General features: G+C 42.4%; 1 protein-coding gene across 1 annotated transcript; it reads right to left on the bottom strand.

Moving 5' to 3' along the window:
* Positions 1-44,301: 44,301 nt before the first annotated feature.
* On the bottom strand, positions 44,302-109,338 carry LOC126282016 (myrosinase 1-like). Its single transcript, XM_049981409.1, has 11 exons — positions 109,192-109,338; positions 99,627-99,760; positions 93,905-94,039; positions 86,038-86,160; positions 85,777-85,957; positions 74,586-74,680; positions 72,545-72,692; positions 66,007-66,122; positions 57,425-57,559; positions 57,216-57,322; positions 44,302-44,677 (listed from the first exon to the last, which is right to left on the bottom strand). The coding sequence occupies exons 1-11, from the start codon at positions 109,325-109,327 to the stop codon at positions 44,557-44,559; spliced, it is 1,431 nt and encodes a 476-aa protein (XP_049837366.1). The 5' UTR covers positions 109,328-109,338; the 3' UTR covers positions 44,302-44,556.
* Between the last annotated feature and the right edge of the window lie 34,841 nt (positions 109,339-144,179).

Genomic DNA, 144,179 nt, shown 5'->3' with positions numbered 1-144,179 from the left:
CATACTGAGGTCTATGGTCTCTTAGCCGTTTGGGATTAGCCGAGCGGTCCGGGGCGCTGCACTCTTAGACTGTGCGGCTGGTCCCGGCGGAGTTCGAGTCCTCTCTCGGGCATGGGTGTGTGTGTTTGTCCTTAGTGTTATTTAGGTTAAAAAGTATGTAAGCTTAGGGACTGATGACCTTAGCAGTTAAGTCCATAAGGTTTCACGCACATTTCTTATGGTCTCTTACCGTTTTGAAACGTTGAAGTTTCTAAGTCAGTGCAATCAAAAGATGCGACACCTTATGTCACATATTTTATTACTTGTACATTCACTCACCAATATCGAAAGGGTGCTTCCGATCTGCCTAGACTCATGATAGTTGGCAAAAGGACAAGCTTCACAGACCTGAAAATTCCTTAAACAGTAAACTTGTAATTATTTCATAAAAAAGAATGTTTTTAGTCATTTCTTATCTCACTCTCTCCATGTTCGTTTGTCTGTTAAGACCACTTTTTCTCAAGAACGGCTACATGCCTCAACTTGAAATTTATGTCACACATTATGGTCTATACGCCCTTAGCGATGCAATAAATATAAGCTTCTAAATCGATACAATCAAAAGATATCGTCATTTACGTGACTAATTTTGAAACTCACAATCATCAAAACCCGTAGCGTACTTATCGTTGGCCTATAGTCATGCAATTATGGGATGAAGAAAGGTTCAACAGTGCAACCAAAGGAAAAAAAAACCGAAATCTGTAAACCTGTAAGTACATCACACCAAAAAAAATGTTTTGTCCTTTGTTATAACACTGTCTATACAGCTGTCTGTTAAGACCCGCTTTTATCTCAGGAACGGTTACACGTATCAAGCTGAAATTTGTTTCACGTACTACAGTCTATGGTCCTCTGGCATAATAACAAACGCAGACATATGAGTCAATGCAGTCAATATTCGCAAACTCACTCATCTGTTCAGATAGAATGTTTCCCGTTGACCTAGAACCATGAAACATCTCTAGAATCAAGGTTTCACAGTATTACTAAAAGAAAAAATCCAAAAATTTAATATTCGTAATCATATCACAAGAAAAACTGTATCAAACTTTAAATTAAAGCAATCAGTAGTTCTCTATACAGCTGACTGAGTCGCTACGGTAAAAGTTAGACATCCGGGAACGATAAATTTATTGACTATTTTCTGAATTTATCTATAATCAGCTCACCAGCAGCGATTGCTGCACGTAGATATGGCGTTTGAAGCTGTATGAGAAACAAACACTCACATAAAACTTGAAACACCAGATCTATGTGCAGTAATCTCTCCCGGATATCTGATAATGGATCAATTCCGAAACTCCTCGTATGAGAAATAATCTTTCCTTGCGTGATGTTTGACTTTTACCATTGGGATCAAACATGTGTGAATAGAGAACTGCTGACTTTTATAGTTATAGTCACTATCTTCCAGCATTACTCTACGTCCCTTTTATGTTATTGTAATTAAAACATTCTCAAAAACCCTTGGAATCTCTGGGACCGATACCTAGCCAGTATCAGTGTCGATAAGAGGCAAAAGTCGCCGACATCTTCGATTGCCGGAATAGTTGAACTGTCTGTATACACAGTCAAGTTTGTGCGGAATCCTCAGTCCAAGAGTCCTACTCGCATCTCGCCAATTTTTTCCGGTAAATTTCTCACATTATTCGTAGAGTTCTTCGTTGCTTCTCAATTTGCTACTTTCGTCTACACTGAGAGTGCACCTCCCTTTTGTCTCCAACTTTTTCTATCTCTACTGTTTTAAGTGTGTTCCATTTTGTAGCTCAACGGTCAGAGTGTTCGCCTGCTATATGGAGGAACTTGAGTAGATTCCTTGTACTGATGGAATAACGGCTCCAACATGCAGAACACCGCAAGGGCCGGAAGACAGGTTTGCGCATCCCATAACCCTTCATACCGTTTCTAGTGAGACCACTGGCAGAGAGATTGATGCTGCGGTCAGCCGGCACCAATTCTCTGAACATGGCGAGAACGCTTTTACAAGTGTGGAAATGCGCTCTGCTACATACTGCTCCTGTAGTATTATTACTGTTTCACTGTGTCTAATTTTCGCGTTAACAGAGTTTGAGCTGGCCTTTGTGGCCGAACAGTTCTAGGCGCTTCAGTCTGGAACCGTGCGACCGCTACGGTCGCTGGTTCGAGTCCTGCCTCCGGCATCGATGTGTATGTTGTCCTTAGGTTACTTAGCTTTACGTAATTCTATGTTCTAGGGGACTGATGACCTCAGATGTTAAGTCCCATAGTGCTCAGAGCCATTTCAACCATTTGAACGGAGACTGACATCTCATTAGTGGTGTGCTTAGAGAGCTGATAGGCAATATCCATCTTCTGGGGACTGACATTTCTTGCTTCTCTGGTCAGTCCATTGGTCCAAATTAATCATCATAGGCATTCAAATTTTTAAATTTGTTTCGTTCGACAATCTATTTTCAGTGAGTTAAGGTCCACTGACATATTTTCTTTTGGATCTCCAGATATTCATTGGTGCGAATTTCGATGGCCTCTCTAACAACGCTGTCCCAGTATCTCTACGTCTGTACCAGAATCCTCGTGCGGTCATACTCCATAGCTTGAGACGTACAGACGTCGAGATACTGGGACAGCGTTGTTAGAGAGGCCATCGAAATTCGCACCAATGAAGACCTCATAAACCGTGACTGTAGTTATAATCTTAGCAAGGCTTGGGAACCAGCGATTGGGTTAATGAAGAGTAAATCGAGCAAACCTATTGTTGTGACGACCACGGCGGACAGAGCCATCACACCGACGTCATCTCAGACGCCGTCGCAATCTGTTCCACCGCGCGACCGTGGCGCGGGGCGCGGACAGCGGAGGAAGAGTGCCGCGGGCGGAGGGTATTTAAATCGGCCGCCGCCGCGATCGAACCCAGTTCCCTCTGAGCAGCCATAGCGTACGGAACTTCGTGCCGGCATGTTCACAGGAGCTCAGTCCGTCAGTTCACCTGATGATGGCGACATGTTTGATCGCCGAAATATTGTGCCCGTTGGACACTATAGACCGGCAGTACAACCGTGGATATTTTGATTATCAAATAGGCCGGGAGAAACTCAGTTATCACATCATTCTGTTTCTGGTCTTTCATGGTATCTACCTCACAGGTAAGGTAAGATTCTTCGACATTTCGTAAGTCGAAAATGATACGTCGGAATTTGTTTAATAAGACTACCGCCACATAAAAGGGCCACTATAGCGATACAACCGTTGTTGGCAATGAGAATAATTTTAAGTGGTTCCAATGACATTCTTCAAACTTCAGAGGGTGTCAAACACAGCATTCGTTTCTTGGGGACTATACATGATTTGAAACAGAAAAAAGTGATCAAGTTTAAATCAGCAAATCAGGTTACTTAGATTAGATGGATGAGTAACACAGTGATACGCTATAGCGTAAACTCGAAGGTGTGGATTTTAAGTGTATAAATATACACTCACCAACTATTGAATAAAATAATGGAGTAAGTAGAAAAGTCCAGGGAAGCTTTTCACTGACGGCAGCCTAGAATCATTATAATTTCTATTCATGATTGATTATTAGTTATAGAAGAAAATCTTATGAAAGGTTGGGCTGCATAGTTTTAGAAAGCATCGACGATTAAACGTGGACCAGCGTTCCACTGGATTTCTCAGTACGAGTGTCTACATTGAATGCTCACAACATTATTGCAAATCATTTACACGTGTAAGTGGACCACGAGCTTTAAAGCGTGTTGCCGGTGTAAGAAAATTCGTATCTTTAAAACGATGAGAATGGATGCAGAAATGAAAAAGAGCTCCTGTCCAGGCCATGAGGGCTCAATGGGTTGCTTACAAGCCGGCGTGTCATTCTCAGCCTTACGGCGTAATGTGGATACGCTACAGGGGGACATATGGCCAGCACACTGCTCTGCCAGCCGTTTGCCAGACTTTCTATACCCTACAGCTGCTACTATGCAATTGGAATCTGGAAGCTGTTTGAAAGGCTTTGGCATCACCCTGAATCGAACCCGGACCTTCCAAACGGTTGCCATCTACGCTGACAAGTCAGACGCGACGCACAGAGCAAAAAAGCAAAATATAAATAACACAAACGATGAAATAAAGCTTTCAGACTTTGGCAAAAAGACGGGGAAAATGTAGAAGAATGAGCATTTTGCACTGAGAAGAAAAAATTCAGAGATGTTTCTAACATATTTCGTAAGTGGACATAAACTTCATAAAACACTACAAAACTATCCTCAATCACTATGTTGCACACACACGAAACGAGAAAAAAATGTAATGCTTAGAACACAAATTATCTAATCCTATAAGTGGCCATAAATTCAAAATGCTCTTTCCAGAAGCACAATGAAGAATTAAATGTTCGTTTTGTAAAGTTTGTTGACTCTAATGCAATGTAAGGCTGGTATAGGGGGAGTATTTTTGACAAGTAACAAAAACGTCCTCGGTCCCGTGTTTGAACCCCACCACTGTTTAAATATCAACAATAAAAGTCATCGGTAATACCGAATGATGACTTTCAGCAAAAATCATACTCATCCCGCCAACGGCATAACGAAGCAGAAGCCAATGGAAAACAGGGTATTAAAGACACATAACACGTATCCAAAGAACATGTCTCCTCCAAGGGACATGTGTCCTGTAATTGAAAAAGTTTCATGACAATCTTTCCATTGGTAAAAGAAGCTGGACTAGGCCCCATTCGTATCTCTGGGAGATGACAGCCAATGGCGAGGTAACATCAAGAAGGATTCAATAGCCAACGAAAGGATTACATTCTACAAATGAGGGCATGCAATGTCAGAAGTTTGAATGTGGTAGGCGTTAAGGCATAAGGTCAAGAGCCGCCACGCCAATCGGGAACGATAGAGCAGAGAGAGCTGTTAGATGAAGTCAGCTAATTGCACGCTGACCACCTCTTCTGCATGACGACAACGTGACAGCAGTGGCCCTAAGCAAAGAGGACAAAAGTACCGCACCTGAATGGTCACAGCTCAGTCGAATAGTAGGTTCAAGACTAGTCAATTATATTGAAGCGTCGACTCGAATTACTTGCTTGTACTGTCTATGTAATACGGGCTTGGGAATTGTTATACTGAAGAGATTTTTTATTTTGACTTTCGCCCTTTGCTTGAGACACATCTGTGTAAGACAAAGTCAAGTATTGTAATTTTTCATTTTGTGATAAGACTCATTAATAAGTTTTGTTTGAATGTTGTTTAGTGACCCGAGAAAGCAGGTTTCATAGACACCCCATATTTGAGGACAAGATTGGATTTAATACTGGACGATGAGAAGTTTGAACGATCACCAACACAACAACCTGACAGCCACCACAGATTACCTGTTTTCTTTTGTCGTGGGCTTTTCTGTTTTGCCAGCGCTTTAATTTTACTTAGTCTTTTCGCTGCAGAGATGTGTTCTCATGTTTTCACCGTCTCTCTTCAAGAGATTTTGGTAATCGGTGTTTCTAGGTAGGCATTGCAGAACCTACCTCTACTTCTGCCCTTATTTTTATTGCTTGCCTTCTCTGTTTACTGCATTTGTCTCGTCCACGATAAGCAACCCACCTCTCCCACGCCCTGCTCAGGTGCCACAGCTGCATCCAATAGATGCAACGCAGCTGGCACATATGTTGCAGTTTCAGACCCCGCAGGTCGCCACGTTGCTAAATACTGTACAGCAGCCCCTCGTTAATCAAACCACCAATAAAGAGCAACAGGCGACAACTGTAGCTCTGAGTGCCATACCGCCTTTTGGTCAGTTTAGGGTAAGGGCTTGGAGTGACTCAAGTGTTTGCAACAGTATGAAGCCCACATCATTGTTCACAAAGTATCAGGTATTGTAAAACTACATTACTTTTCCTAAATGGTAGGAAGTGGAGTCTCTCACCTCATTCATAAATTGTTCCCTGACCCCACTCCGAGTGAACTTTGCTATGATTAGGTTGTAGGCTCTTTAAGTGATTGTGGTAGCTGCTGGGTATCGATTCTTTAATTGCAAGACAAGGACAGAACCAACTTATCGCGAGTGGGTAACAGATTTGCAGGGTATGACGAGGAAATACAAATTCAGATGTGCTTGTGGTGCTTTATAATCAGATGTTATATTCTGTGATCCGATTGTGTACAATGGAACTGATGTGAAACTTAGAGAACAGATTACTAAACAGTCAAAATCTCAATTGGCTCTGAGCACTATGGGACTTAATATTTGAGGTCATCAACGCCCTATAACTTGGAACTACTTAAACCTAACTAACCTAAGGACATCACACACATCCATGCCCGAGGCTGGATTCGAACCTGCGACCATAGAAGTTCCGCGTTTCCAGACTGAAGCACCTAGAACCGCTCCGACACACCGGCCGGATCTAAACAGTCAGATCCATCATTTCAGCACATACTGCAAGTTCTCGACCAGTGCAAGTCAAGTGTCATAGCGGCCAATAAATTTTAGTAGCCACCAATTTGTATGGTTGAGCCGTCCTTTGCTTACGACCGGGCGATCGGGCAGTAATAGCCCACACGCGGCGTATCCCCTAAACAGGTCTATAAGCAGGTAAACCGAATTAAGTAATTCCCGGGTTCGATTCCCGGCGGGGTCAGGGATTTTCTCTGCCTCGTGATGACTGGGTGTTGTGTTATGTCCTTAAGTTAGTTAGGTTTAAGTAGTTCTAAGTTCTACGGCGTTAATGGCCTCAAATAATAAGTCCCATAGTGCCAAGAGCCATTTGAACCATTTTGATGAATAAAGTAATGCCCTCGTTGTTATTCATAGCAAAACCGGCCCGACTAACATAGTGTTACGCATGTCTCAAGAAAGGTCACGTACCATTCCTATTTTTTCATCGGAACAAACATAAGAATTGTGCCCACTCACATAATTCTCGTCACAAACGCCGTGTAATCAGCGCAGTGTGATCAAAGCCTGTTGCAGGCAAAACTAGCAAGCGAACAGTTTCTTCAGTGCTACGCCAGTCGAACAAACTTTTTGTTCATGAGCATGTTAGTGGAAAACGTGTGAAAAGTCAGTTTTGATACTGGTGCATCTGTTACACTGCTGAATCCAAATACATACGAACTACTCTTCTCCCCGCGCCTATGTAAAACTAGTAGGCACCTGACGCGTAATGAACAAGACATTGCCGTTCTGGGAAAATGTAATTTGCCTGCCATGTCTCGCTCGCATAAGCGAACTGTGACTTTCACTTTGCTTCAGTCATGCGGTTGTGAGAACTTCATTGGCCTTTATTAGTTTGGCTTTCAAATTCTGGACAATGGGTTGTCAGTGACTACATTCATTGCCGAAGACATTGTAGCTAGCTTGCTGAAACAAGCCCTGAACTATTTTCTGAAGGTTTTGGCAAGGCTAACAATTTTGTTGCACATATTACTATGAATGACAATGCTAAGACGAAATATTCCCGGGCCAGAACTGTTCCCGTAGCATTACGTAACAAAGTCGCTGATGGACATAAAAAATTGCAAGATAGCGGAGCTATTGCGTTCATGAAAGTTAGTCAGGGGGCAAGTCCTCTGGTTTTGCTCCTCAAAACCTTCAGGTGGCATTCGCCTCTGTCTACCGTCAACCCACAAACTGTGATGGATACTTATCCATTGACACGCCCAAATGACCTCATGGACAGATTAGGCACTGGTCGCTACTTCTCCTAAGTGGATTTGCATGACACATATCTTTCAATAGCACTAGATGAAAAATCTCAAACCGTCTGTGTTGCGAACACTCATTTGGGCTTGTTTAAATATTGGCGTTTGCCTTTTGGCAGGTCTTCCGCACCCGCCATTACCCACGGTATTTGAAACGGCTGATTGCTCAAGTGCCGAACTGTTCAAACTATTTGGACGATATTGTCGTAGCAGGTCGTACACCTGAAGAACACATTGCAAATTTGCGTGCTTTGTTTCGTTTGTTATGCGATGCAGGAAGTGTACACTGGACAAGTGCGAGGTTTTTAAACTTGAGTTGCAGTATCGTGATCATGTCAACAGTCAACAGGTACATCTTCACTCACATCACGTGACCTGCCAGTGTCTCGCAATGTCACAGAATTGCAGTCGGTCTTAGGGAAAATGAACTATCATATTCGGTTGATTCCGATTGCTGCACAAATCGCAACTCCATTGCATCGCATGATCGTCCCCTTTGTTTGGACAGATGTTAGCGAAGAAGCTTTTAAAAACTTAAAGATGTATTGCTCAGTGATCCATGCCTGGTTTACTTTGATCCTGACAATCCTGTTGCGTTGCAGCTTGACGCTTCCTCTTGCGGAATCGGTGGAGTGCCTTCGCACAGAATTGGTGAGGAGGACAGGCCTATCGCTTTCGCGTCAAAAGTATTGTCCAAAGCCCAGTTTAACTATTCACAAATAGAGATAGAGACATTGGCTATTGTGTATGGTGTCACCAAATTCCACCACTACCTGTATGGCAGAAAATTCTACTTAATAACTGATCATTAGTAACGGATCACAAGCCATTGCAGTCCTTGCTTCATCCTACGAAGACGGTTCCTGTACGAAATGCACAAAAATTGCAGAGATGGGTTCTGTCCAGATCTCAATACCAGTACGAGATTGTGTATCGTCCGACAACTCAACATCGTAATGCAGACACATTTTCACCTCTTCTGATTGTCCCTGATGCAGACTTTGAGGTGTCTTGTCACATCGATGCTAAGGATTCTGAATTGCTTCAGTCCTTTCCTCTGAACAATAGGAAAATTGCATAGGTCACGGATGGTGATTCGGATTTGAACATTTTGCTAAAATACATTCGCACATCTACGCATGGACTATGGGATAACTGGAACAGAAGTGAACACAAGCATTTGAGATGTGGTGTTACAGAAATGTGATGAAAATTCGGTGCACAGGTGAGGTAAGTAATGAGGAAGTTCTCCAGAATCAGTGAAATAAAGAATTAACGCAAAAAACTGACAAGTAGAGGGATACGACTATATGATATCTGGTAAGATACATGGGAATATCTTCCATCGTACTACAGTACTACAAGGAGCTGTAGACAGTAAAAACGTTAGAGTAAGACAGGCTGGAGTTCGTCCAGAAAATACGGAGAACCAATAGCTACCTTGAGATGGAACTGTTGGCACAGAAGAGGGACAGGATAGAGAAATAGCGGCGGGCCGCATAAAACCAGTCAGAAGACTGACGACTAAATAATGTTTTAGCAGAGATGTTTCACTACTACTTATGGATGATTTTATAGTGTCTGTGTTAAATCGCATGCGCTATAACGAACAGTGAAAAAGTCAGGTTCGTTCTGGAAGTCGATTTTAAGTAGTAAACCATAAATCTCCCACTAATATCCAACCACAGCCCGTTGCATAATATGAGAAATACGTTTTATGCTTTGTTATGGAAATAATTTTCTCAGCTTGAGACAACTATAACGAGACATCACACTAATATTAATTGTGATCACATTATAGACATTTTCTTCTTGTATTTTTAAAGTGACAGGATAACAGAGTAAAAATGTGTGTTTAATGTGCTATATAAGATTATGTTAAGGACATATGTTTTTCGTCTTGACACCTAAAACCGTGAACAAATCTGAAAATGGATAAAGGCTTTTGTGTTCCGGTATGATTATTACAAACATAATGAATAAAGTACGATAGTGCTTTCAAAGATGCAGCTAAGCTCTGCCACTAAATATTGCAACATGTGAATCAGCTCTCACACTTAACTACTATATTTACGACCAAAGCTTACTGACACTCGGTTTTCTAAACTATTCATATCCCAGTATGGCGCCTGTTACGTTGTCGTCGCTTTTGTAGCTCACTTGGTAATTATGACATATCAATTCCAAATTTAACTGAATATTATTTGAGGCGGACGGGTTCAGTTGGACATGAAAGAAAATTGGTGCACCCACCGCAGAAATAGAAAAGAGATACGTATTAATTAACTTTATCCCAAACCAAATGCCTTTGCTATTGTCTGAAAATACATGATATTTAATAACTATCATATCAGCTATTAATTAACGATGTCATTATCAGTTCTATTTATGAATTTTCGGTTGACTTTAGCTGGGTACGTATTTACAAACTCAGTAGCGGTCCCAAACCTGCAGACAAGTTTTTCAGTTCAGCCACGATTCCGCAAACCTTGACATACAGTGTATTAGTCACGCGTTCCCCATGTAAACTGCGCTAGTTAAGATAATGCTTTCATGGCTTATCTTAGAGAATCATAGCGCAGAATTTCCCCCTACGTGTTCTCTGTGATGTTCTCGTCGATATTGTCCTTCAAAGCAGCTCTTACAGCGCAGTGGATAATTAAGAACCTGCAAGCAGCCGACCTATGATTTTCATTGGTAGTGCTGCTAGTTAATTTACATGAAATGTGTACCAGAAAGCCATTACGAAGCATTTATTTGTAACCACAGTTTAGGATTATGAAACGATTACTCAGAAAATGATAGTAAACTCAAGAAGCATGGTAAAGCCGACTATCACTTGCAACAAATTCCTTGTACGTTCTCTCACCGATTATCATATACACGGATGGATAAAAAATCGCAACAGCTGAAGTTAATTAATGTGGAGTCAACAAGTTTCTGGAACACGTGTGTCTATGAGAGGAGAGGGCGAGATAAGCCAGTGCCAATGTGAAATGCTGGTACATTAATAACTGAAGCACTGCCATAATTTTGAATGCAAGCATGCACGTGTGCTTGCATTGCGTTTTACCGTTACTGGATGTCAGTATGTGGGATAGAGTTCCATGCCTGTTGCAAGTGATTGGTCAGCACACATGCTCCTGTTTGTGGATTGAGCTAGAGTTATCGTCTGACGACGTCCCATATTTTCTAGACTGGAGACAGATCTGGTGATCAAGCAGGCCTGAGCTGGAGTTATCGTCTGACGACGTCCCATATTTTCTCGACTGGAGACAGATCTGGTGATCAAGCAGGCCAAGGCAACATATCGACACTGTGGAGTACGATTGGTTAAAACAGAAGTATGTAAGGGAGGTGGTCCTGTTGGAAAACACCCCGTGGAATGCTATTCATGAAAGGCAGCACAAAACAGCTCGAAAGAATTACGTTCTACAAATCAGGGAGTGCAATGTCAGAAGTCTGAATGTGGTAGGTGTTAAGGCTTAAAGTCAAGCGCCGGCGCCCCAGTCGGAAACGATAGAGCAGAAATGGCTGTGAGAAGACGTCAGCCAATTGCACGCTGATTAACCCTCTCCGGGAAGTCTACGTGACAGCAGCGGCCCGTATGCAAAGAGGACAAAAGTACCACGTCCGATTGGTCACAGCCCAGTTTTGCAGTCAGGGTGCGAGGGCTAACCACGACAGTGCTCTTCCTGTCATGCGAAATCTCACCCCAAAGCGTAACTCCAGGTGTAGGTCAGCGTGACTAACACGCAGACAGCATTTTTGCACGCCCTCAACTGGCCTCGTTCTAATAAACACACGGCCGTCACTGGCACTGAGGCAGAACCAGCTTTCATCAAAAAAAGCCAGAGACCTGCATCCTGCCCTCCAATGACATATTGATCGACGCCACTTGTAACCTCCCCCTCACTTATCGACCTTAATGACAGTGAAAACTTAAACCACGTGCACCTAATGGAAATTTGGGAAAGACAATCGTCACCGAAGAAAATTTAGCATTAGGTTAATTAACCAAAAACCATTTTTTTTACCATAATAATTGAGTGGAGACGCTCCTAACCTTATTCCACTCTGTCATCTTACACAAAAGAAAACAGGTAGACAGTATATTAAAATTCATAGAAAACATAGAAAATGGTTTAGCTGTTTTAAAATCTGCAAAATTCCTAACATTATCAAGAAATGGAATACTATTTACAAAATTAATCAGAGTACATGGTCATAAAGACAGTTATATCAAAATACGAAAATCAATAATCAATTACACGGGAATACTCATTTTTATATACCATTTTCAAAATTAATATTCTCGTCATGAGAGTCCACTTACCGCTAAACAAGAAAATAATATACACCAGATCGAAAAAATATAAATATTGGCAGGAGAATTCTTTCACATCAGCTGTTCGGGAAGGAAAACAACTTCGCCTTCCTTACCCGCAAGTACAGAGAATGCCGACCGGCACAACAGCGGCTCCGCCTCGCCAGTATTGTTGCGCCCACCTGTGTGGCACACTTGATCTTACTCGCCTATGGAACGGCATTTCCAGAACGTCCGTTTCACTGAAATCTTTCGGAAAAACTCACTCCCGAGTAATCTCAAGGAGTCCATTAATACTATCACAGTGGATCACTCAACGCTGTCCATCACCACACGCATGTACTAGCCTGAAACTTAAAACAACGTCTAAGTACATCGACAATGATTAGTAACACACATATTCATGAAATCTTACAGCTAGTTACAAAGTCATATTTACATTTCTTAATCTATTGTGACTCAGCTGAAACTTGAACTATCAGCTTGGATTTTTCAATTGATTAATAATCAGTTACTCTTTAATCATTAAGTCAAAATTAATCACTTATTAATTACGACTTCTTTAATGTCCTCTTGGTCAGGCAAAAGCATGAAAATCTAGCAAATCGTTAAATCTTACACTCTATATTTACATACTGTACAAATTACCGATTCTGTGGTATTAATCAATCCCAGGTTGGTACAATTTCAAGTCTACAATGTTCAGTATACCTAATAGTTTTCCAGAGCTTGGATACTCTAAGCAATAAGCATTTTTGTGAGGTATACCAATGACTTTATTTGGTCCATTACAAACAAACTTAAATTAAAAGATGTCATTGTCTATCTCGCTCGATTTCTCATGAGCTTTTACAAGTACTAAGTCTCCGATTGCAAACTTAGCAAAACGCGCTTTAGCGTCGTGACGACGTATGCGAGCATCGGCTTTTAGCTTTATTATTTCTTGCAAACGATCTTTCTTTCACACTTCCACCCCATTACTTGCCATGCCTTCATTCCACAACTTAGAAGTAAATTGTGCCCCATTGTCTGATAGAATCGCCTTGGGCTTACCAATATGAACAAAACAATCGTTCACAAGCTTGCTATAGACCGCTTTGGCTGTAGCTTTTCTAATCGGTTTCTGATGAACTTGGAAAAAACTTCTAGCACTACGAAAATGTAGGCAAAGTTTCCTGATGACTTGGGAAAAGGTCCGTACAAGTCCACGCACAGTAATTCAAAGGCGTCGTTAGGCCTTATACTTTGCATAGGACCATGACTCGTACAGTTGGTAACCTTCACCTATTGACATAAATTGCAAGTTTTCCCTCTGTTAGTAACGCGTTTTCACATGTTGTTAAAATTCATTACTTCACTCAGCTTTTCCGTACATTTCTTTGGTCCACAGTGACCATACGCCAAATGGTAGAAGTCTACTATTTCCGTGGCATATTTGGCGGGCCAGCATACCCGCCAAATATTACTATATTCACACTTACGTATGTACAAGGCATGATCGTATATCTTGTAATACGTCCTTAATTTCTCTCCTTCTGGACTCCTTTCGTCATATCGGGTTTTTACCATATTTAAACAACCATCCTCTTTCCGATGACGACGTAGATTCTTACAGATGTTCACTATTAATTTACTTCCCTGAGCTTCTTTAAAATAGTGTAATTTGACCACTCCGTCTGACTCATCTTTCAATAAATCTTGATTAGACTCGGGCAACCGTGACAGCGCATCCGCTACGCAATTGTCGGTCCCTTTTACGAAACAGATGTCATAGTTAAATTGCTGTAAATACAGCGACCACCTAGTCAGTCTTTCGTGAAGTAGTTTACAATCCTTCAGATAAGTGAGCGCCTTATGGTCGGTATGAATAATCACCTTACGGTCCCGTATGTAACTCTTGAACTTCTTGAATCCCCACACAACAGCGAGACACTCCTTCTCCGAAATCGTGTAGTTTCGCTCACTTTTTGATAAAGTCCGACTCGAGAACGCTATCGTCCGGTGTTCCTTATCCTCTCCTTCACCAACTTCTAGGAAGAGTTCTACCCCCACCCCGTAATTCGACGAATCCGTCCCCAGATGGAAGGGGAGCGATAAATCAGGATGAAATAGTATGTCAGATCTTAACAACTCGTCTTTTAATATCTCGAAAGCGGCCTGACACCCGTCAGCCCACACAAACGGAACATTTTTGCGTAAGAGATTATTCAAATTTTCATCATTAAACACTTGTCCTTTTACGAATTTACGGTAAAATCCTGTAAGCCATTGAAAACTTTTTAACTCTTTCCTAGACTTGGGTGGAGGAGAATTCCTTATTGCCTCTAGTTTCTCTGGGTCTTTCGTAATACCAGCAGTGGTAATTACATGCCCTAACAATTTCTGTTCCTGCTTCACAAACTCACATTTCTTTAGCTTTAGAGTCATTCCGCCACGGCGTAATGCTCTAAAAATTTCATGTAACAGGTCACAACGGTCATTCCAAGTGGCCTTGGCCAACAATAGCTCGTCGACATATACAGTTAATCTTAAACTCAAAACCGGGCCTAGCACTTTATCTAGGGCCCTGATGAATACGGACACAGATAAAAGTCCAACGGCAGTACTCTATACTGATAACACCTGCCCTCAAACAAGAAGGCGGTGTATGGTCTAGATTCTTCTTCGAGTTCTATTTGCCACTATCCGTCAGATCGAGGCTAGTCATGAACTTAACGTCATAAAACCGTTGCAAAATCTCCTCCATACTCTCTGGTCTGTCTGTTTCGCGTTGAACGACCCTATTCAACGTGCGTGCGTCAATCACAATACCCACACTACCATTCCGTTTTGCTACAATGACCAAACCGTTATTGTATGGACTCGTACTTCTTTCAATCACTCCCCATTCGATTATCTGATCTGTCTCCCGTTGCACTGCTTTCTTTGTATGGACTCGTACTTCTTTCAATCACTCCCCATTCGATTATCTGATCTGTCTCCCGTTGCACTGCTTTCTTTTTGGACAGCGGTATAGCATACGGTCTCACGAAGAATGGTTCGTGCGGAATTACATGAAACTTGCATTTATATCCTTCCACAACTCCTGGTTTGCCTGAAAACACACTCTTATTCCTTATTATTACTTCATACAGGCCTCGTCTTTGTTCGTGTGTTACATTTGACACACCGTCTACAACACTTTCCATTTCACTTTCTACACTATTGTCAATGGCGATATTCCTCACTTTACAATAATTCAAATTCATACCTACGTCAATGGCATCCGGCCAGCTAGCAATGTGTGTAGGCTGGTATTGCCTCCTGCCTTGTCAAAACTAACTACTATTGTTTTATCTTGTGACGTACATGTCAAAGTTTTACTTTCGCAATTAATCACTGCACGGTACTTTAATAGCCAATCTAGCCCGAAAATTACTTCCGCAGTTAAGTCTGGCATGACGACAAACTCTTGTTCAAATCGTGCCCCACATATCTCGAAGTTGACAAAAATCTGTTTTGGGACCATTTTACTGGCCTTCCCAGTAGCACCAATAATTTTCACTCCTGTTACTGGCATAACTACGATATCAGGTCTTTCTTTCAGTAACTGAAATATTCTCCCAGATACAGCACTCAATTCTGCACCGGTGTCAATCAACACGTTTCGTTGTAGGCCTTCCATATTAAGACACTACTGTCTGTCTACACTTATCCTCGACTGTTTCTTTATTTACCCAGAATAAATCCTCGTCTATATCCAGGTAATTCCAGAAAAAATCATCCGGCTTTTATCCTAAATCCGGCTTATCTCGCGGCTTTTTCAGCCTCTGTTCACATACAGTTTTAATTTCAACACGTTTGTCCTGAGGCTTAGTCTGTAGCTTCGCCTCCAATACCGAAACCTTTTCCTGTAACTCGTCAACTAGTGAGTGTTGCTTTGTTATCAATTCACTAATTGACACCTTCGTTGATTCCTCTTTGGTCAGATTGATCTCATCTGCCAATCTACCTGGAAGAATGTGCCCAGTAGTACCTGCAATTGCTTCCTCTGGATCTGCGCAACCCACACTGCTGCCGTCCTACCGTATCAGCTCTAACCTCATGCACGCTGTAATCTACATGCTTTTCTACCAATCGTGTCCGGCTATCACTAAAATTCTCGTAATCTTTCTCCTTAATACCCTCGCAATGTTTAAACTGGAGTTTTGCGTCGGATGGGTCGCCTACTTCTACCACTATAACTTTCGGTAAGGTCTGCCGGTTAGGGCCAGAACTTCCCGTTACTACTTCAACATCCAACTCCTGCGGGACGAAACACGATGAAAGTTGCTCGTGCTCCCCATTAACATAAACTATTTCTGGTAAAGTCTGCCGGTTAGGGCCAGAACTCTCTATCACTTCACAAACACTATCTTCCTGCGGGACAAGACGCGGCAAATCCTGCCCGCGCTCCCCATAAACATTTCTCCCGTACAGGCCCCTATAATCTCTTCGTTCGTCGTATAAGCGACCGAACTGCCTTAACCAGACCTCATCCATCTCTGTATCCTCTCGCTCGATGACGGACGTGTTATCCGACATCTTGTCTCAACAATTGCGAATCATTCTTAAACTCAATCTCCAGTTCCGTTGTGGGTACACAGCTGCCACTTTATTATCCATTTCCGGAACACTACTTAAATTGTTCTCACTGACAGTGAATGTATTTTCTACTGCCGTGTCTACAGCTGATCTACTACTTGTGGGCGCACTCCTTTCTCTTAACACTGGCACACTCTGCCGCCGTTCCATACGGAATTTTCATAACGACGACAGCTGGGTTTTCTCCTGTTATTGAACCGCCAAAATTTCTCCACGCCTTCGCCGGCGCGGCTAATGGTTTCCCTGTCTCGTCCCAGCAGATATGCTCCCCGGATGCTGCTCAGACGGCTTATCACACCCTCTGGCGTTATTACTATTCTGTGAAGCCCGTATCACGTTAGTATGACACTGGTTTCCGTCATTCCTGTTATTATTTCCATTGTACTGATTGTCATTACGGCCCGAACCACTATTGTTATTGCTGCCAAGATTGCAGTATGCATTATTCCCATAATCACTGTTGTGGTTGCAGTGGTACCCGTTGTTGTTAACACAGCCTCTACCACTGTCGCGATTATTGCGCCATTGTCCTCTTCCTCAACTCTTTCCAGGAAATCATTGATTGTCTTGTAATTGCTTCCTACGTAGCGTTTTGTATCATCTGGAAGCTTCTTGTAGAGTTCCCAGACTATTTTGGATTCCGTGCGGCGATCACGCAAATATTCCAACTTGCGGATCCTGCCCTCGCAAAACTCATCGAGCCACGCGAATTCGTATCGAAAGGCCTCGATACGACAAATTCGCGCCAGACATTTTGTTGTCCTTGTTCTGGCCAGTATTCAGCCAGAAACAAATTTTTAAACTCATCAAAAGTCAGGTTCGTAACGTTGAGGTTTAAGCCCCAACGCTTGCCATCACCAGCCAACACGTCAATAACCGCATTAATTTTTCTCTCATTAGTCCATGATCTGGGTAAAACTCTTTCACAATTTTTAATGAAATCCGTAGCGTGTATACCGCCTGTTTTCAAGGGGTCGAACCGCTCCTCTTTCGTCAACAATTGCAAACTATGTGCACAGATTGGCACATAACTCTGTTTTCCGTCAAGTTTCTTTTCTAATTCCGACACTCTCGAAATTACTTATCAAGTGGTTGTCGCAAGCAATTCCATTTCCCTCTTTTTCTCTTCGCAGGTATTAATCTGCTTCCTCACTTTAGTATCTACTTTGGATACTACAGCCTTTAAAGCCACCTTCTGTTGATCCTCTTTTTTCACTAATTGAATTTGTTCCGTCACCTTATTCTCGATGATCGGAGCAACTGCTTCTCCTACACTTTTCTCGATTCTGCTAATTTCGGAATCAAAACGAGTATTTATGCTCGCAATTTCCGCCTGAACGCCTGTCATTTCCTGTTTAAGATTACCGATTTAGGTATTAATTACAACAATATCTTCTTTGATTTTATAAACTTTTGTGTTAACGGTTACAACATTGTTGTGAACAACATTAATAGCTTTTTCTGATTGTCTAGCTTCCTGTCAATTTTTTCAGACTGAACTTCTTGTTTGGCAGACTGAGCTTTAATCTCTGCCGATTGAGTTTCTATCTTGCTAGACTGAGCCAGGATTTCGTTAATCAAAACATTCAATAAATTCCCGGAAACCAGCGGTTTTACTTCCGTTGCTGGTGCCTCTTTAATTGTCACCCCGTATTCGTCATCAAGGGGTTCAGATTTGATTTTCACTTCCGATTCCTAAACATTTGCCCCTGAACAATGAGTTCCGCAGTGTGTTGTTCCATATCCAAGTCTACCAAATTTTGGTAATTGTTGCCTTCAATTATTTTAATCATTTTCAATATAAAAGCCAAATCTCAAATCTAATTAGGATTCCTTCCACTACTTATTCTCTTTGACGTAACGACCTGTCCGTAACCAGTACCTTGTTACGAGATTTGCACAATGCAAAATTCGTGTCCAGAACAACGTCATATCCGAAGATTGTCCTGTCACCAGATCGCCACGTGTAACCTCCCCCTCACTTATCGACCTTAATGACAGTCAAAAATTAAACCGCGTGCCCTAATGGAAATACGAGGAAAGCAATCGTCACCGAAGTTAATTGGTTGGTAAAGAGGGAGCAAAGGGTTACATCTAAATAAAAGGAAAAATGCAAATGAAATTGGTGAAAATTCATTTTGAGAAAAGGGTAAAATTAATAAAGAAAGTAAATGTGGGGTCGTTACATTAACAATTAATTGGCATTAATGAGATACTTTAGATTTGGGGAATATTACTGTCGCCAGTCCTATGGACAACTACTACAATAAACGAAAATGAAAGATTAATGCACATATAACTATCATTAAAACCGTGGCAACTGAAGGTTGACACGTCTGTGTGTAAACTGAATGTTCGTCAGAAGTAATAAATTTCGGTACACTCTGACTTAATTTTGCAAAAGAATCAATAAAACCGGAAAATTGAAAGTTAATGTAGTGACTAAAATTAATAGTGAACTTTGTTTCTGAAGAACTACGAAATTCAATGAAATAAGGTTAGTCTTGGGCTACCTCAACAATCATTTCAAAAGCTACTTAAATCTACACAATTTAGAAATAAGAGATTTAACTTTGAACTTGAATTAAATGATTCTGAACAATTAACAAAAGTAAAATTTAGTACGTACCAAGCTGAGTTGCAGTCGCAGGTGAGCTAAAATATGGTAGCAAAACTCGCACTCTTAATTTCTGTTTGTGTAATCTAAATATTATAGCCAGCTATGAATACTTTAACTGAACTTCGAAATTAAAGCAGTGAAATGGAATAATATTACTTTAACGCTGGCGTATGAATTTCAGCGACACTCGGGTTCATTCCAGAAAAGGAAGCTGTATTTTTGTGATGCAACAGTTTGAAAAGCTGAGGTCTGCCATACAGTTATAAAACTTTACGTGCTTTTAGTCTTCCTTGTTGGTTGATTGAAGGTTTGCTGTCGTCGATCAGGGAGGTGGCAACAGTCACTCATTGTCGGCCGTCGCTGTTGCAGAAGCTGGATGATGGCGCGACGTCCTCTCGACACGGTCACCAGGCGAATCAGGGTCTTGATGTGAGCCAGCTAATGCTTCCCGTCCGCGACACCGTGTCAGAAACTATCATAGCAAGTCGAGCGCAATTACATACTGCCAAACCCCGAAAGCGCGGCAACTAGCGGCAGCGTCACACAACACACCTGCTCCATCGCCCTACTCCAGCCTGATTCTCTCTGTCCGCGCTCCATGTGGCAGAGTTAACACTACCAAAGATCCTAAACACTTTGGTTCTCCACACGACCTATCGATGTAATCGTTCGATAGCATAGTTGTACCTAGGCCGGACTCAGCGTAAAATACAAATAATATTTACGAAACAAACCAATTATACATCGACATAAATGCTACAATAGATAAAGACACAGAAATGTCACATATTCAGGTAACAAAATAAGGAAAAAAATGTATAGTACAACAGATGGAAATAGGAGGATATGCATTTCCGGTGTTACACACTGAAGTCGCTGAAATACACATTACAGGACGTCTGGTTCGGAATTGTCGTGGAAGCAACCAATATGTAACGGTTCGTTGTGTCATTGTGGTGCCAACTTCAGCTCAAATTGCTGCCGCAGAAACAATATGCTACACCAGAGCCACATGCCGAAGATGATCTTCCCTCTCGGCAGTGCCACGTGGTCATCAGGAGTCCTGGAATCTCTACCGATCCTGTTCTATATACATGCCCTGGGTGGCAATCTGAGCAGTTCTCTTAGGCTTTTCGCAGATGATGCTGTAATTTACCGTCTAGTAAAGTCATCCGAAGACCAGTATCAGTCGCAAAGCGATTTAGAAAAGATTACTGTATGGTGTGGCAGGTGGCAGTTGACGCTAAATAACGGAAAGTGTGAGGTGATCCAAATGAGTTCCAAAAGAAATCCGTTGAAATTCGATTACTCGATAAATAGTACAGTTCTCAAGGCTGTCAATTCAACTAAGTACCTGGGTGTTAAAATTACGAACAACTTCAGTTGGAAAGACCACATAGATAATATTGTGGGGAAGTCGACCCAAAGGTTGCGTTTCATTGGCAGGACACTTAGAAGATGCAACAAGTCCACTAAAGAGACAGCTTCCAATACACTCATTCTTCCTCTGTTAGAATATTGCTGCGCGGTGTGGGATCCTTACCAGGTGGGATTGACGGAGGATATCGAAAGGGTGCAAAAAAGGGCAGCTCGTTTTGTATTATCACGTAATAGGAGAGTGTCGCAGATATGATACGCGACTTGGGATGGAAGTCATTAAAGCAAAGACATTTTTCGTCGCGGCGAGATCTACACTAATGGAAATTGAAATAAGAACACCGTGATTCATTGTCCCAAGAAGGAGAAACTTTATTGACACATTCCTGGGGTCAGATACATCACATGATCACACTGACAGAACCACAGGCACATAGACACAGACAACAGAGCATGCACAATGTCGGCACTAGTACAGTGTATATCCACCTTTCGCAACAATGCAGGCTGCTATTCTCCCATGGAGACGATGCTGGATATAGTCCTGTGGAACGGCTTGCCATGCCATTTCCACCTGGCGCCTCAGTTGGACCAGCGTTCGTGCTGGACGTGCAGACCGCGTGAGACGACGCTTCATCCAGTCCCAAACATGCTCAATGGGGGACAGGTCCAGAGATCTTGCTGGCCAGGGTAGTTGACTTACACCTTCTAGAGCACGTTAGGTGGCACGGGATATATGCGGACGTGCATTGTCCTTGCCGGTCTAGGAATGGTAGAACGATGGGTTCGATGACGGTTTGGATGTACCGTACACTATTCAGTGCCCCCTCAACGATCACCAGAGGTGTACGGCCAGTGTAGGAGATCGCTCCCCACACCATGATGCCGGGTGTTGGCCCTGTGTGCCTCGGTCGTATGCAGTCCTTATTGTGGCGCTCACCTGCACGGCGCTAAACACGCATACGACCATCATTGGCACCAAGACTGAAGCGACTCTCATCGCTGAAGACGACACGTCTCCATTCGTCCCTCCATTCACGCCTGTCGCGACACCCCTGGAGGCGGGCTGCACGATGTTGGGGCGTGAGCGGAAGACGGCCTAACGGTGTGCGGAACCGTAGCCCAGCTTCATGGAGACGGTTGCGAATGGTCCTCGCCGATACCCCAGGAGCAACAGTGTCCCTAATTTGCTGGGAAGTGGCGGTGCGGTCCCCTACGGCACTGTGTAGGATCCTACGGTCTTGGCGTGCTTCTGTGCGTCGCTGCGGTCCGGTCCCAGGTCAACGGGCACGTGCACCTTCCGCCGACCACTGGCGACAACATCGATGTACTGTGGAGACCTCACGCCCCACGTGTTGAGCAATTCGGCGGTACGTCCACCTGGCCTCCCGCATGCCCACTATACGCCCTCGCTCAAAGTCCGTCAACTGCACATACGGTTCACGTCCACGCTGTCGCGGCATGCTACCAGTGTTAAAGACTGCGATGGAGCTCCGTATACCACGGCAAACTGGCTGACACTGACGGCGGCGGTGCACAAATGCTGCGCACCTAGCACCATTCGACGGCCAACAACGCGGTTCCTGGTGTGTCCGCTGCGCCGTGCGTGTGATCATTGCTTGTACAGCCCTCTCGCAGTATCCGGAGTAAGTATGGTGGGTCTGACACACCGGTGTCAACGTGTTCTTTTTTCCATTTCCAGGAGTGTATTTACGAAATTTCAGTCACCAACTTTCTCTTCCGAATGCGAAAATATTTTGTTGAGTCCAACCTACACAAGTAGGAATGATCATCAAATAAAATAAGAGAAATCAGAGCTCGAGCAGAAAGGTTTAGGTGTTCGTTTCTCCCGCACACTGTTCGGGAGTGGAATGGTAGAGAGATAGTATCATTAAATGTGAATTGCAGAGTAATCATGTAGATGTAGACCGTACGTTCTCGTGATCGCCACCGACAGCAATCACGTTCAGCGTCTGCATTCCTTCCAAATCTTCCTGCAACGTCGCAGAAGCAACATCCAGCTCTCCTCATAACCTTGTTACACGACCTCGTTCAAACCCTGTGAGGCGCTGATTATGTTGCCTAAAAAGACGTCCTTCAAGAAGCAAGCCTGGTTACATCCTCAGAGTGGTGTTACCAGCGACTGTTCCGAAATTTAAATGACATGCCTACGAACTCTCCTTAAGGTCGCACAACTCCTTCTTGGTGTTGTAAGATTTTCCGTCAGTGTATGAATAGGCTTTAAGTACATCCCATCGCCGACTGGTGAGACTGGCGGGCAGCGGAAATCTCTCGCTTATCTCGCCAAACTTCATAGCCCTTTGGAAAATTTTGTTGAGTTAACAATATTCAATTGTTTATTGAATTTAATGGTTTACTGCACAGTGTTATGATTGTATTGAAGCCGGCCGGTGTGGTCTCGCGGTTCTAGGCGCTTTAGTTAGGAACCGCGCGACCACTACGGTCGCAGGTTCGAACCCTGCCTGGGTCATGGATGTGTGTGATGTCCTTAGGTTAGTTAGGTTTAAATAGTTCTAAGTTCTAGGGCACTGATGACCTCAGATGTTAAATCCCAAAGCGCTCAAAGCCATTTGAACCATTTGATTGTACTGAAGCTCTAATGACGTGAAGCTTTTCCTGGTACATTTTATGCCGAAGAAAGACTCTAATCCTAAATGCTTAACAAAGTAAATTCGCCGTGTCGCGCCAGAGATCTAGTGCTCTTTGCTATGCATGTCCGGCGAGTAAGATCTGTTCATAGCCCGCCCGATTAGTCGTACTTTCTAACGCACTGCTTTCCGGGCGGAAAGGGGTGACGGTCCCCGGCACGAATCTGCCCGGCGGATTAGTGTCGAGGCCCGATGTACCGGCCAGCCTGTGGAATGTTTTTAAGCCGGTTTTCCATCTGCCTCGGCGAATTCGGGCTGATTCCCCTTATTCCGCCTCAATTGAACTATGTCGGCGATTGCTGTGCTAACACTGTCTCCATGTGCGCGTACACCATCGTTACTCCACCACACAAGACTGCTGTTGTCTGTTGTAGGGTGGTGTACCACTTCGGGCTACGGCGAGGACTAACCCTCTCCGTCGTTTCTAGGTCCTCAATTCGATAGAATACAATAAAAGATTTGTTCTCAAGTCTCGCTTTCCGTTCCCCATTCTCGTCATTCAGCATGGCGTAATATACGAGTTCAGTCGCTAGCTCTGCCTCCGAGGGAATCAGCTTCCTGCTTGCTGCCTTCTCAATGCAGCAAATTGACATTTTCTGTAGTAAACGTAAAATTTTGAGAAATAAGTATCATTCGACACAGGGAAACCTCATACGATCTTAATAAATCTGAGATGAAATCAAAACACTAGTTGACATGTTTCTACTCCGATTTGCTGTGTATTTTAAAGTGCGTAGTAAATGAACATTTTGTTATTTATCAGAAACCGTAATCTTCATACATTTTGACGATAAGAATTCGCTACGTAAAAGCACCAGCTCGATAGAAGCTAATGTAAGCCGGAATTCTAGTTGTTGTTTATAGAAAGAGCTGTGTCTCCAAAAAGGGAGACAGCATTGTGGCGTTTGTACCCTTTTTAGTGTTTCAACGTGCCTGGAAGAAACATTTAAAGTGTACGCAGTGAGCATATTTCGCTTTACTTCAAGAGGTTCAGTTGGTATGGGAAGCTGCGAGTCAATTTGATGTGCACTAAATCGCTGTCATCAGATCAAAAATTCTGCAATTATATTTGAGTGATAGTCCACCGACAACAGCAGCACCACCGTGACCAAAATCTACACATTATGGCTCGTTGGATTCCCATGAGGAAAGCAACAGAATTGCTTTCTCCGTTTCTGGAGACAACCGAGCGTTGCCGACCATACCAGAATGCAACCTTATCACATGGTGAATCTGTGCGAATTGCTTCGAGTTGTCCTCTCCGTGGCCTAGGGGTAGCGCCTTCTATTAAAAATCGAAACGTCATCAGTCACGGCTTAGAACTGTGGCAATGCTTATATTTTGAATAAAAATCATCAACATTGTCGGCAGAAGATCTGTTCTCCTAATGGTTGTAAAACAGGGCGGAGGAGCAGACAGAGGTTCAGGGCACACTCTTGCCGTTTGGGTGGTAAATTGCCCCTAAGGCTGGAAGAATAAGCAGTGATTAAAGGCATAAGGATGTATAAGGTAATGGAAACAACTACATTGAATACACAATGTGTATCTACATGACTTGTGGCACGCAATTGAAAAAGTGTCGTTGTGATCTCTCCATTAACGAAAGATTACTGACTAATAACCCATTCCAATCTCCAGTGGGGAACTGCCTTGGAGTAGGTGATCATTTGAAAAGGAATCAATACCCTACGTGGCGTGGAATGTCAGAAGCTGGGACGTGGTAGCGAAGCTAGAAAATCTGGAAAGGGTAATGCTAATGTCCAATCTAGAGTGTGAGCCGTGTACGGCTCTCGTTTATCCCATTTATTGTGTGTCATCTTCTATTACCGTACTGCCGCCTCGTTTTCTTATTCAATTTAATGGCGTCACTAACTTCCTGCCTTACTTGCCCGTGGCCGGCGCTACAGTCTGGAACCGCGCGAACGCTACGGTCGCAGATTCGAATCCTGCCTGGGGCATAGATGTGTGTGATGTACTTAGGTTAGTTAGGTTTAAGTAGTTCTAAGTTCTAGGGGACTGATGGCCCCAGAAGTTAAGTTCCATAGTTCTCAGAGCCATATTTTATTTGCCCGTGAGTGGCAGCAGCAGAGTGTATCGATAAGTGTACTGTCGTACTATCTCTGGAGCGACCAGTAGTATTTCCGGGTCGTCGCATGTCTGGCAGTCAGTCCGGGACGGACCAGCAGTGAAGTCGGGGGCGGAGCGCAGGTGAGGCGCCGACAGCCAGTGCTCGCTGACAACTGGCGACACACATGAAGTGTCCGACGGAGAGAAGTTGGAGAAGTACGACCGTCCGTTGGTCGTTCTGTTGGTCGTCTCATAAGCCAACGTATATTTGGTCCTTTCACCATTTCCGGCCCTGGGCAGTTGGTCGGTTGGCGTCAAGCAGCGAGGAAATATCAGCTTCGCGAGATTTGGCCTGTCCCGCTGGCGGCCTCTATGCGGTGTCGGAGAGTTTGGTGCTGTTCCCCTTGCTACGAGGTTTGTCGCTCACCGATAGTGGTCATAAAAGTTGAGTTTTAACTTAACCTACCAGCAAGTCACGGCTGTTCACATTGTGTCGTTTGGAGTTCGTTGTTGGCTGTTGGGATATTCCCGCGAGCAACAATATGTATTTTCAAAATAGAAAATTCTAGCCACCTTCCTGTGGAGTTTAACTGTACTTGGTTATTTGAATTGAAGTGCACCAGCGGAATCTTCTGCCTTGTGGCCGTTAACGATCTAGTTACCTGCCATGGCCATTGATGTAAATTCAGGCAGTGTATTTTCCTCTCTGTGTTGTCACTGTCCAGCATGGTGTGTAGTTTCACAGCTCAATGTATAATTGGTTGTGGGTGCCAATACCTACTACGTTGTTTCATTGAACTCCTTGTTGTTTGCTGGTCGGGTGATGTAGACTTTCTCTCTTCGGTGGGTCCATTGACTGTCTGTCGGTTGGGTTGTCGTTGGATCGATAATGGTTGGGCTGAGTGCCTGGCTCACCTAAGCGAGCGTTAGTGTTTGAATTCCAGGCCGACCCTCGGAACTTCTAGCGCCCTTGGGTGTACTGCCTTTTCTTGTTTGTTGTTGATGTTTGTACTTGTATGGCTTCTAGCCGATTTTTAGCTTAAGGTTGTTTTGCCCTTAAGGCGTCAGATTGTTTGCCCTTCAGGCTAGTTTAGGAACTGTTTTACGTAAAGCATTTGGCATTTTTCAAAATTAATGTTATTGAGTCTTAAGTGTTGGTCCTTAAGCCGATTTTGAATTGAAGTTGTTTTGCTCTTAATGTGTCAGATTCTTTGGGCTTTCAGTCGAGTTTGAATTAAATTTGTTCTGCTCTTAAGCTGTCAGCGTAATGTAAGAACTGTTTTACGTATAGCCTTTGGCATTATTGTTTAAATTAATGTCATTGAGCATTAAGTGTTGGGCTTTCAGCCGTTTTGAATTTAAGTGGTTTTGCTCCATAAGTGTCAGATTCTTTGGTCCTAATTAAGGAACTGTTTCAAGATAATGCTTTGCCTTTTAAATTTCTGATTTTGGTTGCGTTTTAAGTTATTGGCTTTCAGCCGTTTTTAAATTAAAGCGGTCATAGCCTTATGGAATGACATTGTACGGCCCATTTAGCCGCTAATTAAGTTCCAAAACTAAAGCTGCGTATCCTTTAAAAAAAATTCTTGGCTCTTGTAATGTTTGATGAAATAAAAGGTGTTATGTTCTAGTATAACTGACCTCCGCTTATTTTGGCCCCTTTCCACAACTTAAACTATCTGTCTAGTCCTTCGGTTTTAGCAGGGTGTCTCAGAGTGAAGCGGAAAAAAGGGAGGGATTTCTGGTCAGACAACAATAGGTACATAGCAACAGCAGCAGAAAATGAGATGACGCGAATAGGATTATTTGTGAATAGGAATGTAGGACATAGAGTGAGTTACAGTGAACAGTTCAGTGATGAGATTGTTCACAAGAGAATCGACAGCAAATCAGAGATGGAGAAAGGATGTGATGTACGGGAAACTCAGTACATAAATGGAAATGATAATCTAGTAGTCGTGTGGATTCGAATGCGGGAGTAGGAGAATGGAAGAAACGATAATAGGAGAGTATGGACTTGATAGTAGGATTCAGAGAGGACAAAGCTAGCTAGTTCTGTGATAAATTTGAGATACTAATAGTGAATATTCTGTTCAAGAATCTCAAGAGGAGGAGGCACACTTCGAAAAGGCCGGGAGATACAGGCATATTCCAGTAATGTTACATCACGGTAGAGTAGAGATTCCAGAAACAGATATTTGCTTGTAATGCACTCAGGAGCAGATATACTCTCAGATCACAGTTTAGTAATGATGAAGAGCAGGCTGAACCTTACGACAGTAGTCAGGAGAGATCATTGTGCATAGGACTGGCATACGTAACTATTAAGGTATGTAGACATACCAACGAAGTTCTCTGAGGCTATAGGTACCGCGGAGAGTTGAAAGTGAATAGACATCTCTAGAAAGAACAATAACAGAACTAGGAAAGGAAAACATAGTTTGCTACAAGGTGGGAGCTTTTTAAGAACCATGGGTATCAGAAGAAATACTTCCGCTGATGGATGAAAAAAGGAAGGACTGAAATGTTCAGGGAAAAGTAGGAATACAGAAATTACTCACTTAGGAATGAAATAAATAGCAAATGCATGCAAGCTAAGGCGAAAGGCTGTATGAAATCGAAAACAAATGATTGCCTGAAGGAGTACCTCAGCATATAGGAAAATCAAAACAGCCATCCGTGAAATTAAAAGCAAGGGCGGAATAATTAAGAATGCAATGGGAATTCACTGTTACATGTAGAGTGGAGTACGGATACGTGTAAAGAGTAAATTGACGGCCCCTATGTAGGGGATGACTTGATAGAAGTAAAAAGAGGAGTCGTCAGGGAAGATACTGGGGGTACTGTATCAGATTCAGAGTTTAGAAGAGCTTTCTATGGTTTAAAAACAAATAAGATAGAAGGGATAGACAATACACGCCAGGAATTCCTAAAACCATTGGGAGAATGGCAACGAAACGGTTACTCACGTTGGTGTGTAGTCTGTATGAGACTGGCGATATATCATCACAGTTTTGTGAAAACGTCTTTCACACAATTCCCAAGGTTACAAAAGCCAACAAATGCGAGAATTATCGCTTATAGTTATGTGTACAAGTTGCTAACTAGGATAATACACAGAAGAATACAAAAGAAATTTGAAACTCTGTTACACGTCGTTTTGTTTGGTTTTGCTAAAGGTAGTCCTGATATTGCGATTGATAACGGAAGCAAGACTGAAGAAAAATGAAGGCCCATTCATATGATTTGTCGACCTCTAAGAAGCGCTCGACAATGTAAAATTGTGCAAGCTGTTCAAAATTCTGAGAAAAATACGGGTGAGCTGTAGGGAGACACGTATAATATATAACATTTAGAAGGACCAAGAGGGAACAATAAGACTGGAGGACTAAGAACAAAGTGTTCCGATTAAAAAGGGTATAAGACAGAGATGAAGTCTTCAACGCCTGGTCTTCAATCTATACATCGAAGAAGCAGTGTGGGATTAAAATTCTGAGTGAAAGGATCTCAGTGTTAAGATTATCTAATGTTATTGCTACCCTCACCGAATGCGAAAAGGATTTACGGGATCAAGTGTCTAATGAGTACTGAATATGAAGTGAGAGAAAGTGGTGGAAAAACGAAAGTGATGATAAGTAGCCAGAAATGACAACAGCGAGAAACCACCCAGCCGGCAAAATAACACACGAGACAAAACAAGGACATAAAAAGGAGACTATAAATGGAAAAAAGGGCATTCTTGGTGAAGACAAGTCTACTCATATCAGAAGTTGGTCTTAATTAAAGGAAGAAATTGTTTGCAATGTAAGTTTGGAGAGCAGCACTGAATGGCAGTGAGGCACGGACTTTGAGCACACCGAAATAGAAGAGAATAGAAGCATTTCATATATGCTGCTGCAGAAGAACGTTGAAAAGTAGGTGCACTTATAAGGTAAAGAATGAGGATATTCTCCACAAAACTGGCGGGGAAAGGAATAAATGAAAAACACTGACAACAAGGAAATTCAGAATGATAGGACACCTGTTAGGCCAACAGGGAATAACTTCAGTGGTTCTAAAGGGAGCTGTAGAGAAATAAACTGTAGAGGAAGACAGAGATTGAAATACATTCAGCAAATAATGTAGGACATAGGTTGCAACTGTCACTCTGAGATTATAGTTTTGGCACAGTAGATGTATTCGTGGCGGGGTGCGTCAAATCTGCCAGATGACTGATGACACAAACAGTCGACACTTCTCCGACGACAGTTGGTTTTGCTTAGGTCCTGATGATCAGGTTAGCAGGGCGCGGGGGCGGCCTGGTGGCTATGTACAACACAGAATGCCCATCACGGAATAATTATGTGGGGAGTGGGGCAGTGAGTTGGTTAGTCATGAAGTCTGTACGAAAGTCAGACGCTTGTCGTCGCTGTCCATGGTAATTTTGAGATTGTAAGTTGTTGAGAAAGGTTTCTCCAACTTGTTGTCCAGTCATATACTCAAACTTTCGGCAATGGTTCATGTTACAAAGCGACAGTGCAGGAGCATACTCCACCTACCTCGTTGAAAGCCTACCTCCAGGTGGAGGTAATCACCAGTGTAACCGGTGGCTTGAACTGACGTATTCTCTTTTGAAAATAATCAGTACCAGTCGAATCATGAAGTACGATTTTCGAGGAACATGCCTCACTCACTGGAGGATATCAGCAGGTCTGTATAGAGCGATGATTCGGATTTCGAGCCAAGGCCGAGTATAGATAGGAAGAACACATCAGAAATATCCGGACTTCTGGAGACAGCCGCTGTTTGCCGTCACGCGAGGCGCGGCACACGCGGCAAGCACATGAGACGGTGCTGCCCTCTGACCAGTGTTCACCACTAAATTCCGCGGCCCGGCTATTACTGGCCTGTCTGTCGCTAATCTCTGAACCGATACAATGAGGTGACAAGTCGTGTGATAACGATATGCACATCTGTAGATGGCGGTAGCATCGCGTACACTAAGTATTGTGGTTGGCAGGAGAGCCAACACCGTGTTACTAGAGGAGGCCGAAAGGCACGCGATTTAGCTCACGCAGGCTGGCGTGAGGTCTAGAACAAGACAAGCAAATTAGAGTTTAGAAACAACGGACGTAGCTGGTGGAATACTTAACTTTAATCCATTAAGGATAAACATCGTTCTTGACAGTACATGATTCACAATTGTAATATTAACTGATAATGGCGCCTTGTTAGGTTGTAGCAACTGACGTAGCTGAAGGCTTTGCTAACTATCGTCTCGGCAAATTAGAGCGTATTTAGTCAGTGAACCATAGCTAGCAAATTCGGCTGTACAACTGGGGCGAGTGCTAGGAAGTATCTCTAGACCTGCCGTGTGGCGGCGCTCGGTCTGCAATCACTGATAGTGGCGACACGCGGGTCCGACGAATACTACCGGGCCGTGGCCGATTTAAAGGCTACCACCTAGCAAATGCGGTGTCTGGCGGTGACAGCATACTAAGTATAAAGGGGCAGTGCATTGGCGGAGCTGTCATTTGTATTCCGTTGATTCATGTGTAAAGGTTCCCGATGTAATTATGGCCACGCAACTTTGAACGCGAAATGTTAGCTGGAAGTAGACGCATGGCTAACTACATTTCGGAAATCGTTAGGGAATTCAATATTCTGAGATCCACAGAGTCCAGAATGTGCACGAATAGAAAATAACAGGAGTTACCTCTCACCAACGGCTGAGAGCAATGGCCTTTACGTAGAGCTGTCAGTGTTAACAGACAAGCAACGTTGTGCGAAATAACCACTCAAATCACTGTGGAACTTACTACAAATGTATGCGTTAGAACAAAGAGACTAAATTGTGTTGTGCAAACCCCACGAAGCCATGGAATCAAGTTGTCAACAAGGTACTGTGCGAGCTTGTGGTGGTTCCACATGGAGTGAGCCGGCTGTGTTTGCACGGAGTGGACAGGACCCTCTGGCCAAACTGAACCAATCATTGACTGTAAATGGTTACTTTTGGTTACATGGACACCATTTGTAGCCATTCATGGACTTCAAGTAACCAAACAACAATGTCAGTCAGAGGGCCACTATTTTTCGCAACTGGTTTGAAGAACGTTCTGAACCGTTCGACAGAATGACTTGGCCATCCATATCGACCAACATGAATCCCATCGAACATATTTTGGGGCATAGTTATTGATGGCTATAGAGACAGCGTGGATCAATATTTCTGCAGGCTGTTTCCAACAACTTGTTGAGTCCATGTCGCGTCGAGCTGCAGCACTATGCACTACAAAGGGCCGTTGAAACGATATTAAGATGTGGTCCGTGACTTACGTCACCTCAGTTACGCGCCATTGAACAGTAGAATTTTGAACTTGTCTGATTTATGTTTGGTATTTGTGTTGCTCTCTGGATTATTGTACACAGAGTGTTTCAAAAAGGTAAGGCCAAACATTCAGGAAACATTATTCACACACAAATAAAGAAAAGATGTTACGTGGACATGTGTCCCGAAACGCTTAATTTCCATGTTACAGCTCATTTTAGGTTCGTCAGTATGTCCTGTATTTGCCTCGATTCACCGCCAGTTGGCCCAATTGAAGGAAGGTAATGTTGACTTCGGTGCTTGTGTTGACATGCGACTCATTGCTCTACAGTACTAGCACAAGCACATCAGTAAGTAGCATCAACAGGTTTGTGTTCATCACGAACGTGGTTTTGCAGTCAGTGCAATGTTTACAAATGCGGAGTTGGCAGATGCCCATTTGATGTATGGATTAGCAAGGGTTAATAGCCGTGGCGCGGTACGTTTGTATCGAGATAGATTTCCAGAACGAAGGTATCCCGACAGGAAGACGTTCGAAGCAAATGATCGGCGTCTTAGGGAGCACGGAACATTCCAGCCTATGACTCGCGATTTGGGAAGACCTAGAACGACGAGGACAACTGCAATGGACGAGGCAATTCTTCGTGCAGTTGACGATAACCGTAATGTCCGCGTCAGAGAAGTTGCTCCTGTACAAGGTAACGTTGACCACGTCCCTGTATGACGAGAGAACCAGTTGTTTCCGTACCATATACAGCGTGTGCAGGCACTATCAGCACCTGATTGGCCTCCACGGGTACACTTCTGCGAATGGTTCATCCAACAACGTGTCAATCCTCATTTCAGTGAAAATGTTCTCTTTACGGATATGCATTTATTCCAACGAGATCAAATTGTAAATTTTCACAATCAACATGTGTAGGCTGACGAGAATCCGCACGCAATTGTGCAATCACGTCATCAACACAGATTTTCTGTGAACGTTTGGGCAGGCATTGTTGATGATGTCTTTATTGGGCCCATGTTCTTCCCCCTACGCTCAATGGAGTGCGTTATCATGATTTCATACGGGATACTCTACCTGTGCTGCTAGAACATGTGCCTTTACAAGTACGACACAACATGTAGTTCATGCACGATGGAGCTCCTGCACATTTCAGTCGAAGTGTTCGTACGCTTCTCAACAACAGATTCGGTGACCGATGGATTGGTAAAGGCGGACCAATTCCATGGCCTCCACGCTCTCCTGACCTCAACCCTCTTTACTTTCATTCATGGGGGCATTTGAAAGTTCTTGTCTACACAACCTCGATACCAAATGTAGAGACTCTTCGTGCTCGAATTGTGGACGGCTGTGATACAACACGCCATTTTCCAGAGCTTCATCAGCGCATCAGGGATTCCATGCGACAGAAGGTGGATGCATGTATCCTCGCTAACGGAGGACATTTTGAACATTTCCTGTGACAAAGTGTTTGAAGTCACTCTGGTACGTTCTGTTTGTGTGTTTCCATTCCATGATTAATGTGATTTGAAGAGAAGTAATAAATTGAGCTCTAACACGGAAAGTAAGCGTTTCCTTACACATGTCCACATAATACATTTTCTTTCTTTGTGTGTGAGGAATGTTTCCTGAAAGTTTGGCCGTACCTTTTTGTAACACCCTGCATATTTTAGACGCCTTTTCTACGCTCAGGCGTTCTTTGGTTATTTGTTCACTTGGTTATCGCCGCATTCTTTTACCTCCAGAACTGCCTGTTTCGTTCCGCCAGTCTTTACGTCTTCTCAGGTGCAAGAACTGTGTCCTACCTATGCAAAGTAGGATAGACGAAACAGGGCAAGTGTCGGAGGGCAGTCCCGCGATTCAATAGGTACATCGCTACCACCTTGTGTTCAGTATTCTAAGGAGGCGAAAAAGACATTGAAACGGAGGTAGTGAAGTAGCATACTATTGAATGGTATCCAGCACCAGAATGTCATTTCAAAAATGTGAAACATTTACGACTGTCACTGGGGAGAAGAAGTTGAAATAGATAACAGTCGTTACACACTAAAGAGCCAAAACATGGCTGATACTCTCCGTTATCGATATTCAAGGATAGCGATGTCAGTTCTCTTGGGAACGTCTTCCTCAACATCCAGCTAGGCGGCGGATGAGGCTTTAAACCACTATGCGCGGATCAGATCACGGTCTTGTCACCTCCAGGGAATGCAAGAGCAAGTAAGTCTTTTGGGAGTTGTTCTCATGCGGAGTTGATACTGCGTGGTTGGCACACAGTTTCTTTGGACTGAACTTCGATGATAGCATTAAAGTAGATGTTCGCAGGGTGATCTACAAATCAAAGGGAGCTCGACTTATATTTGGAGTCAAAGTCGAGTATTGATATGGAAGTGTTATGTTTACTAACCCAGCTAATTCTCCATCGAGATTACGTGTTGTCTATCCGCTGTTGAATGTGCTGTCTGTTTTATCTAAAGGTCAGTTGACGCAACAAGTGTAGGTGGTGCCATTTGAAAATTGACAGCACAAACGAATGAAGGGTGAGCTTTACAGTTTGATAGGAATACACTTTTAAACTTTGTTGTTAATAGATGCCAACGATTGATCTTCTTTAAAAGACTCAAGCTGTTTCAAAGCATTTTGTTCAAATCTATATAGTGAGTGGTACATCATGCGCTCAGACAGATATCTACGATCATTTTCTTTTGGGTAAGTGCCGTTAGGATTTTTATACTTGTGTTGTCGCTTATTGGTGCAGGGTTTCTAAAAATATATTCTGAAGAGCCAATGAAACTCGTGCACCTGCCTAATATCGTGTATGGCCCCACGAGCATGCAGAAGTGCCGTAATATGACGTGCCATGGACTCGATTAAGGTCTGAAGTAGTGTTGGATGGAATTGACACCATGAATCCTGCAGAACTGTCCATAAATCCGCAACAGCACGTAGATCTCGTCTTCTGAACAGCTCGTCGAGGGGCATCCCAGATATGCTCAACAATGTCAGTGTCTGGGGAGTTCGGTGGCCAGTGGAATTACTTAAACTCAAAATAGTGTTCCTGAAATCTGTCTGTAGCAGTTCTGGACGTGTGGGGTGCCGCATTGTCTTACTGAAATTGCCAAGTCCGTCGGAACGCACAATGTACATGAATGGAAGCAGGTGATCAGACAGGATCTCACATACGTTTCTCCTGTCAGAGTGGTATCTTGATGTATCAGGAGTCCCACTCCAACTGCACACGCCTCGCACAATTAGAGCGCCTCCACCAGCTTGAATAGTCCCCTGCTGAAATGCAGGGTACATGGATTCATGACGTTATCTCCATAACCATACACGTCCATCCGCCCAATACAATTTTAAACGAGACTCGTCCGACCAAGCTACATGTCTCCAGTTATCAAGTTCAATGTCGGTGTTGACGGATACAAGACGAGGCATAAAATTTTTGTCGTGCAGCCATCAAGGTGTAGCGGCACCACCATTTAAGATAGGGAAAGTTAGTTTTGTGCGATATTCGGAGCACTACAGCCAGGTGTGGGCCGGATTGCAGTGAGTTATGCATACCAATGGTTGTGAAGTAGAATGGAGGTCTCATGGGCCATCAAACCGTTGAAAAGGGTAAACGCAGAACTTTGTATGTCGCAAGTTACAAGAAGGGGCCCACTGGTGCAACTGGGGAGTGGTGCGTTCGTGACGTGAAGTGGCACATTAGCGAAACTGAGGCAGACAGCCGAGTATAAATAGGTGCCGTTTTCCAACGAGATTCATTCAAGTGTGGCTGCTCTCCTGGACGGTGGGTCGTGTTGCACCACCGGCTACAGGCAGCAACAGATGGGGCGCCAGCGTCCCAGCCCACGACGGGTCGTTGGTTAGACCCTCTGAGGCCGACGCGGGGTCTGTAGCCCGCCTGCCAGTGGTGGGCCACTCCACGGCTCGCTACTACCAGGTACAACAGCGTCGAAGGACGCAGCGGGCCGCTCGGCGGCTCCCAGCGGAGCAGGGCCGAGTCAACAGGGAAGAAGCTGGTGAGCTGGCTGCAGGTGCAGCCCTGACGACGCGATCCTACAAGGCTGACACACAGCACACATTGCACTGTCTCGCTGGGGCGGTGGCCTCAGCATTGTGGGACCCAGTGACGCAGACCGAGAGGAACAGAGCACTGTAGTGGAGACCAATAAATCATTTAGAAAGTTCTCGCCGAGTGTCAGTACGCCACATTTGGCACCTGATATCACTACATTTGGTGTCAGAATAGCGGACATCGCCTATCCAGTACGACATTGTAGCCCACCACCTGCATTACAGTCACAAGATTTGGTGAGTGCTGTCAAAATTGTAATTTTTAGGGTTGTCGTTTTCTTTCTTTTTTGTTTGTGTTTTGTGTATGGCATGTCAAGACCCACATTTTAGATGTTTTGCTTGGGCATGTTATTTTGTTGTTAGAATAAGTGTTAGTGTATTTGGGGCAGTAAGATCTTTTGTGGCTTTTGATTACAATTGTAGGGGTTTATGATGATATTGGGTGTGATGATACGGAGATGTAGGAAGTCAGGTTGTTCTTGTACTTAAACATTTTGTTTCGGGACTAACTGGGAACAAAAGCATAACAATGGCAGAGTCAAACACGCAGGGTGTGTCAGAATCAGAAATGATGCGGATTTTGACGGAAAAGGTAGCACAATTGTAGCGGACAATACGCAGTTGAGAAAGGAATTAACATCTAGAAATAATCTGGAAACCACATCTGATCAGTCGTTGTTGCCTAGGGTGCAGGAGATTGATCCAGCTGCCGCAAGTCTGATTATTTCGTTTTCTTGCAAGGCACCTGAGGATGTGCTTCGTTTGTGGAGGACTTGGAATTTCAGCTGCGATGAGAGGTTGGTCTGATGAACAGTTGTTACATGTAGCCAAGATTAGAATAACAATTGAAGTGAAAACATATTTAAGGTATTCGGAGGCCTTAAGGAAGGTAGGACAGTTTAAGCAGTTAAAGGAAGGGCTTTTACAAAGATGCAAGAAACAGAATAGCACTCTGTACTTTAGGGACAGGTTAAGTACAATGACAAAGAGACCTGGGGTAACGGTGGAGAAATTTGCGGACAGGATAAGGGAAATTAATGAATATACTTACGAGTTGGGTCAGAGCGATGAATTGAATAGTGTTCTGTTGTAGGAGGAGGATGGAAAGATGGACATATGAGAGGTGGAAAATCGTTAAAATGACAGAGGGGGCCCAAGACCCACCTAATGGGGCTGCGAATACGTATGAAAAGGTGGAATTTTCAGTGGTTGTATCCATAGGCACTAAAAATTATAAGATTTTGTTGGACACAGGGGCTCAAGAGTCAGTGGCTACTAAGAATGTAATGGGACAAAGGAAGTTAGACCCACCACGTTATAGGTTGCGTGGAGTGGGGGATAAGGAGGTCACGCCATTTGACTTTCGCATAGGGAAAGTCCGATTTAATGCATGCATGGAGGTAGTACTATGGGTAAGCGAAGGCTACGCCATGATCCTAGGAGTAGATTTCTTGCATCAGCATCCTGTCTGACCATGGACAACGAACTGTGGAACTTGGTGGAATGCTATTTCCGCTAGGGGAAACTATTGTCAATGCAGTAAGGCTTAATTCGCATGAGTGTGTGTTTAGTGGGACCGGGAAGTCGCTTTGGCCAAGTGTGGAGTCAAATCTACCTGTGAGTACGGTATGTGTTACTAAACCAATGGAAGACAATGAAGTTTTGGGTTCACTGGGTTGTTTTGAGAAACGTAGTGTTGTACGCGTACAGGAGGGAAACGACGGGCGAGTAGTTCACGTGAATGTGGATAATTTTAGCGCTGTGGACGTGAATTTGAGGAAAGGAAATTTACTAGCAAATTTGGGTGTGCAAGATGACGAATACTGATGTGCGAGAGGTAGGCGAGGCGATCAACCACCAACAGCCCATAGAACTGCACTGCGCGGCAAAATTAACACTTGAAAGGAGGACGAGAGCTTATGGAAAAATTATTGTGGGAGTTCAAGGATTTGTTTTTTTCCTCAAGGGCCGTTACCAGCAATTCCAATAGTTTAATATAGGATACCAACAGGGAATGAAGCACCTGTTTACCGTAAACCATACACAACACCGAGGTATTTACAGCAGATTGTGGATAACTTCATTGATCAGCAGCTTGCGGACGATGTTATAGATCACAGTAATAGTTGCTGGGAAGCAGGCATTGTCGTTGTGCCTAAACAATCTACGGATGAAACTAAGAAATACAGGTTCTGTTCTGACTACAGATACCTCAATAATAAGACAGTAACGGACGCATACCCCATTCCAAACATATCGGAGACTTTAGATCACATAGGACAGTGCCAGTACTTTTCTACGATGTATTTGACAAGTGGTTATCATCATTTAGAGGTGGCTCCAGAAGATCGCCCAAAAACTGCTTTCTCTACACTTGGATGACATTACCAATACATTAGAATTCCATTCTGTTTGGGAAACGCTCCGGCAAAGTTTCAGAGGTTGCTAGACAGTGTCTTGAGGGGTTTGAAACCACAGCAGTGACTTGTCTATTAGGATGACATTATAGTGTTTTTAAGTAGTATGGAGCAACATAGACAGCGCTTAAGGGAAGTCTTTATGAGAGTTTTGCAAATTTAGCACAGCTGTTGACACGATTGTTGCGGAAGAGTGCGAAATTTTAAAGGACAGAAAAGTGTCAGAAAGTGTTTGACAAACTAAAAGAAGTTTTAAAATCAAGTCCGGTTCTTGTGTTTCCCGATTTTGAAAAGGAGTTTATACCAGTGTGCGATGCATCGAATCAGGCATTAGGGTGAGTTATTAGTCAGGAAATTGATGGGAAAGAACATCCCGTAGCCGATGTGTCCAGGCAGTTGAATGCCGCAGAGAGGAATTACTCAACAACTGAGACGGAGATGCTTAGCGTCATCTACGGAATCACTTACTTTAAATGTTATTTATATGGGAGAAGATTTCGGTTAGTGACAGATCATGCTGCATAGAAGTGGTTGCTGTGGTTGAAGGATCCGTCCACTAGACTCACTCGATGGGCTATAGGGTTTAGTGAATTCGACTACAAGATGGTGCACAAGCCTGGGAAGAAGCATGGTAATGCGGATGCACTAAGTAGGAAGGTGACGAAAGTAAAAGTCATGACCCAGCAGTATGGCAAAAATTACAGGACGTGGATAACGATTGTTAGTTGTACCCGACACATCCTCAGTTTAATGTGTGCGACGGTCTTCTGTGCAGGAAAACGGAAGTTAGGGAAAGGGTAGTAGTGCCAGAGAAGTTGAGGAATAAGCTATTAAAAGAAGCACATGATCACGTGTTATCTGGTCATGGAGGGTGAAGAGCAACGAATAGGAGAGTGGCAGTGAGGTATTGGTGGAGAGGTAGGAAAGAAGATATGGATCAGTAGGTCAAAATTGTGTACCATGTGCGCAGAGAGTAGATTTGAGTCGGGAACAGATACAGCTACAATAATTACCCGAAGCGCCATGTCCATTGTCTATGCGCGGGATTGATGTCTTAGGACATTTTAGAAGAACACCTTCGGAGAACAGATTCGTTCTGACAATAATAGACCGTTTTTCGAAGTACGTAAAGATGGTATCTATGCCAAATCAACAGGCAGCGATGGTCGCGCAAGCGTTAGTAAACAACTGGATTTTGAACTTTGGTGTACCGGAGACAATAATCACTGACGAAGGAACCAACTTCACGTCGGATTTAATGAAGGAGCTGTGTAAATTGTTGAACGTAAATAAGTTGAGAACGAATGCGTTGCATCCACTGACCAACGGAAGGACAGGACGGGTATCCAGAACAATCGGGGAGATGTTGAGTTTTTATGTGGATTCTCATCACCATCAATGGGACGAGTGTTTGAAGCATACTGTATGCGCTTACAATGCAAAAGTCCATAGAAATACCGGTTTGTCTCCATATGAGGTAGTGTACGAGCGAAAAATGTCGTCACCGTTTGATTTAGTGAAGCTGCAGAAAGGAAGGACCGGAGAATCTGTACGTCAGTTCGCTAGAACAATTCCGCATGTTTGGAAGCGGGTACAAAACGCGAATACGAAACTTTGGTAAGGCAGGGAGACACAGTGAAGCGGAAAGGAAGTTTACCCCAGTATAGAGGCTGTCCAGCACCTACAGGCAGAAAGGGAAAACGAAGAAGTTCCTCGCGAGGTATCAACTGGCATACCAAGTTGTTGAAACCACATCTCCCGTTAATGTTAAGCTTCAGCTGCCAACTAGAACAACGATAGTACACATTGGGCGGTTATGGCCATTTAAGGGTTGCCTGGATGTGATTCTAAGCGTGTGACAGGAAGTAAAGAGGAAGAAAGAGAGAGTGAAGAGAGGTGCTAAGCGCAGAGAAAACCAGGAATATAGACTACAGCATGAAGTATCATATGCTTTGCGATCCAGAAAGTGGTAGAGTCTTTGTCCTGTCACTCAAAAGGAAAAGTACAGCGTCTGACGTATGTGGAGCGTTGTTGGAGGAGAAATCAAACACCGTTCTGGAGAAATAAATGCGGCGGAGTAAATTTTGCGGCGAAGCCGTAATAAATATATGTTGAACGTTGTCAGTGTCATACGATTTCCTGTTTAAATGATGATCCCTGTTTTCAGGTCACTGAGAAGATGTGTAGCGTCTGAAGCATGTAGAGTGTTGTTGGAGGACACATCAAACGCAGTTCTGGTGGAATAAAGGCGTCGGGCTAAATTTTGCGGCAAAACCGTAATAAACGTGTTCAACGATGTCAGAGTCGTACGATTGCCTGTTTAAATTTTTAGTTATAGACAGTGCTGGGTCAGGAAAGTCGCGTCTATTGCACCAGTTCGCATTATATAAATTTAAGAATGGAAGTAGCCACAAATCGACGTTGAGTTTGAATCAAAAATAGTGAATGTTTGAGGAAAATCTGTGAAGCTACAAATATGGGATACGTGCACGGTGTAGTTATTTTTAGGCAGGGGGAAAGGAAAAGACTGTCTAAGGGACATCGTAGAGCTAAAATTGAGCTTGCAAGCGGGTCAGGATGCATTGGATCTTTACCATCTACGAGAATTTGGAAATAGTAGCAAATTGTTTTGAGCATGGAGTATTTGCAGAAGCGAAACGTATAGAGTTAGAGGGGAGCGGGATTTTAATCAATGGAACTAAAAAAGCCATTTCGATGGGGTTTCGTTGAATGGTTTACACTCTGACACTTGTTGATTACCCAGCATTGAAATCTGCAGCAGTTTGAGGAAGGGTTGCACTTCTATCAAACAGAACGATTCTCAACAGTCCTTGTTCAAGCGTTCTTCCAGAATCTTTTTCCAACTGCAGCGGTACCGGAGATTTGATGTTTTACCGGATTTCTTATATTCACGGTACACTCGTGAAACGGTCTTACACGAGAGTCTCCACTTCATCACTACCTCGGAGATGCTGTGTCCCATCGCTTGTGCACTGACTGTAACACCACGTTCCGACTCACATACACCTGTATAACCTGCCATTGTTGTACTATATTGGCGTTACCGACTGTAGCTCCGTATTCTGCCTGTTTACATGTCTCTGTAGTTCAATACACATGCCTACACCTGCTTCTTTGGCGCTTCAGTGTATATGAGCAGGCACGTTTACTGTCGCTAAGTGTTTTTAGTTGCTTTAAAGGCAAACATATTTTTATATCTGTGTTCTGGATTAACATGTTTCAGACAGCTCACTGCGTTTTGAAAGGCCGGACACGGCGGTTATTTTTGAAGTTGTTGTGAGCAGACTACAGGCAATAGAGATGGATGGAATAAGCGGGGCAGTCGGGATATCCAGGACAGAGCGTAGAAGAAATGAGGAAATTATAGTGTGGGCCACTTACGATGAATGGTGCAAGGATAACGGCTTAAAGCGACCCTGGAAAGGTTGCCACCAGGAAGGAGGAAGTGTGGATGGTCGAGATTTACACGGTGATCGGGATAATTACAATGATGATGAAGAGAGTTCTCGAAGATGAAGACTGCAATGGTCTTGAAAGCTGGCGAATAGGAACAGAAGGCAGCTGCTGAAGTGTGTAGAAGCCCTTAAAAGTAAGTACAGTAACTATTATTATTGTCCTTGTTGCTATTAACAGTAGTGGCAGTTCTCAGATACAAAGCATTACCAGTCTAAAGTCTTCCAGTTGCTGACATGTCAGAAATAAGGAATCAGGCAGTCATGTAACTTACTATGTATTGTGCACACAGTTTAACCAGCAGTTCAAGGTGTGGATGAATCAAATGTCACTAGAGACGAAAACGGTTCTGAAGGAGCATGTTTTGTGACAAGAGCATATCTGCACAGTGGAAAGCCAGTTTTCTTTTCTGAGCTGTAGCTGAGAGTACCATTCACGAGTCACTGGGAATTACTTCATCATTCTAACAGAAAACGTGTTTAGAAATAAGCTGTACCAACTATCTCCTTATCTCATTAGTTCGTGATTTAATAAAACGTCAGCAAAGCTAAGTCTCAATAAACCTTTCGCAATTTTAAAAATTGAAGTGCTTAAAGAAAGATCCTTGCTCTAAACTTCAGTTAGACGACAGTGTTGATGATGGTGGGGGCAGGGCTGAGACAGCGGGACAGTAGAGGGGAGAGGCGGTTTACTAGCGAATGTATGATTACACTCAGGGTTGACGGTCTTGGAAAGGTTGATTGTGTTGTGTTTTATTGTGCTGTGCTGTCCGAGCAGAATAACTGTACACGTCACAATCCCAGAACCGCACAGTACTTTGAGGAATATTATAGTGAACAGATGAGATTCTCCTGATCTGCACCCGTCGGAAAGCATGTGGGATGTGTCGGGCGCCAGTTCCACGACCACGATATAACGACCCGTAATTTACGGGAAGGCCCGTAGACATCTGATGTCACAGACTTCTGGAAAGCTGGAGAGTTCATTTCCAATACATACTATGCACAATAACTCCTCTATTCCGTTACAAAAGTGGATAAACTAGCGCTTAAATAGGTAGTCACATTGATTTCGCTGATCTACTCATAGTCGATTTTAAGCTTTTAAATTTTCGCTGCCGCTTGAAATTTTGGAGTACTCTGCTGCGATTCTAAATCGTGTTGAAAAGTATCATTTTCCATTTATCGTGTATTGTAGTGCTCTACATTAGAATTTGACGTTAACATATAAATATAAGCTATATCAAAAAATTCACACAATTACCGATAGGTACGCGAACTGAACAGTTCCCTTTGTACACATTAATCACACAAATTCCGTATTTTTCGAAAATGAATGCTTTCACTTTGGTTTTATCTTGGAGCGTTTGGAATTTCAAAAAAATTGGATGATTTCTTCAAGAGAGAGAATTACCCGAATAGAGCAAGTCAAGAACGGTTTGTCCAACTCTGGCCCTAATGAAAGCAGTTTTTAGGCTTAGCAGTGATTGAAACAATTGACAGATTTCCGCCTGAGGGATACCGTGGAAAATTCTGTCCAAATGGCCCGTTAGATTGTCAAAATCCGGAGCTGGTTGGAGTGCCGTGCATATAATAATCCGAACGTTCTCAGTTCCTTTATCTTGCTGTAATATAATCTCTGGATGTCTTGCCATGCAGACCATCACTCCTGCCAGTCTGGCCGTACGATGGGCGACAATGTCTAGCATCCCACTGCCGTCCGGTGCATCGCTACACATTTCTTCGGCCTGGATTCTCATCGACTGGAGCAAAGTTGCCTTCAGCGATGAGCCTCTCCTCGAACTGCGCCCCGATCACAAGAGAAGACGTGTATGGAGACGACACAGACATTTGTGAGTCTACACATGTGCATCACATTCACAGATTTCTGTCCCATTCGAACAGTTCTTTCGTGGTGTTTTTTTTTTATTCCTCTGGCTTAGAGTGTATTTCTGAATTCTTGTAAGTAAATAAACGTATCACCTCTGTCAGTCTTTCTGAGGTACTTACTGGTATTGCCTAAGCTTATCTATATACTTTCAGTTTTTATGTATGTTGTATGTTAACTGGGGACCTAGAAAGGACGGAGAGGTTCCGTTCACAGTGCAGTCGCAGTGGTCCACAACCACACGACGACTACCGCAGTCCACTTCACCGCTCCGCTGCCCCACACCGAACTCAGGGTTATTTTGCGGTTCACCCGCCGATGAAACACCCCCCCCCCCTCCTCCCCAAGCCGGGAACATCACACACCAGACGAGTGTAACCCCTAAGTTTGCATGGTACAGTAATGGTGGTGTATGCGTACGTGGAGAACTTGTTTGCCGAGCAATCCCCGACATAGTATAGCTGAGGTGGAATAAGGGTAAACAGCCCGCATTCGACGACGCAGATAGAAAACCGCCTAAAAACCACCCACAGACTGTCTGGCTTACCGAACCTCGACACAAGTCCGCCAGGCGGATTCGTGCCGGGGACCAGGTGCTCTTTTACACTCCGGAAAGCCGTGCGTTACGCCGCTCAGCTAACCAGGAAGGCGTTCCAGTTTATTGCATTGGTTTTCTTTCACCTTTTACACCGTTACGTGATGCTAGTCTATTTTAAATAAATTTGGTAAAACAAAGGTTTGCTCTACAGAAGAGTGAGTGTATATTGAGAAATTCATAAAAAGACTAGGTGAGAGTCCTGTGATTAATAAACTTATATCAGAGAAACAAATAATTACTCTGTTCTACAGAGCAATTCTTTTAAACAACTACTTTAACAATTCTTGAAACAAATGATATTTGTATCACCAGTAATGAATAATGTTTATTTCCAATGGTCAAACATAACGACAGATGGAACATTAATGCAGCTGTAGGCGACATGTCTTTAGCTTCAGCTCAGTTCAGGCAGCTGTTTGTTAAGGAAGATGTCCGCCATGAAAGCCGCCGAATCCTTCGGAGTTCTCGTTCGGTTTGGGCTGTTGAAGTCCACCTCGTACAATCCGAATTTCTTCCTGCACAAAAAAGGAAAACTATAGTATGCATTCTTAGTGATATCTAATATTTAAGCGCAGTTACTTCTGATAAATTTCGGCGTATACTAACTGCTACCCTCAAGATATTAAAACCTTCGGAATCCTATTGATATGCGCTAATACATACTACTAACATGTTAGTTGCGAAAATCAACGGTTACTGTATGTTATAAGTGTTTTCAAGGTAATTAATGGTCGGTGTTCAATGTTGATAGATGCAATATATTGACGAATGGGGAAGCGAAAGGTATGCTTTGAAGGGCTCCATATAGACAGAGCAACAGATGACGAAAGATATATGCTAATCTCAATTCCAGACATGTACGTGGAAGCATACACAGTCCTATTCCACAAGTCTGGAACCGGGCGACCACTACGGTCACAGGTTCGAATCCTGCCTCGGGCATGGATGTGTGTGATTAGGTTTAATTAGTTCTAAGCTCTAGGCGACTGATGACCTCTGAAGTTAAGTCGCATAGTGCTCAGAGCCATTTTAAGCCTTTTCCACAGCATTCATGAAAGCACAGAACATCGGGGCCACGGAACATGAATTAAGGATAAAATCTCTTTTCCTGAAACGTGGTATTATATCAGCTACTTGCGACTTCTTATGTTGATACATGCTGTACAACAGTGTAAATCAAACGTCAGCTCTGTCTGTGGCATAGGTTCTAAATATATGATTTCCTAAGGTATGACATTCGTATTGTATAAGTTTAATTCGCGCGGATGAATTGCTGTAGCGTGCAGTATAAATCAATAAGTGGTATCGTCAGAAGAGTGGTGTCACATAGTATATATAACTGGTGTCCGTTCTTCTGAGGAAGAAGTACCTGAGAATGTACGCTTGGAGCGCAACATTACATGCTAGTGCAACATGGACTGTAGGAAAACCGGAAAACACGAGAATCGAAGCATTTTAGATGTGGTGCTACAAACAAATGTTGAATATTAGGTAGATTGATAAGGTAATGAAAGAGGAGGTCCTGCACAGAATCGGAGAGAAAGGAAAATGTGGAAAACACTGACAAGGAGATGGGACAGGGTGACAGGACGTCTCTTAAGGCATCGAAAAATGACTTCCACGGTACCAGACACAGTTGTAGAGGGCAAAAACTATAGAGGAAGACAGACATTGGAATACATCCAGCAAACAATTGTGGAGGTAGGTTGCTGGTGCTACTCTGAGATGAAGAGGCTGTGACGGAATAGGAATTCGTAGTGGGCCGCATCGGTCCAGACAGAAGACTGACGACACAAAAAAAAAGACAAGGAAAAAAAACACAATTCTTCCGGATGTATCTGAAAGAACAGACACCGCATTTATATAACTTAGGCGACGACAGGCAGTGAACTCCCCTGAGCAGATACATACCAGGCTCTAACTCTTACGGGAATCAGAAAAGTGCCCTGTAATGAGGACAGTGGGCAACGGGCACCCATTAGTTGTGTATGGAAAGATTGAGAATTCGTGCCTGGCAGGAGGTGTGCTAGGGGAGCCCACGCAGTCGCGATAACCACTGTCTCCAGATGACGTAGCTGTCAGTGGTTCAGGCTATTAAGCAGAAGATTCGACTTCGAATCCCAGTCCGATACAAATTTGCAACTTTCCCCATTGTTTTAAATCAATGCCCGCTAGCAGCCAATGCCTGTAATTCTGCTGTGTCCCCTAGAAAAGTTGGTCTCTCGCGATGGAACCACAAGCTAAGACACTTGGTGCCAGACGCGCCCATGAATGAGGGAGGTCGAGGAAGACATGCCCTCAAGAGGTTCCGTACGCCACCGCTGCTGGATGTCTACTTACGTCAGAGCGCACGGCCTCTAGCATTGCTCTTTGATAGCTGAGTCTGATAGCAGAATCATGACAGTTCAGATTCATTATTCAGGACTGTCAATCAAATCTATAGTTAAACGTGTAGCTATCTGCGGCAAAAAGCACCTGCGAAATGAACTAAACTGTGAAGGGAAGGAAAACGCCTAGCAACAGCACAATGAAACTTGTCAAAATTGCGATCTGAAATAAGAAAGTTAGGTATCTGAAGAACAAATGGTTGTTATATCGACCTTTTTACGAGACGCGCCTATTTCCTTATGCGAAGAAGTTGTTACAATTAGGAATCTCTGCGTGGACCTTACAGGGGAGTATTGACGTAGGTGCGGAATGTTTCACATCTAAGTCAGTGCTTTTCCTGAATTTCTTGAACTGATGAAATCAATTGTTTACCATCATAGAGCTCACGGAGATCTTTTTTGTGCGGGCTGTGCCGCTAACTACCTTCATCTTAAGTGCGCCACACAGCAATGATATTAGGCCCTTTGCCTAACTTCCACAGAAGGAAAGCGATAATTTATTTTACTGAAAAACGAGGATAATAACGTGTGTACGTGGTGTAGTTACGTATCTTCTGTACAACAACAGTTAATTAACTACCGACCTAGGAATACGGTACAGGAAAGAAATACGAATCACCTGATATGCTGTTACATGCCGCCTTGTACCTTCACTAAAATCTACTACTTCTATTACTACCGGTGCCACCACTCTACTACCACTAGACACAACATCTCCAACCTACCTTATGGTATCCGACGGAGTGAACATTGACTACCACTGTCAATTCCGCCCTCCCCCTCCACCTTCACCCTCCCTAGAGCATGGGGAGAACGACTGCTGGTACGTCTCCAAATGGGTTCGAATCTCTCCAAACTTTTCATTATTGGTCTTTTCACTTGATTTGTCTTTCCGTATGTTCCCTCTACCTTTCAGCCAGCCCTCCATTGCCTTGTAATAGCCTGTCATTGGAGCTATTCATACGATACTACTCTTATTTCTTTTCTTTTTTTCCTATAGCCCATACCTGTCTTTCCCAGGATCATGGTTACTTCTACAGATCTGCATTTTTGTTGTAGAATTTGTTGCCTTAGCATTGTGCACTTCCATTCGATTCCTTATTTTGGAAGCCAGTATTCCTTTTTATCATTTTGAAATTTTGAAAACATTTACCTTGCTTTCTGTGAGTAATATAGAATTAAGGATGGGTCCCCTAATCGTCAGACATAATTCACCACAGTTGTCGCATCCTAAATGGGTTTTTCTTTTCATTTTTCTGAATTACGTAAGGTTTATATTTATGTTAAGAAATATGTAACACCGGATTTTTTTGTTATTTAAATTACATACGTACTTTACCTTCTACTTTAGACTCTGTGTGTCCTGTGGCTGCCACTCTAAATCAACCAAAGGTCTAAATTAGTTCCCATGCCGTCTGCAAACATTAGGGATGTTAGGATTTCGTCTGCAGCGAATTTGTATGTATGATCCAACATTTAAACTGCATATTCCGGTAAAAATCGTGGTACATACCCCTTCTTCTCCTTAATATTACTGTAAGAGACTTGTCCTGATCAGTGGCTGGTTTTTATTTGCGTGCAGACCGTGTTTTGATGTTTTTGTGTAGTTAGAGTGACGTGCGGACATCGGCCAAAGTTTTGTGAAGTTTAGGTATGGGGAAGTATTCGGTGTGTTTTATTAGTCATTAACCATGTTTCGTATTTTAACAGTGTTTACTCAGCGTAGTCTCTGGCTCGTTCGTAAATACTGGGTTTTACTATAATGCTGTGACTTGGACACACGCTTCACTGCACCAAATTTGCAGTATCTCGTCTGTCATAGAGGGATTTGTACTGGGCTTTATTTATTTGTCTATTTGACTGCTGGATTCACAATTTCATCTTTATGCCTAATGCTCTCTTTGAAATTCTCAACAAGCGTTATATCTATTAATTTACCCAGGTATCAACTCCTCAGTTCCGTAACTTCCTACAGTTCCTTCAATTTGGCTTTGTAGTTAATTATGGTCAAAATCCACTTCTACCCTATAATCGGTCGGAAATTTCGGAATCGCTGACTTACCATCATTTCATCTGTCTCAAGTCTTCGAGTATTTCCACACCTCTTCCGTTTCTTCCAAGTGTACAACATCCATTCATGATTCTTAAACCAAGTATGTGCAATGATTAAGCAGTAGTTCGTGAAAAATACTTCCAGGCGGCTTACCCATTTATTCCATCCCACAGTCAGTGTTTTCATACTATTCTCCTTCATATTTTTCCCATCACCAAATTACAATGCCCCATAACAATTGAATCTTGGTCTCCACTAACTGAATAAGTTCTCTCACCTCATTATACTGCCTTTTGATTTCTTTAGCGCTGTGGGAGATGGTACGCACATATGGTTGTACGACTGCGGTAGATATTGTCTTCACGTCGATGCGGACTGCGATAGCGCGTTAACTAATCAGCTCATACTAGGAAACGCGTTTTCTTATTTTCTTGTTCATTGTTAGACCTTATTATTCTTAACTGTATTTGCGTTGTTAAGCCTATACTCGTCTGTCGTTATGTCCAGTTCTTTATGCTACCCCACTTCACTAATTCCCACTCCACAGAACTATATCACATTCATTTATCTTCCCGTATAGACCTAGATTTCTTTTGATATAAAGTGCCAATGTCCTCATGACCAGTCTCCTCACCCCTCCTCCCTGTCCGTTCTTCGGTATTACGAATAAGGGATTTTTTCCCCTCTCTAATGTTTAACACAATACGACGCCGTCATCTACATCTACATCTACATGACTACTCTGCAATTCACATTTAAGTGCTTGGCAGAGGGTTCATCGAACCACAATCATACTATCTCCCTACTATTCCACTCCCGAACAGCGAGCGGGAAAAACGAACACCTAAACCTTTCTGTTCGAGCTCTGATTTCTCTTATTTTATTTTGATGATCATTCCTACCTATGTAGGTTGGGCTCAACAAAATATTTTCGCATTCGGAAGAGAAAGTTGGTGACTGAAATTTCGTAAGAAGGTCTCGCCGCGACGAAAAACGTCTATGCTGTAATGACTTCCATCCCAACTCGCTTACCATATCTGCCACACTCTCTCCCCTATAACGCGATAATACAAAACGAGCTGCCCTTTTTTGCACCCTCTCGATGTCCTCCGTCAATCCCACCTGGTAAGGATCCCACACCCTGCAGCAATATTCTAACAGAGGACGAACGAGTGTAGTGTAAGCTGTCTCTTTAGTGGACTTGTTGCATCTGCTAAGTGTCCTGCCAATGAAACGCAACCTTTGGCTCGCCTTCCCGACAATATTATCTATGTGGTCCTTCCAACTGAAGTTGTTCGTAATTTTAACACCCAGGTACTTAGTTGAATTGACAGCCTTGAGAATTGCACTATTTATCGAGTAATCGAATTCCAACGGATTTCTTTTGGAACTCATGTGGATCATCTCACACTTTTCGTTATTTAGCGTCAACTGCCACCTGACACACCATACAGCAATCTTTTCTAAATCGCTTTGCAGCTGATACTGGTCTTCGGATGACCTTACTAGACGGTAAATTACAGCATCATCTGCGAACAGTCTAAGAGAACTGCTCAGATTGTCACCCAGGTCATTTATATAGATCAGGAACAGTAGAGGTCCCAGGACGCTTCCCTGGGGAACACCTGATATCACTTCAGTTTTACTCGATGATTTGCCGTCTATTACTACGAACTGCGACCTTCCTGACAGGAAATCACGAATCCAGTCGCACAACTGAGACGATACCCCATAGCTCCGCAGCTTGATTAGAAGTCCCTTGTGAGGAACGGTGTCAAAAGCTTTCCGGAAATCTAGAAATACGGAATCAACTTGAGATCCCCTGTCGATAGCGGCCATTACTTCGTGCGAATAAAGAGCTAGCTGCGTTGCACAAGAGCGATGTTTTCTGAAGCCATGCTGATTACGTGTCAATAGATCGTTCCCTTCGAGGTGGTTCATAATGTTTGAATACAGTATATGCTCCAAAACCCTACTGCAAACCGACGTCAATGATATAGGTCTGTACTTAAATGGATTACTCCTACTACCCTTCTTAAACACTGGTGCGACCTGCGCAATTTTCCAATCTGTAGGTACAGATCTATCGGTGAGCGAGCGGTTGTATATGAGTGCTAAGTAGGGAGCTATAGTATCAGCGTAATCTGAAAGGAACCTAATCGGTATACAATCTGGACCTGAAGACTTGCCCGTATTAAGCGATTTGAGTTGCTTCACAACCCCTAAGGTATCTACTTCTAAGAAACTCATGCTAGCAGATGTTCGTGTTTCAAATTCTGGAATATTCCATTCGTCTTCCCTGGTGAAGGAATTTCGGAAAACTGCGTTCAATAACTCCGCTTTAGCGGCACAGTCGTCGATAACAGTACCATCGGCACTGCGCAGCGAAGGTATTGACTGCGTCTTGCCGCTTGTGTATTTTACATACGACCAGAATTTCTTCGGATTTTCTACCAAATTTCGAGACAATGTTTCGTTGTGGAACCTATTAAAGGCATCTCGCATCGAAGTACTTGCCAAATTTCGCGCGTCTGTAAATTTTAGCCCATCTTCGGGATTTCGCGTTCTTCTGAACTTCGCATGCTTTTTCCGTTGCCTCTGCAACAGCGTTCGGACCTTTTTTGTGTACCACAGGGGATCCGTTCCATCTCTTACCATTTTATGAGGTATGAATCTCTCAATTGCTGCTGCTACTATATCTTTGAATTTGAGCCACATCTCGTCTACATTCACATAGTCAGTTCGGAAGGAATGGAAATTGTCTTTTAGGAAGGCTTCTAGTGGCACTTTATCCGCTTTTTTAAATAAAATTATTTTGCGTTTGTTTCTGATGGGTTTGGAAGAAATGGTATTGAGCCTAGCTACAATGACCTTGTGATCACTAATCCCTGTATCAGTCATGATGCTCTCTATCAGCTCTGGATTGTTTGTGGCCAAGAGGTCAAGTGTGTTTTCGCAACCATTTACAATTCGCGTGGGTTCGTGGACTAACTGCTCGAAATAATTTTCGGAGAATGCATTTAGGACAATCTCGGAAGACGTTTTCTGCCTACCACCGGATTTGAACAAGTATTTTTGCCAACATACCGAGGGTAGGTTGAAGTCCCCACCAACTATAACCGTATGAGTGGGGTATTTATTTGTTACGAGACTCAAACTTTCTCTGAACTGTTCCGCAACTGTATCATCGGAGTCTGGGGGTCGGTAGAAGGAGCCAATTATTAACTTAATTCGGCTGTTAAGTATAACCTCCACCCACACCAATTCGCACGGAGTATCTACTTCGACTTCACTACAAGATAAACCACTACTGACAGACACAAACACTCCACCACCAATTCTGCCTAAACTATCTTTCCTGAACACCGTCTGAGACTTCGTAAAAATTTCTGCAGAACTTATTTCAGGCTTTAGCCAGCTTTCTGTACCTATAACGATATCAGCTTCTGTGCTTTCTATTAGCGCTTGAAGCTCAGGGACTTTTCCAGCGCAAGTACAACTATTTACAACTATAATTCCGACTGTTCCTTGATCCAAGCACGTCCTGTAATTGCCAAGCACCCTTTGACATTGCAGCCCATCCCGCACTTTCCCGAGGCCTTCTAACCTAAAAAACCGCCCAGTCCACGCCACACAGCCTCCGCTACCCGTGTAGCCGCCAGCTGAGTGTAGTGAACTCCTGACCTATTCAGCGGAACCCGAAACCCCACCACCCTATGGCGCAAGTCAAGGAATCTGCAGCCAATACGGTCGCAAAACCGTCTGAGCCTCTGATTCAGACCCTCCACCCGGCTCTGCACCAAAGGTCCGCAGTCGGTTCTGTCAACGATGCTGCAGATGGTGAGCTCTGCCTTCATCTCGTAAGCAAGACCGGCAGCCTTCACCAAATCAGATAGCCGCTGGAATCCAGAGAGAATTTCCTCAGATCCAAAGCGACACACGTCATTAGTGCCGACATGTGCCACCACCTGCAGCTGGCTGCACCCTGTGCTCTTCATGGCATCCGGAAGGACCCTTTCCACATCAGGAATGACTCCTCCCGGAATTCACACGGAGTGCACACTGGATTTCTTCCCCTCCTTAGCCGCCGTATCCCTAAGGGGCCCCATTACGCGCCTAACATTGGAGCTCCCAACTACCAGTAATCCCACCCTCTGCGATTTCCCGGACCTTGAAGGCTGAGAATGATCCTCTGAAACAGGCCAGGCAGCTGCATCTGGCTCAGCCAGAGACAGTGCCTGAAACCTGTTTGTCAGACGCGCCGGGGAGGCTTTCTGATCAGCCTCCGGGGACGCCTTTCGCTGCCTGCCACGCCTTGGAACGACCTCCCAATCAACCACAGAATCAATCATAGAAAAATACGGTAAAGCTTCTTGACCTCGGGAAATAGAATAGCTTTCGTTTCCCCTAATATTCAGTGCAATACAGTACCGACATAGCAAAGCCGAGCTACAACGCCAGATTGGTCGATCATCCAGGCTGTGCCTCTATCGTCAGTTTATTCCTCAAGAGAACATCTACAACCCCTTATAATTTACCTATTTCATTTTGTTACACCCTGTAATAAAGTGGTTCACTGCATAAACCATTTGCGGAATAATGCGAAGGGACTGGAGAATTTTTCGTATTTCTGAAGACTTAAAAGCATCCTTGATTAATACAAAGATGCACTGCCAGATCCTTACTATGTTTGTACAGACAGTTTCTGAAGGAGGAAAGCGCGCATTTAAAATTGTGATTGTTACGTGGGAATCACAAAGAAAATTAGAGTTCTCGCATCACCAAGTATTTATTTGTCGAAGTTTCGAAGACGCCACTGTGTTTTTCCATGATAACAAAAGGAATAATCAGAGCGATGTTCTTCAAATTCACCTAAGCTATACACTAGCGCGACTCCAAATATTTGTCGTAGTGTATCTCTGCGATACTTGTTTTCGATCTTTAACTGCGTCCTTTCGCTGTGACAATTTTCTGCTTGCTTGACAGAGTCAATGGGAATCGACGTGCAATTCATAACAGGGAAGTTTATGCGGAAAGTATAGGCCTAGGACCCTCGCAGGAACAAAATACAAAACTTATTGAGAAGTAAAAAGAACGTGCATGAACTCACATTGATCGTTCTTTGAATGTAACCACTACTAACTGATATGTTCCTTTAGACTTATTTTTATCTCAAAATAATAGTTTTGACAAGTATAAACTCTTTTAGGATTTGTCTGTCTTCATGTTTGTCAGCTATTTTAAGCACTTCCTTGCGGACTGCGAAGGTACGTCTGACTGTAAAACATAAACTTAGGTTGTGTGAAATGTCACAGATATTAAAGTACTATGGGCTCTCATGCTGGGGTTCAGGGGCTTTCATGGATCAACGTTTCATCCCCCTCTGCTGACATCTTCAAGGTAGGGGAACGGGCACACGGGGTGGGTTGTTGATTCTATCAATGTGCTGTCCACGCACTGCCTCCCTACTCTGCCGGCAGTAAAAGTTCTGTGCTCCCACGCAAAGGTGTGACGTTATATGGTTTCAGAACTTTGCGCTTTGGGTGTTGCCGGGTGCTACGGTGGAATAGTGGCTCACAGCTTTTAGGAACTAAATTCAGATGCCACTCCGTGTTACGCCATTCTCCTTCCTGTAAAATTATTGGCTTGTTTAAATATATCTTTAGCTTCTCTGTGAGCATATCGTAGAGAAGTGACTGAACAGTCAACTGTAGAAGGGGAAAAACAGATCGGTCCACTGCTGTGGAACATGATTTGCAAGCAGGTAGTACGAGAGTGTGTAAAGGCTACAAGGGCAGCAAAAAACACATCAACACGTTTGATCGGAAGGAAGAGGGCTTAACATGGCACCGTTGTGCGCTGCGCCTAGTAATTGATTCGACCACGATTTAATATCTCGGAATGTTTGAGTAAGTGTAAGTTATAGGTCTGTCCTAAACTGTTCATTCTTTGTCATCGAGATTATTGAGTAAATTGAAACATTACGAGTCGTAAGGTCACAGAGCAAAGTTGGAAAATGGTTCAATGGTGGTAGGAGAAACGATTTCTTTTTTCAGGATACGGAGACGATTTTTTCTGATTCTAGACAGTTACAAATTGAATCAGACCCTTATTCGTGGAAGAAAAAGAATAATGAATGGTATCCCATTGTTGTATGAGACGTTGATAGATAATTCAGTCACCGAATAGGGAATGCTTTTCTTTCTCCGCACAGAATGAAACCTCTGCTCACCCCCACCTAACATTGGTGATGAACATTTTTCCACCACCGGAAGTCGAACCGACTAATTGGTAGTCTAGAACCAGAGCACAGTAAGAGGGCGTGTTGAAAAATAATGCCAACAAAATCTTGTGCTCTTAAAGCATTGTCAACAAAAATAATTTTATTAACATTCTTCATGACTACATATTTACAATCCTCTTCCGCTAGGGGACTCCAGATTGTCGCCTGTAAAATGTCGATGTGTATCGTAACTAGGCTGGTGAGTGAGGAACAGCGCAGTGTAATCGAGTTTCGAATTCGAAAATTCATTTCCACACACAGAGCACCCTCTCTTTCAGCATTACAATGTCATGTCACACATAAACGCTGCGACATCTGCAACAATTCGATCACATGGGTTCACTGACGCCGATCATATCCAAAGAATGTTTCCAGAACTTAAAAAGTTTATTCGAGGACTTTACTTTGATAATGAAGCACAGGTGGGGTTATGGCTGCGTCTACGAAGTCAAACAGTCTGTACTGACGGGGCATCAACAAACCGGTCTCTTGCTGGAAGATACCACTTTCCCGCCAGGGTGACTACTTTAAGAAGTAAATATGCAGAAAAGAAAAATTCAGATTTCGAATGGTAATAACGTTTGCTTTACTTAAACATATTTAACATAGTTCAAGTAAAAATTTTGAAGCATTACCTGTCAACACGTAATCGTAACATCGGCTACGTAGCTGAACTAAATAATTGCAAACTTAAGATTCTGTTGTGATACTTGTGCTTTCAGTCTACTTGAATTCTGCTACGGCTACGTCGAGCTTCACGTTACGTAATTAGGTGAACCTTCTAGTGAGAAACTTGCTGAGTATAATTTACCTTCGATAAGTTTGTCACAATTTCATTTCGAACAGTGCAGAGCATAATTCCACACGTTCTCTTCAGTGATCTTAGAACAGTCGTTTAGAAGAGTATGCTCATATAAATACCAAGGAACTAGATTCGTAGACCATTTTATGAAATTAATTAACCCGGAAACGTCGCATGAAGTGAAACGTAAGATCGCCGGGTAAAAAATTTGTCGCCCCGATGCGCACGCATAAATTGATCATCAAGCCCTTACAGACAGGACAGCGACCGTGACACGAGCTCAATCGCTGGTGCACTGAAATCACGTGAGCATACGGAAGTAGCGGTAAATGTAAAGACATGATAAGACTAGTAGAAGTGGCACTCGTGTTTGGCCTTGCCCATTGCCATACGAGGTATGAAATTGCTGGATTTCTTGGTGTTTCGCGGCAGGCTGTTCAACGTGTGTACGAGCTGTGCTGTGGCCGACGTGACCACGAAACACGACGTCAGATTCGTTTCACGGCTTGTGAATCAAAATTGCTTCCAAACCCGACAGGAACAGCTGCTGGTAGTGAATGGAGGTTCATCCCAACCTGTTAGCGTTAGAATGGTATGCAACGAACATTTGGAGTCGCTCACCTGGTAAGACGCCATTATTCAGAAAGGCAGATAACTACGCCGACAGCTAAGTTCAACAGATTGGCAAAGTATGTGACTGGGTTCCTCAACACTCCCCCACTACATTGCATCTCAACTGAATTAGAAACTCACGTGACTAGAATTCCACAGAAAATATGTGGCCCAAGTTGGAACAGCGGGTAAAATCTTGACGTCAGATCCGCCGCAATTTGATGGAACTGCGTGATTTATGCGATGTGATGCGACGTACCTGCACGACAATGTGGATTCACTTCCGAAGCAAATGTAGGTGTTAAATTCCAGGAGTGTAATTTCACGCTGTTAAGTGATTACCAATTTTTGTCCGATGATCTTACTTTGCTGTAAATAGCACTTTGGAACGCTTATTCACTGCTTAATAAAAATATCCCTTATTTCAGAAATCAACTTTAAACACAATTTTGGAAGAGATTAGCTCTTTCCAAGCACGAATCCCGACTTGTGCGGTCTGCTGGTATGGTTAACCGGATTTTGCGTGTACCCAACCGTCTGCGTCTAGTGTAATCCATAGAAGGCTGGGAGCGTGTTTCAAAAGACTGCGAGTCGTGTAACTGAGTTGGAGCTTGATTACCAGCCCGGTATTCACCTAGCTGAATGTGGAAAACCGCCTAAAAACCACATCCAGGCTAGTTGGCACACCGGCCCTCGTTGTTAGTCCGCCGGGCGGATTCGATTCGGGGCCGGCTCGCCTATCAGAGTCCAGGAAGCAAGGCGTTAGCGCTCTCGGCTATCCTGGCCGGTTTCTGAAGACATTAAGTGATACGTTTAATTGCGTTGCTCATGAAGGAAAGTGTAATGAGAGTGCAAAACTACCTCACTACGATTAACGTGGGAAATTGAAAATGTTCCAAAATTTAGAATGACTTACGTGAATCCAGATGTCCATTCCAGGTTGTCCATGAGGCTCCATGCAGTGTAACCAATTACTGGCACTCCATCAATATTCACTGCTTGCAGGAGAGCTGTTAGATAATCCTGAAATTGATGTTTCGTTTCTTCTTTATACAAGATACGTCAGGAATAGGGTCTAATAAGCGCCAAGAGAATGTTAGCAATAGGACGTTGTGAGGTACTTACCGTGTAATATTGTATCCTATCTGTGTCATTTAGTCCACCGGTATTTCCGATTCCGTTTTCAGTCACAATAATACGGTAGCCGGGATATTCGTTCACAATCCAGTTCAGTAAATTCCGGAAGCCCCAAGCATAAAACTGAAACATATGGCAATGTATAATTATGAAATACTAAAAAGGGGAAATTACGAATATTAATTGCTAAACCACAAATATTGTATTTCATTTTACTTTTTCGAGGGCTTGCTATTTATGACATACTTATGAATCAAATATTCTCCGTTCAAGCATGTATATTGACCTAGCAAGAAATTTGGCCACTTCAAATCTGGTTATGAAACCCACCATTTGTAATGTACGAACAATTACCAACAGAGAGAAAAGCGATTTACTGGATCACTTTATACGTGGTTTGCAAAGTTCAATAGTTTATTGTACAAATGCGGTAGTGAATTCTTATTGCAGCCACTGGTGTTATTGGGTCAGATTAAAAGTACACAGAATACACAAATAGTCAGTTTAACCAACTGTCAAAATTGTTTTTACTCTTCATTTGTAATTTAAATTTGATAAATTCTTGTAGATGTGCCTTGTTGGCAGTTTGTGTACAGCAGTGGCCATAGTATTTAAAATCATTTCTTAGGAATAACTTCAAGAATGAGGCAGCACCTTCACTCCAAGCAAAAACATTGAAATTTTTGTCGTCAGAACATTTCGATACCTTCTCCTAAGGAAATGATCTCCGACTGAGTGACCGCGTCCTCATTTCATTTTGCACAATTCAAACAATTTTTCATAATTACTAAGTATAACACTAAAAGAGATTTCCTTTTTAGCGCACACATAATACCCTGAATAGGTGGATAATTTAGAATTTTAATATCTAGATTATATTTTATTTTGTCTTCCGAAGGTGGATGGATTTCTATGTAACTACGCTGTATTTATCTTGTTGTTAAACAACTACACACGTTACTTTTGTTTAATTTAAATGTCAGCTGTCGTTTAAAAAATCTGCTTTCATTAATTAATCCAGTGTTCGCGGTTTTTCTAACCAAACATGAACTCTATGTTTTTAAGCTTCCGTAGTTAATTATGGTGTGCAGTGCTGCTCCTGTCACAGACGGCTTCATTGGCGGAAGGCAGTTGAGTGGGAAACAGAGATTTGTGACAGATACACAAGTGAGAATCATCAGTAAATGCAAGTGTTGCAAAGAGCCAGTTGGCTTTCTATACTAAAGTGACGGTGTCATAGGAAGTATAGACGAGGGCAGCTCGTAGTCACGTGAAGGATGAGGTACACTAAATATTAGGAAAAAAATATGGAATCAAGCTTAAGAAATTGAGTTTTATCCCTATTCCTTTTATTCGTCTTTATCTTTTACATGGACGTCATTATCGATAATGTCACAAATGTCTTCAAGACAAGGCCATATCTCATCCAGGTGGAAAAGATGTGCGTTTTCTGGGGAAAGACTTTGAAAAAGAGAATTAATTTGCTCCTGTGGGAAGAGTAAGAAGTATGGCTATTCTATTAATAGTAACGTTGCATAGATAGAGTTGCCAACAAACCGAACAAATGTAGAAATTAACCTCTTTTGAAGCAAATTTTGGACCAGTACTATTATTTCCTTACTACACGAAATACGAACCGACTTCTAAGAGTTTTTACTTGCAGCTTGCAGCAAATTTCCAATTCTTCTTTTTTTTGTTCGTGTGAAATGAAATACGAGCATTTTTCAACTCCCTTGACACTCTCAAGTTCTATAAATTATCTTGATGAGTTCTTTTTTGTATGTAATGGAATAGAATGCAGAGAGTACTCGTCGTGTAGTTCACCGAATACTTGTTGAATTAATCGTTTTTTCCGTCGGAAAATCCTAAGTTCTAGGAAGCAGTCGCATTTGAATGCATCCTGTTTCCTTGCAGAACACCTCCGGCTAACAGTTAGTTATTTATGTTTTTCCAGTTTACCACGTGCAAGGTCTGCGAAAAAACAAAATTCAGCACCCTGTTGGCAACAGAACCGTGCGCAACAAAAATTAAATAAAAATAAAGCAGAGTTAAAAATTTATTATGAAATAACTTCACCACAATGTTCTCAGAAAAACTATAAATGTTAGAGTGATTCCAGCTTTATATTAGGTTATCCTTAATGAGAATCGTATCCTAACTGACATTTGTCTACAAAATGCGACGTGTCACTGAAGTTTGTCGTAATATAATGTGGAAGTTCATTTATGTGTCCTGAAAGTAACGAAAATTTTAATATAGACTTCAGCCTTAGCTCTGGATGAAAAACCTGACATGCAGAAAATATCGTTAACCTTAGAAATTTCAATTCTCTTAGAGCAATGAGCTTCATTTAACTAAAACCTCCGTATAGAACAAGCCACTATTATTCTGTAGACAGCACAAAAGGACTAAGGATGATTCTTGGAACTGTACGCAAACTGCCGGTTTTCGCACTTAATGCGTACAGTTATGTCATTCTGTTATATTTGTTTTGCGTTATTTATGTGACCTTGTATTTGGTTTTTAAATTTTGTGGTCTGATTTCTGCATACATGATGAAATAGCTTTGTGTCATGAGTGACAGCTCATCATTCTATTACTCCCCTTCACTAGTTCGGAACTGAATGATCGCACTACATAATAGCGTTTTTGCCCTCGAGCTGAAAACGGAACTTTCTAATGTACGAACATGGAAAATACGCATTATTCACCTCAGACTTAGGTTTTATGAATCTGCCAGTAATATTTTGAAAGTTACGTATCTCAAGTGAGTAAAATTCGGAAGTTAGATTTTCTGTTCACAATGTAAGTTACAAAACATAATTCATATTAAATTTGATCTATACAAGCTATTAAATGTGGACGCGAGTGCATTACATGTGAGCAACATTCCGAGGTGTAGCATTTTCGCGAACCAACTCCCAGATGTAGTCTATTATCATGTTTTCGTTATTCTGTCCTTGATATATATGTTCAAATTCACTATATCTTTTGGCAAGCAATCCCCTTACTCTTCCGTGTACGCTCCCATGTTTTCTTTGAATTTGTCTAAACGAGCGTCAAGAATATACCACCCTTCCATGAAGTTCCGAGTCTGATTTTATTCCTGGCAGCTTGAACTAACAATTGTAAACAACAGACATGCATTCGAACAGTCAGCTGTCAGCCGGCAGAGTGAAGTAGGGAACATATGGGGATTTGTCACAAACCGCAGTGGAACGACATCACTAAATTAAGTGTTCGCAACCATCCCCAGAATGTTTTGAACAAGGTAAAAGTATGTACAAAGTTAGTCCTGCACACCTTGGCTTCCGTAAAACATACAAATATAGATAAAATAAAATTAATACAGTTAGAGTACAGTCAGTTGAAAAACAAGGACGAACAAAAAGTTAATATTTGTTACACAGTGCTACATTACACTGCCACAGTTGTAAACTATTCTCAAATCTTTGTCAGTAAGTCGTCCATATACTTAAACGGAATGAAAAAGCAATCTTTTAGATCGATTTAGCCGATTTCAGCACGAAAAATTAATAAACATTATGGTGTGATTCTTCAGTTTATCGAGGCGTATTTTATGACCAAATAAATCTCGGGTGAACAGCGTGGTATGAGTGTGCATAGGACACAATATTTTTGCAATCGGCAACGTTGCCACCATCAGGTGCGCTGATGTTCTGACCGGTGGTGGGCCGGCGCCAGGTATATATAAGACAACCTCTCTCCCGCTCCTTCCTGAGGCGTTTCCTATGAGTCGGTGCGGCCCGCGCCCCGAGCGCGGTCGTGCTGCAGTTTCCGTTCTCCTGCCGTCTGGGTGCTGTGTCCTGCGTCTTCTCGTTCAGGAGGGTCTGCCGGCACCACTCTCGTTATTCTCCCCCCCCTCCCCCCAAGTCGGTACACTCTGGTAAAAATCCTTTTTCTTCTTAATCTGGGTGATCGCGGGTTCCCACGCCTTGCTAAGGATGTAACCGCTGCCACGATTCAGTTGTGGCTCCGTTACTATGATCTCTATGGCTTCTTTGATGACACAGTCCCAGTATTTGTAAGTCTGTGTCAGGACTTTGGTTTGGTCATAAACCATGATGTGGAGTTCTGACGGGCAATGCTCAGCGATTGCCGACTTACCGGGCTGTTTCTTTCTAGTGTGACGTGATGTTCTCGGCATAGGTCCTCAGTGGTACGAATGGTCTGGCCTATGTATACACTCCCGCATTGGCAAGGAATCTGAAAAACCCCAGATTTACGTAGACCAAGGTTGTCCTTGACACTACTAAGAAGGCTATTGGTTTGGCTTGGAAGACGGAAGATGGTTTTCACTTGGTGTTTACGTAAACTGCGTCCTATTTTCCGGATAAGGCCCCACAAAACGGAATAATAGCCAAGGCCGCCTCCTCGTGAGTTTCATCCTCAGTTTTCGCCGGTGCTGCAGCTGTGAGATGTAGAGCCAATCGAATTTGCCCTTCCTTGTAACCGTTCCTCCGAAACAGGGTCTTCAGATGGTCCAATTCTTGTTAGAGACTGTCCCTGTCGGAGATGGTGTGAGCTCTGTGGACAAGCGTTTTGAGCACGCCATTCTTTTGTCTGTTCGTAGTATTCACCGTCAAGTTGATGTCAGAACATGTCTGAAAATGTTGGTGGTCTCTTCGTCAAATTTCTGGCTGATGAGTTCCAAGGATTCTTGTAACGGAACTTTACTGAACAGATACCACGTAGAAGCTCACCAGTATGTCAGATTCCTTAAGCACAAGGTTGTTCATGCGTCCAAGGAAATTCACGGAGTTAAGGATATGGTGTGTACATCTCCCAACGTAAGGGCTAAGCAGTTGTTTCAGGTGCTTGGCGAGAAGGTAGGTTGGGGCACCAACGGGACGTCACGGAATCGATTCTTTGTGCACCTTCGGCAGTCCGTAAAGTCTAGGAGGAATAGTAGCCCCTGGGCGTAGCTTCTTGGTAATCTTTTCAAGGAAGCCGGAATCCTTGAGAAGCGACAGTCTTCCTCTCGACACTCTTGGTAGGATCGGTGTCAAGCGCTGTCTGTCACCAAGTAGGCCTGGGGGAGGAGCGGGAGGGGGATTGTCCTATATATACCTGGCACCGGCCCGCAGCAGGTCAGTACGTCAGCGCACCTGATGACGGCAACGTGGTCGATTGCCAATATTGTGTCTTATGCACACTCATACCAGGCTGTTCACCCGAGACTTATTTCGTAACACACATTATAATTAGCAGAGAAATATCTTAAATCCGTGATTTCAACAATAAAAATTAACACATACAAACTGCTTGTACGAGTTCGCTATTAAAATTTGCAGCGAGTCTTTCAACAAGTTGTTAGCTAGATGTTGTACTCATGTTGGATTGAACTACCAGCCTAGTTTCAGATTTGCTCTGTGACTCTCATCCAGCTTTTGTCAGAGATGCCTGCACTAGTGGAAATGCGGACAATGGCAACACCAAAACAAAAACTTTCTGGTATATGCCATTACGAATAATAACTGATTCTTTCCCCAGCTGAAAGATCTTAAAACTTCCTCTAAAGCAGCTTCTGATAATATACCTACTTATCTCACTCCTTTTTCGGTTCTGAATATCTTACTATCCTGATTAAGACTGTCAGAAGCTATATAATTCATTCATATTTCATTATAGCAACGCAGTATCAATTTGTTCATCAGCTTCCCTTTTGTGGTATGTTCCTAGTGATTTTGTTGAATTTGAGAGATGAGCATTCTCGAAACAGTTGAATACCAAGTGAATATTGACTAATTGGTCAAGTCGTTGCCTATCAGTAGCTAAGACGAACACGCAACAAGTAACTGTTTACATTTATAGAAGGGCAGTTAGAGGGAACAAACGTTTCCCGTTGACTATATCCGTGTCCTAATTGACAAACAATGCTGCTTGGGTCGATGATCATGACAATGATAATTTTGATAATGTCTGCTCTGTTAGTGGAAGCAAAAATTACGCATTGAGCTCCTTGAGTTGGTCTAGTGCTGAAGTTCGCGCATTCATCAGCCGTGTCGTTTCTGGGAACCGACACCCTTGAAAAAAATTGCTCTCAGCGTTGCTGAAGGCGTGGAACTTAAAGGCGACACTACTGATGATATTGAGTGCATTGTTTCGGAGCAGGTAGATGAATTTTTTAGACTAAAATGAGTATTTTGACTCTTCGTGATGAATTAGTGGGTTCATTTACTTGAAGACAGTAAGCATAGAATTTTATCGTTGACTATCGATAGTCGCCTCTCTGCCGAGCGCAGAGCAACAGTCGTGGCGTAGCTTTCGTGGAGCGTGGCCGGAGTGTTGTGTTGACAACGTGGCTGCAGCACATTTCGAAACAAACATTATAATTAGAAGTAATTGAAAATGTTTGCCACACAAATTTTGCGTTTAATGTCAGTGTTCACGAAGCAGTATCATTGTTTATACACAAAGTGATGTTTCTCTGTTTCGTGTGTCGTGTTGGAGAACAACAGTGAACCGCGTCGCGACGGTTACGGAAAAATAATGTGGATCTGTCTGATCCTAATTGCAAGTTCTAAGTGAAAGAAACACATATCGTTTTGACTTCCTCAATATCACGAGTGCAGATACTTTCTCGTTCGCATATCGTACCCGAAATTTTATGGAGTATTCGGGTCGCAGTTCGGTCACGCTTACGCTCGTGTTATGAGTTATAGAATTGTTTACTACTGTTGGAATAACTGTGCCAATCGTCGACTGATAAAACATCCGTTGAACAGTGATTATTATGCGTTCTATGCACCGTGTCTGCTTTGGATGCCATCATTTAGACAGCAGCCTTGTACTTTACAACGAACATGTATTTTGAGGACTATCACGTCCATTGTGGAATGATGTTAATTGTGAACAGTGCTTTGCATCCTGTGCGAATGTTTAACAAAATACACTGAATTCTGCTACACCAACTCGATAATGTTGGTTTAAATGGCTCCTCTCCCTACTAGACAATAGTTATTACAGAACACATCGTAGCAGGCAATGCAGAGAGCAGCAAATCAACTGCCGTGGGAAGGACCAGGTACATGGGTTTAGGGACACAGTCGTTAAATATCGAGCCCTGTTCCTGTGTCTAGGGAGTGTTGTACAGTCTCGAGTGCTAAAAGCAAGCTTTTATAAATACTGCATATTTACCCACTTTCCTCCCTGGCGTGTTAAAAGACGAATTGACAATTTTACAATTAGTGTTCTTATTTTCACAAATGGCCAAATGTAAAGCGCAGCCACAACCCTAAAATGAAGCAACTTTAAACGGAAGACTCTACGACCTGGTTCCTACAACTCAAGATTACCATTGCTTTCCACTTATTTTACTTGTAATACTTGCTCGAAGGATAGATATCGATTAAAAATATCTTAAAATTGTCAAATTTTTTTTGTTGTACCACCTATTAACGTCATTGTTCTGTGAACTTCGACATCTGTGTACAGTGTTTCAAGGTTAACGAAATCAATATCTTGAGACGCACAAGTCGCTCAGGGAAGCAACATCGTTTGACAAACAACGTCTAGAAGTGAAGTTACAACATCCATCATAGGTATTACTCGGAAACATACTGCAACAATATGCACACTTGACTTCGGTAGAATATGAGCATACTACGCCACTTTTGGAGAATGCGTACTGCGGTAGTGTGACAGCAAAAGCCGCAGTAGTAGCATTATGCAATCATTTCCACGATCTTACTTTACTTATCTTACTGAAGCTGTACATTTCATATTCTATGAGGAATACAGTATAAGCCAATAGCATGACTCTGTAAGAACTTTATCTGTGAACACATTTTGCTTCAAAGAATGTTTCGCGTTCTCTTTTATAATACTTTCTCATTACTCTTCTGAATTTGATAGTCGTAATTATTTGTTACACGGTGTCGTTCCTTCTGTTGAAGGCTTTCATTTCGTTAGCTTTAAACTTCGGTTGCATGCAAATGGAGAAGTCTAAAAATAAGAAACCTTGATTGGTAGTACAACAGACACATCTACAGGATGTACTGTTTTATCGATGTGCTTCTGTTCACTGAAGACACTTCCATGACGTCGTCGTGCAAGAAACTGTGATCAGTTGGTTATAAAAGAATCGCCAGTATTTACATAGATAATATAAAAGGCTAGCTATAACCATGTACCAATAAGGTGAAAATTTCCCCAAGGTCCTATGATATTAGAGGAACGTATACAATCTTATGTAAACTGTTATAGTTTACTTTTCGTTAAATGCAACGGAATGATAGTATTACTTGATTCTACAATTGCGAACTCTGATATTTTTCACTTCTGCGCGTGTCCCCTTTACCTTATATCATCTTCTGCAAAATTAGTAATACCACAGGTGTGTCATAGAATGACATAAAAAAACTGTGTTGCTGGACTCTCCATTGCATTTAAATTAACATGAAATTACATTAGCTTTGGACGATGTTTGATGTCGGATAACACCACAGTTGATTCCCTTTCCAAATGTGAAAATTAACCAAGTAGGGAAAGTGTATGAGAAGAAGTCTGAGATCAAGAAGGTAATTCAGTTATATTCTGTAACTTACGCCACTACTGACGGCAGTTGTGCCCGAGTCGTGAGCTCTCGAGGGTGACGTGGCGTTCGCTCCATTCATAACGTAGTACGTTCTGTAGTGATTCAGCCCAAAGAAGTCGGCAGATCCTGCAACAGTATATTCAAGTGTGACACCATCGCTAGGTTTAATACCACGCTGTTGGAATAAGCAATTATTACGTCAAAAAGAAACGTTTTGGTGCAGTGATACTGCTAAATAATTGTAGGGGTCACACACTCCTAGCAGAAACCCATGCTGTTTTGCCAGGCACCTGTGTGGTGTCGCTAGACGCCATGAAATAGAAGTATATTTTATGTTATTTATTTCTCTGTACGCAACCTGTTGCCATATCTTCCCAGCCTTATCTTCGGAGGCTGGTGGTTTAGCAAGCCGGCGAAGCATCAGCTGCACACAAGCGGCTGCCCCAGTTTGCCGTAGTTCACCGCAACAGCCGTGTGCTCAGGCCGTTGACTTCCAGAAGGGAGGTTGCCGCCCATGGCGCGGAACGCTCGCCCCGTCGGAAGTCCTGTTCAGAGATGGAGGAGAACACAGCGTGTCTCAGACGGTGATCCGTGAGTACTCCATCCCCTGCTGGGCATGCCACCAATCTCGCATCAGATGGGTCGCATTGTCAGATCCCGTGACATCGTGCTTATTATTGATCCTCGCTCCCAGTTCGGTAGGCCGTATGCCCCAAGGGAATGCTGGAGCTTTCATCAGTTGGTGCTCTAGCCTGGCCACGGTGTTACAAAATTCCGTTAATGGATTTCCCAAAGGAAACCACATGGAGTACCATTATGATGTTAGTTGACCTCGCTCCTGGCCCCAGTATCATTACTTTGGTTTCGGCTCCTGAGAATGGTCTGCCATTCCTATACATATATTCAGACACATCATCAAACACGTCCCCAGCAGAGTTTAAACCGTGTTGAAAGGGAACAATGGACAGACCCCATTATGCACTAAATGTCCAGATAATTACGATCAGATAGGCACATTATCTGAAGCATTACAGTTCTGATTAGACGCAACTTTTCCTTTATCTTAATTATCTTTAACTTTTGTACTGTACAACATCCATTTCATTGAACGATTTGCGTTAACTAACATCAGATATTGGTGATAAAAGTCCAACTAGATAGTAAACTCTAAACGGTCTTCAGTTACATAACTGAAATTATCCATGGCCACATCTAAATTAAATAAGATTCATCTAAGTACGTAAAATAAATTTGACCAAGTAGTGGTCGTGTTTTCTGGTGTGATGGTCTACAAAATCGCTCCGATATCAGCAACGTTGCTCGCAGCGATGTCACATTTTGCATCAGAACACGGGTATAGGCAGTGTCTAAATTAACTAATTATATGTCAGTAGCAAATATGAAACTATTCTGGAGGCTGTACAGAGAGCTGAAGGGGCTATTTATCTACAGCAAGGAAGAGCGTTACTTATGGAACTCAAGATGCAAAGACTAATACGAGGGTCGCTCAACAAGTAATACCCTACATTTTTTCTTAAAGAAATCTATTAATATACATAGGCAAATGTCCCTGTTGGTTCTTCAGATTTTAAGTTTGGTCTGATTGCCGGTGAAGTTTCGAACCGTTCTGGCAGATGTCAGAGTCAAAATGGCGTCTGACTGACGTGACAAGCAGCGTGCTGTTATCGAATTCTTGTGTGCAGAAAAAGAAACAGTGATGAACATCTACTCACGTTTGTGTGCAGTGTATGGCGAAGCTGCAGTTGCTAGTACAGTTGGGCGATAGCTAAAGACAGTTACAGCCTCAGGAAATGCAGAAACAGAGCTCCAAGATCAGCCACACTCGGGCGTCATGTCACAGCTACTGCTCTGGACACGCTGAATCGTGCTGATGCAATTATTCGTGCAGACCGGCGCATCACAACCGACAATTGGCTCTACAATTGTCGGTTAGTATTGGATGTGCGTTTGCTATGATTGAGACTCTCGTTTATTAAATGAGGTGCTCACGTTGAGTTCCAAGAATGCTCACAGTGGACCACAAGGTTCAAAGAAAGGCCATTTGATCTGAATTATTGGAGCGTTTTGAGACCGATGGAGAGGGCTTTCCGTCATGAATAGTTACTGGGTACGCAGATGCACCACTTTGCGCCGGAAACAAAAAAGGCAGTCCATGGAGTGGCATCATCCTCGTTCACCACAACAGAAGAAATTCAACACAACCCTCTCTGTCGGTAAAGTTGTGGTGGCGGTCTTCTGGGATTGGGGTGGCGTCGTTCTCGTGGATGTGATGCCAAGAGGGTCAATCATCAATCCAGAGGCATACCGTACGTGAAGATTCTGTAGAAACTCAAGAAGCGTTTCCAATGTGTTCGGTTGCACGGGAATCCAGCAGAAATCTTGCTCTAACACGCTAATGCACAATCACACACAAAAGTTCTTTTTTTGGGGGGGGGGGGGTGGTAATCAGTCCCCTGACTAGTCTGACGTGGCTCGCTGCGAATTCGGCTCCTATTTTCTTCATCTCGGAGTAGCACTTGCAGACCAAGTCCTCGGCTATTTGCTGGATGTATTCCAATCTCTGCCTTGCTCTACAGTTTTCTGCCCTCTACAGCTTCCTCTGGTACCATGGACATCATTCCCTGATGTCTTAACAGGCGTCCTATCATCCTGTCCCTTCTCTTTCTCAGTATTTTCCACACATTCCTCTACTCTCCGATTCTGCACGGAACCTCCACATTCCTTACCTTATCAGTCCACCCAATTTTCAACATTCATCTATAGCACCACATCTGAAATGCCTCAATTCTCCTCTGTTCCGGTTTTCCAACAGTTCATGTTTCACTACCATACAGTACCGTGCTCCAGACGCACATTCTCAGAAATTTCTTCGTCAAATCAGTGCCTATGTTTGATAGCAGTAGGCTTCTCTGAGCCATGAATGTCCTTTTCTCAGGGCTAGCCAGCATTTGATATCCCCCTTGCTCCGTCCGCTATTGTTGTTTTCCTGCCTAGGTAGCAGAAATCCTTACCTTCGTCTACTACGTGACCATCAATCCTGTTGTTACGATTCTCGCTGTTTGAATTCTGCTACTTCTCATTACTTCCGTCTTTCTTCGGTTTACTCTCAATCCACATTCTCTATTCGTTAGACTGTTCATTCCATACAGCATATCATGTAATTTTTCTTCACTTTCACTCAGGATACCAATGTCATAAGCGAATCGTATCATTGATATCCTTTCACCATGAATTATATATTCATTCCTAAACCTTTCTCTTATTTCCTTCATTGCTTCTTGGATTGAACAACAGAGACGAAGGACTACATCCCTGTGACACACCCTTTTTAATTCGAGCTCTTCGTTCCTGGTCGTCAACTCATATTATTCCCTCTTGGCTCTTCTACTTATTGTATATTACCCGCTTTTCCCTGCAGCTTATCCCTATCTTCCTCAAAATTTCGAACATCTTCCACCATTTTAAGTTTTCTGGCGCTTTTTCCCGTTTGACAGATCCTATGAATGTGTTTTCATTTTTCTTTAGTCTTGCTTCCTCTATGATCAACAACGTAAGGATTGCCTCTTTGGTGCCTTTAACCTTTCTATAGCCAAACTGATCGTAATCTAGTACTTCCTCATTTTCTTTTCCATTCCTCTGTATATTATTCATGTCATCAACTTAGATGCATGTGCTGTTAAGCATATTGTGGAGTAATTCTCGCACTTGTCACCCTTTGCATTCTTCGGAATTATGTGGATTATATTTTTACGGAAGTCAGATAGTACCCCTGTATGTCCCCAGACTCATACATTCCACACACCAAAGTGAATAGTCGTTCTCTTGCCACTTACCCCAACAATTTAAGAAATTTTGATGGAATTTTATGTATCCCTTCTGCTTTACTTGATCATAAGTCCTTCAAAGTTCTCTTAAACTCTGATTCTAATTGCGGATCTCCTACCCTCTTCTAAATCGACTCTAGACGAATCTTCCCCCCCTTACAGAAGCCTTCAATGTACTCCCTCCTCGGCATTTAACAGTAGGATTCCAGTTGCACTCTTAATGTTAAACTAAACTCTCTCTGAACAAGCCTTGGAAGGCCCAACGGTAGCGACCGGCCGCCGAGTCATCCTCAGCCCACAGGCGCCACTGGAGGAGGATACGGAGGGGCATGTGGTCAGCACACCGTTCTTCCGGCCGTATGTTAGTTTAGGAGACTGGTGCCGCTAATTCTCAATAAAGTAGCTCCTCAGTTTGCCTCAAAAGGTCTCAGTGCTTCCGCTTGCCAACAGCGCCCGGCAGACCAGATGGTAACCCATCCAAGTGCTAGCCCAGCACTACTTGCTTTTTATGACATCGAAGTCTGTTTTGATTTTCCTCTATGCTGTCAGTCGATCTGACAACCATTTCTTTATCGATTTCTTCATATTTTTCATGCAGCCATTTCGTCTTAGCTTCTCTGGACTACCTAATTATTTAATTCTTCAGTGACTTGTTTTTCTGGGTTCCTGAATTTCCCTCAAAATTTTTGTTCTTCATTCTTTCACGATCAACTAAAGTAGTTCTTCTGTTTGCCATGGTTCAAATGGCACTGAGCACTATGGGACTTAACAGCTGTGGTCATCAGTCCCCTAGAACTTAGAACTACTTAAACCTAACTAACCTAAGCACACCACACACACATCCATGCTCGAGGCGGGATTCAAACCTGCGACCGCAGCAGCAGCACGGTTCAGGACTGAAGCGCCTAGAACCGCTCGGCCACCGTGGCCGGCCCAACTTCTGTGACTGCCCGTTTTAAAGATGCTCATTCCTCTTCAACTGTACCGCGTACTGAGCTATTCCTTATTCCCGTATCTATAGCCTTAGAGAACTTCAAGCATGTCTTGTCATTCCTGGTTACTTACGTATCCCACTTCTTTTCATTTTGTTTCTTCCTGATTAATCTCTTGGATCTCAGCGTACGCTTTATCACTACAACATTGTGATCTGGGTCTTGCAATCCAGTATATGATTGCGGAACCTGAATATGATTTAATCTAACTGAAATCTTCCCGCATCGTGCGGTATTTCCCAAGTATACCTCCTGCTATTGTGGTTCTTGAACTGTGTATTCTCTATTACCAAGTGAACTTATTTACAGAACTCAATTACTTTTTCTCCTCTCTCATTCCTTGTACCAAGATCATGTTCTCTTGTAACCGTTCTTTTTCTATTCGTTCACCTAGAACTGCATTTCAGTTCCCCACAAGTAATTCATTTTTATCTCCCCTTACATTCTGCATTACCCTTTCAATATTCTCATTTACTTTTTCTGTCTCATCATCTTCAGCTTGCGACGTTGGCATTTATACCTGAACTATCGTTGTCTGTGTTGGTTCCCTTTCGATTCTGACAAGAATAGCCCTATCACTGAAATGTTCAATGTAACACACTCATAACCCTACCTTCCTATTCATACAGAATCCTACGCCCGTTATATCATTTTCTGCTGCTGTTGGTATTACTCTATAGACATCTGACCAGAAATCCTTGTCTTCTTTCCATTTCACTGACCATTACTATATCTATATTGTGCCTTGGCATTTCCATTTTCAGGTTTTCTAGCTTCCCTATCACATTCAGACACCTGCCATTCGACGCCTCGAGCCGTAGATCGAATCCTCTTCTTGATTATTCTATCTTTTTCTCGTGGTAACCTCGCCCTTGTCAGTCCGCTTCCGGAAATCTGAATGGAGGACTATTCTGGAAACTTTCGTCAATTGAGAGGTCATGATGACACTTTTTCATTTACAGGCCACGTGTCCTGTGGATACACTTTGTGTCTTTAATCCGGTGATTTCCATTGCCTTCAGCATCCTCATGTCATTGATCATTGCTGATGCTTGCGCCATTAGGGGCAAGAGAATGCCCTGAGCTTCTGTCCGCTCCTCCACCCTCTTTGACAAGGCCGTTTGCAGAACGAGGGTGACTTCTTATGCCGGAAGTCTACGGTCACCAATGCTGATTATTAATCAAAATTTAAGCAGTTGCGGGTTTCGTACTCCGGACCGAGGACGTTTTGATTACTGATCAAAGACGCTACCCACCAAAATCACGTGTCGCAAGAAAGAGGATTAGCTATAGTTAAAATACCCTCTTTTTTTGCCAAACGTGGACAGTTATGCCTAGAAGACGACACCGACCTTTAGCATCGCGAGCGCAAGACTGTTATTAAGTACTGTTCAGTACCTGAATTACTTGCATAAACCTTCATATGAAAAGAAAATTTAAAAACAGAGCTTAAAAAGTAGCTCCTTGCGTCTTATAACAAATTCAGAACTTGGCAACCAAAACCTGATGATTACCCTCACGTAATGAGTGGAATTAGTTATAGATGAAATTGTACTGGAATTGTGCTTGTTTCATCTCAACATACAACCCTAGCTTTCTCCTCTACGTTATAATCTTTGGCGGGAAGTTATTTGCTGAAATTGAAGTTACTAAAATGAAACTTGCTTCATTAGACTGATCTAGATCTGGGAGAAGATACATCATATCCGCACCTCTGATGTATTCTACTTCCTCCTGCGTGAAACTCGGCAACCTCGAACGAGGTCGGCCCTCCTCCTCACTGTTGGCATCTACTCTCTCACGCATCACCGCCGGGTAGTCGCCCTCTTCACTGAAGATGGGATGAGCATAGAGTCCCGCCTGAAAAATGGAAAATTTTTCCCTTGACAAACAACGTCACTTTTAGAATGTATGGAAATAATGCTCACCTACTGTGACATACTAGGCATACTTATATATGATAGAAGACATTAAATACAATTTACGAAAGAAGAAAATGTAAAAATGCATCAGATAAATCAATCGAAAGGGATTCCGAACGTCTAGAGATGAGAATGGCAGAGAACGGAAAATGGCTAAGCGGGAATGACTAGACGACAAATAAATGTGTGTAGAGGGATGAAGTACCAAGGGAAAGATAGATAACATCTGTATTAAAACTCAAGAGATATCTGGAAGAAAAGAGAAGCACCAGTATGATAACGAATGTTTTGATGGTAAGCCAGTCTTAAACGAAACTTAAATCGTGGAAGAACGGTATATACGGCTATATGAGAGAAATAAGCTTGAAGGCAAAATTATAAAAAGGGCAAAGGAAATAAATGAAGTTGAGATTGGAGATAAGGTACTGTGAGAAAAATTAGACAGATCACGAATTTTCTAAATCGAAACAATGTATCTGATGTCGACATTCCTCACAATTATTGAGATTCTTCGGCGCAGCAGAAATAACAAAACAAAATATGCAAGATACAGCAGGCAGGCGAAGTGCTTCTAGGCTTCAGGAAGAATGTAATAATTCCCATCTCAAAAAATACATGTCGGGCGGGTGGGAATACCGAAACATTAATGAGTGGTCCAAAATATTTATTTGTACAGGAATGGAAAAACTGGTAGAAGCCCACATGAGGGTAGTTTGGGTTTTGGAAAATGAAGGAACACGCGAAGCAATACTGATCCTAGCAGTTATCTTCAAAGATAGGTTAAAGAAAGATGAATCATCATCATATTAACTACAAATTAAGAGAATGGTTTTGAGAATGTTGATGGTAGATGCTAGCAGGGATACAGCACAGGGTGTGAAACGCTACTTCCAAGTTGTATGGAAGTGCGGCCGCAGTCGCACTGAATGACAGCTGTCGTTGAGAAGGACACAAGAGTATGTTGCAGTTTATCCCCGACGTATATTATAAGCAAAACTGGACACCGAAGGGCAACTGGAAATGGGGTTCATGGAGTTCATGGAGAAGAAACCAAGACAATGTCGATGACATTGTAAATCTGTGAGAGATAGCAAAGGACTTGGAAGAGCAGGTGAACGGATTGGATAATACATTGAAAAGAGGTCACAATATGAACAACAACAACAACAAAACAAAGGAAACGGAACTCTCTCGAATTAATTCAGGGGATGCAGAGAGAATTAGATACAGAAATGTGTCACCAAAAATAGCAGAGGAGTTTTGCGTGAGGAATTCCCTTCTGAACGTTTCTTAATATAGGTTAGCATTGTACGGAAGTGAAATGTGAACATCAAGCAATTCAAACGAGAACAGAATAGTTTTAAAAATATTGTTCTGTAGAAGGATATTTAAGATTAGATCACAAGATCAAATTACTAATTTAGAGGTACTGAATCGACTTTGGCAAATAAGAAACTCCTGACATAACCTGAATAAAAGAATAGATAGACAGATAAGACACATCCTTCGTTTTCTAGAACCATGGCAGACATGAGATCTACACGCTCAAGAACAGTAGAGGGAGAACAATATGTGAAACTGCCTCAAAAGGATTTAGGTTGCGGTAGTTGTTCAGAATTGAAGAGGTCTGCACAGTATCGGCTACCGTGAAAGGGTGAATCAGTCCAGTTTTCGGTTATCAGACCACAAATACAACAAAAAAAACGATTTAACTGTTACACAAACGATACAATATAGTAGGCGTCATTCACCTTGCAGTGTTTAAAATAAATGAGAGATACAGTTCCATGCTATTCTGAAACAAGATATAAAAGTTCTTTATTGTATTCACCTCAAATTGCTGGTATCTCTCGGCAGCTTCAATGTCTTCTGTCGAATTCGTAAGCGGCTCGCTTCCTTGGATATTCAATGTAATTCCAACACTGCCTGAAATGTGGAAAGAACATTGCCTGGCTGTTTCACATAATATTTGAATGAACGTACAATGAAAATGATACGACTGTGATGTATTCTTCACAAGATGTATATTGACTAAAGAAATATTCCATTAGTTACAGTGACATCGTATGACAAACTATTGTGATCACATGATGCACTATCCATTTCATAGTTAAAATTGTTTCAGGAGGTCTTACATTCCATACATCATTGTTCCAATCATAAACATAATAATGACCTTTCTATATGTGGTTCCACTGAGCAAGATGACGACGAAATGTGGCCCATGTCAAAGAGAAATAAATTATTTTTCAATGAGCAGGAGTAAAAGAGCATTCAGGGCGTTTCCTAACTCTTGGTTTCGTGGTTTCCGTAGTGACTTCAGCTGAAACTCTGGTCCTAATTAGTATTTCCATCCTTGAACATCTGAGCTAGTATTCAGCCATTAATAAGCTAAGGTCGAACAGAAGCTAAGCTGTATTCGACCTGTACTGATAGCATTTTAATTTCGTCACTGCAGCTGCAAGTGCTTGTTTTTGTCACCAAACGCGTTTCGTTTTATTGAAATGAAGCATTTTCAATATTCTCTAAAGAATGATATTTCAGATTTGACTTCCTTTCTAGATTTAAAACCATTTCGTTACAAGACATGTTAATTTTTATTTACTGTATTTCATGCCTGGTTTTTCTCTTACGTCAGTGAACGCTGTCTGTCTGCACATTTTTGGCTATTTCTTCGTTTGGCATTGTCGAATCTTGCCTACTCCCGTATGGCACTGCAGAACTACGCATTTTTTTTAAAAAAAAACTAAACACAATATAGTACTACTACTGTTTACTTCAGACTTCAGGTGAAATATTTATAGTGTGTTTTGTGTAGTGTTACCAACTATAACACAAGGTTTTCTTCAGCCTAAAACTGTTCTTTTCCAGCAGTTCAGAATTTTCATTTAGTTTTGTTACTATGTATTTATTGCATGAGTAAGGAAAACTAAGGATTGTTGTAGGAGTTGAAATGTATCTTTGACGTCTGTTGGGAGGGTGGTGGGAGGGGGTGAGGCGGGGAGGGGAGAGATAAGAGACAGAGATGAGTGAACAGTAAGTACAAAATAATGGTATGAAGAGAGAGTTGAAGGAAAATGGTGATGAGCTGAGGGTAAAATAAAAGGATCAGGGATGGGGAGGGGCAGGGGGGCAAGGAGATTGGTGATAACAGACAGTGAGGTGTAGGAAAAGGAATTCAACTCTTTTTTTCCAGTGTGTTATTTACACTGTGCCTTGTTTCAAATATATATTTCGTTATAAAGTAATTTTTTGTTGTTTGTTAATGCTTTATGTGTGTGAAAGTTTTCTTGGAATGGAGGAGGTGGAGATGGCTGTCTTTACTGAGTTTTATGATGATTATATCTTTTTTATAGGCTGTGTTGTATGGTATTCTTTTTTATGGTGGTCTGCAAACGTTGGATGGCTTGTACTGTAGTTCCATGCACTAATGTGCTCTTGTATCTTTTGTCAAGTGTTTGGCCAATCACCAGCATGTAGATTCATTACACAGTCCCTGCAATTGAGCTGGTAGATCCTGGGTTATCTTTTTAATTGCCTCGTTTTGATTTTAGTTTAGGGATTGGTTTTCTATGAGCTGTTTGCTTTTATGCACTGTTTATTGCCTAATTTTTGAATATATTTACCTACTATGTGTACTTATTTTATGTGGTGGTTGGTTCCACTAATAGGGAACAAAGTTCCTCTGTATGGTACTTTTATAACACATCTTCTGTTAGCTGACTTGTGTATCCTATTGCCTCATCATTTCCTGTTTTGTATTAATGGGTGCACTGTGATTGCATCTGTTGTCCTTGTAGGTATGTGGGAACTGCTTCTAATTTACTACTTGACAGACAGGTATATTCCCTAATGGAAGTTCCACTGGCATCTCATGTTGTTTGGTTGCGAATTTCTTTTATACAAGTCTCTCTTTATCCTCATCTAAAATGGATTGTCTATGTTCTCGAGTTTGTTATTACAATATACTTGAAGTCTGTTTGTTGTGATTGATTTTAACTTTTTATGTTGGGTTTGGTGAAAAACTCCTGTGTTTTTCCAATATATACTTCTCTTTCTGTGAGCACATCATTTCTTCTTTTGTCTGATTTTGCTATAACATGTATTGCTTGCAGTTTCCTTCTTGGACTTTTTTCGTCTTGTATCGTATTCGTTTTTAATCTGTGTTGCTATGTTGTTAATTTCTTGTTTTATTAATTCTCATGTTAGTTCTCTGTTTACATTATTGTAATTTTTTTCTTCCATGGTGAGAGTATATTCAGGTTCCATAACGAGAGATTCTTTTTTCATCATTTACTGATGAGTCCACATTGTGTTTTAAACTCTTTCCTGAGAGCTGTTGTCCATTTCAGTTTTATGTCTGTCAAATTGTCATCTCTTGGACAGAAATACTTTATGTGTACGTGTTTGTTGGCATGTGGTTTTGTATCGTGAAATTTGAGATTTATAGTTGTCTTTTATGCGTTGTTCGCATTTTTTCTATAGCTCTGCATGTGAAGCAGGCGAATATTCCCATGATGGTAGCATGTATAGTAGGGTTGTTTAATATCTCTGCTACCTGAAGATTAATTTTATAAAACTTTCTGTTTCCATTTACTCATTTAAATGACTCAATTTCGTGTTTTCGCTGCTTTCGAACTATTTTTGGTCCATACATTTATGTCTTTGGGACAAGTCCAATACATTTACAATGGCTATAAAAGTGGATGGTTTCAACAGTTTTATGCAGATTACGACGAGTATTCTGCAAATGATAGTGGCCATCTGAGAATGTTTGACATGCCACGGTAGACCAGATGTAATTTAGAATGTTATGGCTTTCATACTGGAAGTTTTCAATAAGCTAGGAATAGCATGTTTTCCTATTCTAATCTGCTTACTATATCGTTATTGCTTCATCCATTATGTCCTATTCTGCTATGAAAGTAGCAAACTTTAATCACCTTCCATATTATATGGCCACCAGTTTTGATATTACATTCATTGCTAATTCTATTTCTGTGTTTGCTCATTGCTTTCGTCTTTCTTTTGTTTATCTGCAGTGCGCTTTCTTTGCTCATTAGAAATTTCAATCCATCTAACAAATCTTATTCTTTCTTTTATTTATGTCTGTCACTGAAGAGAGCAATACTATCTGCAGATCTTATAACTGAAAGCCTTTTTACATGGATTTTCATTCAACTCCAGATTTTTTTTATTTCTAATACATGCCTTGAACAAGGTTTTCTGTATGATACATCTGTCCTTCTGACGATAACTTCCTTTTATATTTCATCACGTTTCTCCTGGAGCCCTCTCACCTTTGCTTCCCTTCGCTTCCTGTTGACTTCATTTAGAAGTGATTTCTATTTCTGTATTCCTGTGCGATACAATTTTGTACTTTCTTCTTTTGTTGATAATTGAAGTATTTGTTTTGTGGCCCTAGGCACGTTGCAAACTACGGTACTTTACCTATGTGTGTACTTGCAACTATTGTGGTTGCTCTATACAGACAAATCCATTCCTCTTAAGCTAAATTGCCTATTGACAGTCATATTGGTAGTCATTATCGCAGAACCTATTGCCTCAGGGAACTTCAAATGCATCTCATCGTTCCTCACTACTTCAGTATCATACATATTTGCGCATTGATTATTCTGAACGACTTTCCTCTACTTCAGCCTAGTGTTCACCATTACAAAATTGTGAGCAGAGACTATTTCTTCTGCAGGATATGTTTGTCAATGGAATATGTGATCTCGGAATTTTTGTCTGGCAATCATGCAATCCAACTGGTAACTTGCCGTATGTACAGGTCCTTTCCTCTTGACAGTCTTGTAACCTGTATTTACTGTTACCAGGAACTAAAGTAGCCTTTCTTCGCCCTCAAGACCGTATTCTTATGTACCGCTGTCTATCGATACATCCTCAATCACAGTGTTTCAAGCCCAAATGATTGATATTTTTATCGAATTTTAATTAGAGCATTATTCTTTCAGTATGCTCATACACATTGTCGCTGCACTGTTCACAATAACTCACTCTCTGCCGATCTTCATGTTCATAAACAAAAGATCCTTAACCTATCGCCAGTTCACTTAACTGGTTTCCGCTTCTTCTATGTTGACTTTGAATTTTCGTTTTCATGTTTCTAGCTTTCTTTTTCAGATTTAGTCTTCTAACATTACCCGTTCCAAATCGTAGAATGTTACCCTTTCGCTAATTATTCCACCTTTTAACCACAATCACACCACCTTTTACAGTCTCTTTCTGGAGATGCATAGCCATTAATCCAGTCTCTTGTGTCAATGGAACCCACATCGCGACGCTTGATTCACAGGTCACATTTCGTGAGGATTAAGCATTGTCAGTACCTGCTGTAGTGGTTTCCATTGCCTTCTCGAGAATCATCCTGATTCTTCCATCTCTACGGACAGCTTCCCATACCAAGTGTAAGCAGGTAATATAAAATCCTGTCCGCTCCTTTCCATTTATTAGACTGTTGTCATAATGAGTGTGACTTATAACGAAAGTAACTGGGCGCCACTGCAAATGATTTTTATTAATAATTTAAGCAGTGTATGGGATGTAAACCAGGAACTAAGACTCTTTGAGTACAGATCATAGACCCTAGCTCTAGCCCTCAGTGCTGATACTGTGACCAGTTTACACCAAAATCATCATCATTATATACCATGTAGCTTACTGAAACAGTCTCGATTCTCTTTTATTGGAGAACTGTACGTAATAGCCAAAAATATTTACTGAGAAAACCCGATATTTTGTCTGTAATCTACCATATATTACAACAGTGCCTCTTATCTGTTTTTTTCTTAGTTTATTCTGACGACCACGTTAATTAGTGTCAGCTTTATTTATTTAGTCTTTCTCCTTTCCCTTTATTGTTTCATTCTCATACATTGTAACCGTCTTTTGATTTTCGGGGTCTCAATATCCTCTTGATAATATTCCGCTCCATTAGTTCTAGTTTCTTAAGTATTTCAGTTCTTAGTAGTTTAAAAGTTTCTGCTGCGTATAAGGCTTCAGGGCCGTTCACCCTAAGTCTTACTTAAGCACTCATCGAAATATTTTTCTTAATGTAGGTATTTCTAGTTACTTGTACGCTAAGTTATTTTGTTTGTTCGGGCTCTCGTCGATTCCTTTCTATCAACCCAAATTCCATCCATTCTAATAGGTATTTAAATCTCTCCAACTTCTAAACATCCCCTCCTATAGTCATCCACCTAAGAGATGCCTTGAAGTTCACCGTATATAGCATCGTCTCGATAGTGATCTGTAGGCCCCCTTTGCCCGCTTGTACCTGTAATTGCCTGGGTTGATTAACCTTCTCCTCTATCGTCTGAGAATGCTGGACAATTTACCAGTATTACTTTTCCCTTACACCCCAGTCGTATTCCACCAATTCTTCTCTTTTATAGTCGCGTTTCCCTGTCAAACCATCTAGTCGACAGTTAAAGTCCATCTTCCATTCTGACTCCGGTTTTATCATTGCGAACCTACGAAAACTTTCCTCTGAATCTGAACTTGGGTGTTGTGTTTTTTAACATTTGTTTCGTCAGTTCACTGAATATCCTACCAAAATTCATGTCTTACCATTACTTATTTATCGCAATCTGAAAAAGTTTACTTATTAGGGGCGACCAAATAGTTTCTGTTTGAGGGCGTTGCTGCAGTGCAACTTAGCCCGACTCCTATGCACGTATACAGAGTATCCCACAAAAGCAGCGACAAACCTTAGGGGCAGATTCTTCACACAGAAATATATAAAACGTGTCTAATGAAAATGGACTCTAGAAGGCATACCTTAAAAAGGTATGCAGTCTTATTCATCTTCGGTTCTATGATACTGACGTTATTTACTGCAAGGACTCTACTTCCATAATTTGTGAGGAAGAAGTGTTAACCAAAACAAGAATTCTGTTAACCATTGAGTCTGAAACGCATAGTTTAAGAGCTAAGAACCACTTGTTCATTATCAACAGTATGAAATACATCTTTTCTACTACACAAGTGCTCGTGTCTTCAGGTATGCATTTTAGAGCCCATGTTTACCAGACGCTTTTTTCTCGTTTTGGTCCAAACAACCTCCTCCCAAAATATGATAAGCAATGAGTTTGCAATAGAAGAGATGTGTTTAATGCATTGGATACGAAAGAGTGCTCAAATCTCTTAAGATGTTCACTTAAGATGTTTTTATTCTTTTGGTGTAATGAATCTATAAATGTGAACTACGGCGTCGTTATTACCATATTGGTCAAAAGAGGACCAACTTACTGTTATTCCGTTCTTGGCTGCCCAATGAAAAACGTCAGAGAATGAAAAATGCTCCAGCGCATATGTAACCAAGCTGGGGCAGCACCTCTGTCGGAAGTCATCGCTGTGGAATGAAGCGCCACGTTCGATGCTGGTCGTGTTTCGAAACAAGACGCCGATCGATCTGGCAGGCCAGTCTCGTCCATTACAGCCCATGGTCTAGAAACTGGTCCTAGCCTCTTCCACTGCCATTATCGCAAACCTGGTCCCTCAAAAAAGGCCTTGATAGGTGGACAAGTACCGTCAGATAAGTATTTGCAGCAGGTAGCTACGGACCTCTTCACGCAGCGGAATATGGTGTTTTGGCAAATGGGTATCCTCATTCCAGTCCGTCGTTATGATTTCCTCAATTCTAACGGAGATCTTGGCCATTTGGCGTAAGAATTATGGTATCTATGGCCTTCGAAACTTTTGATCACCCCTTAAACTGTAACTACTTTTCCCTATCCGGAAACACAGAGCTAGTAAACTATATCTGAGAATTTGTTTATTTAATTACCTATTACTCCCAAAGGCATAGCGCGTAAATTCTGTTCAGGTCTGACACTTAACAAGTGGTATAACAAAGTAATAAACTTTAATATTGAAGGGAAATCTAAACCTGCATCAGTCAGGAATCAAATAAAACACCTACCTACATAAACCTACTGAGTAATGCTATCAGTGTTATCTTAGGAAGGCACCCGTTTGTATAGCTTAACGTAAAATTATTAAACCAGAATTCACTCAAGCTAAGCGGAAAATTTCCACTGCTAATCTTCTAGGTGGCATCTAGAATCTGATTAGACACGGTGATACAGCGGCTTATCTTGAACTATTTCTGAAATTATTTCTTATGTTATGATTAGATACGGTGATACAGCGGTTTATCTTGAACTATCTCTGAAATTATTTCTTATGTTCGCATAGTTCATGGATTCATCATTGTGCAATGAGGAGTAGTTCGATGGACTGTCAGTGAGAGTCGTCCAAAAAGCAGTGATTTATATGGGACTGAAAAATGGAAAATATTTTTTTATTGGTTTATTTTGCTGGCATTTGCGTTTCTTCTCAAAAACGTAAAGATTTATTGATAGTTTTATTGAGACTGAAATAAATTGTACTTTCCTTATTTATATTGATCATTATTTTACTTATTGAACTTGAGTGTGATCATATTTTGTTATTTTTTGACCTTTTTTGTTTGTAAAGACCCTTTGTGTTCTTCTATTTTAGTTTCAATAATTCGTCCCCTTGGTAATCGTTTCATTGATTCTTTTCTGTAAAATATTTATTTATGACTATCTCTAGGTTTATCAAACAATTGTTGGTGATTGGTTCATTACTTGATTTTTCTGGCCAGATTTATTAATATGATTTGTGCTTGTTCTTATGCTGATCTAAATATAATTAGATATTATTTGGGTATTGATTAATTTCTCTCAGCAAAATTTTATTGAAATTCTGAATAATTTCTTTAATAATCACTGTTAGAGATTAAGTTTATTTAGATTCATGTAATTCTGATTTCTTCATCTGTATGATTTTGATTTTAATATTTATGTTGTCTTCTTGTTTTGGTGTTCAGTAAATTAGGACAGTAACTTGCGATGCATTGTCTTTACCTACATCCAGAAGCGATCGATCCACACGACTACGACCTACATAACTACAAAGCACAAGAGTTCCATTAAACTAAAATGGACACAACATACCTTTGATAATTGTAGATCTATATTTTGAAACTATTAATATATAAAAGTGCTAACACTGACGATATAATCCATGCTAATATCTTGTAAAGGGGAGCCAGAATGATGAAAATGACAAAATTAATCTTTTCTGTTTTTTTTCATTATAAAATTATTTGGAGTTATCTCAATAAAACCAATCAAGTTTCATCCTTCTAAGTGAATTCTAAGTGTGTTTTTTTGTCGCTGCAAAGTTGACGCTCCGCGTAAACGGTTGTAGTGACTTGGTGAGTCACCTCTGACAGCGCCGCTCGCTTGCTGCAAGCAGGATATCTTTGCGGAATAAAGCAGTGTTTTGTTTTCCAACGTCGTATGGCTTTATCTCGGTGACAAGTGACTTTTCATATTGGTAAACATAAACGCTATACTGTGTGTGTTGACTTGTGGAAATTTCTATGTTGTTTAGCTGTTCAATTTTGCGTATTCGGAGAATTTTTCTCGTACCTGTTTTACGTATTTGCTTTGTGGATATCAATATGCTCCGTTTCAACAATCAAGTGTTTAAGAAAAGGCACAGTGAGTGGAAGAAGAAATCTTTTGTTGTTTCAAAGGGAGATGCTGCTCAGACTGCTCCACAAACTACTCCAAATGAAAGAGATAGAACTTCTTCCAGCAAGAAAGTTTGGGACGGCAAAGAAAAATTTTAGAACTATGAAATTGACGGTAATGATGTGAATGAAACAAATAACATTTCTTTGCTCTCTGATATTTTTAAACATAATGTATTATGAAAAGTTTGTAAAGAAAGAGGACTGAAACTGAAAATAACTTCACACATTGGTTTGGCATGTAAAATGTTATTGAAGTGTAACAAATGTAGAAGTCTCGTTTTATAATTCTAGCAGTATTCCGCGTAGGGGTAATAGTGTAAAGAAGGTGTATGATATAAATGTTAGGCTAGTGTATGGCTTGCATTGCATTGGCAGGGGCAGGGGGCAGGGCTGCAGGGACAACGTTATGTGGAATTATGAACTTGCTAAAACCACCCACCAATTTGGAATTTTATAATGATTTCATGGGATCTTCTGCTGAAGATATTGCTCAAGCAACAATGAAGAAAGCAGTTGAACAATCGGTGACAGATAATGGGAATTGTAGAGATTTCATTGTTGCCTTAGATGGGTCATGGCAACATAGAGGTCATAAATCTCTAAATGGAGTTGTGACAGCTACCAGTGGACACAGTTGCAAAGTAATTGATGTTGCTATTCTCTCAAAACATTATATATGTAAATGCAAAACCAAAGACGAACATAGTGAAAGTTGTGAATCACATTTTCACAGCACGAGGGAGTGATGGAAGTAGAGGGAGTGAAAGCAATTTTTTACAGATCACGGGAGTGGTATAATGATCGATACACTAACTATCTAGGAGATGGTGATTCTAAGGGATATAAAGCTGTAGAGGAACTCAAACCTTATGGCAATGAAATTCACATTAAAAACAGGAGTGCATTGGGCTTCTGCAGAAGCATATGGGGCTCGCTGGCGCAAACTAAAGCAAACATTAGGATCCCAGGAGCTTAGTGATGGTAAGACCCTTGGAGGAAGAGGAAGACTGACAGATGAAGCAATTGACAGTTTGCAGAGGTGTTATGGATGTGCAATTAGGCAAAATACAAGAAGAACTCACCATATGAGGAGAGCAGTATTGGCATTATTTTTTTCATTCTGCGTCAATAAAAGAGCACTCCCAACATGCACTGCGCCCCACAGGTGACGACTCATGGTGTAAGTACGAATCAGGAAAGGAATATGCCCATAAAGCAGTTTGCCAAATGCTGTAATTGATGTAATTAAGTCCATATTAAGAGATTTATCACAGCAAATTTATTGGAAAAGTGTTTACACTGCAAAACACAAAATCCAAATGAAAGTATAATTTAATTTGGATTAGGATTCCCAAAAGAGTGTTTGTACACATAAAAACATTACATTTTGAAGTGTATGATGCAGTGGCAAAATATAATGAAGGAGACATTATCAAATGTCATGTGCTGAAACGTTTAGGTTTCCAATCAGGACAGAACACGATTTTCGAAATGCGCCTAACTGATGGAGAAAGACTAAGAGGGGCAGGAAGAAGCCTACAACATTCAGCAAAAGGGAAGAAAAGACCAGTTAAAAGGAAACTAACACTGGAGAAATAAGAGGATGCTGATAATCCATCATATGGGGCAGCACTGTATTAAAAAGCTTTGGAAGCCATTTCCTGTAACTTTAAAATTTTCATTTTTGAGGAACATTTTCTCAAAAACTGCTAACAGTATATCAATGAAATTTATACGCAACATTGTTTACTCCTCTCCCTTCATATTTATAACAAACTGTAAAACATTATTGTATAATTCAAGAGTTATAGAAGAAAAACTGCACAATTTTAGAGAAAAAATAAGCATCCGTTTAAAAAAAATTAAAGCAAAAACCAACAAATATTCCTTAACGTGGCATTGTAACTTTGTAGAAATACATTCACTGAACATGTAGTCCAAATTTCAGATCAATATGTTTAATGATTTTACAAAAACTGTTTCTTCTATTTGCTAAGATTAACATGGCGGGCATGGATCTTTCCGGTTCCTATTAACCTTCCGATTGAAGATTTCGCCAAAAGCGGCTCAACAATGTGTCTATAAGATTTAATATCTTTCTTAATACGTCTGCTTTCCTCCAAGGCCGATCATCATCCTCCCAAAATTTATCATTGTTCTTTTTATCTCTCCATTCACGCTCGTGTTAAACATCAGCCCTTCCTGCTCCCGCTGATATCAACTCAAAAGACCTGAATATTTTCATTGAAACATAAAGGCAAGACAAAAAGTGCTTCCAAAGAAAACCCAGGTCGTCTAGGGAAAGAATTTGTGAAAAATAAGTAAAATAGTGGACTTCATTGCGTGAGGAAGCTTAATTGAATTATTTTATTCAAAGCAATTGAAAGAGAGTGCTACGCAGTGAGCTGTGCGCCACGCGCCTACTCACCGTTCTGCGCGGCTCTGTACTGCTGGTCGTACAGCCGGTAGACGCGTCCGTGCGCCTTGAGCAGGGTGTGCGCAGCCAGGTAGTCGCCGATGCCAGGCGCGGGCTGCGAGGGCGCCCAGCCTTCGTTCGCGTAGCCCCGCACGAACGCCTCCGGCTCGTTGAAAGTGATCCACCACTTCACCTGCGGGCCCTCGTCAGGTCAAACGGGCACCAAGGACATGAAACGACGTTAAAGTTCAAAGGCGACCTGCTAGTACTCACCCTGTCGCCGAAATTGTCAAACAGCACCCTGGCGTACTCCACGAAATAGTCTGCCATCAGGCCGTTGGTCCAGCCGCCAATGTACTGCAGCGCTTGTGGCAGATCCCAGTGGTACATTGTCACCTGCACCATATGCATATTTGTTAGTGAAAGAGTAACGTGTACAAGCGTAGTGAAGAAATATCTCCCGTGGAATGGAACTTTATCTCATGGACAAATGGAACTTCATCTCATTATCATTATTATTTCCTATCTGTTGAGGAATTATGCAGGTCCACACGCATCCATTATCATATCACATATGTGTTACATACCAAAACCGAATAGAATAAATGTACATTCCTGGAAATTGAAATAAGAACACCGTGAATTCATTGTCCCAGGAAGCGGAAACTTTATTGACACATTCCTGGGGTCAGATACATCACATGATCACAGTGACAGAACCACAGGCACATAGACACAGGCAACAGAGCATGAACAATGTCGGTACTAGTACAGTGTATATCCACCTTTCGCAGCAATGCAGGCTGCTATTCTCCCATGGAGACGATCGTAGAGATGCTGGATGTAGTCCTGTGGAACGGCTTGCCATGCCATTTCCACCTGGCGCCTCAGTTGGACCAGCGTTCGTGCTGGACGTGCAGACCGCGTGAGACGACGCTTCATCCAGTCCCAAACATGCTCAAAGGGGGACAGATCCGGAGATCTTGCTGGCCAGGGTAGTTGACTTACACCTTCTAGAGCACGTTGGGTGGTACGGGATACATGCGGACGTGCATTGTCCTGGTGGAACAGAAGTTCCCTTGCCGGTCTAGGAATGGTAGAACTATGGGTTCGATGACGGTTTGGATGTACCGTGCACTATTCAGTGTCCCCTCGACGATCACCAGAGGTGTACCGCCAGTGTAGGAGATCGCGCTCCCCACACCATGATGCCGGGTGTTGGCCCTGTGTGCCTCGGTCGTATGCAGTCCTGATTGTGGCGCTCACCTGCACGGCGCCAAACACGCATACGACCATCATTGGCACCAAGGCAGAAGCGACTCTCATCGCTGAAGACGACACGTCTCCATTCGTCCCACCATTCACGCCTGTCGCGACAGCACTGGACGCGGGCTGCACGATGTTGGGGCGTGAGCGGAAGACGGCCTAACGGTGTGCGGGACCGTAGCCCAGATTCATGGAGACGGTTGCGAATGGTCCTCGCCGATACCCCAGGAGCAACAGTGTCCCTAATTTGCTGGGAAGTGGCGGTGCGGTCCCCTACGGCACTGCGTAGGATCCTACGGTCTAGGCGTGCATCCGTGCGTCGCTGCGGTCCGGTCCCAGGTCGACGGGCACGTGCACCTTCCGCCGACCACTGGCGACAACATCGATGTACTGTGGAGAACTCACGCCCCACGTGTTGAGCAATTCGGCGGTACGTCCACCCGGCCTCCCGCATGCCCAGTATACGCCCTCGCTCAAAGTCCGTCAACTGCACATACGGTTCACGTCCAGGCTGTCGCGGCGTGCTACCAGTGTTAAAGACTGCGATGGAGCTCCGTATGCCACGGCAAACTGGCTGACACTGACGGTGGCGGTGCACAAATGCTGCGCAGCTAGCGCCATTCGACGGCCAACACCGCGGTTCCTGGTGTGTCCGCTGTGCCGTGCGTGTGATCGTTGCTTGTACAGCCCTCTCGCAGTGTCCGGAGCAAGTATGGTGGGTCTGACACACCGGTGTCAATGTGATCTTTTTTCCATTTCCAGGAGTGTATGTTGTGGTTTTGTTACTGTTCAGTGCAGTCACTGGTACAGTGCAGCTATCCGTGCCATTCTGGTCTGAGCAGGCCCCTTCATCTCTACCTATCCTCTGATACCTACGTCAACTTGAATCCGCTTACAGTATTCAGACGTTGGACTGCCTCAAAATTTTCCATCCTCCCACACTTTCTTCCATTCTTCTGATCATTCGTGGATGGCACAGCCATTCGATCCCTTCTTTCAGTCAAGTTGTGCCATCAGTTCTTTTCCTCATACATTGGATTCAGTATCTCCTAATTTGCTACAGGTATGCATGACACAGCATGCTTACGAAACATGTTCCAAAACGCCGCGCAAAAGAACGCGAGTTCCTGTACTCATACGTCCTTTCCTATTGGTGATAAAAAGGTAGGGTCAAGTACTTTCGATAGCCCTTTGGCGAGCGATCAATTGCATGCCCAACAGACGCTTCGTCGTATTGTCACTATCCTACATTACAGTGTCAAAATAAGAACATCACACACTTCCTCCTGCTTAGGTAAATGGAGCAAATATGCTGTTTTTTTTGCATTTGATGTGGTCTACGATAGGCTTGATAGGACTTATGGAGGAACCATTAGTTCATGGACGGTTCCACGGAAAACCTACGAATAAAAGTTTCTTATTATCTTTTTGCCATTATCAGAAGACCAAAACCCAGCCGAGGATCCCAGGATGGCTAAGTTATATAGTCCTAACATCCAGTCTCGAACAACATTGAAATATTCTTCAAATCTCTATTCTTTAATTTAATCTAATTGAAGAGTATACTTCTGAACTAATTAATGAGTGAACTAATAAATAAATGAAGCAGTTGCTTAAGTTCATGGGTGGTTCCTCACAATGCTCCCGAAAATGTTTGTTCACCATTTTCTCGCCGTCAGCAACCATTATACTCATAGCAGATACAACTGTTCAAAGGTACCCCATTCGTACACGTAAAATATGCACTTCAAAATTAAAAATTAAGTTGGTGTGAGTGACACGCCACGTTGTAGCAGGGAAAAGAAAGGACCTAATGGAAAAATGCTACTATCAGAGCACGAAAAAGCGAATATGATCCTCTTTAACAAAAGATTTTAAAAAGTAGAGGACCAGCTGCCTCATTCTACTTCCCTCAGCAACTCTAAAAATTTTCGCAAATACATTGGCATGGGCAACTACGCTTTTTTTTTTATTCTAAAAGAGATGGAGAAGAAATAATATTGGGCGATAGTAGATAGTAGACGTGTTATTGAAGTTGAAGGACATAGTGGGAGTGGCACATAGTGAGAGAAGCGTTTTAGGTAAAAAGTGGAGACAATGCTACTGTGAGAGGAATGAAGATATAGATAGAATGATAGCCAGTGACAATAAGAGTCTGTGATAATGACAACGAGGAAGAGAGAGATAACTACAGTGAAAAGAGGCAGCAGCAGTGGAAAGGAATCAACGAGTAGCAGCAAGAGGGAACAAGAGGGAGACAGTGAAAGTGAGAGGAGGCTTCAGCAGTAGGACAGAACGAAGGCGACTGTGCCTGTGATACTGGATACAGTGACAGCTGGAGAGCCACATAGAGACAATAACAATGATTTTCGATGACCAAAAGTGAATTGGAAATGGATAGGCATGGGAGGATGTGTCCATGGTCTAGGGATAGCGTCTTTGATAGTTAATCAAAAGTCATTGGGTCTGGGTTCGAAACCCGACACCGTATATATTTATATTAATAATCAGCATTGGCGACCGAAGACTTCCGGCACGTGAACTCACCCTCATTCTGTCAATGGCTTTGTCAAAGAGAGTGGAGGAGCGGACAGAGGTTCAGGATACTCTCTTGTCGTTGGGCTGGGAAACTGCCCCTAAGAGGCGGAAGAATCAGCAATGACCAGCGGCATGAGGATGCAGAAGGCAATACAAACCACTGCATTAATGAAACATAACATATATCCAAAGAAATGAGCCCTGTAATCGACAAAGTGTCCGGATGACCTCTCTATTGGCAGAAGTTTCCCCGAATAGTCCCCCATTCGGATTTCCGGGAGGTGACTCCCTAGGGGGAGATGACAATGAGAAAAATTTTAACTAATCAACGATAGGATAACGTTATACAAGTTGGGGCGTGGAATGTCAGATGCTTGAATGGGGTAGGGAAGCTAGAAAATCTGAAAAGGGAAATACAAGGTGGCAGTGAGGCGAAATGGATAAATGACAAGGATTTCTGGTCAGACGAGTACATCGTAATATCAACAGCAGCAGGAAGTGGTATAACGGGAGTAGGATTTGTTGTGAATAGAAATGTAGGGCAAAGAGTGTGTTATAGTCAACAGTTCAGTGATAGTGTCGTCCTCATCAGAAGCGACAGCAAACCAAGACCGACAACGATAGTTCAGGTATACATGCCAACGCTGCAAATTAAAGATGAAGAGGTAGAGAAAGTATTCGAGGATATTGAAAGGGTATAGAGTATATAAAGGGAGGTGAAAATCGAATAGTCATTATGGACTGGAATACAGCTGTAGGGAAAGGAGGAGAAGAAAAGGTTATAGAAGAATATGGACTTAGGACAAAGAATGAGGGAGGAGAAAAACTAATTGAGTTCTGTAATAAATTTCAGATATTAATAGCAAATACGCTGTTCAAGAATCACCAAAGTAGGAAATATGCTTGCAAAAACTGGGTGATACAGGAAGATTTTTCTGTTAGATTACAGCAAGGTCATACAGAGATTCCAAAATCAGATACTGGAATGTAAGATGTATCAAGGAGCAGCTACAGACGCACCTTGCACTGTAGTAGTTGTGAAGCGTAGGCTCAGTTCAAGGAATTACTCACGAAGAGTCGATACGCAAAGAATTGGGATATAGATGTACAATGAGTGACGAGACACACTTGAAGTTCTACAAGCCTACAGATACAGCAATAAGGAACAGCTCAGCAGGCAGTACAGTTGAAGAGGAATGGTCATCTCTAAAAAAGGCAATCACCGAAGTTGAAAACAAAAACATAGGTACAAAGAAGATAATTACGTAGAAATACTTCATATGATCGATGAAAGAAGGAAGTACAAAAATATTTAAGGGAGATCAGGAAAAGAGAAACACAAGTTGCAGAGGAATGTAATAAGAAGGAAGTGCAGAAAGCTAAGATGAGACGTTTGCATGAAAAACGTGAACAAAACCGAAAAAGAGTGCACTGGAGGTCTCTATGAGGGGGACGATTTGCTTGATGTGATGAAAGACGAAATAGGTGTTGATTTAGAGAAAATAGGGAATCCGGTATTAGAATAAGAATATAAGTAAGCTTTGCAGACCTCAAGTTCAAGTCAGAAGGAATAGATAACATTCCATTAGAACTTCTAAAATCGCTGGGGAAAGTGACAGCAGAACTATTACACATGTTGGTGTGTAGAGTGTATGAATCTGGCGACATAGCTTCTGACTTTGGGAAAAGTATCATCCACACAATACCGAAGACTGCAAGGGCTGACAGGTGCGAAAGCTGTTGCACAAAATGCTTAACAGCTCATGCATCTAATTTGCTGACAAGAATTACATAGAAAACTATGGAAAAGAAAATTGAGGATACGCTAGATGACGATCGGTTTGGCTTTAGAAAAGGTAAAGGCACCATAGAGGCAATTGTGACGTTGTGGGTCATAATGGAAGAAAAATTAAGGAAAAATCAAGACACGTTCATGGCATTTGTCGACCTGGAAAAGCGTTCAACAAATTAAAATGGTACAAGATGTTCGAAATTTTGAGAATAAGAGAGGTAAGTTCTAGGGAGAGCCGGGTAATGTACAATTTGTACAAAAGCCAACACGGAATAGTAAGAGTGGATGACTAAGAACGAAGTGCTCGGATTAAAAAGAGTGTAAGAGAGGGGTATGATCTTTCGCCCATAGGTACTACAGGGAGCTGTTGAAGGCATATACTGTAGAGGAAGACAGAGATTGGAATAGATCCACCAAATAGCTGAGTGCGTAGGTTGCAAGTGCTACTCTGAAGAGGTTGTCACACGAGTGGACTTCGTGGTGGGCCGTATCAAACCAGTACGAAGACTAATGACCAAAAACGGGAAAAGACATGAGAGACTTACACCGATGGAGAAGAGGGTACAAGAGTTACAGTTAAAGCATTTTGAGGGAGTGTGAAATGAGCTGAATGTTGAAAAGAGAGCAAGTATGTTGCATGCCAACAAATCTGCAATAATTTCTAAAGCCACTGAGAAGGCTACAATGAGGCAGCTTGTATCCCAGTTTTAGTCATATTAATAAACAAGAGTATAATCACCTTTTTCGTGCTTCGATAAGAGCATTTTTGCGCTGTTTCTTTCCGTCTATGTAACTTGCGCTGCTCTTCTTTAGCCTTACCTTCCAAAAGCCTCAGTTCTCCACTGTTGTGAACAGCTTATCATCCACATTTTACTTTCGTACGACGCTCCGCTACAACCAGAAAAAGTTAACACTTAAATCTACATCTCATCTAAATAAATCTCTTGACACAGAAACACCTTTCCTCCCACCGTCATTCTTCATTTTGCGTAGTCTTCATTTCAACCGTTGCCGATAAATTTTCTTTCGAAATAACAATACAATTTACAACTTCTACTGACTCATTTTCTAATCCAATTCCCTCAGCATCAGCTGGTTCTCTTGGACTTCATTCTATTAACATTTTTTACTTGTGTTGATACTCATCCAAAACGTCTTCTCAACACACTTTCTGTTCCGTTCTGATGTTTTTCCTAGTCCTTTACTATCCCTCAGAGGGCTACAGTGCAACTGGTCTTGAAGTTTTTCTTTCTACACCCTGAATGTTAATACCCGTTCCAAACTTCCACTTGGTTTCCTTTACTGTTTGCTCAATGAATAGTTTGAATAACACCGAGTAGATACAACAATACTGAATGTTTACCTTGGACACATGTATAGCTCTAGATTCGTGCAGTTGGCGGTTGAGTCTCCGCGGGTCTGAAGTAACAGCGTGGAAATAAAAGTCGATTAGCATTCTCGTTTTCAAGAGATGTAATAAGATTACAAATACGAGGCGGGTTTTTCGCCGAATGTCGGGCACTGCAAAGTAAACCGTACAAAGCCTTCAACGATGGAAGCTCCTAGTTTTAGTTTCTGTTGCCCATACTCCACGGAAGCTATTTGTTGTGCCAATCGGCTGTTAGGCACCAATCACACGTCTTGAGCGGTGACGTCTGCTCTTCAGAACGGACCGGATTTAGTTGCTAGTAGGCCTTGGTAATAGGGAAAACAACTACATGTAGAGTTATATAAACTCTTTCTGGATGTGGGCCTGGTAGATTGGAAGCTACTTTCCATTTACGAGATAACTTAAAGCACCACAGTATGAGGATATGGAACAAAGAAGCCAAAGACATTACTGAGCGTGAGAGAGTCTGCATGACGCTGCATGTGTTTGTCGTCGTTTCGAGATAAGATTTGAGGTCCCTTTTTTTTCGGGGAAAATGCTTACTTTAATCACACATTTCGATTTATATAATTTATCACTGAGTTGCCGCAGTGACGGATAGGTCGTAAGGTGTGTACAGGCCTTCCATTAAATCACTGGCCTCTAGGATTCCATGATCCCCTGTTACGTGGCTTTTTTGCGGATTTTGAAAGACTCTAGCAATGTACCTACATTTGTCACAACTTTGGGTGGTGTTCGATGTTGCAAACAATACAGTAACTCCAAATATCTAGCAAAACTTTACTATGATTTTGACTGACCTCTGGTAAGGGCATACAGACCATTTGTTGAAGATAAACGACAATGTCGTTCCTCAATGTAACTGTGTAAAGTTCCCCATATTTTTATCTGCATGCACGTAAAACGTGTACCCTTGCAAAAAACGGATGGTCATCTGGAAAATAAGAACCTCATCGTGTTATGAAGAAGCTAAATTCGCGCATGCCTTACATTTTCATTCACAGAGATGGTATAGTCTTGAGAAATGGAATCGGTCTTCCTGAAACTACCAATAGAAAATTAGAATTCCACAAATCCAGTGAATATTTTCTTAATTCCTGTTTTCTAAAAAGTGATTGTCAGTTAGTGACCACAATAGTTCCTGTTTCACTTACCATCGGTTGGATGCCGTTGTCGAGGAGTTCATTGATGAGGTTATTGTAGTAGTCGATTCCCGGCTGGTTGATAATGTCCACATCTCCAGTCGGCAAGATGCGAGGCCAGGAGATGGAGAAGCGGTACACGTCCACCTGATTCATAACGGTTTGAGATAAGGAAATGTTTGAGATAAAGAACGTTCATCACTTAAGCAACAATCATAGATGGTCGGATACAACTGTTTGACTGCGAATTCTTGTCAAGATGTCTATTTTCCACAAATCTGGGTAAATATCCACAATGTTCTTACGCACAACAACTTGTCACAGATAGTTGTCTATACCACACGAGTCCCATGTTGCATCTAGTCCACAGAGCTTAATTAGAAAGTATTTTACATCACCACTTAATGGAAAAAATTAAGCTACGGTCATTCGGCAGATTAAAGGAGATCTACAGTTAGAGGTTTTCTCCCAGTCGGAGTATGGTCCGATGTACAGAGAGTTATATGTTGTCCATAAGGGCCACCTTATATTGTGTAGCCACTACCAAAATATTTCGATTTTGAAGAAGGGCAATGCATTAAAGTTTGCTCATGGTAAACGTACATTACCGGTCTCACGCGCACGGCCCGTCACAATAAGGCGATGGAACTGTTCTGCATCCTCAGGAATCAAGCTGACCACCTTCATAGCCAGTCCAAAAGTGTATATCATGGAAGCTGCTTTCATCTTGGGGACAGTGCTGCTAATTCTGACTGGAGGAGGGGAAATATTTATCAGCATTGAGCAGCTAACGGAGGGCGAGGTGATAACTTTCAAATACTACTCGACTGATTCTGAGTGTCTCATTGAATAAAACAGGCAACAAATGAAGCCTTCATTCCGCACCTTTTACAAATGACCAGTAATAATTTGTTTATGTGTAGTATTAGTAATGGAATATAGGAAAATATTTAAATATCTTTCACTCAACTTTTTTTGGAAAGTGTTATTTTTTCAAATTTTGCAGATTCTCAAAACTGTGTTTATATAATCACATTTACCAGTACCGATTTGCGCCAGTTCATATCAGCAATGCAGTCTGCACTCTGAGTTTCTGACTGACAGCAGAGAAAATTCGGTTAAAATTGGGCAGATGTGCTAGGCAGTGCAATGAAGAGTTAAAGGTCATCCATCCATCGGATGTGAGGCTGCGTTTGAGAGGACTTGACTATGAGCCGATACTGTCAGTCTCTCTGTTTCTTCATTTTCAACTGCTGTTCACAACATCCTGATACAGTACTAGAGGCCGCTAATACTTGTCAAGCGATTCACACGGTTAAGAAAGAACACTGAAGAAACTGGAAGACACCTTATCTCTTTGTGTTCCAAGAAAAGTCAAAAAATGAGCAGTAATTTCACCCTTAGAACTAATGAATAGACATGTATATGATCTACGCGAACTGGCTATTGTCGTACTTAAGACTGCTATATTGTTATTTAGTTGCAGTTCACATAGAGATGTCTGAAAAAAAGTTTGGAAATTTGTGGTGAGGTACAATGAGACCAAACTGCTGAAGTCATCGGCCCCTAGGCCTACACTCCAGTTAACCCAAGTTAAACTATCTTATGATAAGGACAACACACACACACACACACACACCCATGCCCAAGAGAGGACTCGTACCTCCGACGGTGGCAGCCGCATGAACTCTGGAAAGGTGCCTAAAACCGCGCGGCTACCCAGCGCGACCGAGATGTCTCTTTCAGCTACATATGTAATATGACGTTTTATCTCAGTCTTACGTTAAATCGGGAACGACATAAAAATGAGTTTCGAAAGTTTATCTACATTCTTACTCCGCAACAATTGTACTTCTTCGTTACCACTACCATTTTCCTTTTTCCGTATCACCGAATTGAGCACAGAAATAGCTAGTGTTCTTTTCTCGCTACCTGTATGTGAAAGACAATAAATGTTTAGCCTACCTCTGCTTGGAATGACAACAAGAACGTTCAACTGTTGATCTCTACGTAATGCATATCATTTGTACCGTCCGATATTGACACTTCATGACATGAACGAAGGAACACTTGCCGAAACTCTCCGCTCTTCCTTCGATATCTCTTCCTCGGCTATTAATGTTCACTAGTTGTGGTGTCAGACAAGTGAACGGTATTCGAGAATTGGTCGTTTCGGAGTTTCTCGTGCACAACTTTTGTGTGTATGTGTGAGAGTAAGGGTGGGAAGGGAGGCCTTTGTAAACGGAGAACAAAATTAGACTACAGTAAGGAGGTTCAGATGGACTTACGGTGCAATATGTACGCAGACATAAAGAGAGTTGCACAAAGCAGACTTTCGTGGAGAGTTACATCAAACCAATCTTAGGACTGGAGACCATGACGATCTCTTTTATGTAACTTATACACTAACGGAAAAAAAACGCAACGCCAAAAATCGATTAATGCAGCGTAATGAAATTTAGGGAATACATGTCTAGGTAACTTACAGGTATAAGTGATTAGTATCTCAAGACCACAGGTTAATGTAAGCCTGAGAAAAGCCATTGCAAATGTAAAACGCTGTTACTTCTATAACCGGTAGAATGTTGAATGTAAAGGTGCAAACGTGCCTTGTACTGATCTATACAGGTGTCGGATGTAAAATTGTGGCATGGAGTTCCATGCCTGTTGGACTTAGCCAGTCAATACACGAACGGTTAGAGCTGTTTGTGGAAGAAGATGGAGTTAGCTACCGGTGACGTACCATACATGCTCGACTGGAGACAGATCTGGTGTTCAAGTATACAAAGGCAACACGTCGACACTCTGTAGAGCATGTTGGGTTAAAACAACGGTATGTGGGCGACCATTATCCTGTTGGGAAACCACCATTGAAATGTTGCTCGTGAATGGCAGCACATCAGGTTGCATCAACAGGTTGACGTACAATTTTGCAGTCAGATTCCGTGAGATGACTACAAGAGTGCTCCTGCTGTTATACGAAATCACATCCCAGACCATAACTCCAAGAGTAGGTCATCTGTGTCTAGCTCGCAGACAGGTTGGTTGCAAGCCTTCAACTGGGCTCCTCCTAATCAACACAAGACCAACACTGGCACCGAGGCTGAACGAGTTTTCATCAGGAAACACGACAGACCTCCAACCTGCCCTCCAACGAGCTCCCGCTCCACACCCCTGAATATGCAAACGAATGTGACTTACGGATGTAGTTTTGGATTATTGGAATGCACACCAGAGGGCGTCTTTCTCGGAACTGTCATTAAAGTACCGATTTGTAGCTGTTCGTTGTGCAATGTGGTGGGAACTCCTACTCAGTTTGCTGCCGCAAATGCAGTACACTTCTCCTGAGCAATACTCCGAATACGATGGTCTGCCCTCTCGTTAGTGCCACGTGGCCTTCTGGAGCCCGGTCTTATGGCGAACGTACTTGCACTCGATCACCACTGCCACGTATCACGTACAGTGGTCACAATCCTCCCAAGCCTTCATTTGGCATTGCAGAAGGAACATCAGACTTCTCTTAGTCCTGCGTCACGATCTCGTTCAAACTCAGTGGTGTGTTGATATTGGGGTCTTTGTCGCCTTAAACATATTCTCGACTAGCGTCAACTCACCCCGCCAACCTCAGACATAACTAACGACCACTAGCGTTAGAAAGTGTATTTAAAGCAAAACTGACTCGTGTTCTCCTCGTGGCGCTACCGGCACTAAATATGAATAGACGTCTTCTTTCAGATGTAGATTTATAGATACACGTCTACCATCTTCCGTTTATGTCGCAAAATTCCTTTTTGGTGCTACGACTTCAGTTTAAACCTTTAGGCTTTTTTCCAATTAATCTCAGTATGACATATACTTTCTCTACAATAACGTAAATGTAACTCCGAAGACTCTTTCTATAGTGTTTCTATCGTCTAGCGTGGGGTCTGATTTCGCAACCCTTAGCAAATTCTATTTTATTAGTTAACTTCGTGGTCGAAAGGTCGCACTGTTCAACGTAGCCCAAGGGAGTGAACCGTGTAAGCTTTGTTGTGCTTGCTGTACTTTAACGCCTTGTGTATCGTATTCTTTCAGGTGAAATTTGGGAACCAGTCCAGCAGTCAGTCTTGCCGGTGTACCAGTCCACGACCACCCGCTGCTAGAATTTGGGTCTCGCTCACATGCCTCTCTCACAACTAAACGCGCTCATCGTTACATACACGACAAGGTCAGTTCTAAAGTTTTCACGAATCGTGGAATGCCTACTATACAGGGTATTTTCACCTATTTGTATTTAATTATTTCAAAACTAATTTGCTGACCATTTATTCCTGGACATCATGTGTGTTAGGTATAAATCAATTACCCAACACTGACTTTCGAAAAATCGAGCTGGACCTGGACTCGAATCCAGATTTCCTGCTTATCGCAGGCGGTCGTCTTAACCCCTTCGACCATGTTAACCATTTCTTCCTGTCTAATAGAGTCATTAGAAAGTCTAACGAATGCACGTAGGTATTACGAGCCTTATGGAAGTTTGGGGCGGTCCGGGAAGTGTGCAAGGATAATTCAAAGTACAAAAAGTGAAAAGGATTCATGTCAAATCATGCTTGCCGTAGCAAATTAGAAGCGAATAGATTTGTAGTCCTTCTGTGAATCGCTAACCTTTTATCAAACAGAGAAAGGCTTTGGAATGAATAGCTTTGGGGAAACCTGTAATTACTTAAATAAAGCAAACGATGTCATCTACTTGACATGGAATTCAGAGAAGCTTTTGAAGTGTGAAACAAACGAAGACATGAGCTCCACATATTACAAAGTGTATGAGAAATATGTGAAGAAAGCAATTCAGAATCACAATACAGATCTGAAGGAGACCGAAGAAAAGCATCTTGGATCTAACGAAGAACAGAGGTTGCACCACCAAAAAATTCCTGGTATATAGTGAACAAACTTATGCAGTTTTCTTACTCCGTAATCTGTACTTCAGTAAGTGCCACACCGTAAGATACAATTGGGCTATAGTAATACGAGTGCTGAAAGTCAACGACATAGTTATGTTACTAAGGTGTGAGATATAAAAGGAGTTAAATTGTAAGACACTACATTAGTGTCTTTACTTCACTTCATGTTTGGTTGCAGTAAACATTCCGTAGAATAATCAACTTGAGGTTGAAGCCCTTTGTCCGCGTTTGGTTTAACAATACATATGCTTTCAATGGGCTTTAGCAAAACAAAATTTTGATTTTCATCCCAAACATGTTTCACTGCAGTTACAGCGTCATCAGTGGGCTTTTATTTTATGCCTGTTAAACATAAATAATATTCCTTACTGTTTGTGTAAATGTAAATGTTAGTTTTTAAAATCGTAATTACATACTTTTGAAGAACACCATTAGTGTGGTGTTCCTGATATATTATGCTTTTGTAGTGACAGTTTTCTTTCACACTTTGTCATCTGCAACCATATACTACTTAATGAAGACAAATTATTTAAGAAAAAATCTAATAATGTACTACTTCCACAAAAATATCACGAATCGACCACGACTGGAAAATCAGAAATATTAGATCTTATATGGAAATTTACCGACATTCGTTCCTCCAAAGAACCATCCTTGAATTAAAAAGAAGTTAGTGGAAATTATAGTGGTAACAGAGATATCCTTCGTTTTTCACAATAAAGAGGCTTCTGAAGTATAGATGTAAATGTAACAAGGATAAGACTATGTGAAATGCCCCAGTGTCTACTCACGTTTAGAGCCTTCAGCATCTGCACATCCTCCTTGTACTTGTGGTAAGAATCACAGGCCACATCCCCGTTGTCGCCGTTTGTTCCGTATTCCGGATGCTCATGAAACATGTGGTCCCAGATATTCTCTCCCTTGCCTGAGAAAAATAGAAGCTACATCTTAAATATTGCTACAAGTCGCAAGAGAGATTATTTACTTTCAGAGGTTGTAAGAGATGCAGTATTTATAGGAAGATCACATGCTCAGACAACTGCTAAATATAATGACAAGGTCGGAATTAAATGAGAGTGACATTGAGTAATTTTATTTCTGAAAAGCATATATCTTTACCATTTTCTTTGATTCTTCTTCTTCTCTTCCCCATTTGGCTCATTTAATACCTATGATGGTGCCCAAACTTTCCATCATTTATCAATGTGTCCTTCTCTTGTGGTTAGTATTTCTTTACGTTTAGAAGTAATTTCAGCATGCGATCTCTGTATATGTTCCCTTTACCTTCTCTTACTTTATTCTAACTTTCTATTACGTTGCATGTGTTTCATTCATTCCCGATAGCACCATTGCTGATCATGTTTTTTTTCCTTCTTTTTTAAATACTTTGTATCTTTCCGTAAACTACATCTGCACACTCTAGACATCCGATTCCTGTTTCTTCTTGATCACCTGCGATTCAAATCAGTATAATACTGTAGATACGGTAATAGTTTGACAAAACTTTAGTCACCTATGTGTCATAGTCCTATGAAATGTTCGGCTGTCAGTGTAATTTCATAAATGTACACGCCAGCTGCTGGTATTAAAATTATAGGACCTGCAATTTTGTGTGACAGGTAGGATGGCCATCAAACTGCGTTAGTGTCAGCAACTGACAGAGTTTGAGAGGGGATTATATGCGGGTCTCCATTTGGCCGGCTGGTCAAGTTATGCAGGTTTGCAGACATTTGGATGCAACAGTATTCTGATGTTGGACAGCGTGGGAACACGTGGACAGTCATACTCGTCGTCAAAGTATGTGACCAACCCAAGAGTGGATTGACAGATTGCACCAAGTGCAATGAAGCCCCTTTGAAACTGCTCCTGACATCGAAGAAAAGAAGTGGACTAGCTGCACCATTCTGTATCATCCTGCACCATTGGTCGGAGACTAGCAGCAACCAAGTCAGAAAAACATAGTACCATGTATTGGCTGCCGTTAACCAACAAAGCAAACGCTCTCTTTTTGGGAATCGTGGACTGCTGATTAATGGCGGCACATCGTGTTCAGCGATCAATTTGCTGTTAGTAGCAATCCATGTTAATCGTCGGCGAGGATGGCTGTGACGTGGAGAGAGGTCTCATTCTTCCAGTTTTTTTGGATAGGCTGAGCTGTGGATGCCCTAACGTCGAAGGGGAACCAACGAGTGTGAACTGAAGTCACAGCTGGTAGTTAACTCTTCAAGCACAGCATTACGACACAGACATCCTGCGACCTTATGTATTACCTTCCGTACAACAGTAATGTGGTGACATTTTTCGATAGCAAAATGCTCGTCCACACATGGAACGTATGATTTTGAGGTACTTCTGTGGCCAGCAAGGTCTTCAGATCCGTCCTTGATAGAACATACGTGGGACCACCGTAGACGTCAACCCCATTCCAGTATGACTCTCCAGTATATCAAGAAACAGTTGCAACAGTTGTGGTCCAGCATGCCTCAGACGGGGTATAACGCACTTATGATACCTTCCCCAACTGAAACAGTGCACGCATCAAGCCCAGTAGGGGTGTAACATCATACTGGATAAGTAGACTGCTGCTGTTGCCAATTTCCTTGTAAATTTGACTTGACTTTTTAATCACTGAAGTAACATCAAATACTCTCGAAAATGATGAACGCTGTGACCGTTAGTGAGGTCGTGCCAGATCTTCTTGGGTACTGGCGAACTCTGAATGGTCGACAAAGTGTGATGTGAATATAAGCGTCTTGTAGAAACGGTGAAGCTATCGTCATGTCTTCAGTCTGGCGCCGGCGCGGCGGGGGACGGGAGGGTGGGGGTCAGGAAGCAAACACTGATGCATCACTGTTTCCAAAGGACTGCTCATCAAGGGGAAGAGTCTCAAGAAAAGGTAGGGGCACATCTCGACAGAACACCAGGTACCTTGTAGCACTCAAAAAGAGTGGCAGCAAATAAGTTCCTCTTTGTTGATCGTACCCAACACCACCCAAGTTTATAAAAAATCAATCCTGGGGATCTGTGGCTAACATGGCTCATAGATTGGCAACATGCAAGACATGGTCACTGCAACAGTTGAAAATACCATCAAGTTTGAAGGAAGAGTAATCCGTTAAAAAAATAAAAAATAAAAAAAACAAGATATTGCATGGCTGTCGGTCTCAGTACTGGGGTGGCAGATTAGACATCCTGATGTCTCGTTCTCAAAGCTGGACTAGACCCAAAAAATAATATTCCGTCACTTATCACTTCATTCACTTCTGGCAGTGTTTCCTTTCTTTTATGTGGGAAGGGAGGGGTCATCAGTCTCCTCACTGGTTTGATGCGGCCCGCCACGAATTCCTTTCCTGTGATAACCTCTTCATCTCAGAGTAGCACTTGCAACCTACACCCTCTATTATTTCCTGGATGTATTCCAATCTCTGTCTTCCTCTACAGTTTTCGCCCTCTACAATTCCCTCTAGTACTGTGGAAGTCATTCCCTCATGTCTTAACAGATTCCTATCGTCCTGTCCGTTCTCCTTATCTGTGTTTTCCACATATACATTTCCTCTCCGATTCTGCGTAGAACCTCCTCATTCCTTACCTTATCAGTCCACCTAATTTTCAACATTCGTCTATAGCACCACATTTCAAATGCTTCGATTGTCTTTTGTTCCGGTTTTCAGACAGTCTATGTTTCAGTACCATTCAACGCTGTACTACAGACGTACATCCTCAGAAATTTCTTCCTCAAATTAAGGCCGATGTTTGATATTAGTAGACTTCTCTTGGCCAGAAATGCCTTTTTTGTCATTGCTAGTCTGCTTTTGGTGTCATCCTTACTCCGTTCTTCACTCGTTATTTTATTGCGTAGGTAGTAGAACTCCTTAACTTCATCTACTTCGTGACCATGAATCCTAATGTTAAGTTCCACGCTGTTCTCATTTCTAGTACTTCTCATTACCTTCGCCTTTCTTCGATTCACTATGAATCCATACTCTGTACTCATTAGACTATTCATTCCATTCAGCAAATCATGTAATTCCTCTTCGCTTTCACTCAGGATATGAATGTCACCAGTGAATCCTATCACTGATATCGTTTCACCTTGAATTTTAATTCCACTCTGAACCTCTTGTTTATTTACATCATTGCTTCCTCGATGTACAAACAGAACAGTAGGGGAGAAATACTATGTCCTTGTCTCACACTCTTTTCAATACGAGCACTTTGTTCTTGGTCGTCCACTCTTGTTGCTCCCTCTTGGCTTTTGTACATATTGTATATGACCCGTCTCTCCCTATAACTTACCCCTATTTTTCTCAGAATTTCGAAAATCTTGTACAGTTTCACATTGTCGATCGCTTTTTCCAGGTCGACAAATCCTATGAACGTGTCTTCATTTTTCTTTAGTCTTTATTCCATTGTTAACCGCAACGTCAGAATTGCTTCTCCCGTGCCTTTACCTTCCCTAAAGCCAAACTGGTCTTCATCTAGCGCATCTCAATTTCCCATTCTTTTGTATATTATTATTATTATTATTATTATTATTATTACGGAAAGGTGCTCCAGAGTCCACATTGAACTGTAGTGCCCCCTGTAACTGTCAGGGTAAATCACTTCACAGATTGGAAGCAGGAACCTCGAATAAAATCATGCCTGCTAAAACACTATCGTATTGAAACCAAATTTCGAACTACCTTTTACTAACTGTTGCATCTGCCGAGTACAAGTACTACAGTCGCTAATACACTGGCAATATCACTTGACGTCATAGCTTTCACTCATTGTTTCAGATAGGGGTATAACTGCTGCTCCGTCAATACCATCCACAAAGTTAGGCTCTACGATTAGCAATACTTGGGCTGGTAGGAATTGGAAATTTGTGGCAAGGACTATGGGACCATACTGATGGGGTCCTCGGTCCCTAAGCTAACACACTACGTAATCTAACTCAAGGTAACTCATGTTAAGGACAAAGCAGATACCAATGCTCGACGGAGTACTCGAACCTCCGACGGGCTAATATTGTGTTTATACTGGTTGCTGGTGAGGAGGAGGGTTAGTTATTAGTATTTTATTAATGATCTCATTCATAAGCAGCCGTATCACAGGCATTACAGCCGCTCAAGAAAGTTATAATTAAGCTTTATTGTTTAATCAGACCCTTACGTTGACTCTCCTTGTCCGCAGTCTCGATGATTCGAAGCGATTTGCAATCCTGTGTAAATAAAATGTCTTGGTTTTCTTGCGTTGTCAGTCGGGAAACCTCAGATCAAGCGGAAATTTTGCTTTGATAGAGTTTAATTATCTGATGAAATAATGGAGGTCTTGGATCTAATAATTGCAGGTTCGTTTCCAATTCATCGGAAGCTGCCTTCTGATTACCAACGAAACGACACCTCAGTGCAAATTTCTAATTAGAGAATACATATATAATGAAATTCCTTACACACCTTTGATGTAAATGCTCCGTATATATTTTCTTGAGTAGCATACAATATACTTTCACTCTCTTTCTTCTAGTAATCTCGATAGCAAAATTACAATTATTCAATGCGTCACGGGAATGGGGTCGATTGGTTATCAGCGAATACGCAATATGGACAAAAGTGTCCGGATAAGTAATAGTGGACATTAATATTGGATGTGTTCTTCCTTCGTCTTTATAACGGAATTTACTCTGCTGCTCACACTATCAGTATGGATGTCTGAAGGGGCCTGATCTCAAAGGTGTTGCATTTGGCTCAGGTCGGGTCTCTGTGCAGGCCAGTGCTTTTCTTGGATCTCATTAACCATAAATCGTTGCCTCAAAGACGCTGCTTTCAGACAGGGTACACTATCATACTGATAAAATCGGTTATCGTCTCCACACTGTTCCTCTGTGATTGCGGGATACAATGCAGTGAAATGCGTTCATATCCTTCCGCATTTAGTTCTTTCCTATGTGAATAAGAGGACCACACAGCGGCCACTAAAATCATCGCCATCGCTAACACCACCTCCTCCGTGCTGCACTGTTGACACTTACACATGATGGTAGGTAACATTCTACAGACATTCGACACCCCAAACTCTTCCACCGGACTGCTACACAGTATTGCTTGGTTCATCAACCACAATCATTCGTATCTAATCAGCCGCTGTCCAGAGGCGTCCCTCTTCACACCACCTCAAGCGTCTCTTATCACTGCGAACTGTCTTTGTGGTAGCTCAATTCCTTTAGCACGTTGGACCTCACGTGTGATTTCTTTGGCTGACTTCAACTGATTTGTTGTTTTCTTTACAACAACGTTCCGCAGTCCTTCACCTTCCCAGTCCGTCATGAAATGAGGTGTCTCTGGTCTTCGTTAAGATGTGGTTGTCTCTTCGCTATTCCAGTTCACAATCACAAAACCAAAAATGTTTATGGGACATTTAGAATGTTAAAATATCTCTGACGGACTTTTACTCAGTTGTCATCCAATGGCATGTCACATTCGGAAGTCACTGTCCCAACCGTCTCATTTTGCCGTTTTTGTTTGTCTACGGAAAATACAGTATCCCACGCCTCTTTTTTACTGGCAGGTGCCACATCTAGTGATTACTTCCGCATTAAATAGGCGTGTCCGGATAGTCGTAATCAGATAGTGTAAACTGAAAGAGAACTGACTCCGTGGACGCATGATTGGCTTCGGTTTGCCGAGGTATCGTCATTTCTCCATTCCTTCGGTTTCCTTACGATTTGAGAGTTCGGCTTTCCTAACCTCAGAAACTCCCACACGATGTGTGCCAGTAGGGTGGGTTAATGGTGCACGCCACAACTCCCACTGATAGAATTGAATGATATGACATCATTACTTTGACACTTCGTTTTAGTTTAGCATGAAACTGCTGATCCATCTATACCTTCGACGCTGTTAGCTTCTATGTATGCATTTCTGGAGCATGCGAAAAGTCGACTATGAACGAATAGTCTCGCACACAACGCATTCACTGAAATTTTTCTATGCAAACCATTTTCTATGGAGGCACTTATAGTACAAAAACTCAGTTTCTCGTAAGTTTGTAAGCACTCACTCCGTCTTCAGGCCACGAGTGACCTACCGGGACCATCCGACCGCCGTGTCATCTAGGGTCGAGGATGCGGATAGGAGGAGCGTGGAGTCACCACACCGCTCTCCCTGTCGTAAGATGGTATTCTGGACGGAAGCCGTCACTATTCGGTCGAGTAACTCCTCAATTGGCATCACGAGGCTGACAGCACCCCGAAATTTGGCAACAGCGCATGGCGGCCTGGATGGTCACACACTCAAGTGCCGACCACGGCCGATAGCGCTTAACTTCGGTGATCTCACCTGAACCGGTGTAACCACAGCGGCAAGGTCATTGCCCGTAAGTTTGTAAGCATGATGCAAAATTCATTCAAATTAGAATGAAGGCTCTGGCAATTTGTTTCTTGGTAAATTTATTCCGATTTTTTGAGCATTACATTCTCTTCCACCACATACTAAAAACGCGGCTGCATTTTTCCGTTATGCAGCTTTCTCGACAAACACTCGAAAGGTGTCCATAAAATTCAAACCTTTCACTGCCGATTTTCTCGCGCTTGTTATTTGCATTGACATATGCTGCCCCATACTATCTGTCATTGAAGGCATAACTATCTTTGACGCTTGTGCCCTATGGAGGGCCGAATCATGTAACCCAATCAGAGTGTAACACGGCACGGTGGAGACCGCTTCGGTTTCAATGGACAAAGCTAGCCTATTTTGTGAGATACAGGTGTGGTAAGACACCATGATAGTTGAGTAATAATTATGTGGAATTGAAGTCAGAGACTATAGTGCATTCGCAGACATCGTAGTATAAATTCGGACTCTTTTCTAATTTGCATTGCAGAGCTTGGGATGTCGACATTTTCAGCGTTCATAGATCTTTAATGATCACTTCCTAGGATGAACATGGTTCGTGAGAAGTGTAACCTGCGAAGCACGGTAAACAGTCAGGTTATTACTTATCCACCCAAAAATCAGCAAATTTGTATTCACCACATCCCCGCTTAGCAAGCATTTTTAATGACTTTGTGCGTATACTGATTTTCTTGTGCTTAAATTCTGGGATTTATTGTTCCACATGCTTCATGCACTCATGCTGTGCGTTCACTGCTGGCGCCATTTGTGGTTTAAATATAATTACATATTCCCTTACTAAGATATTCTCAGTCTAATTCTGTATACCTTGTCTCTTACCTACAATTTTCACAATTTTATCGTCGAGCTGTCCTTTGCAACTTGCACTGTACTACCGCAATCCTGACACAGCAGGTTTGTTCCACTTCTTTTTCACAAATATAGAGGGTGGTCAGAAACAGCTTGAGAAGCTTGTAAAGGAGGGAGGCTGTGTTCAGGAGTAATTCTTATGAAACAAAAGGCATACGTTGCGCCATTTCCGAAATAATTAGCTTAGAGCACAGACAACCAGACCATTGCGTGCTCGAATTCAAGCTGCCAGCCAGATACAATTAGCGTAGAGTTATAGTGCACGAGGCCGCGCAGTCTTTGGCTCGAGTTCGACCCTTACTACAGTCATCTCTTGCTACAGTCTGACGTCTAATTTTTGTATATCTCTCTTGCTAAGTTACAGGCCACCAAACGAATAAACATTATGCGACATAGTCTCTGGCGGGCCGCTTCAATTTACGCACGCAATGGCCTGATTGACATACTTCAATGCTAATTATCTTGGAAAGTGTGCAACATACAGAATTTTCTTCTTAAGAGTTAGCACAACCTCCCCTGCAGCAATCTTACGAGCTTTTCAGATTGTTCCTGACCACCCTGTGTAGGTGTACCAAATAACCGTCGTAAGCCGTACGCTGCGTTCACATCATTTGCTGGAGTTTACAGGACAGAAGGAAAGTCACCCCTTGGTTTTGCAAAAAAAGGTTATCACCTCAATACGTCATCTATAATATAATAGTTTGTGTCTTTTAACTTTGAGTTTTGTAAATAGCAAGTCTAGGTTAATAGACCGGGTCAAACGCCCACATCGCGTTAAAGGTTAGGCCACGTGAAGTGCCGCAACACGAGGTGGCACTGACTCAACTAATGTCTGAAGTAATGCTGGAACGAGGGGATGAAGATGTCTTCTGAACAGCGGTTTGCCAAGCATCCCGGATATGCTCAAAAATTTTTATGTCAGGGGAGTTTGGTGGCCAGCGAGGGTGTTTAAATTGCAAAGAGTGTTCCTGGAGTCGCTATGAAGATAAACGGACTACCGGCACGTGCTGCGCAACTCTATTGTAGACGCCGACGAAAACGCAGTAACTGTGTCTATTAAATTAGATTAATACACAGAGATTCAAAAACCTGACTGCCATAGCGCTCCGTGAAACTACATAATCCACCCTTGTTAAGGAACTTGTAATATGTCGCAAAATCGGATTACTTTCCGACGCAAACGGAAACGCACAGACTGTGGCTCTTAGATAATAAATAAACACTCAGAAACTCAAGAAAATAAGTCAATGTTCTTAATGGGCATTGTCGGATAGAATTATTATACGATTTCATGGACCTAAAGTTTTCCATATAAGAGGGCATCTTTCCATGTAGGCCATATTTCTGGATGTGTTTCTACACATCTTCGCGTCACTTTTATAGCAATGAAGAGATTCAACCAGTTCCCCGAAATCTTGTCGTACTTCCGTGTTGCAAATTATGCAAGTGATTACATTTCGCTTTTGACTTTGAAGAGGTTTACTAGAACTTGCTGTTTCGTTTGCAGTACGTTTGACAGATCTTAACCGGAAGTCCAGGCATTAGGTGACCTCCCCAGCCTCATAATAGCGATCGCTGTTGATTACACTGGGATGTCACTTAAATACGTGTTAATTGTAGTAGCTCTGATTTATTTATAACCGTTACTAACAATAAGATATTTTATACAGCCAAAACGTCCAATCGTGCCCGAAACTTCTCCAAGAATTATCAACTGTCAATCACTTATGGCTTCTGCAAAAAGTATTGGTTGTGCAGAAAACGTGTCGTACCAGAGTTACTTGAATATAAGAATTTCTCTGAAATTAGGACCCAGGTTTCCTTTTGGAAGAAAATGTTGAAATGGTTTAAAAACACAGACAAGTATTAAAATTGAATACATTACCTATTTTGCAATATTTTTTTGCACAAATATAGTAGTTTTACTTTCATTTTCATATGACTCCTGGAACGAAACTCCGCTTTATCAAGTCTTATCTGTGTGCAAGGAACCTCTGGGGAATAAGGACTTTCTCTTAGTAAAGAGTAACCGACTGCATTTCATTTCGTTAAAGTTTTCAGACTAGTGTGCTAATGAAATTGGAGTTACGCTTTTAAAATGGGCACTCACCATCTTCGTTCCATGCTCCCTCTATCTGGTAGGAAGCTGTTGCACATCCCATAAAGAAGCCATCCGGGAACTTGTTATCTGTCGATTGCGTGGAACCGACAGCCACCAAAGCTGCAAAGAAGATGGCTGCCAACATTTCGACGGGCATTTATCGCTCACCAGTCTCTGAGGTACTTTATATACGTACTCTGAAATGCTGAGTCACTGAGGCAATTACTAATGTAAACGACTTCTTTTCATCTTGAAACATCTGAGATAACGGGTAATACTGATGAGATGTGTACTGAACTTCGCCTTGTTGATATACACGAATTAGTTTTCTGTGATTACAAAGTCTTTTGGAAAGCTGTACTCTTGCCTAACGCTCTTGGGCCTGATAAAAAATTCATAGGTGATAAAATTGGAATAGAGTAAGACTGCAGCCCCAGGTCGCTCGCAACAGTCGACAGGCACATTTGCTTTAGTGTTTTGCAGATATTTTAAACTCTTAATTTTTTTCAGAGGTACAGTTGGAGTTATCCCATGAAAATACTGCTCATCATGCCTTTCATGAGACGCTCAGAGACAACGAAAAGTCTGTTTCTTTCCCATTAGAAACAAAAAGATTTTTTAAAGCGGAATTTTCGTGCCCTTTCGATAGAGGAGATCAGTGTGGTATATTCACTTAAATTATACGTTCTACTGGTGTCTGTAAGCTCTCTGCTTGCTCTGCGAGACCATACTTTGCTTAGCTACATAGAATATTTTACAGTTGGTTATTAATTTCAAATGAGGCCACTGTTCGCGTATTCTTATATGGTTGTTACAATAACCTTTTTTAAGTTCTAAAAAACCAGTTGTAAACAATATCATTATCCTACGTGATCGGTTTAATGTAGTTAGAATTCATTTTGATTAAATATTTACTGATTATTTCTCTGTTTTGTAAATAAAACCGCCTTTTCTTGCTGCGCGCTTCGCCCTTTTTTTTACTCTAAGGCGTCTCCAGTGGATTCTAGAACGATACATTTTGTTATTATATGTGTTATTTTTAGATTATCAAACAGTTCAAGAAGTGTTTTTTTAATGAAAATAAGTAATTACTTACAATTTGTTGGCATCTGCGTTTCCTCCAGTATAGTCTGGAGGTCTCACTATCATTTCATTTCCGAAACATAAGCACAATTTAATATTGCGAGATTTTTCTTTAGGCTGCTCATCATGTTTACCTTTATTTTTATGGAGCACTGTTACTCTTTTGACACTAGTTACAGATATTTGTTCGAAAACTGTCAATCGAACAAACTCACTTCTCAGAAAGGGCGCACTTACATTCACATAACATCGATTATTAGGGAGTACACTTCTACGAAACTAATAAGAAAGTATTAGAACGTATCATAAAACTTGAAGGCTACTAAAAGAATTTTAAGAGCCAGTGAAGCGCGAACCCGCAACACACTACGCTTTACCTTGCGCTCTTTCGCTGATACTGATTGCGCTTTAAGGACCAGGAGTCCTATGCAACCGTAATTTGCTTCTCTTCATCTCCAGAAAACTTTAATTGTAGTGTGACAATTATAACAAATTACACCAAGAAAACTGCCATGCTTAGTGCACCGTTGCTTTCAAACGGCATACTTTCACATTAACCAAGTCACAATAATTCTTTAACCACCAATATGACGTTTCCAGAAATTTTATTACAACAAATCACACAAATAACGACAGGTTTTCCAGAGGTCTTCAATTTGCGGCTGCTTCTAAACGGCTTGTATAAATACGGGGTTCAGCTGAAATACAATATGGCGTCTCGTGACTCTGTACTGCAGAGAGATGGCATCGAGACCTACGAGAAAGACTGGCTGTGGCGCGTACGTCACGAAGGTAGCCTTGAACTCGTTCGCTCGCTCAGCTCAGCAGAGAAAATACGTTCTTAAACGTGTTAACTCGCACCTGGGTGTGTACGTCCTAACGAGAATTGCATCTTGTACACCAATCTGCTGTTACGAAGTCTTACTGATTAACAGTACTACAACAAAACTTAATTTAAGATCAATACACAACAAAAATTTTATAACACCTTGTTTATTTTATTTAGTCTCTTCTGCTCAATAGTCTTCATTTCGTTCAAGAAGTGCTTGCTTTTGAAACTAATAATTATTTTGGCTTGGTTTTAAGTTTATTGTATCCCAGCATAGCCGTAGCAAATTCTTAGTAGGTCTTTGGACTTCCGGATATTGTAGGACTAATAACAGTAAGACTCGTTCTAGTTTGTACGTACACAACTAGTCACTTGTTAGCAGGTGTAGAAATGCAGTTTGTTTGCTGAGTTGAGCGAGCGAGCGAGCTCTGGCCTGACTTCGTAACGTACGCGCCGCGGCCTGTCTTTCTCGTAGGCCTCGGACGGCGTGCCTGTGACACAAGTGGGGATCTTTCATTTCATTGGTGAACGTTCAAACACACATTTAAAATCTCTATCATTTTAGTTATTCTTCGGCGCGCTCGGAAAGACTTCCTAACGTGCTTCTTCCACTCCATGACGTCAGAAGCTCAACATGCTCAACGTTGGAATGCTCGATCCATGTGGGTACGACTTAAATGTTTCACAGTCTCCTCAAAGTTCGTTTTTTGGGTGTAGAAAATTACGGCGGTCTGCTTCTTCCGGCTACCTTCATTCTGCTGTTCATAGCCTCATGCCGTCAGATGTGTTGAATCATCTGAGAGCACGGAACCAGCGCTTGCATTCTCCGACAGCTACTCCCGTCACTCTCTCTCACATACACAGGTACTCAGAGACTTATAAACATACCTTACATAAGCAAGTATCGATATATATGAATAGATACCAATAGCATCGGTGTCGGCAGGAAGTATTCAATAATTTCATATCTTAAGAAATAGCAGAGTATCGTTATCGCAAGCATAACCATACAGTAATAGTTTAATGTGAATGAAAACGCCTGCAGTGTCTACGTCATGTATAAGAAACACAAGTACAAGACTAAAATCTAAATGCAATATGAAAACTGTATAAAAAGTTCATTTTCCTGCAACATATAGTAATATTTTGTATGTGATTATTAACTGAAATTTTACTTGAAATTTCATTGCCTTCTAAACATCTCTCGAAAGCCGGAGCAACAGGCTTCCGACAGAGAAATAGGATTTCTGGTGTAGCCTTGGACACATCAATACTTATATGTAGTTTTTTAGAAAAACAGCGATACAAGTAGACATGAGTTTTCGCTACGAAACACGGCATGTGGTGTTGACATGGATGTCACAGAACTCATGTTACCAACAGTATAGAGGTATGAGTTTCAAATAAGTGTTCTGTACGGCTTAAGTTTTTATTGTTGTTACACTAAAGTTGGTTCACATTAATAGACTATGGTTTCCATATTTTATCTTGTATTCAAAATAAGTTTACTGGGTTAAAGTAAGAGATTATTACCTTTCAGAGAATGCTGTCAGTGCCTTGCAACACCATTGGTTTTCGTGCAGTTCTTCTGATATCATTGAGCTATGCATACATGTTTAGATCGTAATCGAAGGCGTAACTTCTAAGTGCAGTGTGCAAATGCAGTATAATGAAGGTTGATAAAAAGTTACCTAGTCATTGTTTGTCCATCTGCGTTATAATTTTAGGCATTTCTATCGTTACTGTCAAGAAGTAGATGCAGTTTAGGGATTCTGCTACATATTAAGCATTATATATAATTCACCCTAATAACTCATCACGGACGTAGCAAGGAGGATATAAAAGACTCACTAGCATTGTCATAAAGACCGTTTGTGTCCAACAGTAGTCTGCTAATATCAATCTTAGGTCTGAATTGAGGAAGAAATTTCTGAGAATATACGTTTGGAGGATAGCACTGTATGGTTGCCGTTTACTCTATATATGAATGATCTAGTAGAAAGCGTCGGATGCCCTTTAAGACTATCGCCGGATGATGCAGTTGTCCATACCAAAGTAGAAACGCCAGAAGATAGTAAGAATTTGCAGAACGACCTGCAGAAAATTGATGAATGGTGCAGGCTCTGGTAGTTGACACATAACGTAAATAAATCTAAGAAATCCACTACTGTACTGCTACACTGTTAATGACAAACAGCTGGATACAGCGTCTGTCGTAAAATATCTAGGTGTAACTATGCAGAGGGACCTTAAGTGGAATGACCGTGTGATACAGATAGTGGGAAAAGCAGACACAAGACTCAAAACCATCGGATGAGTCTTAAGGAAATGTAACTCATCCACGAAAGAAGTGTCTTATAAATCACTTGTTCGCCCAATTCTTGAGTATTGTTCATCAAACCCCAGATAGATTAACAATACTTAAGGATCGGGCGAATAAGTGCCATATAAGCCACTTCTTTTGTGGATTCCTATCAGGTGGGAGTGATAGAGGAGATAGAGAAGATCCACCGAAGAGCGGCAATTTTCGTTACCGGATCGTTTAGCTGGTGAGAGAGCGTTACGGTGATGCTAAGCAACCTCCGCTGGCAGACGTTACAGGAGAGGCGTTGTGCATCGCAGGGAGATTTACTATTGAAACTCCGGTACAGCACTTTTCAGGAGGAGTCGGACATCATATTACTTCCCCCCCCCCCCCCCCCAAATACATCTCGCGTATTGACCACGAGGAGAAAATTTGAGAAATTAGAGCCTATACAGAGGCTTACCGACAATCATTCTTCCCACGCAGTATTCGCGATTGGAACAGGATTGGAGGAATCAGATACTGGTACCGAAAGTACCCTCCGCCATACGCCATTAGATGGCTTGCGGAGTATGAGGTAGATGTTTCAGTAATTAAAACTGTTTGAACTCACAAATTTCTGTTTCAATACAGTCACAAAAAGTCAATCAATAAAAGTATTTACATACACACATATATAGGGACACCAAACATTGTATTAGTTGTACAAATCGTAATGCATTAAATCAGAGTACATCGGATATATGGTACAGGATTAGGGTTTTACATAAACTGGTATGTTTTACAGATTTTTGTTGTTTGATTATGGTTTCTTCATTTCTGTAGACTTCAATGGTTTCTATTTAATACAATGTTTGTAGACTCGTCGTTATGGAATGGATACAGAAAGCTTTCGCGCGGGGTAGTCTCGCGGTCTAAGACGGCTTACTCCACGTCGGAAGTTCGAGTCCTCCCTCGGGAATGGGTATGTGTTTCATGATATTTGGTTTGTGGGTTGCTCAACTGCGCTGTCATCAGCGCCTGTACAAAGTCCCAATTTTTTCATAGTGCTATTTTTCTACAGTGTAATCTATATACTGTCACGAATGATGATGATAATGATATGATGAGGACAGCACAAATACCCATCCCCGGGCAGAGAAATGCGTGTGTGTGTTATCTTTAACGTAAGTTAGGTTAAGTTAGACTTAGTGTGTAAGCCTAGGGACCAATCTCCTCAGCTGTTTGGTTCCTTAGGAACTGTCCACGAATTTCCAAAGAAAAAAAATACAAAGCTTTGGTGACGTCTTGTAGATGTATGATTGTAGGGGTGAAAACAAAGAATTTCGACGTTATGAATTTATACAATGCTATGTTAAGTCGTTGTTCTGCTGGTACACGTGAAGCCAGAGAATTTCGACGATATGAATTCATAGAGTATTGTGTTAACTCGTTGTTCTGCTGGTAGATGTAGTATTCCTAAAAGAATTGTGACAGGCGCCCGAACAACAGGGATCTGACTTGCACTGATACTATGATACAGTGCATTGGTGATGTCTAGGAACTAGCCGAGATCTAGATTGGCCAAATAAAACCTGTAAAAAAGGACGACTGATTGCTGTGATCCATGATTTGTAAATTATAAAGGTTTGTTGTTGTCTTGGTCTTCGACGGTTGCAGATGTAGAGCAGTAGATTTTCGACGATGTGAATTTATACAACGCTATGTCGACTCGTTGTTCCGCTGTTAGAAGAAATTATAAAAGTTTGTTGTGTTTTACCGCTCCGTGACCACAAATTTGAGCATGTCTTTAAGGCGCGGTAGGCGCCTCGCTCTCTTCTAATGGAATGGTTACATCTGCATCTCGCCAACACGTGACTGGTTCAGCTGTCAGTTTGCTGTGCCATCTGACTCTAGCGGCAGCCTTGGTGAGAAACAAGCAGTTACAATGTCGCCAACTCGTCCACCAGCGTCCGAGATTATTTACGGAAAAGATAAAATAGCAATATCAATTGTTTGATAGCTACTACAAACCGCTAAGCTGCAAACACTGTGTTTGCTGACTGACTAACTTGGTAAAGTGCACTCAAAGTTAATTTATGGGTGACTATTTAGAAGTTTGAGTAACCATTAATTGTTTTTTTTGTCAAAAATTATTGAGGCATATGTCTGTGGCTAGTTAGACCACATAGAACGAACCGAAGTTTGTTCACTGCCATAGGAGTTCGTTGTTTACAGTTCATACGTTGCACTAACTTAATATTTACAGTGCACACACGAGTATCTTGTTAAGTGTTCGTTTAGTCACTCGCACACGGTAACAGTTTTAAATTAAAAGCACGCACTCAGCACCGCACGCTAACTATTAGTCTCTGTAGCACTCCATAATGTCGGCGACAGAATTGACTGGCGAACTTTTACGGGAGCATTATGTTTGCATAAGTGCGAGTGTTTCGTGAATCGTGTCTATTTTTTCTGCAGCTCGTCGATATCAGGATACTCTGTTTACTGTTTCATCCTTTTGTCTCTTCGCGTCACTGCTTGGCGAAGGTAGTATTGCACTGTTTACACTTTGTAGCAGACGGTCACATGTGTCACTGAAAGTTTGTTCTGTACTCCGAAAGTAAGTTTTTCAAGGCTGTTTAGTCCCCGCAATTTCACATACACTCACTGTTGTTTGCAGAGAGTTTAGTCTCGCCCTTGCATTACTTCGTGCCGTGAAGTTTATGACAACAGGAAATAGTATAAGACAAAAAAAGTCACATACATACACGACAAAATAATTGTACAAGAACTGGTTACTGACAGATCTTTCAAAATGCGTGAACATATATATGTACTGTATAAATCTTTTCAGATTGTGGTGGTGGTACAATCCGTAGATCTAGTTTGCGTTTGAAAATATAATCATTAATGAGGTATTTTCACAATTTTGACTGGACCGTTAAACATTGTTTGCCATTTCTGGTTTTAGCGTTTAAGCAAGGACAGTTTTGGATGGCTACTGAGCAAATTTAAATTTCCAAGTGAGTATTTTCCAGTGAGGCCTTGCTACTTATCATAAGCATTCTTTCTGGCCTGGCACATTTTTTAAGGAAGCAGTTGCTTGACGTATTCTTTCTTGTAATGAAACGCTATTGTTTGGAGTCTGAGGAAGCGCATTCATCCACTCATTTTGTTTCTTTGCCTAACATAAGCTCGTATGGACTGAATCTTGTGAAAAGTTATGGCAAACTATACACAATCTGTTAAAAAGGGTTACTAATTCTACCCATCGGGTATTTCTGTTTTGTAAATACGTTTCTATAAACTGGTTAAACTCTCTAAATGCCCTTTCAGTGTAGTTTTTTTCGGAATGGAAATATTAAGCCATGTTCTACCTATGAAATTTGCAGCATTATCAGATAGGACCGGTTTTGGTTTACCGAAACGTGGGATATAGTCATCCCTTAATCCCTTCGCAATCGATGCAGCTTTTGTTGACTTAGCACTGTTCAGCCGTACGTATTTGGTAAATAAATCATGTACTTCTACAACGTACTTGATACCTCGTTTGAATTGACAATATGGTTCGCAGTTTCCAATGATGTGGTTTCTCCATCCTCAGATGTTATTATGGGGTGCAGTGGCATCTTTGTGGAGGCGTTTATGTAATTTGGTCTCAGATTTTTTTTTAATCGTGTTGTTTCTGTAATTTTTACTGTGATGTTAAGAGCCATACGCTAAATAAATAAATCTGTGAGATGTAGCGAGTTCTTAATAACTGATGCACACGTCTGTAAGCTGCAATCTTCTGTTTGCACTTTTCTACTCCCACATGTCTCCACGCTAAGTGTGCATGTACCAAATTAGGTTTTCTTCACACGCCTGCGATATACAAACATGCCATGCATCAGACTCGGGACTAATGCTATGGAATAAAACATTATTATATAATCTGGAAAATTTTGCAATCTTACGTGCAAGCTGATTTCGAATGATTTGCTTCACTTCATTCCATCTGGAATTAGCAATCTGGAAATTGCTCATGATTGTACATATCTCGAGATAGTACGTGTGATGTGCAACGTCTTTCATTAAATAGATGTTGCAGTCGTTCGCCTGTTCTACTAACTCGGTGCCCTTGTGGCAACCTGGAGAGTACACGTGCTATGATATTTTCACTACCCTTAATTTAAACAATCTTAAAATCGTGTTCTTGCAATGTAAGACACCACCTGGTTAATACCTGGTGAACCAAACTGGATGACAGGAGAAAACTCAACGTTTTGTTTTCGCATAATATCCTTACATGATGACCATATAAGTAGCAACTTAATTTTCGAAATGACCACACGACACCCAGTGCTTCTAATTCTGTTATTGAGAAAGCTCTTTCACACTCAGATAACACTCTCCTAGAAAAACTAACAATGTGTATCTCAGTTTTCCTTGCTATTTTCAGTTATATGAAAGAGAAACGCTTCAAGTCCTGAATTTGATGCGTTAGACGCAATACAAAAAACCTTCGTCAAATCTAGATGGTGAAGTATGTTGGCAGACGCCAATGCTCTTTAAATGGTGCAAAAAGTTTCCTGGCACTTTACTATCCAAACCCAGGGAGCATTTTCCTTCAACAGATTAAACAGGTACTGATTACTGAGCAGATGGTTTGGAACGAACTTTCTAAAGAATGAGACGACATCGTAGAATCCATTTAGTGGACTGTTGGTAATAAGAGGTGGACGTTTGCAATAGTAGATATCTTGTCTCGATCTGCAACAACACCAGAAGAAGATATGATTTGGCTCGGGAATTTAACTTCAGTCTCGGCAAATTTGGACTTGTCAAGGTTTGCAATAATACCTGACTCTGAAAACTTCCCTACTACACTTTTTAATAAACAAACATGTTCAACCCATGTCGCTGTAGCAACTAACAAATCTTCTACATATACAGTTACCTTATCTAAGAAATCAAGATCCAGCACAACCTCAAGGCTGCGATAAAAACACCTGAACTGATATTCAAAGCGAAAGGCGATACTTTAAATTGGTTCGAGCTACCAGAAAAAATTAACGCCTTATACTTTCGAGATTCCTCAGACAATTCCACCTGCCAAAACGATGATCTCAAATCGATCGTGGATAGATATTTTACTCCAGTAACATATGAAGTGGTTTTTCCAAAACTTCAGGCCGGGCACAACAACTTTACTTGCGTTTCAGGCGTCAAGTACAAGACGCCCACCTCCACCAGCTTTATTTACTGCTAACAATGGACTGCTGTAAGGCGACATTTATGTATCTATAATATTCCAGGCAAGCATCTTTTGTCTTTCCCAATTAACTGCCTCCCTTTTTGACCACGGAATGAAATGAGTTTGGCGTGAGAATGTCTCAAATGGAGTAACCTTCATCTTCTAATTGTATCCTTCATTGAGTACATGTTTACAAGGAAACTCATTTATGAAAGAAAATAACAAACCAGACATCTCAGCTATCTGCTGTTCGCTCAAGTATTCTGCTTCTCGTGCCTTATCTACGAACTTATTAGAATCAGATAAATCTTCATCTATTTGATGAGATACGAGCGTGCCATGTTCATAGTCAACAAGGCCCACAACACCTTGCTGCCTATAACATTTAATCTAAAATTTGCCTTGACGTGCCAGAGTGCGCAACAAATTCAAAATAAACTCTTTACCTTCAACATCTATGTGGCAGGTTCCACTCCTGATGTCGAATCTTCCATCCCCACTTAGTAGAACACAAGTTCTTAACGTTGAGAAACGTGCATTCTGTTGCTTCGTTTTCAAATAACGCTTCAATCTGTGCCTGCATTTCCAACCTTTGTGTCATTGCGTGAATGCCTCCCAGGACAACATAGTGCTGCATGGGTAAACTGGAACCTTTGTTGTCTCACATATCTTATTAAAAATATTTAATTTCGTCCCAGTATCTATAGTGACGGTGGTTGGTATGCTACCTACTACTGCCTGGTTTTGCTGTTCATAACATTCTGTGCTCAACATTAATCGTTATATAACTAATCTCTTATGTCAGTCCCTTCGTTTAATGAATTATGTTCGACACAACATTATTTATTTCGCCTCCATTCCATTTCGCGGCCAGTATCCGGGAGCAGGATAGACCGCTTTTAGTTTGACGCCTGATTTTGTCGTTGAGATTGCCGACTGTAACCTCAACTATTTGTATGTGTTGATTATTACCTCTGGCGTGATGCTGCTGGTATTGCCAGGCGGGAGGCGGCAGTGAAAAATTTCCCGGCGGCAGCCCACAAAAATTACGCTGCTACTGACCCCCGTTGTGGTTTTGGTTTTGCCCCCACTAACCCTGATTTTGCAATTGTCTGTTATTCTGATATCTGGTGTGGTATCTGTGGTTGTTATTTTCATTTCTGGACACAAATCACGAACCTTTCTGATTTTGTGTGCGCTCTGTCATTCCTGTGCTCGCCAATAGGTGTGGCACCGTTGCCGTTCCCAGCGTGATCCCTACCACTGTCGTGGTAGGCGTTATGTTGCGGGCGGTCGCAGTGGTTGCCGTTGACGCTTCCAACTCCTTGAATTAAATGAAGCGAATCCAAAGCAGATAAAATATTTTCCAATGGGTCATCGGGTGCATGTATTAGTTGTTCCTGAAAGTTGATTTTCAATTTACCTTTTAAAGTTCCTATCACATCTTTGTCCGATATAGGAATGTCCTAATAGAGTATCTTTCCAAAGTACTTTTCACAATATTTCCGAAGACTCCCTTGCATGACATTGTTACTTTCCGGGTTGAATACTTCACGTCTTAGATGTGCTTGAATATGTAGTGACCAATATTTAAGAATGCCTGTTCGAACCGCTCATACACCGAAAAGGATTCTGCCGTTGCGGTGACTCATAAAGCGGATTCGGCCTGCATGTACAAGGTAGCATACTATAGAATACTAATTGTATTCGGCCATTGCGTTCTCCAAGCCACGATTCGTTATGCTCGTATTGCTCATTTCCTTTGTATTGAATATATTAGGTGAACTATTAAAATGAGAATTAACTCAATTACATTAATTTCATTACAGATAGCTCTAAAGCTAAAACATGACACTTACATCACGTTTGTCTACGCAAAAGAAAGATTATTTACTGATCCTCAAGAACGTAGCTATATAGCTTCCATCAGAACAAAGGCTAACAGACAAGAGAGATATCGATATGAGCGGAAACACGCTTCACTTAGCTTCTTCAGGTCTAAAAAAAAAATTAAAAAAAAGAAACAGATTATAGTCGATCGAAATCAGCCACAGGATTACTGCCGTTACATCATTGAAATGTTATTTATGAAAAACTATAAATGCATTTCATCAAATTAATGTGCGTAACGTATTTGTATATGAAGTTATTTATAGTAAAAAATAATTTTTAGCGTATTTTGGTGCTTTCATTTAGATTTATATAAAATTTCGGGGATTTGTCCATGTAATACTTCAGACTGAAATAATGGAATATATGCAGCACATAATTGAGGATGTAGACGGCATCAAAGCACAAATCAGTCAGAGAATAAGGACTCAAAAGAACAAAAAAGATATTATAAATCGTGTTGAAATTGATGTGCAAATTCATCAAAATTAGGGTGTAGTAAATAGGTGGAGCAATTCTTGAAGGAATGTCTTAGAAATAGGGGCAATGCGGCACACCAGAATGGATATGAACATCAACATTGCCAGCAGCAGGAGTACGATTCACAGCAGTGGCTCTTCATTTGTCAGTCTCTGATGTGGGAATTTTTGCTATTTTGCAAACAGCAGATTTTCATTTATGTACTCACTTGCATTTGCGGTCCAATTCTATAGATCTCTGAAGCATTTCGGAAATTAAAGGCTGAACTGTCGTATTTTCAGTTAAAGAAGTAGAGACTGTCATGAGTCGAGAACTAACAACCGTCCGTCAGTAATTACCGCTGCACGCGTTAGCGTTATACGACTTTCCAAATAGCGTAGGAGGAGCATAAACATTTCTCTAATGGTGAACGGGAGGTTCAAAAAATGGCTCTGAGCACTATGGGACTTAACATCTGTGGTCATCGGTCCCCTAGAGCTCAGAAATACTTAAACCTAACTAACCTAAGGCCGTCACACACATCCATGCCCGAGGCAGGATTGGAACCTGCGACCGTAGCGGACACGCGGTTCCAGGCTGAAGCGCCTAGAACCGCACGGCCACACTGGCCGCCTGAACGGGAGGCTAAGAGTAAAAGCATAAAGAGGTAACATTTACTGGTCAATGCAGACAATCACCCTCTAATTTGTGATACTGTAAGCAGAGATCCAGCAACAATTCGTAGCTGGTCAAAAATGGAAACCTAAATAAACATTTAGGGTTTCACATCTACACCTACATGTGTACAGTAATTCGAAGACGCTGCTGAGAGTGCTTTGTGGAAAGTCTGCTGTTTAGCGTCACATTTCAGCTGGCAATGCACCTACGAAATAATGACTGTTTACGCCACATAAAGTCACTGTTCCGGAGTAACGACGAACACCGGCACGAAGATCGAGAACGTAACCGTAGAGAAGGCCGTGAGATGCTTCAGCCAATAGTACGCAAGGACCGCAACAACAACAGGTGCTTCCTCTATCCGAAGAGAACATAAAAGCCGCTCCTGCCAGCCTCGGCAAGACCAGTTCGACCTGAGCCCGCGAGGAGTGCGCATCGCTGCCGCTGCCCGCAACGCTTTCTCGGCCGAGGAGATGTCTAGAAGAAGTTCTGTGCTGTGGGTGCTGCGAGAAGCAGATTCTCGTGCGTTGTTTTCACAACGCCGGAAAATTGTCGTGTTCTGCGCCCCACAACATGCTGCCACGAGGGGCATTGCGTTTGCTGACCAAGCAAGAAAAACCCGAGAAGACGAGTCGCAGCTTGTTCCCCATTTGTACATCAAGTGCAAAGGCGGGTGGACAGCGTCGTTCGCCTTAATGACGAATCGCGCCAAGAATGGGGTCGTGTATGAGTTTGTCGACACAGACTCGCTGATCTGCGTTCTGACAGCGCACCTGGTCGACCACAGGGCGATCAAGAGGGCCGGCAGCGCGTGAGACGGCGCCTTCCGATGGAAGGAAGAAGATGACCAAGGCACACCTAAGGGAGCTGCCTTAGTGCCGTAAATAGGCAGCGGTTCGTGAGGGGCTGCTGAGAGCCGGGATTGGTAACGCGACCGAATGGCTGCACAGCCGGACCGACAAGAAGAGGCTGCCGCTCTATGCCGTAACCGTGCGAACGGCCGACGGCAAGGGCGACAACATCGGCTTGCGGAAGCTGTTGGGTTTTCCGGTAACGACAGAGGCTCACCCGACCGCCATGGACTCCCAGTCCCATTGCTTAAAGTGCCATGGCGAGGGCCATATTGCGAAGTACTGCCGCAACGTGGTGTGGTGCGTCAAGTGCTTTGGCAAGCACGCCAGCCGTGCCTGCGGCCGCGGCAGACAAGCTTTGCCGACTTACGACCGCTGTGGCGTCCCGCACGTCGCCAGCTCGCGCCGCTGCCAGGCTTTTTAAAGCCACAGTCGCGCTGAAGGCAGCGAGACGGCCGCGCCACACCGACGCAGCACAAGAGACGACGACGTCGGCGACGACGACTGGCGCAGACCAGCTCGGCCCAGCTGAAGGACAGCGCGGAGTCGGCCCCTCCGCCAAGAGCGGGGCCGACCGCCCGGAGGCGGACGGTCATTATGCAGCATGCGCCCTTGAGAGGAACAGCGGTGTCGAAAATCAAATGGCTCTGAACACTGTGGGACTTAACATCTGAGGTCATCAGTCTCCTAGATTTAGAACTATTTAAACCTAACTAACTTAAAGACATTACACACAACCTTGTCCGAGGCAGGATTCGAAATTTTGAACGTAGAAGCAGCGCGTTTCCGGACTGAAGCGCGTAGAACCGCTCGGCCACAACGGCCAGCTAGCGGCGTCGACATCTGAACCGCTGTGGAGGAAGCTACAGCAGCCCCCAAGGCCGTCATGGCGGCAAGGAGGGCTGCCTTCGCAACCGCCGGGGCTGCCGAGAAGGAAGAGGCCTTGAGGCAGTTGCGTGCAGACTTTGCGTGTGTCCTGGAGAAGGGGTTGGAACCCCTGCGAATGCTCCTGCAACTAACAGAAGGGCGTTCGGGTGGCTGCTCTACCTGCTGCCCCAGCAGCGCCGCAGGGGAAGGGTGCCAAGAAGACAACCGCCGCCCCAACGGTATGGACGGCGACGCCGACCGCTGTGGGGCAGCCCTCGCAAGGGATCGAGAAGTCAAAAGGGCGCCTATATCGCGCCTGCGCGAGAGAACGGCGTGCAGTTCTTCAATGGAACTGCGCTCACTACGCCGAGCAAGCTGTGGCTGAACTGCGCCGCACAGTAGCAAGGGACGCCGACCAACACCGAACTGCCTCCGTTCAACAGCAGCCTGATGAAGCTGAAGCCAAGTCACTGGCGACATGGCACAGCGCACAGCAGAGGGCGTAAGCCAACGCACTGTGTTGCCGCACCGGACTCCTTTTACTATAACGACCAATGCCGTTGAGACGGTATCTTCTTGCACGATACCCGCTATTAACATAACCTGCTCTTGCATGAACTGTCGCAGTCAGAAAGACATCCGCTACTGCTCTTACTACCCGACCTAAATATCGCAGAGGTTTTCTTCACTTGACGCTTGCCTTGGCACTTTTTTTCCTCTGCCCTTCAAACCGCTACCACTCTCCGACTTTCGACCAAGTCTATCTCCAGATTAGCGTGTATTAATAGATAACCTCAAACAGACGTATGCAAGCATTGCAGTACCCACACCCTGCGACACTTCACTTTAGTGAAAACTATCCCTTATGCAGAGATAGCAGTAGACCTTTTGCGTTGGCCATCATGCCGGTGTGGGCCTGGAGGGGCTCCATCTAAAAAAAAAAAAAAAAAAAAAAAAAAAAAAAAAAAAAAAAAAAAAAAAGCTAGGCGGACAGTGGAAGACGCGCACTAGAAGACCCGGACGAGAAACCACGCCCTAGAAGATGGGCTCTAGATGACCCGTTATTAATGATCCATTTGAACTCGTGTGAATTACCTTTGTCGACATTGTATGTAACGAAGGACATTGAGTATTTGAATGTCGCCCATTGCTTGCGACCCAAAGTTAAGTATTGCCAATCTCCTTTACTGTAAGAAAAACTATTAATGTGATTAGCTTGAATTATCGATAAGCAATCAGAAAAAAAACAGCTTCCTTGTGCACCTTCTAAGAGACGAGTGGGCACGACCCAACAGTCACTCTCATGCTTCCTGTACGTAATAGACGCTCAGAGTAGCAGAATTTTTAGGATTCTACTTTGAAAGTCCATCTTTAATTTTACTCCAGCGATAAAATCCCGAGGACAGGACGAGCAACGAGTTGTCAAACTTGTTAAGGGTAAGGTGATTCACGAAGGAGGTTCAAAGAATTCAAGACACACTGCTGAGACGAGTGTGAACAAATAAGCAATAATAAAACATCTGGGAAATTAAATAAAACGTTGCATACAATTGAGAGCATGAAACGTGGAATACTAGTATTATAGTTAAGAGTGTAACAGTAAACTGCAACATGTAACAAGCTCACGTAGTACCTCTTCTTAAAATAGACCATTAAATGATTTAATCCTTTACACGGGGCTTAATAGAAACGTTGGTATTTAAAATAGAATATTTCGTGCTTAAGTGGTTGGAAGCTCGTAAGCACACATTACCATTTATTTCGCAAACGTATTATTCGTGGTCCCACCTTTACGGACCGTTTTTGATAACTATTCAATTCTTTTTAAAGGTGTCTGTTGATTCGGTCACCCTTCATTTCGGTTACGTATTTTTGCATGTCGATTACGGAAGGGAACTTAGGTGTATTTCCGACCGCTCGCTGGCCGATTTCGATATCTTTCTGCCACATGGGAGTTACACTCCTGGAAATGGAAAAAAGAACACATTGACACCGGTGTGTCAGACCCACCATACTTGCTCCGGACACTGCGAGAGGGCTGTACAAGCAATGACCACACGCACGGCACAGCGGACACACCAGGAACCGCGGTGTTGGCCGTCGAATGGCGCTAGCTGCGCAGCATTTGTGCACCGCCGCCGTCAGTGTCAGCCAGTTTGCCGTGGCATACGGAGCTCCATCGCAGTCTTTAACACTGGTAGCATGCCGCGACAGCGTGGACGTGAACCGTATGTGCAGTTGACGGACTTTGAGCGAGGGCGTATAGTAGGTATGCGGGAGGCCGGGTGGACGTACCGCCGAATTGCTCAACACGTGGGGCGTGAGGTCTCCACAGTAAAAAATGGCTCTGAGCACTATGGGACTCAACTGCTGTGGTCATTAGTCCCCTAGAACTTAGAACTACTTAAACCTAACTAACCTAAGGACATCACACACATCCATGCCCGAGGCAGGATTCGAACCTGCGACCCTAGCAGTCGCACGGTTCCGGACTGCGCGCCTAGAACCGCGAGACCACCGCGGCCGGCTTCTCCACAGTACATCGATGTTGTCGCCAGTGGTCGGCGGAAGATGCACGTGCCCGTCGACCTGGGACCGGACCGCAGCGACGCACGGATGCACGCCAAGACCGTAGGATCCTACGCAGTGCCGTAGGGGACCGCACCGCCACTTCCCAGCAAATTAGGGACACTGTTGCTCCTGGGGTATCGGCGAGGACCATTCGCAACCGTCTCCATGAATCTGGGCTACGGTCCCGCACACCGTTAGGCCGTCTTCCGCTCACGCCCCAACATCGTGCAGCCCGCCTGCAGTGGTGTCGCGACAGGCGTGAATGGAGGGACGAATGAAGACGTGTCGTCTTCAGCGATGAGAGTCGCTTCTGCCTTGGTGCCAATAATGGTCGTATGCGTGTTTGGCGCCGTGCAGGTGAGCGCCACAATCACGACTGCATACGGCCGAGGCACACAGGGCCAACACCCGGCATCATGGTGTGGGGAAAGGTGGATATACACAGTACTAGTGCCGACATTGTGTATGCTCTGTTGCCTATGTATATGTGCCTGTGGTTCTGTCAGTGATCATGTGATGTATCTGACCCCAGGAATGTGTCAATAATGTTTCCCCTTCCTGGGACAATGAATTCACAATGTTCTTATTTCAATCTCCAGGAGTGTATTTAGGTTTCACTGGCGATCTTAGGAGTATCTCAGCCATGAACACCAAGGCCGCAGCGGTGCTACTTGAGCGTGTTGCATCTGAAGAAAGAAAACGAGGTGGTTGTAAGATGGCAGTTGTAAAGCGTCGGTTTTGTGGAAACAGTTTTACTCGTATGTGCGAAGCCCTAAGTGGCCTCACCTTGTGTTACAGTGCATGTTATTATGAGTTAGTCGGAGCTGACCAGTTTTGTGCGTGAGTTGCATGTTATAGTGTGTTGATGCGAGCAGGCTGTGCCGAGTCGGAAGGGACTGGTTGGAAGCAGTTTGAATCAGACAATCTGTGGTCTCATGACTGAATTTCCACTCAGCGCAAGAAAAGGAGTTCTTGATGTTGGTATTGTAATTGAGTCTGGCTGCAACATTAGTTTTCACAGAGCTAGCTGTATTTTTTGAACTGGTTTTGACAAATACCTGTTGCTCCTCGCTGAGCATTCTGTTCAGCAATCCGAGGTAAGGTGTTACTGCTTTCCTTTCCTTGCAGCTTGGCGCATAACTAGTGGTAGTGTGACTGATTAGGTTTTCTGACAAACTACGCAGCAGAGTGACAATTAGGCTGAGCTCAATATTCAGCATTGGTCACGTTCGCGGCCAATATGTATCCCTTGTATGGAAGTTAGTAAATCATAGTTTTCGTTCACCAAACTGATGGGAAATACTTCATTATTTTGGTAGTACTGCTGATTCAGTATTCGAGCCAAAAATAGCTGCATTAAGTGCAGCAGATGCTACATTTTCTTTTAATTTATAATGGGTTTATTGTAGTAATTATTCTAATGAACGACAAAATATATGTTAACTTTACAGTTAATTTACTTTGGTCACACGAATGCTCTCATGTCATACTTTTCCTAAGGTAATAAATATTTTGTGATTCATTTTAATGTGGATTATTAATTCCACTGCCTCAGTAGGGTGTCGATGAGGAGTGGCAGTTGTATGTTAGGATAGAAGTAAGTCACGTTGCCAAACGACTAACCTGCGTCTGCCACGTTATTATCTTATGTTTTTCGGATTGTTTGTCGTTGTCAGTCCATGTGTGAGTAATCGTATCTGTAATTTAATATTTTTATTATCTTATCTGATGATACATACTGGCCATCAGTAGCGTACAGAGGTTGTTTGTTAATCGAGGCACACTAGAACATCTCTAGAAAACTCGTAGGTTGTACCGTTGAGCAATACATGTGTTGCTGTCTGTCCAAACTTTCTTGGATTTAATCAGATACTCATAATCGATATAGATACTTTCTTTTTAACAGGCACCATAAGTTTTCAGCCGTGTCAGAATCCACTAATAATTATGATTTACGCTCTGCAGTGAATTTATTACTGGTCTTACATTTTGATTGTAGTTATGGAAAGATATTAACAGTTTCTTAATTGCTTCCTGTGAAGAGCGGAAGAAATCAACTAGATGCACTCAAAAATGAAGAAATAACTTGTAGAATTAAAATAATTGTAATGTGTCCTACTTATATTCCTGCAGCTTGTGCATATAATCCTTTCATTTATTCTTGAACAGAAACACTTAACGCTATTTTTGAATGTTCATTAAATTGGGAAAACGCATTAATATCATCCTAATTTAATTGCTGTACCACTGAACAGCTGGGTGAAATAGACGTTACTGTATGTGGTGTCACGAAAAAACTCAAACCACTGAAACTTAACAAAGTTCCACAGTCAAATGGAATTCCTAGCAAGTTCTACTCCGAATTTTTTGTTTAGTTAGCCTTCTTGGACCAGTAAGCTATAGTATATTGCCCAAACAAAAAACTTTTCCCAGTGGCTCGAAGGCAGCACAAGTCATGCCCGTCTACAATAAGGGTATCACAACATGATCTTCCAGTAAAATGGACCTCCATTTGTTATAGAATCTCAGACATAATGATTGACATTCTCCCGCATTATGGATTCCGAAAACATAGATGATGTGAAACCCATTTCACACTTTTCTCAGATGATATATAGCAACCAATGAATGAAAACAGATCGATGAAGTATTTCCCGATTTCAGAAAAGAAAAAGTGTGATCAAATGGGGTACAAAGCGAAATTTGTGGCGGTGTTGAGAATTCATTGGTAGGAATGATGCAGCAAGTTATCTAAGATGGAGTGTCATGGAGACATGCAGAGAACTAAATTTATTAAGTATGCACCAGGAAAATGTATTTTTTTGCATTGTTTTTCATGTTGTATATTACACCTAGCGAACAATATTAATGGCAAGCCCACAATTCTTATAAATGATGCAGTTATCTATAATGAGGTAGTGACTGAAAGTTGCTGCACACATATTGAATGCCATCTTGACAAGATTTCAAAATGGTGCAAGGATTAACAACTTGCTTCATACGTATTTTGACAAATGTGGCAGTCTGAAATTTGCTAATCAAAATGACTAAAATATCACTGAGTCACATTTATAAATGGCCAACTCATACGAAGATTTGGATGTAACAAATTGAACAGACATGAAATGAACGATCGCATAGTTTAAGTCGTAGGTAAATCAAGTGGAAGACATCACCCACTTAATCTAGCCGATTATACACTCCTGGAAATATAAACACGAACACCGTGAATTCATTGTACCAGGAAGGGGAAACTTTATTGACACATTCCTGGGGTCAGATACATCACATGATCACACTGACAGAACCACAGGCACCTAGACACAGGCAACAGAGCGTGCACAATGTCGGCACTAGTACAGTGTATATCCACCTTTCGCAGCAATGCAGGCTGCTATTCTCCCATGGAGACGATCGTAGAGATGCTGGATGTAGTCCTGTGGAACGGCTTGCCATGCCATTTCCACCTGGCGCCTCAGTTGGACCAGCGTTCGTGCAGAACGTGCAGACCGCGTAAGACGACGCTTCATCCAGTCCCAAACATGCTCAATGGGGGACAGATCCGGAGACCTTGCTGGCCAGAGTAGTTGACTTACACCTTCTAGAGCACGTTGGGTGGCACGGGATACATGCGGACGTGCATTGTCCTGTTGGTACAGCAAGTTCCCTTGCCGGTCTAGGAATGGTAGAACGATGGGTTCGATGACGGTTTGGATGTACCGTGCACTATTCAGTGTCCCCTCGACGATCACCAGAGGTGTACGGCCAGTGTAGGAGATCGCTCCCCACACCATGATGCCGGGTGTTGGCCCTGTGTGCCTGGGTCGTATGCAGTCCTGATTGTGGCGCTCACCTGCACGGCGCCAAACACGCATACGATCATCATTGGCACCAAGGCAGAAGCGACTCTCTTCGCTGAAGACGACACGTCTCCATTCGTCCCTCCATTCACGCTTGTCGCGACACCACTGGAGGCGGGCTGCACGATGATGGGGCGTGAGCGGAAGACGGCCTAACGGTGTGCGGGACCGTAGCCCAGCTTCATGGAGACGGTTGCGAATGGTCCTCGCCGATACCCCAGGAGCAACAGTGTCCCTAATTTGCTGGAAAGTGGCGGTGCAGTCCCCTAAGGCATTGCGTAGGATCCTACGGTCTTGGCATGCACCCGTGAGTCGCTGCGGTCCGGTCCCAGGTCGACGGGCACGTGCACCTTCCGCCGACCACTGGCGACAACATCGATGTACTGTGGAGACCTCACGCCCCACGTGTTGAGCAATTCGGCGGTACGTCCACCCGGCCTCCCGCATGCCCACTATACGCCCTCGCTCAAAGTCCGTCAACTGCACATACGGTTCACGTCCACGCTGTCGCGGCATGCTACCAGTGTTAAAGACTGCGATGGAGCTCCGTATGCCACGGCAAACTGGCTGACACTGACTGCGGAGGTGCACAAATGCTGCGCAGCTAGCGCCATTCGACGGCCAACACCGCGGTTCCTGGTGTGTCCGCTGTGCCGTGCGTGTGATCATTGCTTGTACAGCCCTCTCGCAGTGTCCGGAGCAAGTATGGTGGGTCTGACACACCGGTGTCAATGTGTTCTTTTTTCCATTTCCAGGAGTGTATATACAAGTGTAGGCGTGGAAACTTAACTGCCGATTCACTTTTCCATTTTTGGCCGACTACGAACTGTTGTTGAAATCTCTGCTCACAGTATCACAAATTCAAGAGGAATATTCCGTCATTCTTCAGCAAATATCACTTCTTCCGTTCACCGTTACAGAAATAAATCTGTACCCCCTACACTATACGGAAAAGGCGTCTGCTGATAACCCGTGCAGCAGGTTCCGTTAATTGGATTTTCGACTCACGCCGACGCCTATAGTTTTTTCCTGAAAACAGGACAATTTCGCCCCTGGCTCCGAAATACTAGGCAAATGCCGTCAGTCTACATAGGGGGCTGTATACAAAACTCTCGAGCGAACCTCCTTGAGTATTACACTCCAGCGCGTCATCACACGCATCTTCTGTCAATCTCACAGACAAGGGTGTAAGTGTCTTCAGTTATGAGCCCCATTACAAACTAAGTCGCAGTGACCAACAAAGGCTATGAAGACGCCCGGGACTGTGGTGGCTCTCACCCGCCATACTGCTAAACCACTTTGGTTGTTATCCGCGTCATCCTTACAGCACAGCGGTACGTCGACGATAATCCACGAACCACAATTTTGTCCATCATGGAAAGCCATCCTGGGATTATATTTCAGCAAGATATTGCCCGCCCGCAAACTGTGAGAGTTCCTAACGCTTCTCTTGGTGCTCGACAAACTCTGCCTTGACCAGTAACAACACCAGATATTTCCCCGATTGAGAACGATTGGAGCATTAAGGGCAGGGCCCTCCAACCATGTCGGGATTTCGACGATGTAATGCGCCAATCTGACACAATTTGGCACGATATACCTCAGTAGGGTAACCAGAAACTCTGTCGATCGATGACAAGCTGAAACATTGCTTACATAATATCAAAAGGTTGTAATATGCGTTTTTGGCTTACTCAGTTTGTCAAGCTCTTTCTCATGAATAAGTGCACATTTTTTTGAAATTGCAATCACATTTATTTTTGTGTTTTCAGTGTACACCAGAGGACACTGACTGGAAAGAAAGACAGCACAGGATTTTACGATCCCTGGGAGAGATCACGAAGATGTGGAAACAACTGAAATGGTTGACGCTTCAAGATAGCCGCACACTGTGTGGCCTCTAGGGAATGTGCAACTCTCCAGGCAGCAACAGCTTTTCCGTTCAGTTTCCTGCGAGATTTCTCACATCGGGTAGGATACTATCTTCGAGTACTTATACCGCTGCTCCCTTTTCTGTCAGATGAAAAAGAGATAGTAGTTTCTCGTTTTCTGGTAAGGGCCGAATACATACACTACTGGTCACTAAAATTACTACACCAAGAAGAAATGCAGATGATAAACGGGTATTCATTGCACAAATGTATTATACTAGTACTGACATGTGATTACATTTTCACGCAATTTGGATGCATATACCCTTAGAAATCAGTACCCAGAACAACCACCTCTGGCCATAATAACGGCATTGAGTCAAACGGAGCTTGGATGGCATGTATAGGTACAGCTGGCCATGCAGCTCCAACTCGATACCACAGTTCATCAAGAGTAGTGACTGGCGTATTGTGACCAGCCAGTTGCTCGGCCACCATTGACCAGACGTTTTAATGGGTGAGAGATCTGGAAAGTGTGCTGGCCAGGGGAGCAGTCGAACATTTTCTGTATCCAGAAGGGCCCGTACAACACCTGCAACATGCGGTTGTGCATTATCCTGCTGAAATGTAGGGTTTTGCAGGGATCGAATGAAGGGGAGAGCCACGGATCGTAACACATCTGAAATGTAAGGTCCACTGCTCAAAGTGCCGTCAATGTGAACAAGAGCTGACCGAGTGGCACCACACACCATCACCCCGCGTGATACGCCAGTATGGCGATGACGAATACACGCTTCCAATGTGCGTTCACCGCGATGTCGCCAAACACGGATGCGACCATCATGATCCTGTAAAGAGAACCTGGATGCATCCGAAAAGATGTTTTGCCATTCGTTCACCCATGTTCGTCGTTGAGTACACCATCGCAGGCGCTCCTGTCTGTGATGCAGCGTCTAGGGTAACCGCAGCCATCGTCTCCGAGCTGATAGTCCATGCTGCTGCAAACGTGTTCTAAGTGTTCGTATAGATGGTTGTTGTCTTGCAAACGTCCCCATCTGTTGACTCAGACGTGGCTGCACAATCCGTTACAGCCTGTCATCTCGACTGCTATTCAGGCCGTTGGGATCCAGCACGGCGTTACGTATTACCCTCCTGAATCCACCGATTCGATATTCTGCTAACAGTCATTGGAGCTCGACCAACGCGAGCTACTATTTTGCCATACGGTTAACCGCATCGCGATAGGCTACCACCCGACCTTTATCAAAGTCGGAAACGTGATGGTACGAAATTCACCTCCTTTCACGAGGCATTACAACAACGTTTTACCGGGCAACAGCGGTTAACTGCTGTTTGTGTATGAGATATCGGTTGGAAACTATCCTCATGTCAGCACGTTGTAGGTGTCGTCACCGGCCTCAACCTTGTGTAAATGCCCTGAAAAGCTAATCATTTGCATATCACAGCATCTTCTTCCTGTCGGTTAAATTTCACGTCTGTAGCACGTTATCTTCGTGGTGTAGCAATTTTAATGGCCAGCAGTGTAAATTTCGAGGAGCTACTACGCCATATACGGAATTATAGCTTTATAAATAGATGAGCTCTTAATGTAAACATGGCTTCCACCTTCCACATATTTTATGGCTGCAGAAAAAGTCTACCATTGAATTTCTGACATTTACCAAACAACTTCGCCATTTTCCTGGAGCAAACCAACATAAGCGTGACCGTTTCAAGCTGAAAAGTAACGTTACGTTCAGACGTAAGGACGCAAGGTGCAGGCATGAATGGAAAGTGCACATAGCACCCAAATTCTGGGTGCAGTCTTGCGGAGGTCTGTCTCTAATAGTAAATGGGCCAGTGATCGTCAAACCTTGTCGTTTATGAGTTCGTGCTGAACGTTGTTGGGTGACATCCAGTGCAGCAAGATTACATTAGGGAGCCGCCCAGGGTGGCCGAGCTGTTCTAGGCGCTACAGTCTGGAACGGCGCGACCGCTACAGTCGCAGGTTCGAATCCTGCCTCGGACATGGATGTGTGTGATGTCCTTAGGTTATTTAGGTTTAAGTAGTTCTAAGTTATAGGGGAATGATGACCTCAGCAGTTAAGTCCCATAGTCCTCAGAGCCATTTGAACCAAGGGTAGGGAGGAGGGAGAGTCTGTGAAGTGGCAATCAAAGAGAAATGTAACTCTCACCAAACCATTTTTGTTGATATAAACAATATATACGTATTATATAACACAGCAAATATTTTTGAGTGAGAAGGAAAATAATATCTCGGAACTACATCATTTTTCTGAAGGCTTAGATAATGGCCGATTCTCCGTACCTGTGGTCAGTACCATGAGAACAGATGTCCATATTTGTTTTTCTGATGTCAGGGTACATTATCTAAACGTCTTCATGCCCTGCTATCTGAAAGAATACCAGGCTGCTTCCGCATACCATTTTGTGTCAGAATTTTATATTAACCAAAATAGAACAGAGACGGCTGTAAATATTACAACTTAATTGAGTCAGATTTGTCACATCGTGGTAGAATAGCGGATAAAAGATAGCTTTGTACATGAAATACTTTAGAAGGCAGTTATATCTGGTATTGGGGTGAACACATTTGCCACTTTTCCTAGCAAGTAGTTCTGTTACTTTTCCCAATTCGACACCATGACAGGCTTAGCGATCCACAGAAAAAAATTGTCAGGCTCAAATAAATAACGAGTAACTATATTTGTAGGTCAAATGACGAAGTTTAAACATTGTTGTAGGAAGAGCTGTGACTCTCCATACAAGTGAGCTAAAAAGATGATATAAATGCCTTATCTTACGTCAGACGACACAAAAACAAAATCGTTTCTGCTACGGAATAACGAAAGAATCTCAGTGTGTTGGTCTCAATGACAAAAGAGGCAATGTGCATGAGAAGAAGCAGGTAGGCAGCAGCGCTTCTCAGCGCAAAAAAATGGAATGGCCTCTTTTCCCCTTCAAGGGCATTTTACCACACCTGATAAAAGGTAACCTACATAAATTAGGATGTTATATTAGATAATAACAGTAATCGTAATATGACACACAATAACGAAACTTTATTAAATGTTTTGAATGTCAGTTTGCCATTACTCACTGCAATGTATTACAACAGCCTTAATGTCATTCCGTACTACTTGCTACAAAGGCGAATCACATTTGAAGATGAGCGTGTTTATAATGTGCATTCACAAATCCATATAACTTCCGTTTGACATTTATACCGTGGCATCAGATCGGCGCTAGTTGCACATGCTCGTGACTTATCGGAACTGGAAGGTAAGTTATAAAATATTTTCCCTCTCACAGTGGCTGCTCTACACATCACTTACCCCTAGCGTAAGAGGCAAACGTTAATTAGCTTGTAACATTACATGAGGTAATCGGCTGTCCTGAATTGCTGTGAGGCAAGTTGTATTTAACACACAGCAGAGCGTTAGAGGCCACAGGCCACGCCGAGGCCTACCTGGTTAGTTCATGTTTTCCAGCCAGTCACATGTAGAGACAATGAGCGAGTTGCTGGAAACGGGTAAATCCCAGAGCTGGGAATTTGGTCGACTGATGCTCGCATTACCATTGTGCACAAAATGCTCCAGGAAATGGCGGAGTGTCAGACAGTCTTAACTAAGGCGAAGTTACAACTCTGAGATTTGACAATAACTTGAGCGATGACAAGTTACTCTCTCCTCTATTTTTAACATACAGAAAATTATTAAAGATTTCATTATAATCTGAGGCATCTTGAGCGAGACTCTAGATAGCCTGAACACACGTTTATGGAGTCTCATAGGGTGCTAAAAGCATGAGGTATTTTTATGTTTCTTAGCTCATAGAAACTGCCTGGCAGCGAGTCCATCACTTAGTAAATCTCGCTGGACAAGCCCACAGCCCTACAGGACAGACAGGGCAGCCTTGCATCAAGTCAGGTTTCCAGCAGAACAATGCCCTGCTACCTGCTGCAGCGCCAGCAGAAGCCTGAGCTGGGGCAGTGGTCTAAAGGAATGTGTCTACAGAGTGGAGTCATAAAAAAGGCATTGTGTGCAGAGCCACACGTAATAAAAATTGATATATTTTTATGTTCACCGATAGTATAAGTAGGCTGTCTTGGTTGTATAAGAAAAATCCGGCTATTAGAAACGTTTGGAGATAGAACTATTATTACACCACACAGCTAGGACTAACGAGCTCCAGGGCACAGGTGATTTAGATAAAGATCTTTGGAATTGTATCTGTTCACTTGCCGCCATGCGAAGACACATGACTTTCGAAGAAAATCATCCCTTCTACCTCTGTAAAAACTTTTAAAAAAGGCAGTAACTGGCGTTTTTTTTTTCAGAGACGCAGGTTCCTTAACTCTTGTTCTGGTTTGACATGAGTTTGTGCTGTCGTGTGGGAGCAGTGATTTAGTGCCTCCAGAGCCCTGTGATTGACTCAAGAAGGGGTGGAGGTGGTGTCATTCACGCACTATGTGGGGAAATGGAAATTTTTTCTGGAGAGTTGCAAAGCTCTCGGTTGAGGAACTTTGGTCTGGTAGGCACTTCTGGTCAAAGTTCTGGCATGTGTGGTTGGTACTTCTGACCTGACATTACACTGACTTCACTTGCGAGTAGTTTAGACTGGGGAGCCTGTGGTGACGTTCTTACTGTACCGACAGTGTGACTTCAAAGTCTCGGACTACTCGTTTGCGGGGGACTCACTTATTCAGTTTTGGTTGACCAGTCTTGACGTTTGGTATCCTTGTGCGCTCTGTCGTACAAGTAGGGCAAATTGGTCCTTGGTTCTACCAGCGAGTGGATGTGTCACACATTGAAATCTACTGTGATTTCAGGGCTCTGGTACACTGTAATTTGCGATCGGTCTGCCTGATCGCTAGACCGTGAGATTTTTGGATTTCTTTCGTGGCCGCGATCGGTTCACTGGTGCCGCCTCTATTGGTCACTTCCTCCGTACACATTTCGCCAGCTGCAAGTCACGTCGCCGCACTAAGCAAACAGGGTAATGTACTGCCCCTCCTCCATTGTCAGAGTGTACAGATCTCAATCGCCACTTTCTCTCAGCTCAAAAAAATGGCTCTGAGCACTATGGGACTCAACTGCTGTGGTCATTAGTCCCCTAGAACTTAGAACTACTTAAACCTAACTAACCTAAGGACATCACACACATCCATGCCCGAGGCAGGATTCGAACCTGCAACCGTAGCAGTGGCACAGTTCCGGACTGTGCGCCTAGAACCGAGAGACCACCGCGGCCGGCTGTTCTCAGCTGCACCTATGTAGAGAAACTTCAGTGGATTTGATAATCAAAGACTGCTAAGCGTCAGACCAATTCATCTTGCGTTGTCCACATTTCTAGGACCAGAGTTAAACCATCTTTGCCACGCAGGCTTTACCCAATGTAGTCTTAAATCACACCCAATGACACAATAACATCTCTGTATCAGACAGCAATGAATTGTTCTTTGTTTGGGAGAAATTTCAGGGAGCTGTTTATATGCGTTACTTGGAATGTTTTGTATTCGTTTCTCGTGTAATATGTGTAGCTTGTTTATAATTGTATTCTGCATTAAATTTGTTGGGTCGAGGTCATCATAAATCACTAAAATTTTAATTGCTTAGTGCAAGTATGATCGAACATTTGCTGACATATGATCCAATAGTGTATTGAGCTAGAACGAAAGCTGAGGAGCGATATCTGCATAGGGTACCGTTAGTTTTAAACTTTAAAATCGGAAACGATAAAATTGTAAATAAACGATAAAATGTTTGTTGATTTATGGTATTGAAAAAATTTCATAGCACGAAATACATGTCTTTTAGTGGGAACATGGATAGGGTGTTTGAAATGTCGAGCTGAATCAGGTGTTTTGTCAATGCTATAAATCATTTTTTATTGCTATTTTGCTTTTGAATACATTGACTCTACTGTACAGGGCGCTTAGTGCCTGATCTGTGGGGATTTGAGATGTCAAATGATGTATTGTATTTCGATAGCTATCGTCCTTCAGCTTTGATGGTGACCGCGGATTGACGCGTGTTTCAGCGCAGTGCAAGGTCAAAGGGGTCGTGAACTTCTGAAGAGGCGACTGGGCTGCGAATAATCTACACTTGAACGCCAGAATACTGATCATGTGGTGTGTCTGTGTTAGGGAAGTGGTATGTCGGAGTGCTCAAAGCAAAAGGTGCTGATGAATGAGCGCAAAAGCTAATATGCCATCATTTCTATAATTTGTGTTAGGTATAGTATATGTGGTCTCGAACAGAGAAATAAATACAGTAGAAAACGAATAGCAATTTGAAGAGATAAAATACCGAATGCAGGAGAAGATGAAATATGTAAAAAGATAAGTAGAGTTAGAGTCTCGGTCCCGGGCATAGTTTTAATCTGGCTAGAAGTTTCCTAATAGAGATCTTTAGATAACAAGAGAGATACTGATTTAATTCATGAAAGGACGAAACATAAAAATGCTGAAACCGAAGCAGGCGAAAGGGAATACAAACGTCTGTGTTGTTGCTGCGTTTTGACGCAGCTCTACATGTTACTCTATTCTGTACAAGCCTCTCCATCTCTGAGTAACTAATGCAACCTACATCCTTCTGGATTTGGTTACTGTATTTACGTCTTGGTCTCTCTCTAAGATTTTTCCCCTCACACTTCCCTCTAGTACTACATTGGTGATCCTTTGATATCTCAGTATGTGTCTACCAACCGACCCCTTCTCTTACTCAGGGTGTCCCAACAACTTCTTTTCTTTCCAGTTCTATCCAGTACCTCCACATTAGTTAAGTGATCTACACATCTGATCATCAGCAGTCCTCCGTAGCACCACATCTCAAAAGCTTCTATTCCCTTCTGTCTGTCATCCACATTTCACTCCCATACATGGCTACACTCCTTACTTTCAGAAAGAACTTCCTGACAGTTAAGTGTACATTGGATTTTAACGTGTTTCTCTTATTCAGAAACGCTTTTCTTCCCATTGACAGTCTATATTTTATATTGGAATGAGATATTCACCCTGCAGCGAATTGTGCACTGGGATGAAACTTCCTGGCAGATTAAAACTGTGTGCCGGACCGAGACTCGAACTCGGGACCTATGCCTTTTGCGGGCAAGTGCTCTACCATCTGAATACACTCCGGTGCAGGGTGAAAATTTCATTCTCGAAACATTCCCAGGCTGTGGCTAAGCCATGTCTCCGCAGTATCCATTCTTCCGGGAGTGCTGGTTCTGCAAGGTCTGCAGGAGAGCTTCTGTAAAGTTTGGAAGGTGGGAGACGAGGTGGGTAGAGCTATAAGTGCTTAGTCTTCTACATTTTATAACTGCTCTAGTTTCTTATATTTTACGTCTTCTCTACTTCAACGTTCAAGAAATCAAATTAACAGGAAGCGCAAAATAGCTAAGCAGGAATGGCTAGAGGACAATGTAAGGATTTAGAAGCATGTTTCACAAACGGAAAGGTAGATATCGCCTAGAGGAAAATTAAAGAGGACTCGGGAGAAAAGAGAAGCATCTATATGAATATCAAAAACTCAGATCTAAAACCAATCCTAAGCAAAGAAGGGGATGCTGGTATGTGGAAGAGGTATATAGAGGGTGTACACAAGAAATATGTCCTTCAAGACAACATTATAGAAAGGGAATTGGACGTAGATGAAGAGGAGGTGGGAGATGTGATACTACGAGAAAGATCTATATCGGAACAAGGCACCGGGAGTAGATGATATACCATCAGAACTACTGACAACCTTGGGAGAGACAGTCGTAATAAACTCTTCCATTTGCTGTGCAAGATGCATGAGACAGGCTTAATAACCTCAGACTTCAAAAGAATGTAATAACTCCGATTCCAAAGAAAGGAGTTGATGGCAGGTGTGAAAATGACCGAACTATCAGTGTAATAAGTCATGTTTGCAAAATAATGAGACGAATTCTATACAGAAGATTCGAAAGCTGGTAGAAGTTTACCTTGGGGAAGATTAGTTTGGATTCCAGCGAAATCTCGGAACATGCAAGTGAATACTGGCCCTACAACTTATCTCAGAAATTAGGTTAATAAAAGGCAAACCTACGTTTACAGCATTTGTACACTCTGAGAAGGCTTTAGAAACGTTGACTGGAACACTCTTTTTGAATTTCTAAAGGCAGCACTGAGTGTAGGGAAAGGCTGTTTACAAAATGTGAAACAGAAATTTCACGGCAGCTGTGAGAGTCGAGGGGTATGACAGGCAAGCAGTGGTTGAGAATGCAGTGAGACAGGGTTGTAGTATATGCCCGATGTTATTCAAACTGTACAGTCAGCAAGTCGTAAAGGACACCAAAGAAAATTTTCGAGATGTAAATGAACTTCAGAGAGAAGACCTAAGTCTCTGAGGTTTGCCGATGAGTTTCTAATCCAGTCCGTGACAGCAAAGAAAGTTGAAGAACAGCTGAATGTAATGGACAGTGTTCTGAAAGGCGTATATAAGATAAACATTAATAGAAGCAAAAGAATAATAATGGAATGTACTAGAATAACAACAGGTGATGGATGAGGAATTAGATTAAGAAACAAGACGCTTGAAGTACTAAATGCGTTTTGCTATTAGAGCAGCTAAATAAATCATGATGGCCGAAGTAGAGAGCATATAAAATGTAGACTGGCAATGGGAAGAAAGTCTTTCCGAAGAAGAGAAATTTATTAACATCGAATACCGATTTGTGTGTCAGAATCATGGAACATATTTTATGTTCAGACATAATGACCTGACTAGACAATGAGAGACCCTACCACTGGTGTAGGGGTAGCGCCTTTGATTCATTATCAAAACGTCTTTGGTCCCGGGTTCGATCCTCGCCACTGCCTAAATTTTGATAAATAATCAGCATTGGCGGCCGAAGACTTCCGGCATAAGAAGTCAGCCTCATTCTGCCAACGGCCTTGTCAAAGAGAGTGAAGGAGCGGATAGATTTTCAGGGCACTCTCTTGTCCTAGGGGTGGGAAATTGCCCCTAAAGGCAGAAGAATCGGCAATGATCAACGACATGAGGATGCAGAAGGCCATGAAAACCACTGCATTAAAGATACGTAACATGTATCCACAGGACATGTGGCCTGTATTTGAAGAAGTGTCATGATGATCTCTCCATTGGCAAAAGATTCCGGAATAGTCCCCCATTCGGATCTCCGGGAGGGGACTGCCAAAGGGGAGGTTACCATGAGAAAAAGAGTGAATAATCATCGAAAGGATAATGTTCTACGAGTCGGGGCGTGGAATGTCAGAAGCTTGAACGTGGTAGGGAAACTAGAAAATCTGAAAAGGGAAATGCAAAGGCTCAATCTAGATATAGTAGGGGTCAGTGAAGTGAAGTGGAAGGAAGACAAGGATTTCTCGTCAGATGAGTATCGGGTAATATCAACAGCAGCAGAAAATGGTATAACAGGTGTAGAATTAGTTATGAATAGGAAGTTAGGGCAGAGGGTGTGTTACTGTGAACAGTTCAGTGACCGGGTTGTTCTAATCATAAGCGACAGCATACCAACACCGACAACGATAGCTCAGGTATACATGCCGACGTCGCAAGCTGAACAGATAAAGTGTACGAGGATATTGAAAGGGTAATGCAGTATGTAAAGGGGGACGAAAATCTAATAGTCATCGGCGACTGGAATGCAGTTGTAGGGGAAGGAGTAGAAGAAAAGGTTACAGGAGAATATGGGCTTGGGAAAAGGAATGAAAGAGGAGAAAGACTAATTGAGTTCTGCAACAAGTTTCAGCTAGTAATAGCGAATACCCTGTTCAAGAATCACAAGAGGAGGACGTATACTTGGAAAAGGCCGGGAGATACGGGACGATTTCAATTAGATTACATCATGGTCAGACAGAGATTCTGAAATCAGATACTGGATTGTAAGGCGTACCCAGTAGCAGATATAGACTCAGATCACAATATAGTAGTGATGAAGAGTAGGCTGAAGCTGAAGACATTAGTCAGGAAAAATCAATACGCAAAGAAGTGCGATGCGGATGTTCTAAGGAATGACGAGATACGTTTGAAGTTCTCTAACGCTATAGATACAGCAATAAGGAATAGCGAAGTAGGCAACACAGTTGAAGAGGAATGGACGTCTCTAAAAAGGGCCATCACAGAAGTTGGGAAGGAAAACATAGGTACAAAGAAGGTAGCTGCGAAGAAACCACGGGTAACAGAAGGAATACTTCAGTTGATTCATGAAAGGAGGAAGTACAAACATGTTACGGCAAAATCAGGAATACAGAAATACAAGTAGCTGAGGAATGAAATAAATAGGAAGTGCAGGGAAGCTAAGACGAAATGGCTGGAGGAAAAATGTGAAGACATCGAAAAAGATATGATTGTTAGAAGGACAGACTCAGCATACAGGAAAGTCAAAACAACTTTTGGTGACATTAAAAGCAACGGTGGTAACATTAAGATTGCAACGGGAATTCCACTGTTAAATGCAGAGGAGAGAGCAGATAGGTGGAAAGAATACATTGAAAGCCTCTATGAGGGTGAAGATTTGTCTGATGTTATAGAAGAAGAAACAGGAGTCTATTTAGAAGAGATAGGGGATCCAGTATTAGAATCGGAATTTAAAACAGCTTTTGAGGACTTACGGTCAAATAAGGCAGAAGGGATAGATAACATTCCATCAGAATTTCTAAAATCATTGGGCGAAGTGGCAACAAAACGACTATTCACGTTGGTTGTAAAATATATGAGTCTGGCGACATACCATCTGACTTTCGGAAAGCATCATCCACACATTTCCGAAGATGGCATGAGCTGCCAAGTGCGAGATTTATCGCACAATCAGCTTGACAGCTCATGCATTGAAGCTGCTTACAAGAATAGTATACAGAAGAATGGAAAAGAAAATTGAGAATGCGCTAGGTGACGATCAGCTTGGCTTTAGGAAAAGTAAAGGCACGAGAGAGGCAATTCTGACGTTACGGCTAATAATGGAAGCAAGGCTAAAGAAAAATCAAGACACGTTCATAGGATTGGTCGACCTGGAAAAAGCGTTCGACAATATAAAATGGTGCAAGCTGTTCAAGATTCTGAAAAAAGTTGGGGTAAGCTATAGGGAGAGACGAGTCATATACAATATGCACAACAACCAAGAGAGAATAATAAGAGTGGACGATCAAGAACGAAGTGCTCGTATCAAGAAGGGAGTAAGACAAGGCTGTAGCCTTTCGCCCCTACTCTTCAATCTGTACATCGAGGAAGCAATGGTGGAAATAAAAGAAAGGTTCAGGAGTGGAATTAAAATACATGGTGAAAGGATATCAATGATACGATTCGCTGATGACATTGCTATCCTGAGTGAAAGTGAAGAAGAATTAAATGATCTGCTGAACGGAATGAACAGTCTAATCAGTACACAGTATGATCTGAGAGTAAATCGGAGAAAGACGAAGGTAATGAGAAGTAGTAGAAATGAGAACAGCGAGAATCTTAACATCAGGATTGATGGTCACGAAGTCAATGAAGTTAAGGAATTCTGCTACCTAGGCACTAAAATAACCAATGACGGACGGAGCAAGGAGGACATCAAAAGCAAACTGGCTATGGCAAAAAAAGGCATTTCTGGCCAAGAGAAGTCTACTAATATCAAATACCGGCCTTAATTTGAGGAAGAAATTTCTGAAGATGTACGTCTGGAGTACAGCATGAAACATGGCCTGTGGGAAAACTGGAACAGAAGAGAATCGAAGCATTTGAGATGTGGTGCTATAGACGAATGTTGAAAATTAGGCGGACTGATAAGGTAAGGAATGAGGAGGTTCTACGCAGAATCGGAAAGGAAAGGAATATGTGGAAAACATTGATAAGGAGAAGGGACAGGATGCTAGGACATCTGCTAAGACATGAGGGAATGACTTCCATGGTACTAGAGGGAGCTGTAGAGGGCAAAAGCTGTAGAGGAAGACAGAGATTGGAATACGTCAAGCAAATAATTGAGGACGTAGGTTGCAAGTGCTACTTTGAGATGAAGAGGTTAACACAGGAAAGGAATTCGTGGCGGGCTGCATCAAACCAGTCAGTAGACTGATGACAAAAAAAAAGCCTTTTCTGAAAGTATTTGTCTGCAGTGCAGTCATGTATGGAAGAGAAACATTGTCGATAAACAGTTTAGACAAGGAGCTATAGAAATTTTGAAATGTGATATTACAGAAGAATGTTGAAGGTCAGGTGGGTAGATCATGTAACTAATAAGGGGATACGGAATACTAATGGGGAGACAAGAAATTTGTAATGCAACTCGACCTAAAGAAGGGATCGGTTGACAGGACACGTTCTGAGACATAATAAAGGGATCACCAATTTAGTACTGGAGAGAAGTGTGCTGGGTAAAAATTGGAGAAGGATACCAAGATATGTAAGCAGTTTGAAAAGGATGTAGGTTGCAGTAGTTATTCGTAGATGAAAAGGTTCACACAGAATAGAGTAGCACGCAAAGCTGCTTCGGACTCATGATCACAAAAA

This window comes from Schistocerca gregaria, chromosome 7, assembly GCF_023897955.1.
Source record: "Schistocerca gregaria isolate iqSchGreg1 chromosome 7, iqSchGreg1.2, whole genome shotgun sequence".
NCBI lineage: Eukaryota > Metazoa > Arthropoda > Insecta > Orthoptera > Acrididae > Schistocerca > Schistocerca gregaria.
Note: the sequence above shows the minus strand (reverse complement) of the source record. Positions and strands in the feature narration are given on the sequence as shown.

Excerpts from the sequence above, each read along its gene's own strand:
- LOC126282016 (XM_049981409.1), bottom strand. The coding sequence starts at position 109,327 with ATGTTGGCAGCCATCTTCTTTGCAGCTTTGGTGGCTGTCGGTTCCACG. Across the intron at positions 85,958-86,037 it reads TTGACAATTTCGGCGACAGG|GTGAAGTGGTGGATCACTTT; the intron begins GTGAGTACTAGC and ends GAGGGCCCGCAG. Across the intron at positions 72,693-74,585 it reads AGAGATACCAGCAATTTGAG|GCGGGACTCTATGCTCATCC; the intron begins GTGAATACAATA and ends TCCATTTTTCAG.